The sequence below is a fragment of the Perna viridis genome, chromosome 2 (assembly GCF_037379345.1).
Source record: "Perna viridis isolate PV_CMFRI_1.1 ecotype Kerala chromosome 2, ASM3737934v1, whole genome shotgun sequence".
In the NCBI taxonomy this organism is placed as follows: Eukaryota; Metazoa; Mollusca; class Bivalvia; order Mytilida; family Mytilidae; genus Perna; species Perna viridis.
Window position 1 is genome coordinate 64,102,254 of NC_142446.1, and position 119,938 is coordinate 64,222,191.

The window sequence follows — 119,938 nt, forward strand, 5'->3', positions numbered from 1 at the left end:
AATATAATAGTCATTCCTTATAATTTAATTCAAGTATCAAATTCAAGAAGTAAATCTTTTTTTTTTTTAAATTGATGACGTCACAGTCATTTCAAAATTTGGTTTATTAGATGGTGGACGAAATATTGTATCCAATCAGAATCCGTGTTACTTCTGAAATTATATTATTTGAAAATATTGAAATATTATGTACATACGTTAAAAGAATTATAAATAAGTGTGCACCACGTGATTGGAGTTATTTTTTCTTAGACAGAACAAAAATTACTATCATTTCTATAACAACTACTTGTCTGTAATGTATGATTACGTCTGTTTCATTTTTCACTCGATGTCTACTTATCTTGCTTTTTTACCTCAATAATGTTATAGCTGTGAGTATATAGTAATATAATTCAATATCATCTTGTAGGAGGCGATCGATAAAGGATGTACTCAGATGGACTGGGGAGTAATGGCATAGAACATGCCATCCATTTGGCACTACAAAGCGAAAGGTGCAATGGATATGACGGCGATAGATGAGTTTCACATATAGACTTTCTAATGAGACAATGAAAAAAATTTTACATCAATAACTTGATATATCTTAAAATGCATACATGTGGGAAAACAATTTTTTAACATTGGCCTAGTAATACAAATCATGACCAAGTACGGACGAATAAAAAAATTATCCGAATTTCAGATCTAAATAGGAGTTATTATCAGTTGAATCGAAATTCTGTTGTTACGACGATCAGGTATATACATTCAATGCGTTGTTGCGGTAGACGTAGCCCGGGTCATGACGCTAAGACGTTTTACGGCGCCTGAATCATCATTTGGTGAGCAAGTTCAGACGTGTCACAAGTCCTAAGGTACCACTCAATAGATAGGCTATGTAGTTCATTTGTGCCAATTGTTTGAAAATAAAGATTTATTGAGACTCTGAAACCAGCAAATCCAACATTTTTTACTGAAAAAAGTATAAATTTTCTGAACTCTTACATTCATATTTTGTCGAATAAATCTGTAGCTATGGTAACATACTGATTAAAAGATCAGTTTTTCTGACCAATGTTTGGTGTCTTCTTAAAATTACATGTAACTGAAAAAGAACAAGTTTCCTGAAATATCAGGTACTTGAAACTGCCAGGAAAAGTAAGCAGGCATGACATTGGTATGAAAAATCTTTGTGTACCTTTTTTCTGCGCATTTTTCATGATTTTTATTCTGAAAGTTCGTGCGAAATTTTGCATTTTTGAAAAACAGCCTGCTGGTACAGAGGAAAGGACCCAATCCGTCAAGAATCTGAATCTTTCCAGATAGCTTATAGCATTCGTTCTACCTCTTTATCTTCATAAGTATTGCATCTCTTTATGTACGAATGCTGTACTACCCACAATCAATGTGTCCACCAAGTTTGAGTTAAACTAGGTCAACTTTGTATATGAAACGATGACCTCAACCGCATCTGCATAGTGCAATCTTAAGAGATCCTTTGTGGTCATATTTCACAGTGTAAATTTTATGGTAAATTTTATCCCATTGATTTTTTTTAATCTAATGTATATATCATATGTATGTCAAATAGCATAAAGTTTGTTTTGAATCGACAATGGATGGCTCAGAAAATAATTTTTAAGTTTCCCAGCAAAGTAACCAAATTTCCTCAGGTCTCACTAACCACTTCTAACGTTTCCATTACTTTACATGTTAAAAATGTTATTTCCAAAGTTTCACTGTGAATTTCCAGGACAAATGACATCTTAAAGATGCATACCATTGCAAAGCTGGGACAATAAGACTTTCAAAATCATTATGCTAATGGTTCGATGATTGTAGAAATTCTTGACAAAATTTACTTGAATAAATAATACTGAAAATCCACATTTTTACCTTTTCTGACAGCATGGAGGCAAATTACTCACACATGTAAACAAAATTCATACACTTTTGTAGTAAAAATTACATATATGGTTTTAAAGTACACATTCTTAGTTTTATTTTGACTTCTTTTAATCAGAATGCACACAAATGGTGCACTTACAATGCATAGGTCTAGGATCAGTGTTTTTTGGTACTACATAGGGTGGGGGCCATTTGACCCGGAAGTGGTCAGTGAGACCTCGAATCAGAGAGTTATCTCCCTTTTTTCAATGAATTTCAATGCTTTCTATGTAATTTTTTTCTTTTTCATCGTTGAAGAAAATCACAAACCAACGTCCAACTTTGAGAAAGGATGCAATTGTGATATGAAATGGGCGAAAAATCATTGAACATAAAATGTTTCATGTACCACATACAGCCTGGTTTTTGCATGGACTTCTTTAAACCAAAAATATCGAAATACGGAGCCTAAGCCAGTATCAAAATGTTCTACAATGCATGTTCAAAAGAAAGAATAAAGCTTTAGTGTTTTATGGGTTCCTGGACAAAGAGCGCCCGAAACATGTTCATGCATCTATCCGTTTTGTTTATTGGGCTTTGAAGTTTATCTTTAAGAAGCATTTTTTATAAATATCAGGCAGGAGATGTTCATGCATGTCAAATTATCAATGAAATCATTTCATTTCTAATTAAGAAACAGTTTAAGACTACATTACCAGTCAGAATTTGACATTCGGTTGTTGAACCTTGCAGATAAAACTTATATGATTGTGTGTGAAATTGGAACTTTGTTAGAGTTGTACTCTATAAAATGATCAATACATTTTATAGTATTGCTTTAATTTTCTCTTCTAGACAATTTATAGATTCGATGAATAAATAAAGAAGTGTACTGAAGTAAAATCCTGTGCAAGAAAAATGCAAAAATCTTAAGTAGCAGTCTTTGCAAGAATCATGCAAAATCTGGAAAATGTGATACACCCCAAAAAAAAGCTGCATATTTTTATTTTTGTAACTAATTTGTTTTAGTGGTCTATCCTATAAAGTGTGTAATTATTCATTTAAATCTGCCTGTTCTTAGGAGATAATCAACATTGAAAATCCAATAGATTCTATTGTATGTGGGTGTCATTCACAAATTTAGAAATCTACAGTGCATTCTATACTATTTTCATCTCCTAAGAATACGGGTTATATGAAAAACTGAATGTTAATTTCTGTTTACTATGAAACAAAATATCAAAAATAAAAATATGTAGGCTTTTTATTTATGAATCACATTTTGCATGATTCTTAGCTGGAGTGATACTTAAAAATCTTAAACGCACATAATCAATATTCCACCGATCCGACCATAAACATTCACTCAATTTGAAATCACCACTATTTGACCTATGCACACATTTGTATATGTATAACAATTTTTCATTAAAACATTAGAATATAAAGATTTTTAAAAGAGTTATCTGCCTTTGCAATTTCAAATTTGCTGTGCATTAATTTCAATCAAATTAGGACTCAATGTATCAAATTAGCTTTCAAATGTTTGTCTATATTCCTTGAATCTGGTGATACAAATAGCCCAATTATACAAATGTATTATTCTAAAAAAAAAGTGTGCATTACCATTACTCAGCATTATACATTACTTGCAAATATAATGTATTACATTACACATTACATTACAGATTCAAAACAAGCTATTTCAAAGTTTTTTTGGGGGTTTTTTTTCAAAGACTTACAAAAATTCGTTTTTCATCAGTATTTTTAATATAATATTTTGAAGAGTATCACATTTTGCATTTGATCATCGTTTTGTCAATTTGAAAGCACTTTTCCGGTCTGAATATTTTTCTGAAATACTGAAAAAAAGATCTATAGCTGTTCTTGTATATTTTTATATTAGATGTTCTTCAATGAAGGATCTTGATCAAGTTATATTTTGTAATAACAATATAAATGCCATTTCATAGGTGTCTAATAAGAGAAAACGACTATAGACTAAATATGATCTCTTATAAATGGTAATGGTAAGGACAGTGGCATTATAATTGTGTTTATCAAATATATATGCATTGAATTAATTTAACTTTTCATGCAAATGATTGACTTTCTTTTAATTCACTTTCTATAGAAAGTTATATGAAGCTTTTTTCATAGTACTTAGCCTACAGTAAACAATTGTCCTGTTCTGTGAACACTGTCGATATCAAATTTGCTATTTATTAATAACTAGTATACATTACACTGCTAGCTTATCCAAAAAGGATAAAATATAGAAATAAGAAAGAGCAATCTGTAGTGTCATGTAAATGTAATTGAAAGGAATGAGCATTACTGGTCAATTTTGTAAATTAATGCATTTAATTTACATTACCATCTATTTACCATTACAGAAAATTATGCCTAATTAGAAAAATTACACATTAATTCATCATACGTTGAAATTTGCTATATTACATTACACATCACCATTGTTCCAGGCCTGTCAATTACAAAGTGTTGGATTATTTCATACAATAATTCGTCCATTGTCCGATTCTTATTATAAAGACTGAGATAAGAAGATGAATAAAAAGTTATTGCATACTTAAGTTGAGTATTCGTAATATTCAAAGCTTAAGACATGGCTGGGCTGAGAAAGAAAGTTTATATAAATCTTGAACATCAGTTAATTGACAGTCCTTACTTGATAAGAGAAGGAAATTGGTTGTTTCCACATTTCAATTGTTTAGGAAACCTATAAGCAGTCGTGTCATTATTTTATATATGGCCAGCACTAGCCCATTCTAGTTCGTAAATGATATGTCGTTATTTTTTATAATCTGTAATTTTTGATTTTCATCTGCCTATGTTTGATTATAATGCTGCTGATCAGAGGTTACTCAATGAAACACGTGTTCAGCATATCGAATTATATATGCTTTGTATTTTTATATTTTAAAATGGAAAAGCACAGAATTGTAGAAGTTCTGTTCAGATTATGCAAAATAGCCACCTTTGGACAGTATTTTGTGACTCAAAGTTGTTTATCTAAGCGTAACTTGGTAAAAAATTACGGAAAATCATTTTGATTTAATAACTAATCGATCCCAGTTTTGGTATTTTACTCTTTAATCCGCATCAAAACTTTTCGAGCGTCACTCCCCCAAACTGGATCCGGATCAGCCTATAAAATCATCGTAGGTACCAATATAGCCGTACATATTACCTCTGACTACATCAACACTAAACATTTAACTATTGTACAACGTTTTTATGTATCAGGATCCCTATGCTTTCCCCTATTCCCACGGGAATCACAAAGTTGAGACGTGTTAATTACAGTTCTGCCTAAAAACCCGACAAAAGCTTATGATTAGTGATTTGTGCATTTCTTAATCCTATTTTTTTTATTTAAAATCTCGCAGTAGACCTCGTAGAAACTTATTCAACATTAAGAGGGCAAAATAATTTTGGCCATGGAAGATATTAATACTTAAAATTTAGTTGCATTTTACTACAGAAAAGTAAGAGTTTTTTTAGGGCCTAACAACTTTATTTGAACAGTTTCTTCTATTATCTTGAGATATGATGAATCACTCCCTGCCTGATTTTTAAACAGACCCATACTTAATGAAAATATTAAGGTACAATCGATCTTCAGTATACTACACATAGGCTAGTAGCTAGTACCGGGAACGTAGTCACGAGAAGCAGGAACAAGTAATTTAAGCCCTCATTTTCCGTGTAAACAAGAACAAAATGCAAGTTTGCGTTCCAGTTAAACATTTTTACATCTTTATATGAACACTGTATGTAGTTTGCATGTATATGTGAAGAATAGAGTTCGAAAATACAATATGTTTTACCCAAAACCTATACCGAATCATGTAAAAAATACTATGCCAACTTAACCTAATTTTATCCATAAAAGTACATTAACCCGATAATTCCTTTTGATGGCCAAAATTAGATCACCAGTTCGTTTCTGAATTCTTATCAATATTGTTTGAACTGTTCATAATAAAAATTGCGGAAATCTGGTGGTTTTTGTACGGGTTTGATATAATTTATATAGTTTCCGGGAATTAAAGGAGATTTTAAAGTAGAAGCATTTGATGTTGAGTACATCTAAAGATTGTGAAACTGAGAGTTACAATGGACGTGTTGCATTGGAAGATGATCATTCTAACTTAGATGTACGTTAGCCATTCATCACTAGCCGATTAAAATTCTGAGAGGATTTTCTAGTTTGCTTTTGCCCTTCAAAAGCATTTGTCTTAATCAATGGTTGATTACTATTAAATTTATATAGTATTCATATTATTTCATCCCCTCTCTCTCTCTCTCTCTCTCTCTCTCTCTCTCTCTCTCTCTCTCTCTCTCTCTCTCTGTTTTGATATATATTTGAATAAACTGTTAGTTAGTATCTTACTAACATGTTATCAAAGATGTAGTTATTACACAGGCAAATTATTTTTCATGTGATTTTCACATGAAGTTTAAGATTTTCACTCGAGTTTCACATGATTTTCACCTGAATTGAGCAAATAAAATTTGTGACAGAGTTAACCTTCCCGTGAATTTCGTGTGAACTTTTCACATAAGAAATTAATTTTTAAGTGATCACCATCTTCATGTTAATTTCACATAAATTTTGTGTGAAGCACGAATCACATGAATTTCAAGTAAAAATGTAAGTCTGTGAAGTTGATCTTTACCAACCTACTTGTACTGTCTTTCTCTTGAAGCGGTGCATCATGAAATTTTATGTTGTTACCAAATTTAAAATGGTTATGCACAAACAAGAATGATACGCTCTTAATGAGGCGCCGATAATTCATACTGAAGAAAAAATTTATTCCAAAGTTGAGCTTTTTTTTTCTACTCGGACATGGACAGAAAAAAATATGATTCAATAATTCGCCCATTATACTTAACAATGTGGATATTATTTTCTAATTTTCTAACTAGACATAAAATTCCAGCCCCTTCCACGAGAAGAAAATGCGCTTAACATAAAAATAAACATGAATGTACCCAAAAGAAAAACAACTGCTGACTATACCAAACATGTCTAGAGTTATCTTGTTTGTTATAAGAAAAAAGTGGTAATTCCATAATACCTCGATAACATGCTAAAGAACTTTGTAACAGTTTGTAACAACAACAAAAAACAAACAGAGTGAAAGCCATTGTAAACTAATTTATCAGAAACTGTAAATATTTAAGTACCAGTCCATATAAAATTCAGACACTGCCCATGGTAAAGTGATTCATGGTGTAGAAAAACCCATAGATCGGGAGATGTTTTTTGGTCTACATATGCTACATTTTATGTGCCAATAGTCCTTTCTGTATTTTCATCTGAATTTTTAAGAAAATTACATTTTAACTTCCCACTAAAATCAACCAAATCATCTGACCTATACTTCCATGAGGGTAAGCAACTTTTACTTTTCTAAGTACCCATTTGCTGAATTTCAAAGTTTAGAAAAGGTGCCATTTGTTTAGAGATTTCAAAAGGAAGCAAATATTTGTATTTGGAGTTCTTGAGTGCATTGCATTAGATTGTTGTTAATATGAAAGAGTATTCAAGGGAACCAGGATTATATCGGAAATCAAAAGAATGTAATCCAGGAACAAAAACCAAAAAAAAAAACTATATTTCATGAGCTGTCATACCTGTCAGGTTTTGTTTGGTTAACTTAAGGAGGTAGACCTAGGGTAAGGGAAATGACTCTTGAAATCAGTGATATGTTTGTGCATGTATCATATTCAGTTTCACTAAAGCCCCTTATGCTTTCATTTGAAACAGAATGAAATCAGTCCAAGTTTCTGTGATGCTTACATGAGATTGTAATAGTTGTGTCCCTTATCCTAGGTCTATCTTTCTAAGCAGACTACTTATTTCTTACAACTTCCGTAATCTTTTTTAATTTTGAAAAATATCAAAGCTACCCACCAAGAACACTATTAATTTTGCTGGCACATAGCTGCCAGAACTATTGCACTTTGAAAAGGTCGTTACTTTATGCCGTCTGCGTAATGTCACTGGGTCTCCGTGACAACGACGTCTTTGGTTAATCGTCAGTCAAACTGAACAGACATGTTTTCTCTGAAAGCAAAAATATTTTGATTGTCAAAGAAAAACTCACAGCAACATTGATTATATCCGTGTATAATGAAGAAAATCGGTACGTGAACGTTAGATCACATGTATATATCAAGGATTAGGTAGGTTTTAATAATTAACACGAAAACCTAGAAAACTATGAGTGAAGATACAACTCACAAATCAAGAACGTAGAAGAAACGACACAAAAAAACTTTTGAAGTATTCAGAATTCATTGACCGGTTTCAGAATTGGCGAACATTTGAGCTCTTTATACTTCTATTGAAACATCCTCGCTAAAGTTCAGAACTATGTCAAGTTTGGTCTTTTAACGGAAAAGGACATGTTACGCTGCTTTGTAAACGAGTTCAACTCAACTATACTACTGAACGCGACTGCTGGCATCAAATTATGTTGCCGAACCTTATTTCATATGCTTAAAGAGTAATCAAGGGAACCAAGGTTATAGCGGTAATCAGAATGTAATCCAGGGACAGAGACCAGACATGGAAAACAGACATACACAACAAAGAACATAAAGTAACTAAAATCATACATACGAAGTAACAAAAGCAAAAGAGCGACTCGGACTCACTAAAAACTGGGAGCATGGACCAGGTGCACGGTAGGGTAATTAAGCATCCTCTGCTTTCTAGAAAAATCTTCCGAGTTGCTGATGAAAAGTCAAGCTGATGATGACGACCATAAAACTTCTGTAGTGATGACTTTAATCTTGTAGCAACGTAACCCTGTTCCAGTAGCCTATTTGTTAGAATTCTAGCGCGATACAAAATATCTGCGTAGTTTTGGCAAGCTTAAAATGACGGATGTCCACGATTTACGATTTTACCTATACATGCAACTAACTTCTACGCCTTTGTACGGAGTTGAAGTTGAACGAGATACATATATAGTTATAGTTAACGAACACAGTGTAGATGTTGTGTGCACTGCTTTATGAAGAAACATTTGTACAAGACGAACAGTACTAAGTTTGTCGCTTAAACTGCACTTGAAACGATGATACTACGTTTTTGCCGCAAGCCTTTATAACGTCACGAGTAGTCACTGACAAAGACGTTTGGTTAAATGGTACGGACGTGTTTTCCAAAAAGATTAAAATCTGGCAGCATAATTGTACATGTAACAACAAAAAGGTTTTTGTTGGGATATTTATAAGTTTGACATAATGGACCAGGTGCACCGGTAGGGTAAGCGTCCTCTATAAGTTTAACATACTTTGTATGCTCAGTGATATTTATGAAGAAAATAATAGCATATAGTATTTTGTGAGAGAAAAGAACTGCCTCATGGTGCATGGTGTTCTTTTGTTTAATGTTACGTGTAACGATGAATTGTATTTTACTGTTTCACGATATTTTAGTTATTCATTTACATTGTCAGGTATGGAAAGAAAAGAGACGAGTATAAGAGATATAATCCTCATTCGAGAGGGGCCATTGCATGTCCCACTTTTCCACTATTCCCTTGAAGATTGGCATCTTTCCAGGACAACTACATTGAACAATAAGGCTATGAACCAAACGAAAAAGAATTTCGCCAATGGTATTTATCAAAATTTCATGAATAAGTTTGATCAACACAGATTGGGGCCAAAACTGGGTCTCCATGACGCATACCACTCGAAAATGAATATTAACGGATTGTTCAATACACTAAAGATAAACATTAAAGTTGTTTTCCTTTGGGAAAAAAAAAATTTTTACCAAAATAATCTTTGAAAGGAGCTCTCGCATTTCTGATCATAGTATTGTATTACTGAAATGTATCATCACATATAACAACCACAAGTGAGCCATGGATATTTCTGAGAGTTCCTTTCTACATGAACAGGATCTCGTGGTATTGATAGCATATTTTTGCTTGATGTTATAAGACAGATTTGTTTCCCACATATGGATTTCATTATCATTGTCTGTGCATGTAACCAATCCATTGTGTTTGAAATTCGTTGACCATGATATAATTTTACATTTTAATTTGAATATTTTGTTACTTATATATCTTTAGATTCAGTGGTCAGAAATGATGGTTATAAGACTGAAAATGGAAGTAGACTGGTGGGCACCAGTTCTGATCTTAAAAAGGTAATATCATACTGAAACATCTACCTGTTTGTTTAATTGTAAAACTTCATTTGCCTTTTTGTATCAGACTGTACAACATTGTACAAATAGAGAGTTGTGTAATTAGCTCGTCGTTTCCTTGTACATATCTAATATAAACTACGTTTCAAATCAAGGAATATGTAAAATTCTGCGTCAATAGTTTCAATACTTTCCTGTCTTCTTTCCATAACAGAAGTTTTAGGTACAGGTTTGTCTTTCAACTTAAGGAAAGGGACATAACTCGTGAAATCAATGATATGTTTGTATCATATTCAATTGCAACAAAGCATTTCAAGCTTTCCATTGAAACAGAATGAAATCAGTTCAAGTTACTTTGATGCTTACAAGAGATTGATGCAAAATGGTAAATACAAACATTCCAATGATTTGTAAGAGTCGTGTCCCTTATCCTAGGTCTGCCTTAAAAACCCCTTGTTTGATTTGAAATGAAATGTGTATCAACCAATCAATTAATGCAATGTCCTATAAACTTAACCTGAACATGTCACAATGAGCTTGTTAGGAAATGCAACCGAAATTGGATGGTTTGGATGGGTTTGATGTCTTTTTTTCTGAAGTGAAAGTTTGAAATTAATGTTTTCCCACTTGTGATATTGTTTTCATAACGTATGTTCACGCAATCATTTTTTTAGGTTTGTATATGAACTAATAGTTTTTACTCTGATCAGGAGTTGAATAAAACGGAGAAACTTACAAAAGCTAAAGCTAGAGAAGACGCAATACTACAAAGTCGTCAGAAATTGATTGTCAAAAACTACTTCAAAATGGTGGACAAAAAGTACAAAGAACAGAATGAAAGGACAAGAAAGGCGTGGAAGAAGCACATGAAAGAGGAAAAGTTGACAGCAAAGAAAGAAAAGAAGGAGATCAAATTGGCAGCAAAGAAAGAAATAAAGGAAGAAAAACTGACAGCCAAGAAAGAAAAGAAAGAAGAAAGACTGAGAGCTAAGAAAGAGCAAAAGGAAAGACAGAATGAATGAATCTAAAAAAGACAAAAAGACAAAGGCTACATTGCAGAAAAGTAATCTATTCCTACTGTACAAAAGGGGCTAACACAAGAGATTGAAATGATATGTCAAAGTAGTGATTCTTAAAATTACATAATTATATTCAGTTCAATGTTGTATCACGAGTGTGATCAAGCGATTTATCAGTAGTAGTTGAAGGGAGTGGAATTTTTGGGAGTTGAAAAAAAACACATTTTTGTTGAAATGTAATGAATAATTTGTGCAAAATTTGGACAAACATGAGCTAATGATAGCTTTGAACCCCTTTTTAAAATTTCTTAATCCGATCATTCTCCATTTAAACATTTCTAGATCCCAGCGCACCCGTTTCTCCAAGACTTTTTATAACGTCATTAATTGAACGACAACTTTAAATAGTCTAGACACCATGTGCAGGGTATTTTAACTAATCGTAAAAAAAATTTAAATATATGCTTACTATATCGTATCAAAGATTTCATTATCCGGTTTAATTTGCAGGCGACATGGTTAAGGAACGGCCTACCGGGAATATCGGAGACGGCAGAAATTCGACAAATGAGGGAAAAGAAAGCAAGAAAGGGTTCAGTGGTGTGATGACAGCCATCTTCACCTGTTTTGGCAGAAGACCAAACGTTGAATAAACGATTCACAGGGAAGCAAAGATAATAAACATTTAACTTTTAATTTGAAGTGATATTAGCGAAGTTTATTATGCTTTTTCTTCATGATATATCTACCTTATAATATATTATTTCTTTTATAATTTCACTTACACTATTTTGTATATCCCCTCTGGGTGTCCATACACTTGTTCTCTACATTCACTTAGCATTAAAAAAATAGTTTTAATTATTATTTTATTGATCGCCTTGTGATTTTCTATTACTGTTGTAGCAGGTGCAATTACTGCTTAAGATTCGGCAGACTCAGATTACAATTCATACCAGCTTTAGATTGACTATAAGAGGTACGACGAATGCAAAGCTTTGTAACGCAATGTGGGTCGAATGTAAAGGAATCAATACAATTAACAATACATTTTATTTCCCAAGTACAAAATACCTTATTGCAAACATAGTCATTAAAATGGAGCAATCTCATTTCAAGTGGGGTAGGTATGTGGCAGTTGCACTAACCTTGTTGGAACAGCTAGGCTATTCGCAATGTTGGACTAGAAATTAGTCCTCGGACAATTATGAAAAGTTGGCAAAGTTATCTTATTCAAATCTATAAATATTCATTGATAAGTTGAATAATAAATCATAATTCTTCAATGCCTGAGAAAATCTGTTACAAAATATATCAATCTGGATAAAGTTTATTTTCATTTTCAGTATCTTTAGATTATCTAAATAAATTATCAATGACTTAAATCTCAAAACACAACAAAATTAATTAAACTGAAATAAGTTAATCAAGGGACATAAATCAAGCAGTTCTGCCACACTGTAATTAAAATTGTAATTTTTATGTAGATTTATTTTTCTTAAAAAGCCAGAATTCTAAATATTCAAGCATCGACGGTTTTATGTACAATGCTGTCGGTGATTGAGTGCAGAAATGAATAATTCATAAGTTGATAGAGAAGAAAGAGGACGAGAAATCAAGGAACCAATATTTGAGCGGAAATCAAAATACATATTCCAAGAATTAAAGACTAGACACACAACGAAGAATATGAAATGGCCAAACAACACGTACAAAGATACAAAAGTGAATGAGCAACCCGGACTTCCACTAACAACTTGGAGCATAGTCCAGTTACGCCGATAGGATAAGCACCCTCTGCTATTCTAAAAAACATCCACCGAATTGTTCATATTGAATGGAAAGTCCGTAGTAGACGAAAGAGGAACTGTTGAATGTATCAAAGACAACAGTCTGACCAAACTGTGAAACAAAAATAGCAAAGGACAGTCTATTGGACTTCTTTAAATGTTGAACAAATATATATCCTTACATGTATCTAAATCATTTCAATCTTTAATTTGAATACTAGTATATATTAATCGTTCATAGTGCGTAGTATGTCTAGATTACTCTGCCTTTCTCATTGCACAGTGCACAAAGAAGTTTTCGTGTTTGCTTGTTTGTTTTTTTTTTTTTTTTTTTTTCTTTCCACGCAATCAAAGTTATATAAGGGTTACTTCCGGCAGCGCGAGGGATTGCCTTCGGCAGCGCGAGGGATTGCCTCTGGCAGTGCTAGGGATTGCCTCCGGCAGTGCAAGGGATTGCTTCCGGCAGTGCTAGGGATTGCCTCCGGCAGTGCTAGGGATTGCCTCCGGCAGTGCTAGGGATTGCCTCCGGCAGGGTTTTTCTTCGCGATGACACGGGTTGCTGACTTGGTTGGAGTATATTGATGAATGGAATTCCAACCGTTACATTGGAGTTCATGCTAGTCAGTATATTACACTTTGTATTCTGTTGAACTCACTTACTTCCTTGATTCTTCTGTTACAGTAAACGATCCCAGAAATCAATTCGACCATAGTTTTGGCTTCATTTGCAGTAACTAGATTGTTTATGAGTGAGTAGAAAATTAATTAAGATAATGATTTTTTTCTGTCCTCCTCAAGCATGAATTATAGGACATTCAAGAATTTATAACATTAACAATGACAATAAGTTGATAGTTTAAAAAAAGTCTGATGATTTGTCTGAGGATTTAGCTAATGATGTACAGCAAATACTAGACTAGAAGTTAGGTCTGTTTCAACTTGACTGAAATCAAATCAAGGGTAAATATACACGGTTACAGCAAACCGTGCTCTTTTAAAATTAAAAAAAGAAAATCTCAAGGGAAAAAGTAAGAATAGAAGAAAATTGAAATTGAGACAGAAGAAACAATAGGCTGATCGGAACCACGAATATAGATCAAATAATACACAAATACACTTTGCAACTACCAATTCATATAATCCTTAACAGATTTACCGTCCCAAACTGAAATGAATTTATGCGCAATAAAAAAATTACGACGGTGTAACTAATTACTAATATAGGCAACACCTTCATATAATTCGTAGCAAATGAAAATCGTCTGCCTGTTTCGACGACGCTGTAATGGGACGAAATGACAACTGTACACATAGACTTTTTAGACATATCACTCCCCGGTATAAATTTTCTCAAAGTTGACATATTTCAATTTTTTTAAGTTTATTTTTTTTCAATCTTATCGCAACATAACTATCTTCGCTGCTCACAATGTCCATAGCAGAGTAGAGTATCTTCGGTAAGATAGGTATTTACCAGCATATCCTCTGGCTCTGACCCAGCAACCATCGTCAGTTTTCAATTTCATACCGCTTGACCGGTGTGAAAAAAAATGTTCTCATCACTAGTGAATTTTTTGTTCTCAGAGTTCGATTGGCTTCGAAATCGATTGTCTTGGACTCCATCTTGAATCGCCTCGATTGCCATTGTAGTTATATTTCAGTTAAATGAGATAATTTGGTGTTTTCTTACCTTAATAAATAAGAACTATGAAAGGACTCCAGAAGATTTTTAGTGAAAAAAACGTTTGAAATCATCTGGTTTCATTTGTTTGGAATGTTTGTGTTTGTGTGACGTCAACATGTTTCTATCATAATGTTTTGTGCCCTTTTCATTTTTGGGTATTTTTTATGTTTTAGGCCATTAGAGAAACAGAATCTACACTCAAAGTTTGTTGATTATGAATTTCTCACATCTCCTGTGGCTGAAAAATGAAATATTATGAAGGAGGTGAAACCTTAAATGCCCCCAAAGAAACGTATGAATTTAAACACCTCAGTCCTTTACGGTTTATCATTAGCTTTCAACTAATTCGGCCTTAATTTCAACCACTTATTTCCAACTCTACAAAATTGTGTATCTGGAAATGTTTTAAAGCATAGCATCCCCTAGATATGACACAGTTATATAAAGTTTATGTAAAATTATATAAAAAAAACTGACCTGACTTGCATGTTAATTGTTTCACTTCTGCAGGGAGTGCCAAAATAAATGAACACCTGAGATTCACTTGATATGGTCCACTATGGTCCACTCATTTACACAGTTTAAAACACCTGTATTGTGTATAGGTGGCTATTGTTCTATTGACCAGCATGTCAATGTGAATACAGTTAACATTGAATACATAAGGGACATCTAAAAACATTATCCAGACTTAGTTCATTTTCACCCTCTCTGCAGAATTGATAAAATCAAAACAGCATAAGTCAGGCCAGTTTTTTTTATATAATTTTACATAAAATGAATGCCACTTTCTCATATGTAGGGATACTTCAATGTAAGCCTTAAAATTTTTCTAGATACAATGTACACAGGTTTATCTGTAGTCAGAGTGAAATAAGTGGTGAAATTGAGGCCATATTTGTCAAAAGGTAATGATGAACCTTAATCATATCTGTTGGCCCTTTTACGTTTATAAACTTCCAAATTGGTAAAATTTGTTATGATATACAGTTTGTATTGTCTTTACGTATTTTCCTGTTGTTGTGGTCTGAAATATGTATGGACCAAAAATTTCGGCTTGAAATGTCTGGCTTGCTTAAGGAACTGTGGGTTGTCATGGTCCAAGATGTCTTTGGGTGGAATTGTCCAGTATTGATAAGCTGAATATGTCATTTTTGTAAACATTCAATTGCAGTGTTTTGACTATCCCTACATTGAAAAAAGCTATGATTTGATTTATCATTGAAGCTAGCTAATGTTTCCTGGACTAGTGTGGTTCTCAAATGGGTTTACCAAGTATGCAAGAATGAAGCTACATGTATCATGATGCTGTTTTTAAGATCCCAATTTTACATGCACAAACTGGATATTGATGGTTTTTCTGGCCATAAGTATACTGAACCCAGTTGATAACACAACCATAAACACATTTTTGGGAAAGTACATTTAGCTGGAAACAAAAATAAACTTTAAATATTTGTGAAAAGGTCACATTGGTGTTAAAAAAAGGCCCCATTATTCTGATTATTTCAATTTGTAGCATCAAAGGCCTATTTCATTAAGATAAATCGATTAATCAAAACGTCAATATTTAGAATGAAAAAAAAGTCTCCGAAACATAATCTGATGCAATTTTAATTTATTGCCACTGAATACATACATAATATAATTGTATTATGGCATTCCTATGTAAAATATATATTAAAATTGTACAGAAAATTAAAAAAAAAAAGAAAAAGTCTTTGATTTTGGTTACACATTTTGTACCTTTTGAAAACAGAAAATGAACTAAAAATCTTTTTTCAAAAGCTTTTCAAAAATCATTGAATCTAGCCTAGACTTCATGTCATTTGTAAATGTGTACAAATACATTTTGTATCACATAAAAATAAAGAATTCTGCGAAAAAAGTATTTGGATATGGGTATTAGGGGTTCTTTGTATATTTGAGCCATATATTCTAGTTGCATTGGTATAAATGAAGTCCAAATTTCCAGGGATTTTTTGTTTTGCTGAATGTAAATATATATGGTCGTTAATGTAACAAACCTAATATGATTTATTTATATTTTTAGTTTTGTCCCAGTTTTTGACCTTGTCTAGATTACCGTCCAATCTTCTATTTGTCTTCCTATTTAACTAAAAGTGAGGGTAGACTTTTATTGAAATCTATTGCATAATGTGAAAAGCTATTGTAAATTAGATTTGACTTATTATACATAACTTATCTTGCTACAAAACCCTGTTTGAATGTTATAACAAGAATAGGTATGTTGTACATGTAAATGTCAAAGAGACTACAACCCCAAGACCATCCACTGGTCTTCAATGAATGACGAGGAAACCCTCACACTACAGCGAAGGCTGCAGCTGACCCCAAAACATCATTATATACAGGTACAGGGAAAGAGTTGCCCCTTTCTACTCAAGTAACATGATAGTTTATTATTTTTTTGAAGTTTAATTTGATGTAACACTATAAAGCTGTGCCCTGAGAAAAATGTAATTTCATGTACAGTATGTATAAAAAAATTGCTTCTACCACACTACAGCACTTACACAGCAGGTCCAAATCTGCAGGTTTTAATTTTGAAAAGGTTGAGTGGTGTGTCCAGAGAAGTTCCTGAAAAAAAGGATTTGCCACTGCACAGATGGTAACTTTACAAGTCTGTTATGGCAAGAAAGTTATGAAGAATGGGATCTTGAGCACTGTTTTTGATTATTTGGATCAATCTTGTTTAAATTTTACATCTTTATTTTCAGTTTTACTTGTTGCTGGCTTTAAAACGTGACTGCAAGAATGATCACTGTCAGAATCTTAGGATGTCCCATTAGAATTAGAACAGTATTGACTAAAGTAGTCTGTCAACGTGTGATAAAGGGAGGTCAATCCTCAGATGTTTGTATATTGTCCAATCAGAGGAAATGGCTGAGCATGGCAACATTTACAGGATCCAAGAGGCTAAATGTTTACTTGCTGAAGTGTTCTACTACCAGACAATCTCCAGTTTATTTAATTTCTTCTTCCACTGAAGAATATGGTAACTTTGATTCTATTTTGGAAAAGGTACATTTTACTTCCAATGATGGAGAGTTCTGGATATTTCTAACTTTCAATTGATTTGGGTAGTTGGGGAAAATTAAAACTTCTTAATTAAGTGTCAGTAAAAAGGGTTGAAGGCCCAGAGTCAATAGATGAAATTTAAAAAAACTGGGGTAAGAAATTGATGGTCCCGGGCCTCAGACCACCACTTATTTGACCTCTGTTGTATTTTTGTGTTGTATATATTTTGTTGCACATGTACGTATTACAAATTTTTATTTGGTTTTTTTTTTCAAATCTACAATTCATACTTCCAAATCTTCAAATACAATAGTTTTCTTCTCAAGTCCATGTTGTCTTTAATTAGCTAAGGAAAAATGATTTGTGCAATAGTTCTTTTCATATCTTTTCTGTAGTGAACAGCTTTGATGGCCATGTGTTAGTATGCTTAAGTGTAGTAGGTCATGAGGTCAATCCACGCCCAGGTCATACCAGACTGAAAATTGGTCTTCTCTGCTGAGCATGTTCCATGTAGGAGATAGCATGATGACTGGTTTGTTTGAAGTCAGAATATTGTGGCAGAGTTGGGGCTACATGCTACCTGCTGGCTGTTACTTCTGTGAGCTGGCATATTAAAGATCAGTCTCAGCATGCCAAACTAGAATAAAGCAGGATCTGTTTTGTTTGTAAAGTGTGCTGATACTGCTGAAATGCATGGACATCTGAAAAAATATGGACTTAAAACTACAAACAAGCAACCAGTCAACCTTTTCTGTACTGTTTCATTTAAGTAGAAAGTCTTCAACTATTCTATTTGCCTGCATATATTACATGTCATATAAAATTATCCTCATTATTAATATACATAATTTATTCTATGATGTCACATCTTTTAAAGTTACAATGTATCAGGGTGTACCAGTGTCATATTTTACCCTCCCTCTCCCTCCAAATACACTGGAGTAAAGTACTGGTACTGTACAGAGACATACCTCCCAGTACAATGACTGATTACTGACATATTGGTACACTGCTTTGTGATTGGTTACCCACATGTTTTTTATTTAAAGAGATATTTCTATTTTTTTTAATGGTAGGTTATGCCAAACAACTATCAAACTTAAAAAATACTGGTAATAATGTTATTGGCTACCACTCTCACAGTGGTGTACCACTATGTCTGTGATTAGGCACAGTATGTCGTTTTCCATACTGTATATCATGTCACATTTTTATTCTCCTTGTGTCTTTGTATCATATGAAATTTTCACTCTGTTATTCTTACATAATGTTCTATTGATACCATATGGCTGGTTATTTTGACAAGTGTAAAATTTGGCAATTTTTACTTGAGCCCAGAGTGAATATTTCGCAGAATTTATTTTTGCATTTTTAGACAGACTGTGAAAATTACCCGCTATATACATGTAGTATATCAAAGTATCCTAGGCATAGGAGTTTAATTTATCAAAATACGGTGATTATGAATCTGTCAACAGGGGAGTTGATTCATCATAAGGAGGGTAGACTTATTGATTCATGTTGAAAATTTATCATAAAGAGTAGGTAGAACTGACCACAGCTTCATGTGAAAATCATTGAAATTCTATGTTATATTGCAACAAAGTGTACATAAACTTTGATACATGTACATACAGATTCTGCTCAAAGTTGCAAAAACTGCTCAACAGTGCAGCATGGTATAATTTCTCATTAGTGATTCTGTTCTATAACTTTCAGTGCAGTGTTTAGTTTCTAAATTTATTTTAGAAGAGGTTGTCCATGCAAAAACTAGGCAGTGGTTGCACATGACAGATTTTTTATTCAAAACAATTTCATCAGTTTCATATCACAAATGCATGCTTTCTCAGAGTTTAATATTGTTTTTTTGTTTGTTTGTTTTTTTGTTTTTTGTTTTTTTTAATAACTGCAAAGATTAAAGAGAAATGAATTTCATAGAAAGCATTGAAATTCTTTGAAAAATAACTCTTTATTTTGTGCAAAATTTGGTTGCTTTGTTAGGAAACTACAAAATCATTTTGCTGAACCATTGTCAGTTAAAAAATTTTATCTGTAATACTATTTGACTTACATATACATTTTGTACACATCATATAGACATTACATTCATACAAAAAAATCTGTGTTGTGCCACCCATATTATGGGTTTTGACTGATTTTCACATGGACAGCCTTTTTTTCAAAATAGCAGTTTCATTTTCAGATTGCTCAGATTCGACAAGAGAATGGTGAAATTTTGAGTGAAGAAAACCTAAATGAAATGAATACTAAACTGCAGCTTTTAGCATCCTATGGTTGTAGATTTAATGTTGAGGATGAACTTGAAAATTATTTAGAAATTTTTAACTTATCTGAAACACAAATCAAAGAAAAAGCTGAACACCTGAAGTCTTTTCAGATGCAATATCTTACGCCAGATCTATTTATAGCTGGTGATTTAATAGACAATGCATTATACCAAGCGGCCCTTAAACAACTGGAGTTTCAAGAAGGTGTCAAAGGTAGAGACAACTTGATGAAAAAACTGCTAGAATGTTGTTCTGAGGTTGAATGGAACATGGTTAAACCTTACTTAAGACAAGGTTTGGCTGGTTTACATAGACTGACCTGTATGGAGTTTCTTGATTTATATAAAAAGATAAAATTTCTAATTGACCAAGGATTCACACCTGAACTTATTAAGAGTCATCCAGTTTTACTGTCTCAGAAAAATATTAAGGAAAGAATAGAATGGATAAAAAAGGTATGCTTAGATCCTTAGGAGAATTTTTCCTATTTTGAAACTTGTTTAAGGGGAGATAACCTTTGTTTCTTTATACAGAATAGGTTTATGGCTAATTGAAAAATGTAGATTTGGGGGGTAATTTCTTTTATGCTTCAGTCTGTTTAATTCATTTTTCCTGTATTAAGAAATTCTAGGTCAAAGGTCATAGAACTTAAATCCGCAACTTTAAAATGTTATGTACAGTACTTGCATGATGTTCTTTATTTTTCCATATCAAAAATTATTTGATCTTTTGTATTCACTGAGTAACTTATTAGAGATTGAACTTCTAATTTGCCTGGTTCTCATTATTTTTCACTATTTCACTGCTATATTTAACCATATCAATAAGGGTAACATATTTCTTTTTTTAACATTAAAATAGGCTGAAAAAGTGAAATAAATTAAGTCTTTAAATATAGTGTTAGTAGAAAAAATCCTAAATTGTATCCCTTTAGATTGAAGAATTTGTCTGCTTAGGGAGGTTTAAAATGCTTGTCATTTTTTGTTTGTTTGGATTTGTGTATTGTGTCATAACCATTTGTTGTTAATGTGTCTGAAGGAATAAATATTTATTTATTTATTTATTTATTTATTTAAAATGATTTTTGAAGAATTTCAGAACTCTATGCAATTCAGAGTTAAAAATAGCCTACACTGATAATGCAAGTTGAATGTTATATTTTACAAGTTCCCAGCCGTTTTACATTTTCCAAGTTTTCTTCAGATTTCATGTCAGAAACTGATTCTCCTTCAGCCTATTCTCTATTTAAACTATTCCTCCACTCTCTATTTTAAAACTGAAATTTAAACATGCTTGCTAAAACTCGCATGTTGAAAATGTTGATTATATCATCTAGAATGGAGAAATGATTTTTACCACTCATTACTGATATAAGAAGAATCTATAAATATATACTAAGGTATTTTGTTTGTGATGGTAAGGAAGCATCTAACAAAAATTAAAAACTTACATGTATTTCACCATTTTTATTTTATAGACTATTCCATTTGTAAAGAGACAAAAACAGATTGAAATATTAACATACAATCGCAATGTTTTGAATGCATTTAAAAAGAAATATGAGGAAAGGCTTAGCATTTTTCTCGGATGTAGAACTCTTGAAAATGTGGAGGCTAAAATTAGTATGTTGGATACCTATATTAAAGCTGAATGGGAGGAGGAGAGATATCAGAATCTTCTTAAACTTAAAGAGAAGGTAGATTATATAAAGAGTCTTGGTTACAATGAAGGAGAAATAGCTGACAATTTGTTGTGCCTTCTCCCATACCTCAATAAAATACGACAGCATGTGAAATTATTTGGGAATGTATTCACCATAGATATATCACGTGATCGCACAAAGGCAGCACCAAAAATGATGGTTAGTTATGAATTGTCCTTGATGTGTAAAAAGTTCAGCATTAAACATGAAGATATAGTGAGTTTACAGGCTATGGCACTTGCTAAAAATGTAAAAGTTTACAATAAAACACTACGTTTCTTATTACAAACTGGGTACAGTCTAAAGGAAATAATACAACATGTTGAAGTTTTGGGAAAACAAGATCGCACTGTCCGAAGGAGATTGAGGATAATAGAAAAGGTACTGTAGTCTTTTAATATAAAACCTGTCTAAACTGAACCACTTTCTGATTGAAAAAAAAAATCAGTGGCTTACACAGTCTCAAAATGCATTGAAACTAATTACAAATAGAGTACTTCATTGTCTTCAGAGGGTGACTGCTATTTTGTCAGGTTTTATGCACCTGTCTTTCAATTCAAGATGTATTATGATAAGGGGTTGTCTGTCCCTCATTTATACTTCACTCAATGACTCAAAAACATTTCCAACATTTCTCATTAGTCTATACATGTATTAAAGCCTTGATTCATCTACAGGTGAATTGTGATAAACAATTCAAGATTCCTCCTACATTTATCTAGCACTATTAACTAATGAAAGAGTACTCAAGTGTAACTGTTTTTAAGAATCAGGCAAAATGGGGAAAATAAAAAATCAGAAACACACAACGTCAAAAACCCACTGATTTGACAATACAATTTCTCTATTTGGAAAGACCATTGTTTGATCTCTGCTGGATTTGCTCAGAAATTTTTCAATAGAATGTTAGAAAAATGAGGTTTTAAACAGGATTTATCTGCCTTGAATGTTCATTTTCAGTTCATTTCAATAAAATTACACCTCACTTTACCATAATGATGTGGAAAAATCTTGCCTTTTTTCCTTGATTCTGATAGTGCAAATAGTCAAATTAAACTTTTAAAATGGGTGGTTTTTTTATACCATGTTTCATCAACTGCCTGATTCTTAGAGAGACTGACACTTAATTATTTCCCTTCTTTTATTACAGAATAAACTGGGAAAGGACAAGGCAGAAAGCCTGCCTTCATTACAAATTTTGGTGATGGAATCCAGTACATTCAAGCCGCGAGTAATCCGTTTGAAAAATTATGAAGAAGCCTTGGCAACTTCCGACTCAAAAACAGAAGCCCTTTCTGTTTTATTAAATCTTGAAAAATCTCAGGAAAATATTCTAGACTCTATGATGAATGAGAAATTGACTGATTTGAAGGAGAGAGTACAGTATCTTCACAGCGAGGGGATATCAAGCAAAGAGATTGTTAATGATATTTTCTGCTTACACATTCCTCTATCATCTTTGAAGTTTGCAGTAGCTAAATTGAAGAAACAGAATAGGAACAATATACGACTGTCAGATATTACTGCAACCACAGGTGCTTCTGTCAATAAGAGCCTAAAGACCATAAATATTGGTGGCTTAGTGAAGAAAAAACTTGGACTGAAAAACTTGAAAGATTGGGAAAAGGTGGACAATGAACAGTTCACTATTTCAGTAGCAGATATGAATGAGAACTTTGACCTTCTTGTCAGTGAACAATTCTCAGTGGAAGATTTAAGAAATTGTCCCTACATTCTTGGTCATTCATGTGATGTACTGCGAGAAGCTTTATCCAAGTTGAAGGATTCTGATGAAATTTCATTGTACCCCGACATTTCTCATGATAAAGTAAAACTATTGAATTATCTTCAGTATACTATTGAACTTGAGCATGGGTTTCGTCCTGTTGTCAATGACCAAGTTTTAAATATAGATGAAACTGATCCTTATATGCTATTAAAAGATTAACATTTGTTTTTTTGTGATGAAACTTCACCTTGGGTTTGTCCTATCATCAATGGTTTTTGTTTATTGTATATCAGTAACCAGGCTTATAGCAATGGGTATGTAGGGGTTAAAAAGAACAACTCCAACCTACTTAGAAACCCCCAAAAATGTAAAAAAAAAAAAACTTGAAAATATACACTCCCTGTAACTGGTAATAAATCTTTGATGTCCCTTCACTCTACTCCAATGCTATTGAAACTAAAGAACGATAAGGTTCAACAATGATTTTGTTAAACCATATTATTATGAGCACTTTGTGCAATAAATGACAAGAACATGTACAATATACATATATACAATATTATGGTATTGAAAAAAATACAGCCTTAATGTATATACAGCTTAGGGAATGGGCAAAAGGCACAACTTTACAAGTATTTGTACAACACCCTGCCCTTACTACACATACATGCCGCAATTTTCCACAATACCTTAATATTGGTTTTATCCTGCAATGAAAAATTATGGGCATGGTCTAAGTAAGGCCAAAATGTACATGTACAGATATATACTAGTATTCAACACCTTGTATTTGTTTCTGAAGATAATGATTGCAAGTTGTTCAAAGATTTATACACTGCACAAAAGTTATCCAATGGATAGGCCTAGTGAGCTAAATACAAGTTATCCAGTGGATAAGCCTAGTGGACTATTATCATTTTCATGTGTAAAATTGACAAAAAATGGCAAATAATGTCCTAGCACCCCCTCTTTTTCTGAGGAACCTGGATTGGCATCCGTCCTTTTCAAGATATCTGGATCCTGTCCTGATTTGTCTATATACATGTATCGAAAAAACAAAAAAAAAGAAACTGTTTATAACAAAATCATTCAAATAATCTTACGGTATTTTTTGAGGACTAAATGTAAGATGTATTTGTGTAAGGTTATTACAAAAACACATGCACATATATTTCCCGCAGAAGAAATACATGTTATAAAACCCAATTTAAAAATGGAAATGCAACAAGAATTCTCAGTCACCATTCACCATCATGCTTGCTAGCATCACAATCCCCATCATATTGTTAATTGAGAGAAATGACTGTGAACAAACTGTTTTGACAGACATCTTTGATTTGTTTGTCTAAGAACATTTATGTAGTTCAGCTAAAATTGTTGGAAAAGTAACTGTTTTCTGCTACCCTACCTACCCTATTTTAAAATTTGTTTGGGGGAGAGGGGGCTTACACTTATTATTTTGTGGCCAATTTGGATCAAGCACTGTTGAAGTCTAGATTGTTTCTCCATTAACTCAATGTAAAATGTTTTTGAAAAATAAAATAATTTCTTTACCTATCTACCTTTTTTTGACTTTTTGTTAATCAGAAATAAGTCCATTATTTTTTGTTTTAACCTTAACAATCTTTAACATTCTCCTCTGTGTTCACACACACAGCTTTTATCAATCAATTCACAATCATTTCTCTCATGTAATGGAATTGGTCATGTTTATCTTTTTCCACACATTCCTCTATGCTGCCTTTATAAGGTTATATTATGATATGCATGAAGCAATGTTGATGTTATGTATATACAAATAATGAGCAAATACAAATCACAACTTAAATAGGACTCAAAATAGTAACCATACATCGCATACAAGTACAAGCTGAAGAACAGCTATTTTCAAAAACCAGGCAGGTCCCATAACAACAGTGGTTCCTAGGAAAAAATATCCCAGCATTTGTCTATCCCTTATGTATATTACTTATGGTTCTGTAAAGAAATGTGAACTCAGTTTTTGGAACTAAATTAGGATAATAGATATATTTATAATTAAATATTTTTATATTATAGAGTTATCGCCCCTTAATATTTTCATTATGTCTCTGAACAGATCAGCATCTTCGAGCAGCATCAAGGTTATTATTTTTTCTTTATATCTATCCAAAATTGCAATAAACTTTTTTTTTAAATTTCTACCATGAATTATTCTTGCCTGGTTCTTAGATATATTTAACATCTATTCCATAGGAATCTTAGACCATTTAGAAAACGTATCTATTTTATTTTTAAGACCATTTTTCACATATCCATAGGGAATAGTGAGTTCTTGGTGTTCCAATTAACCGAAAAAATGAAGAGCATTTTATCCATTTAAGAGGATGTCCATGCAGAAACAAGGTATTGGTGGCACATGACAAACTTTGATTTGAAAAAAATATTCATCCATTTTATATCACAAATACATCCTTTCTGTACTTTAAATGTTGGGTTTTTTTTAACTGCAATGATTAAAGAGAAATAAAATGCATAGAAAGCATTGATAATCATTGAAGAAAGGGAGACAACTCTTTGATTTGAGAAAAAAATAGTTGCTTTGTTAGGGAACTTTAAAGTCATTTCCTTAGCCATCCATTGTCAGTTTAAAACAAATTATACTATTTGACATATATATATATACAATATCTCCATTAAATTGAACTGAAAATTTCAATGGGATGAAGTTTACCCTGTTCCACCAATATTATAGGATCTGCCTGCTTTTTACATGAACAGCCTCTTAAGATCATTTCCCCACAAATCCATAGAGAATAAAGGCAGGGAGTTCTTTGGTGCTTCAATTAACTGCAAAAATTAGTGAGAGTAATATCAAATTAAAAACGAGTTCTTGTATTAAATTTGATTGTATTGTCTCATATAAATTCAACATTGGAAATCAGAACTACAGTGATCATATTCAATATGACTTAATTAGATTGGTTCAAACTGTTGTATATTTAGGTAAATATACGGTGAGTTAAGCTTAAGCAATAAGAAATGGAAACTAACAAAAATTAATAGTCATAAACATTGAGGCCATTCCAGGTTCATGTCTAGTTCTTGGCAAATTTGTAATAAAATTCAATATGGGAAGCATTGGTTTTTATTTTCCATATTGCACTCCTCCCTCCCTTCCTCCCCTCTCCCCACACACACACAAATGGTGCTTCTTACATAATTATAGCCAGGTAAAAAAAAAATTTTTTTGTTTTTGTTTTTGTTTATTTTTTCGGGAAGGTATACTGTTAGGAATTTTCACAACACAATGAAGATGACTTCTATTTGAAAGACATGGCTAAAACAAATACTGTTGAAGATCTACGACCAGTATGATTCAGCGACGGCTATTTCTACATTCCTCATCCTCCATAATCTCTTTAATGATCAAATCAGGAAGCTCCTTTTTATCTGTCCAAAGAAATGTGCTACACTTTAAAATGTATCATGCTATTTAAAAAAAAAAATACATGTACATGAATAAAATATTGCAACAGTATTAATTTTCACAGATTCTGTCTAGTGAACATATTAACAGGTATTAATTTTTACAGTTTCGATAAATAATTAGCATTATATAGTGATAAAAATCAATATCAGCAGGTACTCTTTTTCATGTTTTCTGTCTACTGTGAAAATAGCAAAAATTAGTACACTACTAATATGTGTACAAATACAAAACATTCATTAGCCTTATCATTAAGATCATTACATTATAATGTTGTTTTTTTTTTCTATCTATTATGGTTTTCAAAATAAAGCGAAAAAAATGCAATTAAAAAAATATAGAAAAGGACCATTCCACAACTTCAACCCTATGACGACCTGTATAGAGCTCTTCAATCCAAAGAAGGAGAGACGATTATATATATTTATCTCTTATCTCTTATAATATTTTAGATATACCATAGCTTAAAATAAGTGGCTTTACTGCTATGTTCTATTAATAGATATAGTGTCCTGGTTTTTCCGCAGATAAAAAAAATTGCAAATACAACTTTAGCACAGGAACATTAATGACATTCAATAAAATATGTCAAGTAGTTTCCGAGAATAAAATATATGAAGACAAGTTTATGGACTATGACAGATGCCAAAATGATAACAATAGCTAGCTTATATGGCCCTTTTGACTAATTGAGCTTAAAAAATGACTTTTTATCCATGAAAGGTGTATAGGAGCATTAGGCTGTGATTATCACCCAAAAATATCAACTTAATCATAATAACATTTTTAAAGTTATCAGGGAAATGAAAATTTTGTGGCTTTAATTCAATGTAATGATCTTACAATGATGCCACAATGATGCCACAACTACAGTGTACTTCATTTAAATCAAATTGCTGAGAAATTTTGATACATTTACATCTAGAAAACTGTTTTATTCCAGAAATATGACCAAAAAGTTTAAATGAACAAAATATCTAAATTTTGGTCAACTTCAATTCTTTTGTCATACATTTTCTCATTTGTTATCGATTCCAGTCTCAAAATTTGCAGTCAACACTTTTAAAACATGATGGTTAAATTTCAATTGAATGTAAAGCCAATAAGAACCCGTATTTTATTTCAGAGAAGAATAAGCTATTCTTATTGGTTAAAACATGGTCATGTGGTATTCATTAATATGCATTAAAATGTCACATGATAATGCCCTCTCAAGGTTCTTCAACAAAATAAACACAATAGTTGCTTATGTAGAGGGGATTATCATTAATTTGACTGCCCTTGGAAGCGATACTGCCTTCAACATTGATAATACCATCACCCCCCCCAATCTAAAATTTTGTACCTGCCCCTGTCTATGTTCAAATTTGTACTTTAATTCTTACCATTCAGTCTTAAGATTGTACATTTATGGCCTTCATCATCCTTCTGCATTATCTTCTCAAGTTTATCTGTGAATAGTTTTGCCTCTTTTCTCATTTTGTCAAGAGTAAGTCCACAGATCACAGAGTTACCCATCCCTTGCAATGTTCTGATTGGTGTTGCAAATTCACCAGCAAAGTAGTAGGAGTGTCCATCCTGAAAGAATATAATTTTTTAAGGAGGTAGACCTAGGGTAAGGGACATAACCCTTGAAATCAGTGATACGTTTGTATCAAATTCAATTTCACCATAGCCTTTCAAGCTTTCATATGAAACGGAATAAAATCAGTCCAAGTCACTTTGATGCTTACATAAAATAGATGTAAAATGCTGAAAACAAATGTTCCAATGATCTGTAAGAGTTGTGTCCCTTATCCTAGGTCTACCTCCTTAAATTATTATACCTGTAGCAGTGAATTATAAAATGTTTCCTGCATAATGAATTTATATAACTTAAATGTGAAATAAATTCTTTTATTCCTTCCAGCTGGTCAAATCTTCACACTACTTTTTTCTTGTAAAATAACTCTATTTGATGTCACTGATGATTTATGTTTTTTAATCCGACATCAAATAGAGTAATTTCACACTGACAATGTGTGACAGGGGATACATATCTCTGTGATTATAGTTTATTATGGATTTGCCTGATTTTTGTTTTATTCAGTACTTTAGGGGTGTTGTGTTTGGAAAAGATGAGTAACCTGCTCCTGCTCCATGCAATGTTTATAATTTATATTGAGTTATCTCCCTTTTTATATCAACTGAAGGTCTATAATATATTATCTTTTTTGTAGGAAGAGAAATTTACATAATCAATACATCAATATATGTGGTTAAGCATGTCAATCAAAACCCAAAATTTGAATTCAAAACAAAAACTTAATTTAAAAAATTCAATTTTGTCATACCATGAAATTTTGTTCTTCAAAAAGACTTCTATAGCATTTTTTAATATTTTTGCAAGTTTTTTCCAATATGCAACTCATTGCCTTTGTCATATAGATTATGATTTGCTAGAACTTGTATTCTTCGGAGGATTTAGTTTACCTCAGCTGCATATAAATTTCTTGTCGTATTTAATGATCACCACAAACTAAGTTGGGGCTTTTTTGTTGGGCAAATATATGAATCAAATAGACTGTCTGTCCAAAAATTTATATGACAGTTGGTATCATAAAGAGATGTGCAAAAAAACAAAATAATAAGTGTCTGATGCTTACAAAGGAAGATAAATTCTAATATAAGGGTTTTGAACACTAATTGAATGTACTTCAAGCATTAGGTACCCAGGTATCACTCAGTCGGGTCAGTCACAATACTTCAAACTTCATGTATCAGGATATCACTCAATGCGGTCAGTCACAATACTTCAAACTTCATGTATCAGGATATCACTCAATGAGGAGATTGAAGTCATCACTACAGAAGTTTTATGGTCGTCATCATGAACTCGTGGATCGTTATGGTGTATCCATCAGCACCATGAAAACTGATTTTTTCAACGGGTCATAGTTTTCCTTTCCTGGTTTGTCTACCCCGGACTTGACTTTTTATTAGCAACTCGGTGGGTGTTTCTAGAAAAGCAGAGGACGCTTACCCTACCGGTGCACCTGGTCCATGCTCCCAGTTTTTAGTGGAGTCTGAGTTGCTCATTTACTTTTGTTACTTTGTATGTATGATTTTAGTTACTTTATGTTCTTTGTTGTGTATGTCTGTTTTCCATGTCTGGTCTTTGTCCTAGGATTACATTCTTTTGATTCCCGTTATAACCTTGGTTTCCTTGATTACTCTTTCAAGCATTAGGTACCAGGGTATCACTCAGTCGGGTCAGTCACTACTTCAAGCTTTATGTATAAGGATATCGCTCAGTGAGGTCAGTCACAATACTTCAAGCATTACATACCCAGGTATCACTCAGTCAGGTCAGTCACAATACTTCAAGCTTTATGTATCAGGAAATCAATCAGTCAGGTCAGTCACAATACTTCAAACTTTATGTATCAGGATCACTCAATGAGGTCAGTCACAATACTTCAAGCTTTATGTATCAGGATATCAATCAGTGAGGTCAGCCACAATACTTCAAGCATTAGGTACCCAGGTATCTTTCAGTCAGGTCAATCATAATACTTCAATATCAGGATATCACTCAGTGATGTCAGTCACAATACTTTTTTCTAATTTTGATGCAAACTAGGACTTTAAGACAAACCTTAGTTAGCTTATAGAAATTACAGGAGAAAACTCTGACAACTTTTGTCTCTTGTTGTTCCTTTGTGGCATCAATTCTGCCCTGGCTCTCTATGGTGTAATGTTTTGTAGAGATGTCAAGCTTTGCTGGGACCTCACAGCTCTGAGGAACTATCTCCAGTAGTCCAGAATGATAGTGAACAAAAGGGTCACGTGTATCAACTCCTAAGGCTTTCAATCTCTGCTCTATTCTTTTTGTTATTTCTGCAAAATATGAAAGATAACTATGCAATCATGAATTGTTTTTTTTAGGATTTTATCAGTATTTAACAAATCATTTTATGTTGTAAAAAAAATTCCAATTAATATTGTTTTTTTTTTCTTTTTTTTTTTTGCATAGGTAAAAAATCTACTTAAAAATACCTGGCAACTTTATTTTGTTGTTTTTAAAACTATAGCCTATATGTAAACATGTAAACAATGCATACTTATCTGGATGTCAAATACGTATGTACATTCTGCATGAAAATCCAAAAGTTATTGAACACACTAATCATTACAATTTTGTTATTTATTTTATAAGTCATATTTTGTGATTTGGAGAACGATCCTGCATTAGTGAGATTGAAAATTTTGTTAGGCAATTAAATTTTAGTTATTGAAATTTTAAGTTAGCTGTTTTTTTTTTTTTATTATTTTCAATTATATAAAAAAAAAACATGGTGAATTCTGAATTAAAAGTGTATAAAATACCAGAAAATCATATACATTTGACATATAAGTGCAATCATAGAATTTTAAGTTTCTTCAACAAGCAAAGATTCATTTTTTAACCCAAAACAATGATTTACAGAGGTGTAAAATTGGTCACTCCTCAGTGCTCTTTATACAAATCTTACATCCTGAATTTTCTATTCAAATCAATCAACCACCCTCCCATAATCACAATCTAATGATTGCTCCATAAAAGTTAGTTGCTAGGATACCTGGCAATACGTGTCGTAGATAATTGACAACAAATCCCCATACTAAGCCTTGGTGTACATTTCCTACCGGTGACTGTGTCCGTAAGGCAACTCTTTGTCCTGAAAAATATTAAACGTCAGTGCTTTTAATGGCTGCTTTGTCTGTAATTCTGTTGTTGATGAAGCTACTATTAATTCATTGAAATTATTCCCATGAAACATGAGATTAAATTTTTTGGAAATTTATATATTTTGCTTCTTTTATCAAAGTATAACACTATAAAATTTGAAGAAATTTAAACGAGCCAAATAAATTTGAGAGAAAATCAATGTTAGGTACCCTCTCAAGTTGTTAATTTATTCTGCAATAACAAAATGAGGACATTAATTCAGAGATTAAGATGTAACTTATAAATATTTTTTTTTTACCTTTTATAACTTCATATACCCTGCTGACATAATCCTCTTCTTCTTTAGCTTCAATATAGGTCAGCCACCGAATAAATGTTGGAATTTTCTCTGGTTCAACATTATATAAAAGGGGTAATACACAAATATCCTGAGACTCATATTCTTTGTTATCAACAGCACTAGACAGTAATTCAGCTAACCAAAACTCTATTGTTCTTTGGTTCTTTGACAAAATTAACACAACCCATTTGGAATCTTTCACTTTTTCTTCTACAACAGGAATGGACTCTTTCTCTGGACCAGGGCATGCTAAAGTTATGTTAGGTCGCTCTGTTTTTTCCTTAAGACGTCCCTGTATGTAAAATGCTTGCTGCTGATCTTCAGAACAGTGAAGTATACACACATCATACTTGTATTTCTTCTGGGAATGTTCCTGGAAAACAATGCTAAGAGATTTGTTGATATATTTCCCTCATTTTGCCTTCTTTTCAATGTTATAAGTTTTCCCTCATTTTGCCGTCTTTCCAATATTATATTTTTTTCTCTGGCCTTTCCTTCTTTTTAATCTTGTATTTTTTCCCTTCTTTTTAATGTTATTTAATGTTATATTTTATTCCCTGGTTTTGCCTTCTTTTTAATGTTATTTTTGTCCCTGGCTTTGCCTTCTTTTAATGTTATATTTTTTTTCACTGTACAGGTTAAACAGGTAAACAAATATCCTAACTTGAACACTTTCTGGAATGAAAACTGTCATGCCTCCATATAAATTCATGTATCTGTACAGTAATTCAAAATTTTCAAGATACATGTTAATGCATGTAATGACAGGATCTTTAACATCTATTTTTATTATTCAACTGTCAAATAAAACCACTGTGTCCTTAAGAGTTGATATTTAGTGTCAGTCTCTGTAAGAATCAGGCAGTGGTTGAAATGTGGTATGATAAAACCCATCATTTTGAGTGCTTAATATGATTATTTGCACCATCAGTCAATCAAGGAAACAAGACAAGATTCTTCATATCATTTTTGTAAATTGAGTCACACTTTCATTGAAATGCACTAAAAATGAATATTTCAAGGGCAGGTAACTCTGTCAAAACTATCATTTTTCTAACAGTCTATTCAAAAAGTTTCTGTGCAAATCCAGTGATGCAAAGAGCAAATAATGGTCTTCTCAAATAAAGAAAGCATCCTTGAGTGAAACTATACAGTCAGATCGGTGGGTTTTGACATGCATATTTCTTATTTTGCCCATTTTGCCTGTTTCTTACAAAAACTTATACTAAAAAAAAAGAAACAATGTATGTGGGTACTTTTAGGGTCTTTTGACCTCTGCTTTATCTTGAAGCTGACAAAGCCATATGTGTACTTACAGGAATAGCATCATCTGATTTCTTAGAAAGGTGACGAAGTATGTGTGTACTGGGTAATCCCTCCTCTGACTTCTCTTCATCTAGAATAAAAAGATATTGTTAAAGGCTTTTAAACAAAAAAAAATTGTGAATTTGTACAATTATTCTTGTTATGTAAAAAATACTACTTCAACAATAAACTTATGTCTATGTATTTAAGTCATTTACATGCTAAAATTTTTTTTCCATTTATTCATTCACAAAGATGTTTGATGTAAAACTATCAAGAATAATAAAATAATCCATAATTAAGGAAACGGCAATATCTGGTAAATATCTGGTAAAATCACAGGGATATACTGTAAACATACTATTTTTAGAGCAGTTCTCATTTTTCACGGTGGACAGAAAACCACAAAAAATAATACCAGAGAAATTGATTTTAACACTATTTAACACTAAACATTTTTTTTGAAACTGCAAAAACTGATACAAATATGTTCACTTGACAAAATCTGTGAATACTTATACATTTACAAAAAGTGTATCCATCTGCACCATGAAAACTGATTTATTCAACGGATCATAGTTTTCCTTTCCTTGTTTGTCTAACCCAGACTTGACTTTTTATGAGCAACTTGGCGGGTGTTTCTAGAAAAGCAGAGGATGCTTACCCTACCAGTGCACCTGGTCCATGCTCCCAGTTTTTAGTGGAGTCCGAGTTGCTCCTTTGCTTTTGTTACTTTGTATGTATGATTTTAGTTACTTTATGTTCTTTGTTGTGTATGTCTATTTTCCATGTCTGATCTTTGTCCCTGGATTACATTCTTTTAATTCCCGCTATAACATTGGTTCCCTTGATTACTCTTACAGTCGCTAAAACATTGCTGCTTGGCAGTTAAACACTAATCAATCTGTCAATCAATATCTTGTAAAAAAAATGATAACAAACAGGTTCATATTGAACAGATCTTATTTTCATTTTCTCTGCAAACTTTTTGTAAATGGTCCAACTGGATTCTTTTTAATGAATTCTACACCTGGGGAATTCTAGTCTAGCCCTTTTTCAAATATTGTAAACCCTTATCCCCAACCCGACCGAAAAAAAAGAATCAAATGGATGTTTACCATTGTAAACTACAAGCTCATATAACATATGACACTTTTTGTTGTATTCATGACTAAGTATCTGGTCCAACACATGATAAAATCTTTCTACTTCTAAGTTCCTTTGTTGAGGGGTTAAATGACCTAGCTTTTCATAGAATATCTTCCCTATACATCCAAAGGCACTGGGAACCTCAGCACAGCAATAATATTCAGTCTGTAATACAAAATACTTATTTATTGTTAAGATAGTGATGAAAAATTACATTTTTTTCATGTAATAACTTTTCATATTTAACCTGAAATACCCTGCTTTGTTTTGTTTTTTTGGTTTTTTTTTAATTCTTTGACTGTAGATTGCACCAAATCTTCAAAATAATTATATTTTTTTTACATTGTAATACAAAGACATCTGACAAAGAATTTTGTATTCATTTTACATCCAATAAAAAACTACTTAAAAAGGTTTTAATGTTCAAATGGGATACTTATTATTATTATTATATTAAAAACTTTGGAGCTGCTCTTTATGAATTATAATAAAACCAATGTCATTCAAGTAATTTTTATTACAGCATAAAAATGACTAAACCAAGATTTGAGAATTGTGAGGTAGTTTAAAGGGATGGATGAAATGACAGACTAACAAACAAAATAGCCTTGTCCATTTGTTAGTCTGCCATTCCATCCATGATATCTATACACAAACCATTCACTTAAGAGTGTGTATAAAAAGTACAGAAAAACAAACCTCATCATCTAATATGGAGTATACATTAGGTGTGTAAATTCTCCTGGTACCAGCTATATGTTTTTCAATTTTTAAGTTGCCAACTTGTTTAATCCTCTCATCCTCATTCTGAAAAACTGGACACGTCCCAGATCTAGGCAGTAACATAAAGAATCGTGTGGACATTCTTCCTGTGCTGAACCATTCACTGTTAATAACATTATCGGCAAAGTCTAAAAATATAAAAATTACCGGTATTGTATATTTAACATTGGCAATGGAGTATGTTCAGAAAATATCAAAATCAGCCCCAAAATCTAGAGTGTTTCAAATAAATTTGAAAATTGCATAATTCACTAGTGGAATATGTGCCTTCGTTAAAAACAAAGTTTCATTGCTGTAAAAGTTTGTGTTGCACTAAAATTGTAGATGAAATAAAGAAAAATTTGAAAATTTAGCCATATTGTGTTAAATTGTCTTATTTCATGCGACATTTTTTATGTAGAAAATGTAGAGCACCTTAGTGCAAAAATAGCCTTCTGTACCATCACAACTCCTAACAAAAGATTTTGTTGTTCATAGGTTGGACTCTATTTTTGGATTAAAAAAACAACCCCTCATCCTCCCATTTTAGTTATAATTCAATAAAAACTGTGTAGAAACAGAGGTCGGTGCCTTCCTTGTGACTTAATTATGACATAACAGCTTGTATTTTCTGCATATTAATAATCATATAGTATTTTAGCTTTGAAATAAGGAAATACAAAAGTTCAAGTACTAAGCAAAATAGTAGGCCTAAAATTAGAGTTTGTGAATTTACCCCTTTTCAGAGATTGGATTAATATCAAAATTAATAAATCTGTTCATTGTTAGAAACAAAAAATTGAAAGGAATTTTTTTTATACTGCAGGGGCAGATTCAAAATTTTTTTGTAAGGGGTGGGGGTTCCCATCCAGAAATTTGAAAGCAGAAGGGGATTCCAGGCCATCATTTTCCTATTTTTGACAATGTCATGTACAAAATTTACAAACTTCCAAGCAAAAGAAGGATTCGGACACCCCAAACACTCCCCCTGGATCCATCATTGCACTGAAAACATCAATTGTCCAAATCTATGCAAATTGAAATGCAAGTGAAAAATAAAGTAAAATTAAGAGGGATAACTCAAGAAATATATTTTTTTAAGTATAAAAAAAATATATATTTATATCTATTTCCTCCTTTTTAACTGTGTTCTTAACTTCACCATACATAAATAGTTTTGCTTTCAATACCAAATTACCTGTCAAAATAATGCTAAGATAACCCAAAAAATGACTCCAGGCAAGTCCAGTAGCTAAGTTACCAACAGGCATTTTCTTGTCCAGATCTGTACATTCTCCTGTAAAAAAAGCAGACATTGGGACAATGTCATTCCATTAATGCCTATCTCTTATTATTTGAATAATATTACCAGCTGGAGGAAAGAATACATAAATTATAGCAGGTAACTTTTACGAGGTGCTAATTTAGGCATATTTTAGCAGTTTATCCAAAAATGCCACAAACAATTCCACAAAATATTACTCTTGGCTTAAGTACTTAATGCATCACTTCACAGCTGCCAAAATTTGAAACTCCAAAATTCTCAATATACCTTAATTTTTGCCTCAAAATCTCAAAATGTTACAATATCTATTTTCTATCATTTTTTTTTTTATCAAACATTACTATTTTTTTACACTATACTTAAAAATCATTAAAAAAAACAACATACAAATAGTTTGGTTAACATTGAATTCAATTCAGATATTTCACATTACCATGAAAATGTTCAAAATTTAATGAAAGTTTTGAATTTCAAATATAGCCATGAAAATTCAAAATTCACATTAAATTTTCAAAATAACCTAAACCAGTCACTTTACCTTTAATAATTTCAGTGACCTTTTTGATTGTAAAAGGTAAATCATTGTCGGTAAGTCTAGCAATCATACTGTGCTCCAACATTGGAATCTTAGGTATGTCATGTCTGTCTAGTTCATCGAGCAGTGCAATTGTTACACACATTTTGTTTGTACTTATGCTTTTTTCTAGTGCTAAAAATATTTCGTAGGTACACTTGAATCGTTTCTTAGAAATTTTTGACAGGATGAACAGGACTCTCTTGCTATTTTCAATAAGAGCTGGCATTGAGGTGACATGAGTTGATAATCCAGCTTCAATGTCTGTTTCAGGAAGAAAAAAATTAAGATTGGCCTCCTTTAGCTCAGGTATGATATACTTTTTAATGAAAAAATCATCCACCTCATCATGGAGTAAGAGAACCTCTTTTTGGTTTCCAAAGGCAGCCATTTCTAAAAAAAAAAAAAAAAAAAAAAAAAGCACATGTTAGCACTAAAAAATATAACAGTCATTCCTTAAAATTAAATTTAAATACCAAAATTCAATGAGTTAATCATTTAAAAAGTTTGGTGACGTCACAGTCATTACAAAATTTGGTCTATGTGACAATAAACAAAATTTTTGATCCAATCAGAAACCGTGCTACTTCTGAAATTAAATTATAATGATTTAATCAAGTGATGATGTACTAAAACATGGAAGAAAGGAAGATGATGGGGCATACAAAAGCAACAGGTTAATCTTTTTTCAGAGAGAAACATTTAAACTTTCAAATTTCTGTCCAGACTTTGTATGCATGTACTTGGTATTAAAACCATGACTACTCATGAACAAATGTTTTTATCATGAATTAGATGCCATGTTTAATTCTCAAATTTGATGCCCCTTCTCCAAAAAGGTCAAAAGGTCATCAAGATAAATGCCCGCTCTGAAAGTGTAGTGTAACTATATACATAAAATTATGATAATATCCAATTAAAAAACAAACTAAGGAGTCAGAAAAGAATTATTTCCTAACCTGTTCTATTTCAAAATTTCCTCATTCCTGATGAGACAAAAGAGCATGTCTCTGTATAAGGAATATGGGTAAGACTGAAAATACAGTACATTGTTTCAGTTTTTGGTACAAAGAAATCTAATACGTTTTCGAAGGGTGGATCCAGAGGGGGGTGTAGGGGGTTAGCACCCCTTTTAATTGGAAAAGTAAAATTGAAAGAAAATGGCAAATAATGTCCTAGCACCCCACCCCACCCCTTTTCTGGGGAACCTCGGCTGGCACCCCTCCTTTTCAAAGTGTCATGAAAATGACAAATTTTCAAATAACCAATGCTTCCCCTCTGGATCCGCCACTGTTTTGCAAAACTACTGTATAATTATTTGTATGTATTCTTATATTTTGTGAATTGTATCATGCACATACAGGTCTTAACCAATTATTGTATTTGTGTTTGAACCAATGGCTATTAAGTATTGAATGATTTAGTGTTGAGGGTAGCATGGAAAATACGCAATACACAGTGATCAATAAAAGTAGTCAACTTAGTTGTGGGCATGGCCTATATAAATAGCTCAAAGATTTGTTTCATCAACATATAAAACATCATAAGAGAACGGATTATCAATTGAAATTACCGTATTTTAATGATAAGCATAGTAAATGTGTTTATTACCAGTAAAACCTTTTCTTTTGTTTTAGATACAAAACCAGTAAAGATCCTCACTTGGTATACAGGTTAACTTCCTGTCAGACTGAAATTGGGCTCTCATTCAAGGTTAAATTTGTAATGATTACCAATATGAGGACTTTGTCCTATGTATACTATAGAAGCAAAACAGTAATTTATAAAGGGTTTCTGAAACCAGGCATTATCGTAAGGCAGGGGTTCCAGACTATTATTTGGTCAATTTTGCAAAAACTTTGCTCAAAATTAACGAAATTGTCACATTTTAACAAAGGGGGGATTCCAACCCCAAGAGCCATTACACTCCCTGCTGTATTCACCACTGAATAGTTTCAAGCGGTGTTTGATTTATTATCACCTGTTCTTTATTTATAATACTTAGCAATTTTTTAAAACATGTAATATATTAGGCTTACCTCTACACAATAAATATGATATATTGCACAAAATAGAAATTTAAATAAAATCACAACACTAAAACTTATGTAATATCAAGAATTTGGTATTTGTTTCCTGCTATATCTCCATTCTAATTTCAACTACCACACATTTCTAAGAATCTCAATAAGGGAAATGGAAACTGTCCTTCTGTAATTCTTGCTCAGGAAATTATAATTGGTATTATCAAGGTTCATTAAAGACAGACTTAAAGCCGTAAGGGAGTTATGTCCCAATTATCTGCTAAACTACCCACACTTTTGTAATAACATTAAATTTGTTTAAAACATACTAATATAGATGTACAAGTACATAAATTTTAAGAAAATTTCTTTGTGCTTTAATGCTTTCATTAATTGTTATGATGTCACAATAATACATCATATTACTATGACTCTTTAAAAAGAGAGAATAAATTTACAATTGTAATTAGGGCTAATAAGAGCACTTATTATTCCTTATCCTTTAGAAAAATAGCAAGGGTCTGTTTTCACTCCTGTCAAATCAATTGGGAAATTGAGAATTTCAAGTTTTGCATTCCGATTTGTATTAGGTATAGGTTTGCATTGTGATAGTGAGCATATATTTTACAACTGTTTTTTTTTTAACTCAGGCATATATATGGTTATCAAATTTTGTGGACAGAAAATCCCATTAATCTATGTTGTGAAAAATGTTGAGCCAAGAAAAACCAGATTAGATATATGGAATTTCTTAAAATTATTCTTTTCTCATTTTTATGTCACAATTTCATACCTATTTTTTTTTTTTTTTAATTTTCATTTCCTGTGTCTGGATTTTTTCGGTTGTTGTATTGATAGGTCTTAATATTATCATTTTTAACTCACCCAGCTTAAAGGCCGTGTGAGCTATTGTTATCACTTTGTGTTTGTCGACATCTGTCGTCTGTTGCCATTAGCTTATTTTTTCATACATTTTCTTAACTCTGAAACTGTTTGACCAATTGGAATGAAACTTGGCATGGCTGTTCTATATGGTATCCTGCACAAACTTATTGTTTAAAAAAATTGAAGCTTTAATAAACATGGCTGCTGTTACTATAAATAGTACATATGGGTCAAAATACAATTTTTTGCAAATAAATCAAAAAGTGTTGAATTTAGCATAATTCTGACATGGTTAATTTTAAAAATTATTTGTAGCCTAATGTAGCAGTTATTGCCCTTGAAACATTTTTTTTTTTTTCACATTTACATCTTTGAAAATCTTCTTCTCTGAAACCATGCGACAAAATTGAATGAAAGTTGGCACAATTGTTCCTTAGGGTATCCTGCGCAAACTGATCATTCAAAATTCTTCATTGGTCATAAAACATGGCGGTTGTTACTAAAAATAGAACATAAGGGTCAAAATGCTGTTTTTGTTATTTTTTCCTTAACTATAGAAGAAAAATGAAGATGAAAGCTACTTAAATGATAAACATGATATTCTGACTTGAAGGCAGTATTGAATTTTTTTTAAGGTGGCCTTTTTCAAAATGGTTGCCATTGTGTGACCATTTTCATCCATTGGTTGCCTGAATTTAATGGTGATGATGAAAATGTTGTAAAGCCATGGATAAACTTAATTTTATGTTCTTTTTCAACAAATGTATACTGGGATAATGCCACTCAGACCTGGTGGAATAACAGGGCATAGGGGTACCCGTGCTCAATTTTTTTCCAGAAGTTCTAAACACTTTGAAGTCAATTTTTTCCACATTTAATAGTGCCTTAGGTACTCAGTTGAACTTACACCATTCGTCAATATATGCTCTTTTTCAGCATTTTTTTGTCAAACATGGTACAATACATGATCTTTACTTACTTAGTTAATTGGGCATGGTTTGCCAGGTGACTGATTCAGGCTCTTTGAGAGCCTCTTGTTATATATAGTATTTGTATGTACAATTGTACTGTATAATGTACTTTATTAATTTTGATGTAAAGTGCAGAGTTATATTTTAATATTGGTGCTATAAAAGTTGTATATAACGGCTCTCACTCTGTCCCTACTTGCTCTTAAACTTTAAAACTGCAAAACTGAAAGTACAAGCAGATAAATAGTTTTGTGATTAGAATTTTCAACATATTATTTACCTTCATGTCATTTCATGTCAGTTTTAGCTACACCATTTGAACACTGAATTATTCCTCAGACATTGGAAGCTGCTAAAGCACATTTGTCTTGTTCATTTTTTCCAAGATTCGCAAGAGAATTTTAATTTCGAATACGCTAAAAATAGAAATGAAATTCCGTGTTCTGTTTTTGTTACTTCCTTGATTTTATCTATTGTCTTTTTAGTGTTTGGCTTAAAACATTGGATTTCTCTTAATTAGAAGCTGCATCAAAAATAGTAAATAATTAATGAGGTTTAATGATCAAAACAAACAAATACATCTCGATGACAAAGCGAAAGTTAAAGTACACGTCCGTCAAATAAATCTCATTGGATGTGTAAGATACGTCATTAAAATGGCAGCCTCCTTGAAAATAGAATAATTCATTTTTGTTTAGAGGAAGACAAGGAAATTCTGTTGAATACATGGTAGCAATGGTGACAAGACCAGTGTTTTAATTTGTATGTACATATGGATAGTGAGCTTGCATATTGATTGTTCATATGCATTTTTTTTTCAAGATGAGAACCACTGGGTCTTGTCTTACTTAGCTTTGTCGACTATTGATTGCAGATATACTATCACGTATACAAAGTGTACCTTACTCTACGCGAAAGTTTACTGCCTTGGATAGGATAGTTGACAAAGACCTGTGGTCAACCACAACATGAGTTTAATTTCTTGACCAACTTCAGTGTGTAACTTAAGAACTTGTGGTTGACAAGTATATTAATATGGAAAAGGCATTGCCTAAATCAGCGAGCACTGAAAGCTTTACCATACATGTACTGTCTTTGCAAGATCCCTCAAAATAGTAAAAACATTATGAAAAAGGTGGGGATCGGATGACAGGTTTTGTTTCGCAAGTGCAATATTTCTATTTTAATTTCAACAGCAAGCGAAATCAATATTTTTATTTGGAAATCTGCCTTGTTAAATAATAGGGGAATTTTTTCAATGAATGAGCAAGAAGCATAATTGGTCACTGGCTTCCCGGTTGAAGTTAAATATTTTTAACTGCTTTAACTGGAACGAGTGACTGTGAAAATATTTTTTTTCCCATTCCAACCCCATCCCCCTTTCCCCTTCGCTTTTTAAATGGTCAATTTATATAAACAAATTTCAGACGCAACCAAAAGCTGCAAACAAGAAAATGATTGCCTTTCCTTTCTTAGAAAAGCTATGCTTTGATTTGGATAATACTATCGAAGTTATATTTTTTTCCAAGGTGGGTTAGGTTCTTGACAACAGCAACAGTGGAACAACAGAGATACACATACGTACATCCACGTGTTTCCTGAACTTTTTAATAACATTGATCACATTCACTTCTTTAAATAGGAAAAAAAAAGAAAAAGACATGAAAACTATCAGAAAAGATTAATTTGTTTTTACTAAAACGTAATCTTAACCTATATTTCTTAATTTATTCGATTGAAGGAAATGATGAATTTTCTCCGTAAGGACAGTCACTTTTTGTTACTTCTAGAACATGACTTTTTTTTCATTAGTGTATTGGGGAACCCAAAGGGAAATTTGGAAAGTACACATAATAACCGTAGAGCTCACACCGCTTTGCGGTGCTCGCTATTATTATTTTTTTCCATTGTGTTAAAATGTAACTGTTAGGCTGTTATCCATAAATACCATAAATAAGCTTTTAAAAAGAGTGCATGAACTCATAAATAAAACCTAAATTATACCTTGTGCAACTGCTGTAGACCCCAGTAGATGACCAGACAGTAACAAACCAAATTGGCTAAAGAATTGTTCCTCTTGTGAAGTACACTATACTAGCTGATAATTTAATTCTCACTACTTTTTTGGTTACAGTAAATATGGAAATTTCATACCGTCTATTTTATATGGTTTTTGGTATCAATTTTTTTTTTTTTTTTTTTTTCCGATCATTGTTAAAACCATACATGTATTAAGTGATCTTCAAAAAAAATGTTCACAACTCTTTTTTCTTTTTGTTACTGGTCTTACCACAAAAACTGTGAAAATAGATCTGCAGCAAACTTTTTTTCTGTTTACAATGAGCACCAAATATGTATTCAGAGAGCATGATAACCTCTCAAAATTATATCTTGACCACAAAGGATAAAACCCTAGAACTCTCAAGAATGAGTATACATGTATATAGCCAAATCAATTAAGTGGTCACATTAATAGTAATTAAGGAGGCAGACCTAGGGTATGGGACACAACTCATAAAAATCATTGGAATGTTTGTATTCAGCATTTCACATCAATCTCATGTAAGCATCAAAGTAACCTGGACTGCTTTCATTCTGTTTCAAATGAAAGCATTACAAGCTTGGTGAAATTGAATAAACATATCACTGATTTCATGAGTTATGTCCCTTACCCTTGGTCTACATCCTTAAATCTAACTTCATAATGCAGATAGATCATTGTGTTACAATACTCTGCAAATACAAGCATATGACAGAGATGACTAGAATTTTAAGTAGCAGGAAAAAAAAGAAAAAGTAGCAGGTAAACTGATGAAAATTTTGTAAGAGTTTCACCCATTATTGAAAATAAAGTAGCCATCCAATTTTACCAGTTGACGGCTTCTATTGACATCCCTGTATGAAAATAGCACTTAGCTGGGCAGTGTTAGATTTGGTTAAATAAATTATGAGACAGGCACAAAATTAAATATTATTTACTTGTGATGAACATGATGAATTTGAGTAATAAACAGGCAGAGTTTGAGCTTTGCAGAAATGGTAAATTGCCAAGTTGCCCATGTTTATTATGCATGTTATGTCACCAGGAGAAATTTCTGTGATCTTTATGCTTATCCACCTGTATACCTGTATTAACCAGCTTTGCTGTCATACTAAATTATTTCCCTTTTCAGGTAATGTACATGAACAACTTAAGAAATACAGATTTTATTTAAATACAGATAATATTGACAATGCCTTACCTAGGTGGAAGAAGATCAAGAGGGTCAGGACTTGGTGTGATGCTTCTTGGAGCACAAATGTTGAATATGGGTGTTGAAAATATTCCACCAGTGACTTTAGGGTCAGTTGTCTTCCAGGCAGCCATCTTTTTACAGTTTGGAGATCTAATGAAATGGTTTCCAAATGCTGGAAAAGTGTGTTTAAGTGTATACCATGTCATGTATCGTAAGGAATGGCGAAGACTCATTCTATCAGCTTTGTTCCATGCTGATGACATTCATTTATACTATAATATGGCGTCATTCTTGTACAAAGGGAGACTACTAGAAAGAAAATTTAAAAGCATATATTTTGCATTTTTATTAGCAGTATTTACAGTTTTGACTAGTTTAGTCTACATTGGACTTAATATTGCCCTAGAGAAGATTTATGATGATACTCATTATGAATTAGTATGTGCTGTTGGCTTTTCAGGTTAGTTGTACAAAAATGTCCTTACAAATCTTCCAAGAATTTTTTTCACTAATGTAGATTGAATTTCTCATTTTTTTTACTCACTAGTGAAACCTGTCTAAACCAGACACTTTTTTTTTCTTTGCTAGTTTTTGCTGTTTTAGGTTTAAAAAAAATCAGTTTTCTATATCATTTTTATTGCAGAATTACAAAATTATGCATGCCATAAATGAAGACCTGTATTCAGTGAAATATATACTTGTATTTTGGTGAAAAAATCTTTCAAGTTTTTTTCAATTTGTTTCGTAATTTATTTTAACAAAGTTAATTGGATTTTATTCAATTTCCTTTTGGAAAGAGAGTAGTACATGTACACATGTAGCACATCAATATTCATACTATACAAATCAAAAACCTTTTTCTGTAAATCTGCATATTTGCTTGAAGAGCTTATGTGTCAGTATCTGTAAGAATCAGGCAGTGGGTTAAACTTGTGAAACATGGTATGAAAAAAAAAACACCATTTTGATAGTTAATTTACCTATTTTCACCATCAGAATCAAGGAAAACAGACAAGATTTTCATGCTGGAACATTGAGTTATAATTTCTTTGAAATGTACTGAGAATGAATATTTCAAGGGCAGATAACTCTGTCAAAAACCTCATTTTTCTAACATTCTGTTGAAAAATTTCTGAGCAAAGCCAATGATGCAGAGATCAAATAATGGTCTTTTCAAATAGAGAAAGCATCCCTGGGTGAAATTATATTGTCAGATTGGTGGGGTTTTGACATGCATGTTTCTGATTTTTCCCCATTTTGCCTGATTCTTACAAATACATACACTTAATTTGCTATTGACAAAACATTTATTTGTCTAATATTGTCCGTTGAAATATTACCATGTAATATATTGGTTGAAAGACTTAAAATTTTTATAACTTTTTGAACATAAAACATGGTAAAGATAGAATGAATCGCAAAATAAGTATACATTTGACACATTTGAATTCTTAAATTATTTTTTTTCTACTTACAGGTGTAATTTTTGCCTTGAAAGTTCTGGTCAGTCACTACACTCCTCCAGGGACACAGTACATACTTGGGTTTATCCCAGTACCATCAAAGATAGCTTTCTGGGCAGAGTTAGTCATAATACAGCTTATTACTCCTCATGCCTCCTTCACTGGTAATGTCTTTGTGGTCGCATACTTAGAAAGAAGGTCATGGGTTTGATCTCCAGTAGAGTCATACATGTACATATGTACATGGAATAGTACAAAGCAGGGGTCTAGCACATTGAAAGTGTGGCCCAGTGTGTCAGAATACTATAAAGCAGGGTTCTAGCACATTGAAAGTATGGCCCAGTGTGTCAGAAAAGTACAAGGCAAGGGTTTACTGTATTTTTCAGTCAATTGATATTATCATAAATTGCATGAAATATCTGCCACAGGACATAAAACTACAATCAATTAATCAATCTGTCATATATTAGCTTTTTAGCTCTCATTTGTACCATACAAACATGTATGACTTCTCTCGATTCAAGATAGCTTTCTGGATAAAGTTGGTCAACATACAAGTTCACTGATCATTTTTCACGACTTGTCAAAGGGACTACCAGTAGTTAAAAATTTCCTTCACATGTTTGATAGATAAAAAATAAAACAATGATCAGAAACAATTTATCTCTTTATGTCAAGTACGTTTGTTTTTGTTCAAAGTCTCCGATAAAACCATTAGACCATCCAAGATACATTTAAGGTAGATTTATTTATACATGTACATCTTATAAATATGTATGACTTTAACACACTGTGAACAAGAGATATGAATATAATCACAAATGGATATTAAAATTTCTTACACTCATTCAGAACCTCTGACGTGTTAGGCAAAAAAATAATATGTCTGCTTTCTGCTACCCTACATACCTTTTTCTTTTTTGTGCCTATCCTAAACACTGTATGGCCAATATGGTGCAAGTGCTGTTGAAGTCTAGATTGTTTCCCGAATAACATAATGTAAAATGTTTTTGTTTTCTTTTAAATAAAATATAATTTCCCGACCTATCTTCCCAATATCTTTTGCTGGTAGCAGGAAACAAGACTATTTCTTTTTTGCCTTAACAAAACAAGACTATTACCTTTAATCAAAATTCAAATAAATTAAGTAAGAACAACGTGCTGTTTTACGACGGACTATGATCCTTCTTTTATTCTAAAAAGAAGTTAGCAACCTGAGACAACCATGGTTTGATGGTCAATACTTCATTAATACTGATTTTAGTATAATTTTAGGTCACTTGGCAGGGATATTGGTTGGATTATTGTACATTAAGGGTCCACTGAAGCCATTGATGGACAGCGTCATTCCTCCAGGTAAGTATTAGGCTTCCAGCTTATATTCATACATTGTAGATATTATATAGATAGCACTGATTTACTGAATGTTCCATGTATAAAAAAATTGACATTTCTCACTGTTGAATAAACGCATTAAGATTTAAATCATGCACAGAACAAGTTCCACACTCTTGTTAAATCTAGGAAGTTCTTCAGCACTCGTGATCATATTTTGGTTATTCACTCTTTCCTATTAATTATCCTATTATTATAAATATTTTCCAGTCTAATTAATTTCATGTACTATCTACAATTGATTATCCCATTATTATTTAGCACATTAGGCTTCTGTATACTAACTTATGTTCATGCTTATTCATGTTCCTGTTTCAGAATGTTAATTCAATTTTTCTGCTTTTCGATTTTGAAACTTTTTAAGTCAAACTTGAAAGTGACTTATTCATGTTATTTGTGGCAACTTAAATTCCTGTTTTTCCTTGATCACAAAATTAGCAGAATAAGAAAGTTTACATTATTTAGAATATACTTTCAAAATATCATAAAGTTTAAGAAATATTATGGTATTCATTGCCAAATTTCTTTCATTTATTTCTCAATTTTTTGAATTAGTGTTGTTCTAAAATCTTCTTACATTTATTATGACTGCAGTTAAATATCTAGGATACATGTATTTAACTACCTTTTGAAAATATTAAATGTGAGCTGGGTAATTTGGATTTCTTAATACTTTTGTTTATTTAAGTGACTTGCCTGCAGTTTAAAAGAATTCAAGATTAAAATGAATTGGTTATACACTACAGAAAGAGACATACCATGACTGATCACTGACATGGTAGTATACCACTCTGCTAGTGGTAACACATATTTTTTTATTGAAATAGATAGTTCCCATGTTTAAAAAAAAATAATGGTAGGTTATGCCAAACAACTTCCAAAAATAATTTGTAAGAAATTTTAAGAAATGATATTATTGCTTACCACTCTCAGAGTGGTATGCCACTATGGCGGTGATCAGTCATGGTATGTCACTTTCTGTACTGTATAAATAATATGATCTTGACCTTTTTTTATTTGTAGCTCCATCTTACACATATCAAAGACAAGCCACAGGGTACAGCTCTTCAGGTACTAATCAATTAAAGAATCAGACAAAGCTTACACAGGAAAAATTACATGCTCTGTCATGGAACCTGCCAGAATCTTATGATTATTGATTCATACATGCTCTGTCATGGAACCAGCCAGAACCTTATGATTAGTGATTCATATATTTCTTAATCCCAAATATATTGGAAATCCTTCAGTAGGCCACATAGAAACTGTAATCAAAAATAAAAGTGCAAATGAAAGTTGCCCACTGGAGATACTAACACTAAATACATGTATTGGTTTCGCTCTACTACAGAAAAGTACAGGGACATTTCCCACCAGAATTTTTACAAAATAACTTGTCCAAAATTATTAATATAGCAGATCCAAGGTAATGAGCATGGGAACAGTTGTTTTTAGGATGTGACAAATGTATTTGAACAATATCATAGATTCTTGTGAGATAAGATGAATCACGCCTGCCTGGTTTTTAGAAAAACCATGCTTAAAACATGGGCACATGTTAAGGACACATGTTTTTGTGTCATTAAATATACATGAAATCATATGTTTCAAAAATCATTTTGAAATTTTTCCGGAGTTTGAAAAGTAACATAGCTAACAGATGTAGCTACATCAGTCCTGCTTGACAGTTACATTGATATGTATTGAATCAACAATTTATAGCTTATCATTTTTTAATCATATACATGTAAGTACATGTTCAAAAATTGTAAAAATTAATAAAAATAGTTTCGTCTCTGTTAATTTTGCATTTTCTAATTTTCTCCCCATGTATGTAATCAAAGAGAGATAATCCATGTTCCATAATTTTTTTACTATTGAAGAATCTTTGATGTTGCGTATATATTAATGATTAAAAATGCTCATGACAAACTAAAAAATAATTTCATATGTAGGTACACTTGTACCAGTTAAAGTTAATAAATACATTTAAAGGGAGGTACATGTATTCATACCATCCAGTAAATATAATTATAACTGACAGACTAACTTTTTACACATATTTATTTAGTATTTTACCAATTATAGCCATATAAAGTTCTGCAATACATACAATATACATGCATGTTTATTTTTTGTAGCTCCAAACAGAACATACAATTTTAGAAGTACAACAACCAGACAGGATACCAGTTACAATAACTATACTGGTGGCCTTAGTGAAGAGGAGCAAATGAATAGAGCAAGAGAAGAAAGCTTAAGGTCTGATAGAAACACTGGTATGTTTTATTTTCTTGTCACTGAATTTTTGAAGAGTTTTAAATTAATTTGATGATCGTGAGCAGCTGAAAATTTGAAAATAAGGGGTGCTACGCTATGTTCCTCAAAAAAGGGAGGTGCTAGACATTATTTACCATTTTTTGTCAATTTTACACATGAAAATGATAAATTTTCCATTAAAAGGGAGATGCCGACCCCTTACACTCCCTCTGGATCCACTATTAGTGAGTTAAGCAAAATAAAATGATAGTCTTGTTTCCTGCTACCAGCCAGAAAAAAAGAGGGTTGGTAGGTTAGAAAATAATTTTATATTTAAGTTTTTTTTCTTTGACATTTCTATACATGTGCTCTGCCTCAGTGATGTGATTTTACTGACACAATGTCTTTTATTTTTTCTTATCTTCTCCCAAAGCTACTTCTCTTTAACTTCATATATAGGGCTTGTTTTAATTTAATAAGAACATAATCACAAGTAAACTGGTGGCCAACATGGCCATCGCTATATTATCATAGGTATAAATGTCGATAATGGAAGACGTTTAAGACACTGAAAATTCGGTGAATAGAAGTTTGGAAATTTTGACTTTATAATTATTTGAAACAACTTATGGGTCGGCAGCAAAAAAAATAGGGACACCTGAGTAGCAGGAAACAAGACTATTTTTTTTTTTGGCCTTATTAATTTTTAAAGGATGATGCAAATATACACCCCTACAGCAGAGTTAGAAATAGTAGCCTGCCTGCCAGCCCAAGACTGGCTATTTTTTGGCACGACTGGCTAAATTTAGCAAAAATCTTTATAACCTTATAGTAAATATATTGAAAAATTGAATTCAGGACTGGCTAGAATTTGAGTGAGTTTCCTATCCTGCCTGCAGGCAGCCTTTAATGATAGGTATTCAACTCTTTTTCTACATGTACACAGCCAAATGTGCCACACATGAGAATCATATTGTTTGCAACATATGATTATCATATGCATCGAGCACCATAGGATTATCATATGTGGCACATTTGGCTGTGTACTGACTGCTGATTATCTTATTTTCAGATTTACAAACTTCCATTATCATCTGTCAAAATGTATGCACTTCAAGGAAACTAAAATTACGTGGCCTAGCTTAATTGCTAGGTACATATGTTGCTAAACAAACTGGAAAAGAAGTTATTACCAGATCTGTTATATAAAATGTTGTAGTATAGATTCTTCCACCTTTACATACAAAAACCTTTGGACTACATATAAATATTGACAAAACAGTGAGATTCTTGTAAACCCCCTTTTTCCAAACAAAATGTTTTTATTTTTAGTACATTTAGTCTTAGGATTCACTAATTACACAAGTTACTGTTAACATATTAATTTTTGCTGTTGCTAATTTTCGCAGATTCTGTCAAGTATTGGCAGTTATCAATTTTTGCAGTTTCATAAAAATGATAAGTGTTATATAATCTACTTCGCGTGTACTGTTTTTTGTCACAAAAATAGCGAAAATTAGTACGTTTACAGTATTCATTAATTATTTAATTTTAGAAGTATCACACTTTTTGATGGGATAAAAAAACATTACCGGTAGTCCATCATCTCATAGACCAAATTTTGAAATGTAACCTTGATGTCATCAAACTTTTTAATGAATTTTGACTCTAGAATTATTAGTAATGACTTCTAGAATTATTAGTAATGACTTCTAGAATTATTAATTTTGACTCTAGAATTATTAGTAATGACTTCTATATTTTTTCTGCTTATTTGAAGTAGCATCAGTGACTGTGGCGCACACTAAAAAACCTTCATAGGCCAAAAAAATATATATTGTCTTTCCTTAAATGTATAGTGAAACAAAATGATGATATTAAATTTGGCTTGTACATAGACCTGTTTGTATTTGTAGGTAATTCAAACAGACTTGACCCAGATTTAGATGATCTGAGACAGAGACGTGCTGAAAGATTCCAATGAGATTTTAATTGACACAGCAAGGACTGCAGGGAAATATTCAGCAATAAAAGAATCTTTACATATTACTTAAATAAACATAATTTTTTACTTTACCTTTAATTATTTCAAAGCACCACATTATTGTGATCATGGAATATAAAGTGGCCCTATTTTAAATTAGGTCATTTTATTTCCAAACCCAACATACTTTTGGATAAATGTCAAATTGACTACAGACCATATCATTACAATTGATATTAAGATTGTTTATTTATCTTGTACTGGCAATGCAAAAGGTGAATTCATTTTTTGTTCCTTTTTATTATCACTTCACATTAACTTGTCAACTTACTATAGAAGTATTGAAAAATGGTTTCATTTGTTGTGATATTCAAATAAGTCATTGTTTAGTTAAAATAAAGATATTATCAATTCTCAACAAATGTGTAACCAATGGCTTAAATATTTTCTTGAAATTTACAGTTTTCTGGATTTTTAAGTACTTTTCTGTCTAAGAATCAGGCAAAATGTGTATAAGGTGTGGCACATGAAAAAAGCAGAGTTTATTACATTGTCCAAGTATTTATACATCATAACCACCAGAAATAACCACCAAAGAGTTTGCAAAGTGAGCTTTTTCAAGGTATTGATAGGTCATATTTAGTTGAAATGTACTATTGAAAATGTTTATCCACACAGGATTTATTTGAATATCTTTCCAGTTGATTTTAGATGTATTGAATATATTTAAGGCAAAAAATACAAATGGAGAATTATAATGTGCCACCAATTTCCCAATTCTTACACAGAATTGTACTTAAGAGTGATTTATTGCTTTGTCAAAATTAGTTTATGGCCCACACATAAAATTTCTGGCAGAGTTGTGTTCCTCGGACTTATTAACTGTAGGTAAAATGCCTATGAAGAAATAATGTCTACAATAAACTTGACAATTTTTTCATCATATTTATTCAAAACATCTTCATGTTCTTTAATCTATGTAAACACAATAACTCTTACAACAACATTTTAACTGTATTTGAAATTACAAGCTTTGACAATGTAATAAGTTTCATTGAAATTAACCAACCTGCTGCATGCAGTCATTTCAAAGAGACAATTTAATCATTCATAAGTATATTATAATACACAATTAATTCTATGTGTATGTCACATGACAACATAAACTGAAATAATTCTCCATGATATTCATAAGAATAGCTCAAGCCTGAGAGAAAATGTAAATGTATAAAAGTTTCATGGACAGCAAAGTTATCTCTCCTATCTTTCTAAGCAATTGCCTCCCCTTCTAGTTTCTTTCTCCTTAGTGCATTTAGTCTGTCTAACCATTTCTCCATCTTCTCCGTGGGATCAACGAATAACTACAACAAAAATATATAGATTGCATTGGAAAATCACTCGGGTCTCTTCTTTACAATATTAATGTATGGATTTTCATGATAAAATAAAAATCTGACATTTGTTAGGAATTTCACTTTATTATTTGAACACTAAACAAAACCACTGAAAAAATATTAGTTTACAGTAATCCAATTTCAATTTTCACTATTAATTTGGGGTGAAAACCCATGGTTCTGTAAAAGCATCTTGAAAATCTTAAATATTAGTTTGGAACTTTCATTTATTGTTTGAACAATAAAAATCACATCTGGGAAAATTATAGCTCAAATTAATCAAATGTGTACTAGACTTAATAAAAGTAAAGACAAGTAAGTATACTGAAGACACACACATGAACAGACAAATCCATTTAAGGATGTTTGATGCTCAATTTAGAATGACCAGCTTTCTAAACTTTTGGTATAGATTGATAAATAATTGTCTTGGGAACAAAAATACCAAATAAAATTATTAGGTCAATGAAAATTTGGCAAGAAAACAGACTCCTTGATTTTCATTGACTTTGCATTAGCACCAGTAAACTATGAAAAAAAAACAAGAATTTGAAAATGTTTTGTCACATGGATCAGAATGATGTATATATTGATATGAGAAAAAGAAAACAGGGTCAATGGACACAATTTTTAAGGCATTAAGTTGGGCAACACTCGATCCCTGAAGATCTGACAAAAATTCCAAAATGAGACCTGCAGACATCCTTAATATAAAAGTTTTCAAAATCGGTATTATTCTTTTTTTGCAATAATATTTACTTTATACATGTTAAATTAATTTTCTAAAAATCCAAACTGCCACACAATTAAATTGTTTTTAATCAATTAAAATGTATCATAGTCAATAAGCCATGAAAACCTCAAAACAGCACCAAATTCAGGCTTCTACAGAAATGGATGTATCATTGAGTGAATTGTATGGTGTGTTTGTTTATTGTTTCAGTTCATTTTTTCTTTACACTAAAGGGGGCTGTAAAGGCCTTATTAAACTAGTTAACCCCACCACAGACACGCCCCTGTCAACAAAGAGATATTGGTCATAAATGTGTCTTTGTGTCAATATTTTACTTTTTAGTTTTATTTTAAAGAAGAGTCATGATTCTGTTACCATTGATTTTACTACTTTTGTTGTTAGGGGCTTTCAGAGCTTATTTAAAGGTGTGTTTACACTTGTTAAAGACATTTTGGTGATCTCTGAAAGTATTTACTATTTTGTATTTAGTTTATATGCTGGTACATTTGGTGCCTTTCACCGTAACCATTCTTTTTTTCTATTCTACTGAAATAAGGAGGAAGGTGTTGGTTTATTTTCTCACAATTTTCATTATTTTTTCCAAACCCAATTTGCACAATTTATAGAATACATAGCTATTAAAGCCACATATGATGAATCAAACTTACACTGGGATCAGCAAGGGACCTAGGGTCATCAAATGTAGGAATTTTTTTAGTCACCATTTCTGGTTTAAATTCTGCTGCTGTACCAAATACAAATTCCTCCTTTTTATCTGTGTCTTTGTCTGTTTTATCCTAGGATAGAAATTAAAAGTAACAAATACTGTAAAACAGAACTATTTCTGCTAGTGAGATTTGTCCTTAATTTCATAAGTAAGAAAAATGTGAATACTTAGTCCCTTTATAATTCAGATATTATTCTGAAAAATGCAGACCTTAAATTGCAAAAATAAAAAAAATTAACATAACCAATGCGGGATTTTATTGCATAGTTTAAAACAGCGTTTTTGACATAGGGAGGTAGACCTAAGGTAAGGGACATAACTCTTGAAATCAGTGATATGTTTGAATTATATTCAATTTCACCAAAGCCTTTCAAGCCTTCCTTTGAAACAGAATGAAATCACTCCAAGTTACTTTGACACTTCCATTAGATTGATATAAAATGGTTTGTAAGAGTTGTGTTACTGCAATTTGAAGTCAGTGCATTTTTAAGAATAATTTCTGAATTATAAAGGAACTAAGTTTTCACATTTTTCTTCCTTATGGAATAAATAAAAACTACTCCCTTAAATGACAAATCATGATAATTAATGCACACAACAATTTCTGAATTGACAATTTTATGTTCAACAGATAGTTAGATACCAAAATATACACAGTGAAACCTGCCTTAGCGGAACCTTTTGGGGAATTTAATTTTTTTTTTTTAATTTTTGGTTTGGTTTACCAAGGTTCAAAATACCTTTAAATTGATATTAGGACTTCAAAAAGTGTCTGGTTTAGACAGATTTTCAAATCATTTAGGAGTTGATTTAGACAGGTTTCACTATAGCAGCAAAATGGAAATGATATTCTGCAAAACAAAAAAAAAACATGTAAGTATCGTTGAAAATATGATTGTTTACAATAGTACAAATAAACTTGAATCATTTATAATAATTTTGATTCTAATGCTGCTGATGAGAGGTCACTTCTTGAAACATGTGTACAGCATATCAAAAACTGCAATATAAAAGATTTATACTTGCAAGTGTAAAAATGTTTATCGACAAAGGTTTTCTATTAGTTCCTTTACATGATTTTTTTTTTTATTTTTGGAGGCTGTAAAAAATTTGTCTAAAAAGAGACAAATATGTACTATAGTTTTTCAATTTCTTTTACACATGTGCCTATAACTAGTTGTGCATCCAAATATTGCTATAAATACACAGTAAAATAGGATTCATATTAAAACATATTCAGATTACTTCCCCTTGACAAAAACAAGACAATGGCATATTTAATAAGTAACTTTCTATTTACCATTCCATTAGGTGTTTTATTTTTGGTGCAAAACACTTTTTATTTGATTTAGTGACATGTATTTGTATTTAAAAGCCCAATTTAAATTGAATTCTTTGCTCTAAGACCATTTTTATGAAAATGCAAGAAAGTACTTTTTATGCAGCTGTTTACAACTAAAAGTGCTGATAGTTGTTTCACATACACATATAATGTAATTCAGGAAGGTTTTTTTTTACCCCACCACATAAAGTGGCAATGTATTGTGTGATACACTCCGAAAAGTTACATGTCCATCCCCAGTAATTTCCAAATGATAACTTGAGAACAGATTTTATTTAATGTTTTGCACAGTTGTTAAGTATCATAAACTACAGGTCAATAAATTTCACCAAAACCCAAATGTAGTTTTCCAATTTGGCCATTTGGAAATTTTTCCATCTCCTTTTTACCACCACAACATGGTGGAGTATCACTCAATGTTCCATTAATGCCCTTTTTTTCATCATAACCAGGCAGGGTATCATGTAATGTTCAATTAATGCCCAATTTTTCACCATTATATGGCGGGGTATTTATCTCTTAATGTTCAATTCATGCCTTATTTTTCTTTTATTTTATCAATACAACATTAAACGTGTAATCATTTAACAAGATGATAAGGGTCTGAGAACCAAGAATGGATTTAAGTTGGCCTAAGGAAGTGATTTACATACACCCCTACTGGACAAGAAGGATGATGGTACAAATGATGAACTCTCTATGTCCATGATAGCTTTACTGAACTTCATTTGGTCCTCAAAAGATTTCGTGTCTGCTTTGGTTCCTTGTCCCTGGTTCTTAATCTTCTCATCCGCAGCAGCTAGAAATAAATGTTTAATATATTGTATGAGTCACTTTTTTTCGTGTGTGGAGAATTTCACTTTTTTTAGGGGGGAAGGGTTGGGGGTAATGTAATTTTCCTGCCAGACAAGTAGTTCATTGAATAAGACAAAGATGAACAACTCTATTTCATAAATGTTTCATGTGATTTCATTTTCACATTCAAACTTTGATAGCGAAAATAACTACTTAAATAGTACTGGCGTCAAATTCACAAATGGTCGTAAGAGTAGAGTTGATCGTAAGTAATGACATCACAATCTAAAATAGCATTGTGACGTCATAATTTACAATCAATTTCACACTTACGACCTTTTAAGAAATTGACAAGTGGTACCTCCTCACACGGATTAATGGATTTCACCAACACAATACAAATGCTGTCAAAATTCAAGATTTGAGGAATTATAAAATACATGAACTAACACTTGTTACTTTGCTCTCCATGACCAAAGAATAGTCTTCCAATAACAGAAACAATGTAATTTTATTGTGACATGATTAATTTTTCAGCTGAAAGAGAGTTCTGTTTGAAAACAACCAGAAATTTTTATTTAAAAAATGCCAATCTAGATCTTAATTGCTCTTCCTTTTTTCTACATCGACATAGAAAAAGGAGAAGCAATTAAGATCTAATTTTAATTAGATTGCAAAAATGCCATCCACAAATGTGAAAACATCTGTAGCATATTTTTGTTTTAGGCAAATAAGTTCTTATATGACTTACTCTGCCACATTGATAAATTACAGCTATATTTAAGTAGCAGTCTTTATAAAAACCAGACAAGAGGGGATTCATGCATGTCAAAAACCCACAAAATTAAGTTTTATTTCTTGTTCAGAAACAGCTACTGATCACAAAAACAGTTTTAGTTTTTCCTTTTGGGAGTTGCACTTTTGAGATAAAAATTATATAGATTGTACAAGAAATTGACACTTTGCAAGAGTTATCGTTCTTGATTTTGTTCGATTTGGTTGATTTTAGTGGGAGATGAATGTGTGATTTTCTCAAAAGTACAGATCTGAATATGGAAAGGACATAAATATATAGCATATGTAGATTGAAAAAGCACCGTGTGTTCAGAGGGTTTTACTTCAACATAAATTACATTAATATTGGCACTGTCTGAATTTTATATGGACTGGTACTTAAATAAAATTATGGTTGGCAAATATGTGATGAGAGAAGTTCCAGTAGAAAGTTATCTCAGAAAAGAAAAGTGTGGCTTTTTCCTAAAAGCTTCTCTTTGCTGTTATCATCATTTCATGTGACTGATTTCTATGATCTTGAAAATCAGTAAAGTTTTAGATATTTCTAACAGGCTAAGTATACAACATAATAATTTTTTTAATCCTTTGAGGGAAATTATCCCAAAAGTGTTTGACAGGTTGTTATTGATGACTGGATGAACTGAGGGTAGATTTCCTCAATTCCCTTTGGAACTTTGTTGGCCTAGGGATAATACAAATATGCAGGCTAGCTTATTATTGAATAACTTGTGTGTGTTGGCTAATTTTTTGTACTTACCTGCAGCTTTCAGTGCAAACTTCATCCTTAGCTGTGCTTTTTCAGCAGGTGTCTAGAAAATAAGTAAAAATATCTTTGGAGTAAATTAGTAACAAGTATGGTTATCTTATTTAAGCTAAAAGTATATTTTTGGTGGAATGGTCATTGATGGGAACATTTATAATTTTCTTCACAGTATTGAACGGGAAAATTTGCAGTTCCATCAGTATTTTTCTTATAAAAAGATTGCATACACTTCATATTTATTATTTTAAAAGCTACATGCTCATACCAAACATTACAAACTTAAAAATAAAACCAAAAGATATTTACCATATCATCAAAACCTGGAATGCTGGCACACGGATCTCTGAAATATAACATTTAAATAAAACTAGTGATTGAAATATACATGTAAGTATACGCATATAAAATAAGAAATTAAAAAAAAAACAAAGTCTACAGTAAACAGGAAGTTGTTGTCAACTTCTTTCCAAAAAGGAATTCCACCATCTGGAATATACCTACAGGAAGAATGTGTTAAAATTTCAAACCAATGTGATTATAAAACTTTGAAGGAAAAATTTATACAGATAAAAACACAAATGTGCAGACCAGGGTAAAACAGTATATTCACCTCTCCAGCAGAGCAGGGGTATAAAAAGTGAAACCTGTGATTGGGATAAATGGCATTGTACCAATAAAAATGGTTGTTTTGGTTAACCAGTAAAACTTTTATAGGATAGTTGGAAATTATTAGTATTATGTATACAAGTAATACAATGTATTCTGTCTCAATCGAAAACCTGTCTAAACTGAACCCTGAATAAACCAAAAGCCTGTCTAAACCACACTCTTTTAGAAGTCCCCTTATATCAATTAAAATGTATTTTGATTTGATTCAGACCTTACTGTTAAAACTGTACACATTATAAAGTCCCTTTGTATCAGTTTTAAGTACTTATCTGTCTAAGAATCAGGCAAAAAGTGAATAGGGTGTTGCACACAACAAAAGAATTATTTTTATTGTATTATCCAAATGCTTATACCTCATAACCTCTAGAGTTAACCATCAAAGTGTTAGCAAAATTTGCTATTTTAAGATACTGATATATCAAATTAAGTTGAAACGCAGTATGGCTGTATTGAATATATGAGTCGAAAAGGACCAAATTGAGAAAAATGATGTGCCACCCATTGTCTGATTCTTACACAGAATGGTACTTAAGTACTTAAATAAACTAATAACTTGTCAATGCAGGGAAAATATTTTCAAGTGATTTTTCACCTGCATTGAGCAAAGACATATTGAGACAAACTTCACATGAAATTCACATGAATCCAGCCTTCACACAAAAATCATGTAACTTTCACCTAAAACTCAAATCAATTTCATGTGAACCAAAAAACTCTACAGTCTTAAAGAAGTTCAGTTTAGAAAAGTTTTACTTTACTTTTACATCGTACATAGAAACATTCAAAACAAGAAAACTTAGATTTGGATTTATTTTCAAGTTAATCCATAACGAAGTGTTCTTTTCCTCGTATCTTGCATACAGAAATGTCAATACAAATAGAAAATCTTCAGAAAGTTGATTCTTGAAATTTTTCATGTTTATATTGCATTGAGTCTCTTACTTAAAACCTAAATTTCTTGAGTCTGGTAGATTTGTCTGTATAAAAAATTTTAAACTTTATGTGCATGTGTTTAAAGTACAATTTTATGTGCGTGCGTTCAAAACTTGTGTGCAAGTGTTTTTAAGTACAATTTTAGGTGTATATATTAAAACTAAAATGTTATGTGCATGTGTTTAAAGTACAATGTGTAATGTGCATGTGTATAAAGTACAATTTTATGTGCATGTGTTTAAAGTACAGTTTTATGTGCTTGTGTTTAATGTACAATTTTATTAGATGTAATGTTATGTAATTCTTACTCCTTTGATTTTGAGGTGCTCCTGGAATCCCGTCTGTGTGATCTGTCTTTTGACCTTGACCTGAAATATATATACACTTCATAATTTTGACTAAATATAAACAAAAATATTCAGTCCTCTGTTGACACCAATTTTTATTAGAGTCAAATAAAAATAATTTTGAGCCATTTGAACCTGGCTGTGAACCAATTCGAAAAAGGGCCCCAAAATCCAAAATCTGAATATACAGTTCGATTATGCAGATTAAATTACAGTACTTCATGAAACCATTTTCCTACAAAATCAAATAAAATATAATTTTTGAACCCCAATCTAGACAAACTTGAATACAGAGTCCGAAATCAAAAATCTAAATACAGGGTAAGAAATTGAATACCCTCAAAACAATTCCATGAGTACAATTAAACCCTATTGATATTGGTGAAGAAAAAAGAAATCCATCCGCTGTTTAACAACATGCTTAATTGTTTGCCCTTTATGTCTCCTATTTCTAAACAATTGGAGCCACAAACCCAAACAAGAGACTCCAAGGAGCCTGAATCATTCACCTGGTTAAATTTTTGCTTTTCAAGGGCAATAAATTTAACAAGGAGTTGTCCAACAATTATGACTCAAAAAGACTTTGGTAGGACTTATCATAAGGATCATTTCAGCTTTTGAAGGTTTCTTTCTATCTATCATAGTTTTCATATTGGCCAAAAACTGTAAAAAAACAAAAAACAAAAACGTAATCTTTCACCTTTTAAAGGCAATAACTCTTACAGGGAGTCCCCCAACAACTTTGATCCCTTCATGACTTTTGAAGGCCTTATATAAAGGATCCTTTTAGCAATTGAAAGAATTTGGCTAAACCTAACGGTTTTGGTAATATAATATGCAAAAAAATACTGTTTGACCCCTATGTTCTATTTTTAGTCATGGCAGCCATGTTTTTTTTTTATTAACAAAATTTCCCACATCAGTTTTATGCAGGATACCCCAAGGAACTTTCATACCAAGTTTGGTTCCAATTGGTGAAGTAGTGTCAGAGGAGAAGATTTTGGAAAGAAATAGTATTTAAAATAGTAAAAAATGTCAAAAAGGGCAATAACTCCAACATAGCTTAACAGATTAAAATGCACCACAGATAGATCTCATCATGCTGAACACCTTTACTCTGTCAGAATATAGTTAAAAGTAACGGTTTTGGAAATAAATCGAAAAAAAAAACTACTGTTCTACCCCTACGTTTCATTTTTAGTAACAGCGGCCATGTTTTTTGACAGATCAAATATCCCCACATCAGTTTTATGCAGAATACCCCAAGAAACATTCATATTCAGTTTGGTTCCAATTTGTAAGGTAGTGTCAGAGGAGAAGAGTTTTGAAAAATTGTTAACGATGACAATGACTAGTAGAGCTAAAACTGTTTACCAACCTTACTACTGAAATATGGAATCTTGTGATACAATTTCATTCAGATTCATGGGTTGCTAATTTTGGCATATTTGGGCGGTCTGTTTAAAAACACCAAAATTAATTCTGCATAATATTTATCGGGACTTCAGTACTTAGTGCATTACTTAGCATCTGCCAAAATAAGAAATGCCAACACTTTGGTATACCTCTTCTCTTCAAAATTGCCAAATTTTACACCAGCCAATATAACCCACCATATGGTATAAGGTTTTTTTGTAACTGTACCTTTTTGATTTACCAGACTTTCTGTCTCTACTTCTTGACCTTGAATATCTGTCATATGATCTAGACCTTCCTCTGTATCTGTCACGTGACCTTGACCTTTTCCTTTCTCTGCTGTATGATCGCCTATTTCCTCTACTTGGTGACCTAGAATATCTTCTTCCTCTGCTGAATGACCTTGATCTTCTTCTATCTCTGCTATAAGACCTTGACCTTCTTCTGTCTCTGCTTATTGACCTTTGCCTCCTTCCTCTGTCAAACGACCTTGACCTTCGTCTATCCCGACTATAAGATCTTGACCTTCTTGAATATCTGTCTCTAGACCTAGATCTTCTACCAAAACTTGGTGACCTTGACCTACGTCTGGACAATCTAGGTGATGGTGACCTACTTCTTGATCTTCTTTTACTCTTAGATTTTTTGCTTTTCTTTGCCTTGGATGAATACCTGCTGCTTTCACTACTTGACCTATATGATAATATTAATGTAAAACTAAAATTTTATCAGTGGAAAACAATGCTACAAAAACATGTATATATGCAGAAAAATAAAGAAAACAGAAAAAGTTGAAAGTCTGATCAACCAACAAAAAGTAAGAATAGTACACAAAATCACATGTGAAACACCCAGTAATGTTTATGTTTTTACAGTGTTATCAGTGCAACACACTTTCAACATTTTCAGACAGGCTGTACCACAAACAGATAAAAAATAACTCTACTTTATTTACATGTTTTATTTATTCATACTAGCATTTTCCAGTTCTATCTATAATTTCTATTTATAGACATACTTTCATTTCAATATCTGACATTGCAACAGTCGTACCATAGCTTATACTTAAGTACAAATTAATTTATCTCTGCACCCTGATGACTGTGCCCTAGACACTAAAACTAGCCTTTAATAAAAAAAAAAATAGGCTTGCAAATCCAGATAGTATTATTGTCCATTTTATTGGTTGATATTTTACCAGTATAGCAATTTATACATGTACGTTTAAAGCGCAATCTACAAACAGATTAGTATTTGTAGAACAAGGGAACACAAGTATAATCTAACACATATGAGGACAGAAAAACTTAATGGGAATGACGGAACTTACAATGTACAGGTTAAATAAATAGCATTAAAATTTTAGAATATTTGAAGATGAAAAGAATAAATATATTGAAGGATTCTGTAATTGTACATGAAAGATAGATTCCACTGGTAAATTTACCATAGAAAATTATAATGCATTTTAATTTATTATGTTATACAGAAGCTGGATTCTTTACAGATTTTAAAACTAAACTGTAGTGAAAATTTCAAATCAATTTTTATGCAGATATTCCAAAATGGGGTAGGGGTACTTACTTGCCTGAGAGGGACCCACTCCAATGATTTTCAATTTATCCTATATAAAATCAATCTATTTTTTTTTTAATATAAGGATGGGGAAGGCCCCAGCACCAATCCACAAACCAAATCCCCAAATCCCAAATCAGCCTATAAAATACTATTTCAATTCTCAGCCTGAATTTTAGACAGTGCAAAACTAGACTGATTGGAAGAAAATGCACAAAAAAATAGTAGGTTTTCAGTAATTACAAGTAAAATAGAAACCAACCTTGACATTGATCTTTTCTTTTTCTTTTTCTTTCTTTTCTTCTTTTCTGAGTCACTGTCTGAATATCTACCCATTCTTTATGGTCTACTAGAAGTAAAAAGTTTATATGACAAATATGTACATGTATATGGGACAACAAAATTATATGGAAGGTTCTAAATTGTATAACTGCTTAGTCATTTACATATATGTTCCAAGTAGGTGGTAATTTCTTTGTATGACATATTTACTTTCCATTTGACCTCTTTAACTTTATATTATTACATTTTATCTTAATTTTATATTTGTTTAATAAACAAATGTGTGGCAATCATTTGGGAGTTAACATCAACAAATACACAATTGTACATGTACAAAAAATGTATACCAACAATTTCGTCAACACTATCTTCAAGTCCTCTCTTAGACTTGTTTGTACATGTACATTGTAGTCTCTATGAAAGTTTATATGCTCGAGATAATGCATGGTTAGAAAATATAACACCCAACAAACAGTCCTACATGTACCTCAAGTAAAAACTACTGTACGGAAATAACACACTGCAAAATATACATAATTATAGACGAGAAGTCCACAAAAGTCAATAAATGTGACTAGAATGGCTATGTTAATTTCTGTGTACGCCGTAACTTAGACATCATCTGTTAAATAAATATGATATATTTGATTTAAAATCATTCTATGTCGGCGATGTAATATTTTTCAGCAATTTTCTTACTTTGTGTTTTTCTTGTTTGAGGTTTAATCGTGAAGGGGATAGAAACGCTTTTTTTCTTATCATCCTCTATCCACCTCGTCCTTTAATAACTCGGCCCATCTTTCATTGTTACATTGATTTTAAAATACAAAAAAATAAATTGTTTGTTATTCCTTCTTTCAAAAATGCATAGAAGTGTTACTATAATGTTGTAATTAAATTAGGACTCAGTCTGGATTCGAAAGTCAATTCAATTTTTACAAATGAATTCTCCAATGACTGTAAATTGGATGGTGATGTAAATATTTTCTTATATTGTTATTGTTTTCAGTGGCGGATCCAGGGGGGGCAGGGGACCCGGACCCCTTTAGAAAAATAAATTGTTGAAAAATTGTGTGTGTTAATTCATGAAAAACACTCACTTCGTGATCCTCGCCGGTGATTCTGTCAAGAAATTTTTTTTTGCCCCCCCTCCAACTTATCTAAAACTCTGGATCCGCCAGTGGTTTTGATCATTATAACATTCAATACAGTGCGTCATATTTTATTTAAAAAAAACTATTAACTTGATGCATAAAAAAATCATGAATCAAGTGGTAGAAACTTTTACTGAAAAGCTTTTCAAATTTGCAAAGTTACAACTATAGTCTATATCAGGTACATGTATGTTACCATTACGATAGAACGAAATATGAACATTACAAAAAGATAAATCACCATGAAATTATATGATCAGATCGAGGTCAAATTTTTTTAAAACCTACACAGCCAAATGTGCCACATATGATAATCATATGGTGCTCGATTCACATGATAATCATGTGGTAATCATATGAAAATCATATCATATCTAACATGTGGTAGTCATATGATCATCATATGATTCTCATATGTTAATTTTTGCTTGAAAACATATGACAATCATATGTTTGTGATAAAACATATGATTATCATCATGCGATTATCATATGTATAGCAAATTATATAATTATCATATGGTGCTCGATTCATATGATAATCATATGGTGTAAACCATATGATTCTCATGTGTGGCACATTTGCCCGTGTAAGCCACTGAGCTTAAACCACGAAAGAATCACAAATACGTTATTTATTTATTTATTCTTTTTGGACTAGGACAGAAAATAATAATCATCATAAATAAAGTGTTTGGTCTTGTCTTATATAACTACCAACGTGGTTATAATGGAAAAAGAAGTCTAAATAATCTGTAAATTTGTTAAATTTCTCCATTGGAGATACCTTTGGACACAAGTTTTATTCACAAATTGAAAAAATGGGGAATCACTAAATTTCCCCCGGAAACTCAATCACGTAAATTCGTGATTGAAAGTGTCCAGGTCAAAGGAAAATCATTTTATAAGTTGATATAACTGTTTATAAGAATATGTCAATAATTTACAAATTATGTCAATTTTAGCTATACGTCATCCCGTCACCCCTAACACTGGTCATCTGTATAAAGTTTGACATGTAACATGGTCATATAAATCCGGTGATTGATAGAAAACACATGTATAGGTCTGGTTAACTCTTAAAGGTAAGAAGCGCATGCATACTTTTTTGTCCTTTTTTCATTTTTTAAAATTATCAAAGTGTCCTCTTTTTATTGATTTTAAATCTGAACTTTTTGGCTATTTGTTTGTCCAAATAAATACTTTTACATCTACTGCTGGCATCCTTGATGCACGAGGCCATGAGAACTAGAAGAAAAAAATGTTGCAAAAAGGAGTTATATGATGTTTGTATGCTTGTTCGTTTGTTGTTACGTTGTAGTCTTTTTTTTATCTTTGTTTATCAATCACAACTAAACAGTAGTTAAATCGTGCCACAATAAAAATGACACTAGAAGTCGGACAGCGACCGAACAAATGAATAAATTAATCTCGACAACATATATACCTTTAATTTCTTGGTCGGACTCGGCTTATACTTTTCTATAACATGATGTTCTGTGTCATCCGTTGACATACTTATATGTGCATTTTAATCAGTAAAGAGCAATAACGAGAAAAGGGTACATCTACATGAACCTAAAATTCTCTGCGAAAAAATATTGAAAGGGCCAATGGTTGATCCTTTGGATTCATATGGCCATCTTAATATAGGAAACGGAGAGTCTTATGATTAAACAATACCAGCGTAATATTTGTTTGTTCAATATCATTTTAGTAGCAATATTTTTCATCGTTTATAGATATAGTACAGGACTGTTCCAGACAAGTAAAATTGTGATAATGATTCGAATCCTGTTGGTACTTTCTTTATTATCAGGTTGGTATTCTTCTATTACTTCGATCTTTATTTATACATGTAGATTACATTTAGTGTCTCATTTTTCTAAGGTCGTATTTATATGTGCATTGAAACTGCATGCATGTACAGGGGCGGATCCAGGATTTTAGATTGGAGCGGGGGACGCACAGTTAAAATTTCGCCGAGTGGAGTGAGGCGAAAAAAATTTTGTGGTAAAATTATTGAAATATTCTTCAACAGAGGGTGCAATGTAGATATCTTTTGTGGTAAAATTAGCGAGAAATTAAAGTTTCAACCTAAAACCGCCTAAATCTACCCTTCACATGCTTTGCAACTTTTAGGGGGCACACGCCCGCCACGCCCCGCCTGCATCCGCTCCTGAATTGTAGCTTTACACTTTACTACCTATTATTCTAAAGGTTCTTGAAAAATAACCAAAAAAGGAGTGTTATGCGACTGATTAGCAAGGTGAGGGAAAACTTTCTTCTGTCCGTGATTAAATGCAAACACAATTCTTACTCTCTCATTAACAACACAGTTAAAACACTTTATTTTCATTAAAAAAAAGATAGAGCAAACCGTTTCGGATTGAGACAACGCTCTACACTATGAATTTTTAAAATGACAATCACTCATTACGTGAGATTGTAGAGCCGAACCACTTTTGAAAATATATTGTAGTGTAAAGAGTATTTTTACTTTTAAAATATTCGAATTAAAAGTAGACCTTACATTACGCAAAACAAATTAAAAACCAACTTTAAAACAATCGCAAAATAAAGCTACAAATAGAATTGGATTGGAAAACGATAGACGCATCACTTTTATGAATTCCTGTATGCAATAACGTTGCAATTTCTGCCAAGTGAACATTTTCGCGGGATTTTTTTCCCCGCTTTTAAGTTATTAGCGTTTCACAGTGTTAAAAAGACAATTTTCTTATTCCTCCAACTTATATTAAATAAATTTTTCGGTATACTCATTAGGAAAATAAAAAACAACAACAACAACAGAAATGCACTTTAAGGCACGTTAAAGCGTTAGTCATTGAAGTTCTACTTGTATTACCCATGATGCATTAAAGTACAAAAAAACGAAAAGGCGCGACGCAAAGTACCTTAACGATTTTCATTATAAAAGACTATTGTCAACCGTCGTTTTATCTACATATTATTACAAATGATTATGAAAGCTTAAAGTTCTTAATTTATAATTAATTTTAAAATATTTATTACATAGCACAACTAATAGTTTCTTCTTGTGATCAGTGAAGATTTTATCTGCGATACTTTCCGCCTCATTTTACTGAATACCACATGCTAGGGCAATTAACTTCAAATTTCTTAGCTTTTTTATGTACATTTGAATGATTGAATGTGTCTCCCAAAGAGATTTAGTAGTGTAAGAATTACGAAACTACATCCTAGAAAAAAATATACTTTTAATGAAATTGTAACTCATTTTACAAAAATGCTTAGGGAAATGTTGGCCATTCCATGTTATAAATTGATGGTAAAATAGTGAAAGTCGTGGGTTATTACATACCAAATTTCACTCATTCCTGGACTCTTACGAAGACTGACAGTTAAATTCGTTCCATGCATGACATCATATCATGTTTGAACCCTTAATGATATATGTGTTAATGACACATAATGTGACGATAGCAAAACTTTACAGCTTAGTTTTGTATACATAATAAATTTAGGGTTTTCGAAACTAGTTGCATATGAGCTAACAAACAAGGCTTTTGATTTTTAATTATTTACGAATGCAAAAGTGTGAAAATTAAGTTTATGCGTCATCGCTGTATGTCAAATCAAAATAAAAAGTAGTGAGTCAATTTAGATCTTAAAAGAAACTATACCAATACAGTTTTAAAACAAAAAACGAGTAAAGGCAAGTTATGGTCATACGTATGTTAACATACAGATCGTCTTTTTATGGGTTTTAAACAATGCTTTATATGAGGTATGCCAATAAAACCAACACACTAGATACAGATTGGATACAGAAAATAAACAAATCTACAGCAAAGGCATGAGGTGTTTGTATATACATGTATGTGTTGATTGTAATTAAATGAGATAAAAAAGAGATAAATATTGTAATTAAATGAGATAAAAAAGAGATAAATATTTAACTGAATCGGAATTGTAAATGTCGATGTTTCTGTTTTCTTCGGAACTTTGAAATTACTTGTAGAAACAGGCTTGTCCAATCTCCAATCAAATCTGATGTCTACTTTGTCAATTCCAATTTTCGATCTTATTTGACGAAACATAATAAAGAAAAGACCATAGTTCACAATCTTTCAAACAAAATTTTGAATTGTGAAGTTTGTAACTATGTAACTATGTAAATATAAATGAAATTTATAAATATTATAATATTAGATCATATTGTTTATAAAGGCAGATTTATATATATATATATATATATAGTGGTATCTTATTTTACAGCAGCTTATTGTCATGGCAACATCGATTATAACAATGGAAAGTTCCAGCACAAACACCAACAGACGACACAAAACCGAGCGACAAAGAAAAATATCCTCGATCGCTACAAATCCTCATCTACAGATGTTTCCAATCGGTTCGGATTCGGATTTACTTCTCAGCAACTTTCTCAAAATTCCATAATCGGTGGTAAATATGCTGGTTCAACTCAAAGAGGTGTAAAAAATCACCCAAGTTCAGACAATGGGTTTTGGAACAGTTACGGTGGCCGCGCCCACAGAATCAGAAAGAGGCTAGCGATTCCTAATATTTCTTACATACAGAAGAAGCCTACAGTAGACTCAGCCGTTCAAGAAAATCAATACTTGAAAAACGTTCTCATTGGTCATGATCAGGGTACTCAAAATGTTCAGGGAAATGTAAAAATTATAGACAAATATAAATCCAGACTTGGAAAATTAATTGCAACAAATGAACAACTTTCGAAAGTTCTTCATGACATCAAACATGGTGGCGACAGTCTTGTTGTCCATGGAGACGTCCTAGATTCGAGGGCACACCCAATTGGTAAAGCAATTTCTGAGAACCAGAGACTTGCAGAGAGGCTCAATAATGTTTTCAATGGCGCGGATTCCCTTTTAGTTCAAGGGTCGGTAAATAAGGCAATTAAAGAGGTTAAGCGAGCAAATATTTCTCTAAGGCGCCAAATAGCTAAGGCTAAGAAGGATAAACAAAGAGCAAAGTCTCAAATACAAAAACAAATTCGACAAGAAAATGCCAAAGTAAGGAAGCAAGTTATCCAAGCAAGAAGGCACAAGGCACAAAAACCACCCGTAATACTTGAAAATGACGGGAGCATCGTTGGTATTAGCCATGCCGGGAATATACAAGATCATGACCCTTACCCTGTCATAGTCGATCACGACAGTCCTGTTGGTTCAGCTTTGGCAGAAAATCAAAGATTAAGGTCACAGATATCGTCATTGGACGCAGCAAGTTCGGGTTATACTGGTCCCGTAACCGTCGTCGACAAGTACAAGTCAAATATCGGGAAAGGTCTCGCTGAAAACGAGAGACTTTTGAGACAATTAAATGATGTTTTGTATGGAGGCGATACTTTAGTTGTACATGGAGAGGTCTTAGATGTTCGTAAACACCCTATAGGTAAAGGACTGTCTGAAAATGATAAATTAAACCAAATGCTACATGATATAAAAACAGGAAACGACTCAATTGTCATTCAAGGGTCACCGAAAAAGTTGATGAATGAAATCCGGAAAGCTAATGCAGAGGTCCGGCGGAAAATCATTCAAGCGAAACGGGAAAAGCAGAGACAGAAAAACAATACATTAAAGGAAATAAAAAGAGACAATGCCAAACTCAGAAATAAAATAATTAGTAACTCGTGAAATTTGTACATGTTTTTAATAAAAACGTGGATACCGCCAACGGTAGACAAGGAGTCCCAGTAGATTACAAAACTCTAAAAAGTTCAATTCCATTGTGTACTTGCTAGTTGTATTTATATATAAATGACGTAATTTGTCTCCTTATAATAAAGTGCCATTTTGTACAATACAATGTATTTTGAAATGTGCTGTCGCAGGCGGAACCAGGATGTAGGGGGTGTAGATCGAAATACCGGTAAATGCCCAGCGAGTTTGTGGAGTAAGAATTCAAAAAAAAATTAAAAATCAGGCTAAAAAATATTTTATAATTTTCTTTTGGATGGATTGGGTGGGGGCGTACATCCCCTCATACCCTATCTGGAACCGCCACTGACTGTCAATGCATTATCGTGAATTAAACAGTTACAGATAATACATGTAATATTTCAAAGACTAAGTGTTGGTCTTCGCTTGATTCGGAGACCATCGCCTCATGACATGCATTCAATTGTTAACAATGATCATTGTAATCATTTTGACCGACATGTTTTATTTGTGAAAATTACAGTTTTGATTAAATTGTCGAATTGTCGAAAAAAGTAACAAATGTTCGGTATCCTTATAACCTCCTTTCACGGCCAAGCTACAACACTTGACATCTATTATCTATCTGTTCACGATCATTTTCCTTGCTTGACAGTGTGACGAGGATGTGTTTACTGTACATCAGAATCAAGGGTACCAGTTCTATTTCATTATATTCGCTGACATTATCGTCTTAATATATTCTCTTCTACGCTCGCTTTTGTGTTGCTCGAGAGGCGATTTTATTATCTCTTTGTTTTTTTTCTCACTATTTTCCGGTATAATTTACAAACCGTGTTTTCTCTGTATTTTTATGTGATAAAGTTGGATTAAATTCCAACATTCAATCTCACTAAAATTAAATCTTCACTTTCACCCAAAGATATATGCTCGCTCGGCAACATTGATAGACTGATAAAACCAATATCAAGTTAAGATGTGCATGTTGTCACACACTTTTTTTAAATGTTTCCTGTAAGTTAAACTATGAACGTGAAAAAATGCAATGTATGTTAAGCAAAATAAAACAAACTAAGGTTAAAAGTTTATACCGTGAAACCTGTCACAAACGAACCCTGAATAAACGAAAACATGTCTAAACCAGACCCTTTATAAAGTCTCTTTATAGAAAGTTGATTGGATGTTGAACCTCGGTTTACCGAAAACCTATCTAAACAAGACTCTGTATAAAGTCTCTTCATAGAAAGTTAATTGGATGTTGAACCTCAGTTAACCGGAAACCTGTCTACACTGGAAAGTACAGAAGGGATTCGGTATACACAGGCTTCACTCTAATTAGTATTCGGTGTACTATGCTGTCTGTTTTATACAGTAATTTTGTTTATTTTCGGTCTTTTGTAAGTTGCTGTTCTCTGAATTCTTATCCTTTAACGTTCTGTGATATTTACTGGGTTTTGTCTTTGTATTCTTTTCTTCCCTTTTTTGTCTCCTTTTTCTTGTTGTCTCTTCTTTTCTTTAATTATGTTCCAAATCTCTTACCTATGTCTTTTACTATTTCGTTTTTCATCGAATGACCCTTCTTGTTTTCGACTTGAAGAACTAATGCAATTTTTAATATAAATTGTGTTTTTTTTTTAATTTTTTACTTTATAAATTTGTATTGTTTAGTTGTTTTGTTTTTTGCTTTTGTTTTTGTTTTGTTTTTGTTTTTGTTGTTGTTTTGTTTTTGTTTTTGTATTGTTTTTGTATCGTTTTTGTTTTTTGGTTTTTTTTCTTTGTTTTGATTGTCCAGATACATATATGAAACTCGAGGATTTTCAACAGAATTAACAGACTGAATTTCATAACAAAATTATCAAAAATTGCATATAAGTTAAATTATAAAGATATTGATTTCCATAAAGAGACACCCCAAAAATACTGTAATTAGTAGCATTCCTTATAATTTAATTTTTAATGCGTGACAGACCAAATATTAAGAATTCATTCGTAATCAAAGCGTTATTTCGTTTGGGATTATTTAAACCGCGGAGGGCGGACCAATCGACGTTAAATACGTCATAGCACCAAGCCAAGTAATACAAAAAAGCTTGTAACAAATAAAATTAAATTAATTTATTATATGAAAGTAGTCACATGTATGTAACACAAGAAGATTGTATTTAATTGATCAAATATTCTAGATGACATGACAAAATATTGCATAATGAAAGGGTAATTTTGTTCGTCGATTTCGTATTAATTTTAAGTGACGATCTTTCTGTGGTGATATTCTTATTTAAGTTTTCTTTAAAACTTTAATTGACGGATTGAGTGAAAAATAACTTTACAGTTATCACTATATCTATCTACAATTCTTTTGGCAATGTTGATGTAAGTGATAATATTTGAAAACCAGCGATATAAAAGACTCCATGATGCCGATTTACGATGTTTTCATAGCACATTTTTGTATATTGAAATAAGTATAAGATGGTTCCAGCAAACTGATGTGATTTCGAGAAGTGGACACGGACTAGAATCATGTTACCGGAAGCTTTACATCAGGGCTGGACTTTCTACTTTCCCACAGCTGGAAACTCGACAGTTCTGTTTTTCACTTCCAGAGTGAGAAAGGGACTGTCTAATGGACTTACTCTTTCTTACTCTATAAAACTTTTTAACTTTTGGAACATACTGTAGCCTTTGCCATTGTATTTTATCAAATGAAATGCCATGACAACAGGCTGCAAATGTTCTACAATTCGATCATAATGACTCTTGAAACGCCATGTTTGTTAGGTCCGGATGTAATAACAATATAACTTGATGTGGATAAAGGCAAGGAATTAACTTTTTAAATTTCACAATTTGGAGTAGAACATTCAATTCCCGGGTGCGCTCAGAGTAATGCAAATTGAAAAAAAAAGCTGTGAAAAGAATAAAGTTCGTTACTTGGCATGCCAACATAATGAGAGATGAATTTGAAAAGTTGGACACTTGCTTAAGAGTATGGACGACAGCGCTAGATGCACATAGGTAAGTAAGCAAGAGACATAATTTTTAATTTGAGCACTTGTCGCGCGACCGAAGATTAAGTGTTTACTGTTGTATGGAGTTGGGAAACGCTACAAGACCCACGTGGGGAATGGGAGTTGACCTGAGCGTCAACAAGGAAGACACGCCGCCAGAAGACTGAACGAGTTCTCCGGTCATGTATTCCGAAGGATGGAATCCACCACCAACATCCGTTGGTTATGCTAGCTACTAACACCGATGGCATGAGACAGCAAAGGATATGGAAGATTGCTAAAGAACCCAAGCATTAGTTAATGTAACAATAATAAGTCTTGTACTATTCTCCTTTATTAAACACGCATATAGAAAATATAAGTTAGTTCATCATAATAAGATCTTTGAACCGCAAACTCTGGCTCGCTGCATCCCCCTTTTTCTTGTCTGGAATTTTTCCCATATGATTACTTTATATATAAGGACTTAAAAATAAAGTTATTGATGTCTTTATCAGTAGTTACCATTCCGCCTGCAGCACAATACAAAACTTGCACAAATGACGTGTAAAGTGACAATTGTATTGGCAATTGATTGGCAGAATTACATGAAATTTGGTATGACGTCCAATCATTGTGTATAGATCACTTGTATTGGTCAAGAATTTTTATATGGTGTAATCCCTACGTCAAACACAAACATAAAACATACAAACTAAACCGGATTTAATCGAGGATAAAAATACCACATACACAGTGAGAAAAGTACAAAGGTCAGTGCTAAAAAGTATGTAGATTTTTTTTTCATAATCTGTTTACAAAATTTGATTAATATCTAGTCTAAGATGTAACTCGAGTTCCGGTAATAAGTAAAACAAATATGTACAAACGAAACTGGAGAATGATGCGAATTTTTATTTTCGGTTTTAATTTCTTAGACAATTTCAATATTTTGTATCACAGTGGATTTTCTATACTATAACAGTCTTATCTTACTCAATTTTTGCTTTATTTTGCATTTTCGTATTTTTTTAAATCAAGTTGTCGATGAGCCATATTTTCTCATTAACATTCAAGCAGGGTCGTATCCAGGAATTTATAAAAGTGGGTTCCGCCTATAATTACTGTAATTTCTTATTTGATAAAAATATATAATTAGCAGGGCATCAGCTGAAGAGCAAATGTGATCTTTTATTCACATGATGTATTCTTAATTGAGCTGTATTTTTCATTTGTATTATCAGTATTATTATTTTTTTAATTGTAGGTTCAAAAGTTACTATCTGGATAAAGCATGATAAAATTGTGTTTTGTAACCATAACGCTCGCTATTTCAAGTGAGTAAAGAAAGCATAAACATTATAAATAATGCTAGAGTTAGCAGCTTTTCATAAACCTACTGATCTGACAATAAGTATACGTTTACTCAAGGAAGTTTCGTCTCTGTATTTGCTGGATATATATAATGGAGAAAAAAATCGAGGTTTTTGATGGATTGTTCTGTTCCTTGAATGTTCTTATGTAATGCATTTCAATACAATTATAAAGATGTTATGTTGAGTATTGTCTTTATACCTTGATTCTGACAATATACAAATAGTAAAATTTCACTATGGACGATTACTTCGTACCACATAAATTCATCCATTGCCTGATTCTTACACAGACGGATACTTAATACTTTAAATTTAAAAAAAATGAAACTAGTTTTTAAAAACATGGTATTGTTATAATTAGCTTGTATTCAACAACAACAACGATAGAGAAAAACAATAAACGAGGAAAGTTTCAGAGACCTCCAATTCCAGACACTAATGATACCACAAGCAAGGTGTATACTATAATGCTCTGCAAGAAAAAACAGGAGGACGTGAAACTGAGCAATGTTTTATTAGTAAATTCGTAAACTAGAAATAATTGTGATTTCTTTATTGAGAGAGATGTAAATAGATTGCAATTACACTTTGGTAAAATTGCTTATGATTAATGCATTCTATTATATCTGACTTTGAATTATGTGCATTTTACAGGTATTACTTGTCAGTTACAAGAACCTTGGCGTCAAGAATTTGGAAATCCAACACAGGGGCAAAGAATTGCTCAAATTCTAAATGCACAACCTCTAGGCTTGAATGAACAGCAAGGAGAGCAACTTGTAAACCAGATATCCCAAGAGGTCTTACAAAATATTGGATCAACGGCGCAAATACAGAACTTTGATTCTCCTGGAGGTATCAGTCAACGATTTGGCTCGTTTGCGCCATCACAGTTACTACCACAAGGTGTCGTCCCTCTTGGGTTTGCTGACGGAAGTAACAGAAACATTAGAGGAGACACCATTCCGATTAATGGTAATCCATTGGGTGGTTCACAAACTTTTCCCTCTGTTAACTCATTCGGTGAACAAGGGCCTCCTGGCTTTGACGGTGGACCTGGTAATCGGATGACTAATTCTTGGAACCGTCAACAGGATGGCCCGTTCACAGGAAGCCAATTTGGTTTTCTCGCTCGTCAAGAGAACATAAATGCACCTGGACCACTGAATGCACCATTTCGAAGCACCGGTTTGATGAACTTACTAATGTCACGGAATAGAGATTTAGTTCCGGAAGAAATTCACACAAATTCGAGACTTAGAAATAGACTAGAACTTTTACATGATCCAAATTTGAAATCGGACTTTCGTAGAGACGGTGGCTTGTTAGAAGAAATCAGTCGCGAAAACCGAAGATTGCGGAAACTGATTCGTCAGAAGAAAAGAAGACTGAACAATCGATACGAAGACAAAGAAAAACCAAAAAAGAAAAGGAAGAATGGCGGGTTGGCCGCTGGACTTGTTTTAGGCGCATTAGGAGCTCTAGTATTAGGGTGAAAACGTATTTATTTCCAGATACATTCTCTGAAAAATATCATGGAAAATGGTGACCAGGTCGCTTTTAAATGTGCTGGATATATGACATATCAAGCAACCAAAACAAAAAAACCAATTCTTTCATAATGTTGGTTATGGCATATTTAATTTTATTATGACTCAGTTAATATATACGCTTACTGTCACGTTAACCCGTTTGGCGTTTATGAAAATAGTTATGAAGGTCAGAGCCCTGCGTGAAGGTCAAGACTAATACAGCTTTATGTCTGTAGTCAATAAAGAAACCGTCTTATTGTTTTAGGTATTTTAACCATTATTATTGAAGACAAAGGAATAGGTGCACTCAAACTTAACCTTGGCATCCGAATATTTCTGGCCAACTATTTTGACTGGTAAATATAGAGGTTTGCAAAAGTAAAAAACGTATTTTGAGCAACTATTTTTCTGTACAATGACATTAAATAAATTTGTTTGATTGTATACATGTATAAATAACAAGCGTAGGTTACCGTAAGCCTCCAACCTGAAAGATTTTACAGAAATATATATATATATATATATATATAAACAAACCACAATTAAGTATCTCGTCGCATCTTTTGTACTTCTTGCTGTTTCTGTCATTTTTATTGGTTTTTTAACATTTGTTTTTATTCATTCATTTTTAATTCTGACGAGGGGTTGCTATGTTTCCTGGCTTTGTCTAACAGATCTTTGTTGATTCGCTATATACTGAAAAGGCAATCCGAGGTCAACAAACTCAACGCACTGGCAATAGAGAATCCGGTATTTGGAACAGTCTTTCCAAATTGGCAGGAAATTAAGGCTGGTTGCATTTAGTTTTTATCTTGAAGCAGACGTGAGCTTTAAATCCCTTTGCGCTTGCTCAGTTTTAGTTTGACTTAAATCCATAATATATATTATTGAATGATAATGTATCGATTAAATTTATGTTATGAATGTATCTTTGTTGTAGCTCATAGTTTATACAAATAAGTATGCTTTTGACATAAGATTTTTATGTAGCACTCCCGCTAAGAATCATGCAAAATGTGATTCATGGGTTAAAAGCCTACATATTTTTATTTTTACTATTTTGTTTGAATTGCCGTAGTAAACAGAAATTAATATTAATTTCTCATATAACCTGTGTTATTAGAAGATAAAAATTATGTAGAATGCACTGTAGATTTCAAAATTAAGGGAGATAACTCTGTAAATGACACTCAAATACAATAGAATCTATTGGATTTTTATTGTTGATTATCTTCTAAGAGCAGGCAGATTTGAACGAATAATTACACATTTCATAGCATAGACCAATAAAAACAAAATTACAAAAATAAAAATATGTAGCCTTATTTTGGGGTGTATCAAATTTTTCAGATTTTGCATGATTCTTACAAAGACAGCGACTTATGAAGACAACACTTTAAGTTCTCTCCTTGGATATATATGTGTGTGACAAATATATTTTTGGATCTGATTTAATAAGATTCTCAAGTCAATGTTGAAAAATATATGAGAAGTACATAAAGTTGTTTTTTTTTATTCGTTGTCTTTAGGGGCTAGCTGATCTAAATGTCCCGTATAATAAAAAAAAAATCTTTTATTTAATGTTCTTTGCCGGTAAGTTTTTTTTTTTACAAAATTGAAATTTAATGATCATGAAAATTTCTATCAATCAGCAACTGGTCACAAACTAGGTTTTCCTAGCTTCTCGTTTTTTTTTTTGTGGTTTGTGTGTTTGTGTGGCGGGAAAATTTTCTATTGTCCGCAAGCATAACATTTATTTTTCTTTCCTGCCGTCGGTATATTGTATTTGAAAAACATTTCTGCATTATGGTGTATTATCCTGTGATTTCATGAAATAATAACTGATAGAAAAGAGTGAATAACCAACTGATTCTCTTATTTATTATAAAGATCTCCATCAATATCCGTTGCTATTTTCAACATAAATTTTGTGAACGGCGGATTGATATTCGTGTTGTGACATTTTGGCTGGAGAAAATGCGAAAGTACGTGAAATTACCCAACTTATTTCAATGTGAATTATCGAAAAAGTATTACGCAGGGAATATTTGGTAAATCAATGCTATCTTTATAATAACATCCGGTACTTAAAAATAGATGCGGGCTGTCTGCAAAACGCCTTGTGGTATAGTGTGTCACATAATATAAAGGAGTAAAAAATACGGATCAAGAGTCAATCGGAACTACTCCGCCTTTCTCGTTACATGGAAGAAAACATTCAATTCAATACTTTGTTTCGCGCATCACTGCAATTCCTATAAAGGAGTGAAAATTGAGGATCAAGCTTAAACATTAATCAGACGATCGGATTCTCGTTACAGAGAAGAAAAACATCGATACTTTCTTTCGCGTAGCACTGCAATTTCGATAATAATCGCCTTTCCGGGTTTTCGTGGTTATTTTTAGTGCAGCTACAACGACCGAAAAGTTCCGATTGATTCATCAGAATCTCTATTCTTCAATCCTCGTACGATTCTGTGTCAAGCTCTGGCTTCTATCCCCCTGTCGACTGCCACAAGCCAAGAGTAACTCTCACCAGTCTGACATTCAACTGTTTTATTTTGAAGGTAATATCCAATGATTAAATGCATGGATATTCAAAACCGAAACTGGAGTGTCAGTCGACCCCCATATTTCAGAAAACTTCGTGTCGATAGTGTAAGTGCAATATTTGCTGTTATGACACACGATTTCGTTAATTTTTTTCTTCTAAAAATAAAAAAAAATCCTAATCCCAAGTACAATGAACCTATGGTGCCTATAAGTGACGGAGCTACTTGTACTCATTTGACTACACTGTTGTTGTTATGACGTTGATGTCTCGACCAATGGGGTACGTCTTATAACACATGATGTGCGCCTGCATTTAAAGTTCAAACAACCAAGTTTCAAGTGCATTCCTACGGAAGCCCATTAGTGCCAGGTGTTCACTTATTTTTAAGTCGTTATAGCGACTTAGTATCTCGTTTAAACGACTAAGCATCTTGTTTAAACGACTTAGTATCTCTTTATAGCGACATAGCTTCCGTACATTCCTCACTTCTGACAAAAATATTTTTTTGACTGAGGATCTACAAGTAATGGCGGCACTCAAGCCCTGTACCTGTTAGTCTGATATTTAGGGTGGGCACTAGGATGGCATCTTTTTTTACTGCCATTTTCCTACGATTTTCACATTTCTCTCTTATTGGAAACATATACAAATAAACATAGGGCATCATTTCATTAATTGATCCTCTCTTTTTTTTTTCTTTCCTTGATTCTAGCTTTCTGATATTATATTTCAACCCCCCCCCCCCTTCCGTAAAAATCGAATGGTTGTTCCTTTAATTGGCACCACACATATTCATTCCGACCAAAATAGCACATCACAGACAATGCTCGACTCTGGACAAACTCTAGGTAAACAAATGTGTTCTCATCGACCCTTTTAAAATGCAAACGTTGTTGATGCACCCTTCCATTGGTCTATCGCGGGAGATGTATTAAAATCCATATTGTTATCATATTTAAGCGCTCGAATGATCCTGCTCACCAGCAGAGCTTTAAGGTTCATTTCAAATTACTGCGTTTGGTCTATTTTTTACCATTAAAGCTACTTAGATTTAAATGTATATCTATAAAAATGGATTTAAATTTGAGATTCACCCTCAATTTGATGTAAAACTGTTAAATCGAAGTAACGTCTTAACGACACACAACTCATGAATAGATTAACTACAGTAAAATCTGTCAAAACCGAACTTTCATAAACGGAAAATCTGTGTAAACTAGACACTTTTCAAAGTCTATTTATATCGATTTGAATGTACATCCTAGGTAAACAGATCACCTGTCCAAACGAATTCTACAGTCAAACGAGTTCCTGTTTCGACAGGTTGAATTGTAATTAAGCAATGTCGCGCTTTATGACATACCACGTGCTAAAAGACTTACGAATAAGATAGTTGATATTTGAGAAACGTATTTTTACTGTTTCGTCAGTATCTTGACGATGCATCGTAGTTTAGTGACAAATTATTGGTTTTGTCTTCAATTTGTACGTTTGTTTTGTTCTTTGTTTTGTTTTGTTTTGTTTTGCTGTTAGCCTTAAAAGGTTGTGAATTCTTTAATTACTATATATGAAGGCTGAACCGTGTTTCTTAGGTTTAATGAGATACATGCATGTGCTGTTGGTTAGTATCTCGAGGAAGATTGCCCTGTTCTTTGTTTGTTTGTTTTTTGGTTTTTTTTTTAATTTAAGAATCATGCAAAATGTTATTCATGGGTAAAAGGCCTACATATTTTTATTTTTGATATTTCGATTTTGTATGTATTGCCATAGTAAACAGAAATTAAATTTCAGTTTTTCATATAACCTTCGTTCTTAGGAGATAAAAATTGTATAGTATGTAGATTTCAAAATAAAGGGAGATAACTCTATAAATGACACTCAAATACAATTTTCAATGCTAATTATCTCCTGAGAGCAAGCAGATTTGAATGAATAGACCCATAAAACTTCTTAATTACAAAAATAAAAAGCCTTTCTTGGGGTGTATCACATTTTTCAAATTTTTGCATGATTCTTACAAAGACAGCTACTAACTTTTCTGTTGTTGATTTATAATTCATGGTTTCCTGTGTTATTTTTTTTATCATTATTTGACAGATTTCTAATGTAGTAAACATTATCAATTAATTAACAATACTAATCAATGTATTATCTTTTGTTAGGTAATTAATATTTTGTTCAAAATAAAAGATATCAATAGGATAATGAGTATATAAAAACGCCGTCATTTTTTAAAGGTCCGAAAATTTTAGCATTACTGAATTGAATTGTCTACTTAAAAATTCATAAATAAAATATTATTAGGTCCAATCGTCCATAGAATAGAAAGGAAATTGCCAAGTCGTATGTATCGTAAGCTTCGAAACTTACGGCAACAGAATATTACAGACTTCCTCTACGATGTTGTTCCTTTTTTCACGCCAAGTTCCTTAACCCCGTGCGTGCTCGTATGACTGTCGAGCTACCCTACCCTCTTATCTGATGTAAAAATCAGATGTAAGTTATTTGATATGATAAAACGTCAAAATGATTTATTGTTTACAAAGTTAATTTAAACTTAATTATCTGTAAGTAAGACAATGGAAGATATGATTCGGTATTTAGTTAATCAGTCAGCGTCAATGACCTTTGACCACTACAACAAGATTTGATGGTCACTAGACTCTTTTGGTACTGTTTAATCGATGAACGGTTGTATATATAAATAGATAAGACGTAAAAGAAGAACAATTTATGACCACAATGTCGGAAAAGCAAGTAGAATCTAAAACGCTAGAGGTAAGTCCAATATGGTGGTTTAATTGATTTCAGACTTGCATAGACCGCACTTGTACTCAACCAATAGCTGCACTATAAATGCTGACTCCATGTACTTTATGCATCATGCACAAAGCAGTAACCGGGGGATTGATATCCCATTTAATTGGAAAATTAAGTGTGTTGATTTGGTGCAAAATTTGAGTAAAAATTAGCAAATCATAGCCTGTAAACCTTTTTGAAGACATTTATGGTTCTGTACCCTTTTTGAGTTTTTGGATCCGCCCTGAATACTTCACACACATGTGCTCCTGTGTAAATTTAGTATTGGTCTTATCCCCCACTTTTCATCGTTTACGTATTTGTTGTAATTTTTGAGCACGTATTACCTGATTAATTGCTATATAAGTGCCCGTTGTGAACAATTTTTTTAAACTTTCGGTAGAAGTCGTACAGTAAGAGCGTATCCGCGTTGAATGGTATGACGATAACCTTCTGTATTTTTATCATTGTCTGGTTGGAATCATGACTCAAGTGGCGAATCCAGAAGCGGGTTCCAGGGATCTGAACAACCCTGTATCGGATTTTTCAAAACATTTTTAGCAAAATTTGGGCAAAAATAAGCATATTATAACCTGGAACACCTCTTTTTTCTATTTTCTGGATCGAAGTTCCTAACCGCTCTCTTTATCTCTTTTTCTGGATCCACAACTTATAATTCACATAGTTTTGGTCACTCATTTTCACGTAAGTCATTTATAATCATTCAGCGTGGTGTAGTTCCGCGTGTCTGTACCAACGCAATGAAAAGAGTTCAAATTCCTTTAATAAAGTTTCTTAGTTGTTCTTGAAAACTGGCGTCTGAGACAAATATTGGTGCACTGAAAAAGCTCGAGGTCACGATATCCTAGTCTCATTAAATTAATGAAATTATAACAAACTTAAATACAAAAGTATGCCGAACTTTGTTTAAAATACGAACTACTTTGTAAGATTGTAAGGCACGGAGTACGCGTATATATTTATCCTGTAACTAGTAAAAGGTGTCGAATAACACAAAGCTTTATTCCTCCACTGCATAATATCGTCTTCTGGTTACCTTTTCAGTCATGAGCAACATCAAAAACAGGAAACGTAACAAGTTTAAAGGTGCCCTTGCCGACCGCCGCGTTCAGAAAGATTGCTGAAAAACTATATCTAGACAAATATATTTGGTTTTATTTAGAAAATGTGGTTGCAGGATAAAACAATACGTGTACGAACATTGCCGTAAATTTCAATATATTCACTTGTACTTGCTTCGAAACACTCAGATTAGCTCGGTGGAACCCTCGCGATCTGACTGTTCCTAAAGCTCGTCAAATGAATTTGATTTATTTTGGCAATATACATGTAAATGTATATAATACATGTTATTATACTTTTACGATATTTAACGTATATCTATTGTATAATAATTGCTATAGAAATGCCTGTTGTGAATAAGAAAAAAATATATATATAAATAGTGATATGCTCTGTTAAATGTAATTAAAATTGATTTATAGAACACACACCTGAAGTTGCAAGAAGCAGTATATATCATACATGCTTTATTTCAACACAACTCGAATCAATATATACTGAATATTACATGCTAATATATGTATCACAGGCCCTATCAACACAAGACACCCATAACAACTCAAGGGCCAACGGCCGGTGGGGTGATATTGGTCGAGGCTTAATACCGCATAAGATACAGATTTTTAATTTTATCGATCTTATATTGTTCAAATAATAGATATTATTAACGTTGAGTGTAGGAGTGCGATATATGGTATGCGGTATATAATACATATGGAAAAAAGGTATACTAGTATTCTAATCTAAATATATGATACATCGTTTTACATGTACCGCTTTAGGAGGCACACGACAGTTTAATTAACAGTAAACAGGGTTTATCCGGTTTGAAGCAAATTGAAATCTCGTAAATATTTTCTTAAAAGTTGATTGAAAAAACATCCTTAGATATGCACGCTTAAAATATTTTGATGAAATAATCGATAATTGAGTAGGAGATTTTTATTGCTGTTTTATTAACAACGTAGGATGCATGTGGCGTCGTTTGCACATTTGTTGTGCCTCGTATCGCACTGTATTAAAAGGACAAAATTAACTTTTTCGGCGGCTTGTATTTTGTTTGTGCAAGTAGATTTCATTTTAACACATTCCATTTTGTGTATATCAAAAGGGACTAAGTAATTCTTACATAATACCCATTTGTGTCAATCAGAGTTATTGTGAAATTTTAGAGCAGTTAGTCCCCTTTTCCTATCCGTGTTTGTTAATATTTGAACATATATGAAATTCACTGTATTTATAATCCTTCAAGTTGGCATGGTTACATATCTGTCAAAACATAGTTTTGTTTACAGATTGTAATAACAGACAGGTCGGAAATCTTTCAAAGTAACGAACAAGACAAAACGACCCAGACAGCTGACTCACTGCTTAATGACATTTTCTTGAACTCTGCTGCAGAAACATTTGGGACTCGTGTTATCAAAAATACGAAAAATGAAAATCTGATAGAAAACAAAACAAATAAGCTCTGGTTTGATAATGATTGTATATATATGGGAGACTAATATACCACCTAGTATATCTGCCTTGAAATATTTTAACAACGACTCCATGATCAGTATAGACAACATTGGAATACACTTATAATGGAAAATCAATTACAGATTATTCAAAAATGAATTAGAATTAGAATTTTATTTTAAAATTTTGAAAAAGAAAGATGCTATAACGTTTTTGTAGGTTTAGAACGACTAATAATCATCTACCTATTGAGACAGGCAGGTGGAGAAATATTCTAAGAGAAAATCGTACTTGTAATTTATGTAATTGTGATGAATATCATTATATTTTGGAATATCGTGCCTTAAATGAGGAACGTAAACGATTTCTCCCAAAATATTATATTCGTAACCAATGCACACTTAAATTTTCAACACTGATGTCCACAAGAAAACCAGTACTGTTTCAAAAACTGTAAATTTATCATGTTTATCAATTTATCTATATAGGGACTCCTGGCTTTCTTACACTGTACCGTACTCTCCTTTCTATGTTTTTGTAAATATTTTATATAGTTATTGTGCTTATTGTATTGTATGCTGCATGCTGTAATCTATGTACCAATGTATATTGGCTTTATGAGAATAAAGATATATACAGTAAGATCCCGAAATAAATGTTAACATGTATCAGATTAACAGGTTTCAATATCCGAATCATAACATCTGGATTCAACCACAGACCGGAAGATGGACTGAAAAACAACATTTATAAGGGAACGGACATCAAATCGTAATGAACATACTGGAAACTTTTTCCATGAAAGGAAACTATCTAAAAATAAATGTTTTCGATGTTAAGTCTTTGGACATCGAATTAAGGAGGGTAATTCAGATTTTAGAAGACCCAAATCAGCGAACAAGGTCAAACGAGATTAAGACAGACTAAACAAGTTCATTATGCAGAAATGGTGTAATAATTTTCCCTTTTCCGAAATGGACGATTCCGAATTTTTAGATACTGTTACGGATATTCATAGTGGACTTTGATTAGAGATGCAACATCTCCAAAATGAGATTGATTTCAATCATTCAGCGTTTTTAGAACAAGCTGCTCGCTCGAACAAATTAAGACATTAAGTGAAACAGTTAATTGATAGTAATTCGGAACTTCCGGATGGCAACAACAAACTTAAATCTGAACTTTCGGTACTTCATGGAAATACAAAGATATTTGAAATTTTTGTAGATGAGGCAGAGAGTATCGAAAAGGACCTTTCGAAGGAACTAGACAGCGAAGAGTAAATGGTCCAACAGTTAAAAGGTGACACCGAAGTGCTAAAACGACAGCATAAAGTGGAGATAGAAGAATATCGTGTCATGAATAACAAAACTAATAGCAAAATCAGTTTGAATAAAGAAATCCAAAAATAGCAGAAACAAGCAAGAGATTCAAGAAACAAGCAAGAGATTCAAGAAACAAGCAAGAGATTTAAGAAACAAGCAAGAGATTTAAGAGACAAGCTAGAGATTTAAGAAACAAGCAAGAGATTTAAGAGACTTTAACATAAAAATAAAACCAGAACTTCATCGTGTTAAACATGAACTTAAGTCAGTCAATGACAGACAACGATCCCAGCAAACCAACTATTCGCGAGGCAACATATAGAGGAAGCAGAAGAAAACAAAACAGAATGACAAACAATCGTTTTTAGACTCTGGAGACAGTCTACCCGGAGGAGGAAGATGTCGCACAGTATTTAAAGGACAAAATTAACTTTTTCGGCGACTTGTATTTTGAATAATACTGTGTTTTGGTCTTACAGTGGAATTTACGTTTTTTTTTATTGTTTCTGTTTATCTCGACTTCACATTTGCTTTTCTGTTGGGAAACTCGCTTACGCAGGTGTTACTTTGCGAGGGACAGGGACTCGGCGGGAGGGACCTTAAACAAACCAAATTCACTTTAAATTACATCTTTTACTCTTGTCACCAGCTAAGTCAATATATAATGATAATAATGATTAATAAAAGTTACAATAATAAAGATTATATATAATTAATTTATCGTTTCAACATTAAACATAACTAAACATTAATAAGGACACAAATTTTGAGCAGTTTTTTATTCTTTGTAGTACTTATTTCCAACTATAAATAACTGAGTTAATTGCAACTTTCTCTTGGTTTAAATTGGTCTATTTAAATAAATGCTTTCATCTTGAAAATGAAAGCTTAACAAAATAAATTATATTAAAATCGTCCGAAATTAACACGCACCTTAAACGAACCAAATTCACTCTAAGTTACATCTTTTACTCTTGTTACCATCTAAGTGACAAGAGCACTTTTTGTCCAACTTAAATAGTGAACTGGTATTGTACCTTAAGCCAAAGTGTACATTGTCCGAAATATTGAATATCCGTATAAAAATTTCCAAACAAGTATTTTATTTCCTAAAGAAGTTTAAGTCGATAAAACTAATACTGTTTGCCCTTAAGAATTATGTAATGTTGTTTTTATTTAGCTATACTTATTCTATTTACCCGGATGTTATCTTTAAAATATTTCCGTTATTTTTAAAAAAAATTCCGATGAGTATTCTGATCGTAATTATCGCTTTTATGATTATCATGATTATCACTTTTGCCAATAAACAACATGAATCATATTAATATATAAAACTGACATAAATCAAATCTAAAATATTACCGAATATATTAATTAAAAATATAACATTATTTCTTAATTCTAATAACTTATCTTATCTTAATTCTTAAGTTGTAATTTAAACCAATCTCCTAATTAAATACTAAAAATATTTCAATTCATTTAATTCGTAATTTATACCCAAATTCTAAATTGTAATAAGGGACAGTTCGGAAACTTATGATTGTATGTTAACCTCTACCGCTAGTTTCCCCGCAGTTTTACGTTACTTGCATAAAAGTGGTTCATCTGTAAATCCATTTAAATATTTCAAGAGTCATTAATCTTTATACCTTAATAAGTTCATAAAAAATTAACGAAGTTAATTACGTTATTCAACTCATGAATTCGTGATGAGGTACCTCCCTTTGACTCTGACGTAATATTTCTTTTTTTGTCCGGATTTGGTTCCTTTTATTTATTAAATGGGAGTTTGAGAACATCGCAAAGAAAAGTTTGCAGACAGGAAAACAAGACTATTTATCATTTTTGGATTTTACCTTACCTTTTTACATATTGTATTTGACTGAAATAATGCCATTATTTCCGAAAATTCCAACTCCTGATGATGACCGTCTTTTAAAGGACATTTTTAAAAGCGAAAACCTTCATAGAACGTTTTACACACATAATTTGGTAAGCTATCCGTGGAGGATTTTTTGCAATTATTTAGAATAATTACTTTTCATCCGATGTTTTATTAAGTTTATTTTGTTATGATAAAACTAGTTATCTAAAGTTATATAAAAATTTAAAATTATAGACATGAGTTAATAAAACTCGAAGATAAATGATTTTCGACGCATTATTATCACATGAACAAAATTTATTGATAACAGCTAAAGAAAATGAATAACTTAACGATCTGAGAAACAAAATATCTCGTAATTCAAATGCGTGACGAATATTCATAACTGTAAGTAAAATGTAGGTCAAAATTATGTTAAGGCAAGAACTAAACGTATGTTTGAAGTTAATGGAACTTAAAATCAAGCACTCGCATAAAAAACTTGGGTTATGTTGACCAAAATCGTCACGGACATAAAAGCGGTATAAAAGGAAAGTTGAGGTCAGTAGCTTTTATTAAGACTACCTTATTCGTCTCATAAGTTTAAAAAAGTTTTTAAATCATCATTAAAAGTTAAAAAGGAGGAATTAGACAGTATTTTAAGACTATGACGGCTTTTTTTCCAATTAGGACTTCCGTTATGACGACGCCCCGATATTGCAGACTATTCAGGATAGTGTTATCGGGCACGAGTTGGTGTTACAGGGACCATATGGACCAAGAAAAGGTAATATTTTCATATTGAATATATTTTTCATACATTTCGTTGGTGTTTTAAGATATGGAATCATGATATTTAATGTACATGTTAGTACGTAAGTCATGATCTAAGTATTTTCTTTTGACCAAAATAAAATACACTCCTTGAAACGTTCGCGTTTCCCATTCTAGCGTTCATGCATCGTTTTTCGTGCGTTTACACATCGTTTTGCCTTCGTTTAAACGAACGATACCTAAACTTTTTTTTTGTTTTTTTGTTTTTATAACGCAAAGTTTGCTTTTAAGTTTTGCGTTATAACGCAGACTATGCATAATAGCGCAAAACTTGGCGTATAATTATACCATTGCGTTAAAACTCACACAAAGAACGTTTTTGTAACGCTAAAACGCTTCCGTACATATCTGCTCTTCTGTGCTAAGTCTTTAACTCTTCCGTTTACCCCGGTCTTCGCATTTTATGAGCAACTCGGCGGTTGAATCTAGAAAAGCATAGGGCGCTTCCCCTACCGGTACACCTGTCCCATGCTCCAGTCTTTAGTGAAGTATAGGTTGCTTCTATTGCGTGTTATTTTGGTAATTTCATATTATTTGTTGTGTGTGTCTATTTTCTTTGTCTTCTATAGTTATCCCTGGATTTTTTTTTCTTTTTTATTAATGTAGTTCGAGTCCTGGTCCCTTTGATTTCCCTCTAACAAAAAATTCTTTCGACCTTAGATTCATATAAACAGGAAAACTTGTAAGACCCATTTTCATTGGTCTGACATGAAAGTACTTTTTCGTGCCTACAAAACACAAGCTTTCTAAATTCACAAGAAAACCGTATTCTTTTTTAAATGAACATCACCATCATTTTTTTTTTACTTTTTATTCGTCAGACCTTAACCCATTTTTTTCATGTTTATCCTAAACATATGAAAAAACACTGTCCAATTTTCTGGTCAGTTGTATTTTGGCGTATTTTGTTAAATAACTGCATGTTTAAGGAGTGTTCTTCGGAAATCCAGACAAATGTGTTACAATTCGTTTTCAATTCTCCAGAGTCGTCTATCTTATATAAATACTTTACCTAAGCGCAGATTTCAGACGCCTGTCCACGGTTAGAGGATCATGGTCTTAATGTGTCTTTTGCGTAGTTATATCACTTTTTAGTTTAATTTTGAAGAGTCGCCGTCATTCTTTTACCATGGTTTTCATTACATTTGTTGTCGGGACCTTCCAGAGTTTAATAAAGTTGTGGATGATCTTTTGGTTATCTCTAAAAGTATTTATCAATTAGGATTAAGGTTAAACCCTGGTGCTTTTGTTGCGTTTTACCATGTGCGTTCTGTTTTTTATAATGCTTGTTAGTTTGTTTTTGTTTTGTTTTGATGCTGAATGTCATGTGCACTGAAACGTTTTATTTATTTCAGTTGTATATTGTGACTACACAGCATCTGGCAGGTAAGACAGAAATCTCCTGAAATTGATATAATTAAGTTTTTGTCCAAATTTTCACGAGCAACTGAGCTATAAAAGAAGGATCAAAACTCGAAATAGCTAAAAAAAAAAACAAAAAAACAAAAAAAAAAACGATTATTCTTTCAGACTCTCGCAAGCAGCAATTGAAATTAAATCTTTTATTTGAAAATCATCCCAGTTAAGTAATCATGAAAACAGAATTTTTTTTTCAATGGATGAGCATAAAATTGTTTTTTTTTTTCAAATATGAAATTTTTTGTTCTCAAAATGATCACAGCCCCTCCCCCTTCCTCGCTAATAAAATGGGCACTGCTTAGTGTACCTGTAATATTTATAATTAGCACTACAAAGGTATGATTTATTTCAGATGTTTGTCGTTTATAGAGGACTATATTAGAATTAATGTGTTACCGACTTACGCCAATACACATTCCTACACAGGACATAACGCTATACAAACTACACAACTTCGGACAGAGGCAAGGTATTTAGTACAATTACTTATGTTGTATGTAATACAACGAGATCTGTCAAAATCGAACCCAGAATAAACAGAAAACATGTCTATTCCAGACATTTTCTGAAAGTTCCTTTATAGCAACTAAATGTCAGTCTCTGTAAGAATGATGCAATTTGTTTAACATGGTATGAAAAAAAAACATCAACTGATAGTGTAATTTGACTACTTGCACCATCCATCAGAATCAAGGAAAACAGACAAAATTGGCCAATGCTGTACATTGAGTTACAATTTCATTGAAATGCACTGAAAATGAACATTTCAAAGGGACAAAACTCTGTCAAAAACCTCACTTTTCTAAGATGCTATACTGAAAAATTTCTGCACAAAGCCAGTGATGCAGAGATCAAATAATGGTCTTTTCAAATAGAGGAAGTGCCCTTGAGTGATATTACATTGTCAGAACGGTATGGTTTTGACATGCATATTTCTGATTTTTCCCATTTTGACTGATTCTTACAAACACTTGTACTTAAAATGTATTTTGAACATTGGCAAAAAGAACATCTGTCTAAAACGAACAAATTTTACAGTCGAAAAGGGGTTCAGTTTAGACGGGTTAATGTATTATCATATAGATAACAGTGTTTTATCGAATGTTCCCAGTGTAATAAATTTCGATAATTCACACTGTGAAATTAATTCGGTAATTACACTTGGACTTTCTCCCGTCAAACAACATTTGATATCAATCCGCCAATCACAGAATTAAAATTCATGTTGAAATAATCGATAAATTATGAAGGAAATCTATATATTAAATGGGGTAATCAATTGGTTAGCGCGAATAACCAAAATATGATCACTCGCAACAAGGACGCTTGAGGATTTAACTCTTGCGCGGAACAAGTTCCGCACACTCGTTAAATCTAGGCCTTCTACGACACTTGTGATAATTTCTTGGTCATTCACTCTCTCCGATTAATTATCCTATTATTATTCTTTTACAATCACAGAGAAGGTCTAGAAAAACATTTTACTTACTGGTAGTCAATCTTTCGGAAGCAGTACATTTAGTCGATACGCGAAGAAGGGATTACTGTCTTATTAAATGAACAATACATGTATGTTCTTTTTTACTTTTTGTTTTGTTTAGTTTACAACAATTTTATTTGTTAACTCTACAAAAGGGATAGGACAATAGTTTCACCAACTTATGAAGTCTTCTCCCAACAATAATATATAATACATAAATTAGGACATACATTAAATCATTATGATATTAAAAAAAGACAATTTTGAATTAGATTTTACAGGACAATGAAGAAAAAAAAAACAAAACAACAGTACAATGAGAGAAAAAAAAAGAAAAACAACAATGTAATGAAAAATAAAAATAAAAAAAAAACAGTACAATGAAAAATTATAATAAAAAACACCAAAGTTTCAGAAATATATGTACAAAGCTGAAAAGAAACATAAAGTAGACGGGTGGAAGCGCTGTTCTTGTGTGACACTAATTTTACATCCATAATATTAGGTCAGAAATCTTTTTGACCTTTTAATAAATCTGAAGACAATATCAAAAATAAGTATATTTTTGTTTGTACGTTAGATCAGTGCTGCCCCTGGTAAGCAGTGAAACATCCATTCTTAAAGGGATTAAGCATAAACTCTCGAATAGTGTAATACGGTTTCCTGTATATTTTTGCAAAAAAAATATGGTAAACACTTTCAATTGGAGCACCGCAACTACACGCAGGATCAGCTACAATATGGACTCTGTGTAAATCGTAGTTAAAGAAAGACGCAGAACATCGTAGCTGGGTCAAACAGATATTTAATTTACGAGGACCGTAATTAAAATATTGGGGAATGTGTAGTTTATGCAAGATATTTTTGCTTCGGATTGCACGTTTGAATCTTGATATTGAATTCACATTTCGCACGTCTTCACTTAAATGGTTCCATTCTCTTATAACAGATGGTATGAATGATTCACTAGTAAATGATAAGCTACAGAATGGTAATATAATATCAGATCCATTTCGTAGCGGATAGACTGTTGTGCTCTGTACAACTGGGGGGATAAGTTCGCGAAGATAGCCTGGAGCATTGCCATTTTGAATATTGTAAAACATTTGTAATTTTCTCTTTTTTCGCCTTTCAGACAATTTTTCCCAACCTGTTTCTTCGTATAAATAGCTACATTTCGTAAATACTTGAAGACCTGTTACTATCCTCGTGGCTTCTAATTGCAATTCTTCCAGTTTGTTAAAGTAGGTGACACCGCAATTATCCCAGACCTCACTGGCATATTCTAAGATGGGGCGAATAAAGACAAGATATAAATTATCGAGATTTTTTTCTACTTAACCTAAGTAGCCTTAACCTACTTTTTGTTAATTAAGTCATGGATACAAACTGTCTGTGGTGTATACTCATGGTTTAATACTCAATGTGACGTTTTTAAGAATTTTTTTTAGGAGATCATTAAGCATTTAACTTAAACCAACATGTGCCGCAACTGAAAATAAATCCCCCTTAGCATACGCAATCCTTACTAAAGTGCCTAGGCAGATTCCATTGTATATGTAGCTATGGCTATTGAAGGCGACAGCAATTTGGTTTATATTATTAAATCGTTCATATTTTGCAGACAAATAATTAAAAAATGCACAAACTGTGGGAAGAACGACTCATTGATATTTACCGGAAGTGGAGCAACATCAGCTTTCCACAAGTTAGCTTGGGCACTGAAAATTAACGTCCCAAGGGTAGCAGAAGAAACGGTAAGAAACATTTAACGCACGTATGAAATTATATTTGAGAAATGTATGCGCAAGATCTACTTAATTTTAGAAATATAGAATCTACAACGATAACGAGTTGATTATGGAATTTCTCACATCGAGTGAAATAAATTTTGTAGTTTTGATCACGAGGCTTGCCGAGCTTTTCAAACTACAAAATTTATGTCACGAGATGTGAGAAATTCATAATTAACGAGCTTTGAGTGTAGATTCTGTTTTTCTAATGCCCTAAAAACGTCAAAAATACCCAAAAATGAAAAGCGCGCGAAACGTCATGATTCCGATTCGTAGAAAACATGTTGAGGTCACACAAACACAAACAAAAGAAACCATATTATTTCAAAGTTTTTTTCACTTCAAATCATCCCGAGTCCCTTCATAATTCTTATTTAGGTAAGAAAACACCAAAATTATCTCATTGAACTACAATGGCAATCGAGGCGATTTAAGATGGAGTCCAAGACAATCGATTTCTTAGCCAATCGAACTCTGAGAACAAAAAAAATCACTATACAGTGATGAGAACATTAGATTATTTAATATTTTTCAACGAGACGAGCATGAGAAACTCCGCGAGTTAAAACATATTTGATAATCTGTTTATCGCTATTTTGCTGAAGTGTAAGGTATTAGTTGTCTTTTATTTTTATTTTCCTGACCTAAATATTTAAGTTTCATATGTGCTGCAAAGTGTCCTTTCGGGGCTATTTTTCGGCGACGTGCTACGTTATGTTACGTATGTTGTGCAGCTGTGATACATATCATTTGAAAAAAAATCGGTTAATTATGACGCTCGCGTTTAAAATTTGTGGATAATTTAGGAATTTATTCATTCTTATCGGGTAAGTTACTGTATTTAATCATTTTCCATTATAGACTAGAAAATAATGCCACAAATTAGCTATTATTTCATACACAGCAAACAAACAGACTGTTATTTAGGTCGTCAAATTTCCTACGCTGTTGCTTGTTTGTCATGCGAGGACACAGAAACTAGCGATAATTTTCATTCTCAGTCGACTGGCGATAACATTTTCTTCCACGCCGGTCAAATGGTATGAAAATTGAAGCAAAATTACGGAAAAGATTCATCATCATACATGTTATTATATGCAGTAGACACAATGCTATTCTGTGTTCAATTTAGATTTTGTACATTTGTTATTTGTTCTGACTTGACATTTCAGAAAGAGTATCAATTTTTTAATGTGCTAGTCTCTGTATCAGGCAGTTGGTGGAAAAGTGTATAAGAAAACCATCTATTTTGAAAGAGTAATCAAGGGAACCAAGGTTATAGCTGTAATCAAAAGAATGTAATCCAGGGACAAAGACCAGACATGGAAAACAGACATACACAACAAAGAAGTAACTACAATCATACATACAAAGTAACAAAAGCAAATGAGCAACTCGGACTCCACTAAAAACTGGGGGCATGGACCAATTGTACCGGTAGGGTAAGCCTCCTCTGCTTTTCTGGAAACACCCGCCGGGTTGCTCATAAAAAGTCAAGTTCGGGGTAGACAAACAAGGAAAGGAAAACTATGATCCGTTGAATAAATCAGTTTTCATGGTGCAGACGGATACACCATAACGATCCACGAGTTCACGATGACGACCATAAAACTTCTGTAGTGATGACGTCAATCTTGTAGCAACATAACCCTATTCCAGAAGCCTATTTGTTAGAGTTTTAGCGCAATACAAAAAGTCTGCGTAGTTTCGGCAAGCTCTGGCATAATGTATGAGTTGTGATATGAACACTCCATACATAGGTGCTGAAGGGATGTTGCCACAGATGAAAGGAAAGTTGACAATTCTGAATGAAAAGTCATCACGTTTGTCGTAAAGATTGCTCAAAATTAAGTTATGATTTAACTGAAATGCATTGAAAATGAACATTTCAGGGGCTGATTACTCTGTTAAAAATCTTTTTTTCTAATATTCTATTGAAAATTTCTTAACAAACCTACTGTTGCAGAGATCAAATAGTGGTCTTTTAAAAAAGAGAAACGTTGTATTGTTAGATCAGTGGGTTTGGACATGCATGTTTCTGATTTTTCCTTTTTTGCCTGACTCTTACAAAAACTTACACTTTAATCGTTTTATCTTTTAGGTAGTATTTGTTGGGCCTTTTGAACATCACTCAAATATTCTGTTGTGGCGAGAGTACGGAGCACATGTAAGTATATTTGAAAAAAAAACATTCTTTCCATCAATTATTTAAAAATGTTGAAATGTTGAAAGATGAAAAGTACTTTTGACAGACTTAGTTCGTGGTAGGAAGGCCATGTGAGCTATTGCCATCACTTGGCGTCCGTCGTCGTCAACAATTGTTCAAAACTCTTCTCCTCTGACACCACTTGACCAATTGGAACCAAACGTGGTATGAATGTTTCTTGGGGTATTTTGCAAAGAACTGATGTGGGGTTTTGTGATCTGTCGAAAAACATGACCGCAGTTACTAAAAATAAAACATAGGTGTCAGACAATAGTTTTTCGCATACATCTCCAAAACCATTAAGTTTAGCCAAATTCTGACATGGGGTAAAAGTGTTCAGCATGATGAGATCTATACGTGGTCAAATTTTAATTTTGATATGTTAAGCCATGTTAGAGTTATTGTCCTTTTTCGACGTTTATTTGCTTTTTTGAATGTTACTTCTTTCAAAAATCTTCTCCTCTGACACCACCTGACAAATTGGAACCAAACTTGTGCGATTTTCCTATACCAAACACAATTTTCACTTAACACTATTTCTACTAATTGCCATTGCAACTGCCTGCTACTAGTACCACAATGAACACACGTGTTCGATCAATTGTAGGTGGTGAGGGTAAAACACAATGGTCATGGATTGGTCGATTTAGTACAACTAGACAATGAGTTACAGGTTTGTAACAGTTTGTGCATAACACTGAACCGGGGCTTGTCATAGGAAGAATTTCCTTCTTTTCTTAAAGGCCAATAGACTTTATTTCACTGTTTATTTTACAGAATTTATTTAACTATGTTTGATATCCGTTTGACATCTCGTTTCCAATTTCTACAATGTTCTTGGAAATCACCGGATGTTTTTCAATGATAACCGATGATTCAATTTCATGTTAAATATACAAATTCTTTCTCTGCTTTTTTGGAAGGGGGTCTGGTACGTTAATTTTCCGTGCCTCATATAAACTTGCTTTCGTTTTTGTTGTAAAATGTAGAACTGCTTTCGTTATTTTTTTTTTCATCCCCTTTCTTGATCTGAAGTTTTATCTGTTTGATATAGCCAAGCTCGTAAAGAGACTAGAGAGACGGGTTCAACTTACAATTACATTTAAAAAAAGAATATTTTTTTGCTCTCGCTCTATTAATTATTAATTGATGGCTACACGTAATTGTCTTGTTCCTGTGTCATTGTATGACTTTTTTTTCTTTTATTAGTTTTGGAAAGAGAAGCGACAACATCTGTTGGTATCCATATCAGCCGCCAGTAATGTTACAGGTATACTGGCCGACACTGACCTAGTTGCAGAAATAGGTCACCGTCATGGGGCAGTGGTCGTGTTTGATTACGCCGCTGGAGGTAACTAGTAATTTGAGTACAAATATACTAAAGGGTTGCACAGCACTAAAACAAATCGAGATGTTGATGTTGTTCAATGTCATTGACTACTCTTAAAAGTTTCGCACAGATACAAGCAGTTAACTCTTTCATAATATATATCAGATTTCAAATTGTGAATTTGCCATTTTCCTATACTTTACATAAAGTTATCAAGAGCACATATAAAATATTTATACATACATGTATAATAAAGTTTAAATTATTGATATAGAATGCAGGAGTTCGGGTACAATGGTTTTCAAAACGTTTTTGATAGCCTTCCATTTCAGACCAATCCAGATTACAGGACACCTATCAAAACCCAATATCTTTTGTACTTAAATTGTTTCAGTTTAGACAGGCGTCCGGTTAACTAAGTAAAAAAATCGAATTCATATAAAAGGATTTTAAAAAGTTTCTGGTTTAGACAGGCTTTCAAATTTTTCAATTAGAAGGTTTCGTGTACTTTTTTTATTCTTCAAATGTTTTGTTTTAGGACCATACCTGCAAATCGACATGAATCCATCAGAAAAGGCGTAAGTGTAAAAGTATTTTCTTAAGTGCTTTTCAGGCCTTTGAATTGATTAATAAATTAGAATAGGGAGGATAGCATCCTAATCATGAGAGCCTCACTGAAAATACAGTGGCAGATCAAGGTTTGGGACTCCCCTCTGTTGTTGTAAAAATCTGTACAAAATTTGGCAGTTGTGGCAAATGGTGGTAAATGATAGCCTGTTTCCTCTTATTTTATACAATGCCTAGATTAGAACCCTCCTTATACGTCTATGAATTCGCCCTGTGGTACTTGGTCGTAATCCACATCACATGCAATAAAATTGCCCGATATACATGTTCAAATTCTCTGTGTTTTTGAGCATTGAAAGTTAAAATGATTATGCGGTCGGAAAACAAGCGAAAGAGTTTATGAATGCACAAAAACATTTGCAATGATAATCATCTTCTATGAATAAAACAATGTACATATTGTTTTCAGGTATAAAGATGCAGTGATCATTAGTCCCCATAAGTTTGTTGGAGGTCCAGGGACTCCAGGTATATCTATTACGAATAGATCTGTCCAAAACTGAACAGTTGCGAAGGTCGAAAGTTTGTCATATTATAACTATATGTTTCCTTCTATCCGAAATGCCCCATTTCAATATGACTGCAATAACTGCGAGTCTTTTTTCAAACAACCACTCGCACATAAACATTGTGGCTTTTAACGAACATGTTACCTCACATAAAGAGGGGAAGTTTCAGTGTATTTTTTTAAGAATCGCACAACTTTCAAGTAAAAAAGTTTCAAAATGAATAAAGACAACTATAAAGTTCACAACAATCCAGTATTTGCTCTTTTTATTGCAGGAATATTGATAGCCAAGAAATGGATGTTCAAAAACCATGTTCCAGACAGAGTGGGTGGAGGCACTGTCGTTTTTGTAAGTTACTACGTTTCCATTTTAGTTTAAACATGGAAAATGTACACTTGTCAAAATGCAGGATATTTATAAGAGGGAATGGTTCCAGACTATCCTTTGTCACAAACTGTGCACAAAATTATCATTTTCCAACAAAAAAAGTGTTTTTCGAACCCCAAGAACCCAGTTTTGGAACCCCAACTGAACTATGTGAATTAAAATTTGTAATATAAAATAGAATGTTACATAGCTGTTATAGATTTAGTTGAAAGTAATTTGCAATTTTACGGACATCGTTGAAAGCATGTAAGTATGCATCAAATGTGTGGATCGTATATACTTATTTTTTGCTCTTCTTTAAGGTTACTAAAGAAACCCATATGTATTCTGGTAAAATTGAGGAAAGAGAAGAAGGAGGAACACCAGAAATCATAGGGTGTATTCGGGCTGCCATTGCCTTTCAGCTTAAACAGGTAAATATCGGGCTGCCATAGCCTTTCAGCTTAAACAGGTAAATATCGGGCTGCCATAGCATTTCAGCTTAAACAGGTAAATATCTGGCTGCTATATAGCATTTCATTTTAAACAAGTAAATATCGGGCTGTCATACCATTTCAGCTTAAGCAGGTTAATGTAGGGCTGCCATAGTATTTCAGCTTAAGCAGATAAATATTTGTTATAGATTGACTGGTTTCTAGACTTTCTATCTAAGGTACACACAATTGTTTCTTTCTTGATACTGGAATAATCTGATAATCCCAAAGCAAAAATTATAGATAAATCAACAAAATCCAGAGACGAAAGGTCATTGATAGGTATAAAATACAAAGCCAAATTCTAGAAAACAGAAATGGAAACCTACAATAGAAAAAAAATAAAAGATAGAAGAACATGGCGTTTGATATTGTATTTTTTTTCAGGATGTAGGAACTGAAACAATTATGTCCCAGGAGAAAAGACTTTGTAGGTAAGTCTGTATGTCAAACTTCTTATTTTATCTATTCTCTTCCTGATACCTTATGGCATACCTTGTAACCGCTTCCTTGTTTTAAGCGTTTCATTCCGCTATCATGTATGCTTTGCTATAATATAAGATGTGAAAAATTTCACAAGACCTGAGCACTACTCATTACAAAGTCGCGATTTTTTTATTTTGTTTACCGTGTTCTGAACTCATTCGCAAAACAGGGTGGATTTATCACTCTTACTTAAAAGGGGGCGGGATTTAGTACTTAGTGTAGATGAGGGTTTGCTATTCTCTGCGCAGAGAAGTTTGTATGCTAGGATGATGAACTTAAAATTGACAAGGTTACTAGTTTGATTGTAAAGGAAATACTTGCATGCTACATAGAAATAATCTTATTCAATACAGTGAAACCTGAAATGTCTTTCCCAAACGCTGAATCAGTCGAAAACCTCCCTAACCCAGACATATTCTTATGGCAATCAAGTTCTGAAAACCCAAACATCAAAGCAACATGTTTTTATTTTCCAGGAAGGCTTTTAAGGTCTGGTCAGAAAATGTCAGTATATTAGTTTTAGGGGACAATAGTGCGGAGCGGATACCAATTTTCTCTTTTTTGACGATTCACAACCAAAGTGGGAAACTTGTACATCATAATTTTATTTCAAATCTTTTAAATGAACTTTTCGGTATACAAGCAAGAGGTGGATGCGCATGTGCTGGACCATATGGAATGGTAGGTACAATACATTATTGTGTATTTTAGAGATATGATTAGTCATGTTGTTTGATTCAACTGGAGAGATGATATGGTTGTCGTTATGTCCATATTAACAGCAAAATACATTGTAGTTAATGAAATACAGATAAAGCATATTTTTGACAAGTATGGGTAACACTATATAACCAATCAGAAAGAAAAGACTATTTAAAATGCTAAAATTTGATAAAGACTAACGTACATACCAAAGAAAATTATACTGATCCCGAAAGCTGAAAATACTAGAAGTTTACTGGCAAATTTTCTCCGTATTGGCATAGTATAACATTGATATCAATTGTCTAATATTGGAATACGATTCATAATTGAATATTATAATTGACAGGATCTGCTTGGTGTATCAGAACCTCTTGCAAAGAAACTTATGAATGCGGTGACAGAGAAAACATCGAGGTACTTTTAGATAGAATAAGCATTAAATAAACTTGTACACAATTCGACCGATTCAATTCTAAAATTATAGTTTTACTGGTTGGAATTTTTACCATTACTTTTTTCCCTCCTCGCTTCGCGCCAAAGTTCTTGACAAAGTTATTGTTCTTTATTTCTAGTGGTAGCTAACCAAATGTTTTAGCGTCACCTGGTGGATAGAACTACTTTGAGTCGCAAATGACTACAATTCCGGCAAAAGTTTCAAGAATAAATTTTCCTTTCTGCATCCGAGGTTATATTTTAGTGTAGCGGAATTGGCTGAGTAGTTCCGACTGATCGAGTGCTTATATACGAATAAATGTGTACAAAAACAAAGCGAAAAACCTGCAAATAAGATGAAATATTTACATTGTAACAATAGAATAAACACAGATTGGAAAAAGCATGGACAATGGGCCCATTGAAGCTGTAAATAACCTATTAAAGTTACAGGATTTTATTTATAATGTTTAAATATTGCCCATTAAAACAATCACTGGGAACTCAGTTGATGTTGTGGAGCACAAATATATTTGGCAAAGAAAAAAATAAAATTTCCATTTCGGAAATCCTATTACCAGCAAGAAAAAAACACAGCAAGTAGTTTGTCAAATTATTTTATTTAAAAAAAAATTATATTGTGTTAATGGAGAAAAAAGACTTTAAGCATGCTTTAGCCAAAATGACTAAAAAATATTTTAGGGAAGGCACAAAAACTAGGATTGTTAGAGTCACAGGAAACCAACCTATCATTATTTTGGGCCTAAGAATTTGCAGAGTACAGTCATTTACATGTATATTTTGCTATCTTTTTCAGCCACGACAAAATTGGCCCAACAAGAATACTTGAGATTATCAAGTAAGCACAACGTTTCTAAATATAGTATACTTAGTATACTGATTTTAATCCTTAGCTATTTTCTGTAACTATGAGGATGTGTGTAAACACCTGAAAAGAACTTAAAGCTGCATTTGTATAAAATGCTTTTAAAATGCCGGTAAACCATGTCGAAACCATTGAAATAATTGAAAAATATTTGAAAAAAAAATTGAATAATAATTGTAAAACATAATATAATTGGTATTTTAAAATATAACTGTGTCATATTGTACACATGTACAGTGTACTCCAAGGCATAAATCAGAACTTTTAGGTCTTCATAAAATACCATCCAGTTGTCTAATTTGTTCCAAATAAAGAGAATATTTTATTTTATTTTTATAGACCCGGTTTTACACGAATAAATCTTCCATATTTTTATGATGATGAGACGATAGACTATATCATAGAGGCTGTTGACATGGTAACCAAGCATGGATGGAAATTACTCCCACTTGTAAGCATTTTTGTCATTTTAGACATTTCTGAAATAGTTAAGTAAAACTCACAGATATAACAAAAGGCGGACATGCACGGCAATGTTCATCACTGGCGCTAATGCTAGAACAAACCAATGCTCTGGATATGCAACATTAAAATACATAGGTGTACACACTATAGGATACTCCAAGGGGTTTCAGGGGTTATAAACCCCATTCTTTTGTTTGATTTTTTTGGTGATTTTTGGAGAAAATCTGGGCAAAAATTAGCAAATAGCCTGAAACCCACGTTTGCAATTTATGGAACCCCTCTGGAATCGCTCCCCCTTTTTCACAATATCTGGATCCGCCCCTGCACACATGATAGAAACTCAGTGCTCTGTTTAATGTGTTGTCGTCACTGGTATACAATTCACTTGCTTAGTAAAGTAATTGCCTATATTTGTGATTAAAATTTCGTAATCAAGGGTCGGTTGATTTACATTTTTGAGTGTTGATTCCACTTTTTTAAAATTCATTGCAAAATTTCGAAATATTCATGTTCTTGATAGCAGTTACAATAAAATTTCATCTTCCTTTAGTACGATTTTCTTGAATTGTATTTTAGTATTATTTTGACAACCATGCCGGAACATGGCACCACAGGGAACAAGGTCATTCAGTATGTAAACGACTCAAAGACATCGAATTTACAAAGAAAGGATTGCAGAATAATTTACAGAGCCCATCAAAATCTAAACAGTGTCCAGCATATAAGGTTAATATTGTTAAAGAAGTCTGTAGTTTAGTTTTACTAAGAGCATTTTTATTATGAGTTGAATATTGTCCTACAATGTATGATGTAAACGAATACTTTTATATACATGTAAGTTTAAAACCAAGCATTTTAATGGTTTGACTGAAATAGAAAAATAGCTGCTCAAAGCCCCCATGTTGATCAGTTACTCCTGCTTATTTAAGGGTGTGTGTTTTAGTTTTATTCTTCATAGTATCACCGCAAACAGTTTATGGATTATTGAGGACTTCAAAGGGAGATAATCGAATGGATAGGTTATATAATTAAATTCATTTGGAGTGGAAGTATTCAATTTGTAAGCTTGCTCACAGCATTCTAGTTATTTTCTAGTTAACCTTGTTGGCAGTTTACATTTGAACAGTATCTAGATGCAATGCAAACCACATAGATACCTCAAAATTTAATATATAAGTATTTTCATTCACATTTCCGAACAGTAATATCATATATCATGGTATATTTTAGGAAGTGTTAAATAAAGCCCAGAAATTGTTCAATGAAGCAGATGGTATTACGAAGGTAATGTAAATCATTGGTACTTATATCCAACAAAATATTAAAATCAACCAATTTTTAGCCTACAAATCTTTCTCCTTTTTCACAATTAGTTACAAGATGTCAAAGAAGGCCGATTTTGTTTTAAAGTCTAGTTTTTTTTAATTCATTCCACAAAGTTTTGCTTATTATAGCCCCTCCCCATACTTTAAAAGTTGAAGGCTTGTGTTGTTCATTGTGTCCGTTCTTCAGTCCACACCTTTTTGTTTGTTTCCTCTGCGAAAAATTATCACAGCCACTCGTTATCTGACAGAAGTTTTATATATGTTGCCATAATCATGAATTTTCATGTTAGTTTATTTCTATTTCAGTCTTCAAGCCAGTCTTATATACCAGACTTCAAAGTGTTCAAAGACACTTTACCTAAAGATAAGAACCTTTACAGATGGTTTCTTACACCAGAGGATGCCTATAAAATTTTGTCGAGTAATGATGGCATGCTAAGGAAAAAGAAACATAAGTAAGTGCATGCTTACATTTTATCGAAATTCTCTTGCCTGCATCAATAGACTTGGCCTCGTTGTTAGGATCGATCATGATATGCAGTCTTACACCATACTTAAGAGCTAATACTGACCCCAGCGTAAGCTGAGTGTCCGTTTCTGATAGTAACTTTCTGACCGTAAGCAGAATAGCCGTCTATCTGATCGTACATGTACACCTTTGTCAATACCTGTAGGTCAGAACTCAAATATGAAATGGGGGGGGGGAGTTTGCTTTCCACTTTTAGCGATACCATTGTACTAAAATTGAAATTCGAATTAAATGACATTTTCTTCTCTATTTTCGTTTTGACAAAATAAAGTTATTGGAGACACTCTAAGCAATTTGTGTAGCCAAATTCAAAATATATTGCAATATAATTTCAGATCACCATTCAAGGCTGTACGAGCAGTGGTTTTCCCATCTATAATTGGGGATTCAACAGACAGATCTACAACATCAAAAGGAAGTTACTTAGCTCGATACAACAAAAAAATGGCCAATTTAAGTGCAAATCAACATTTACCCAAAATAAACAAGGATGTCAGCCTAGCGGCCAACCGATCACTAATGAAGAAACGATATTATAGCGATTCTGATGTCACAGGAGGTTTTGAATTCAATAACACTAAACCTGAAATAAATGTGGAATAGACAAGTCACAAGAGAAATATTGTGGTTTTCACATTATGATTCCATCTCTATAGACATAGTCAATGTCTTTCCACCAATTTGCTAATTTTGGAAACCTCGGTTATGTGGATGGTGATCATTCTGCAATTTTAAATGTAACATTTTTCATTCGATGATCATGAGGTTAGGACCTTTTGATGTCATGACTAGCAATGTATAGGTCTACCAATTGTCTGTTTCTTGGAACTGACTGCAAAATATCCATATATATATAACATGCATTATGAGAGTTGATAAATCGTGCCTTTCGAAAAACTTGTTCATTTCTATATTTTTCATATGTTATGTAGTTGTGTTTTGTTCCTTCATTTTCGGAATTCTGGGATTCTTCATGTCATTGAACTAAGTAATAAAAAAAAACTTTATCATGTCCAGTACCAGACAATGGGATGTTATTTATCCCTTATGATATAAGAATCTTCATAATTATGTAGCTTGTTGCATTTACAGTGTATTATAAATCATGATTATTTATTAATTTATAATCTGTTAATTCAACATGTACATGTAGCTATTCATTATTCATATATATTACGTCTTTCAGCATAATTCATGTTTTTGTGTATTTGTTATTTTCTTTCTTGTTTTGATAAGAATATGTCATGCAGTCAAATAAAAGTTCCAAAAGAATAAAGCACTCTTTGGTCATATTAATCAAATGTTCTAATGCGTTTGATAATTTACCTTATTCTTTATTTTGTTAACTGAAAAATGGGTCGTAATTTGTATTTTTTTTCTTCAAAATTCTCATCAGAGTCGGTGGTTGTTGAATAATCGTCGGTTATTAATCAACTTGATTCACTGTGCTTAAACGGCTGTAACTTGATATGGGGTCGCCTGGCGTCGGTAAGAAACTTCCCTGGTGAAAATTACGATATTATGAAAACATCGCTTACATTTCAATGGAATCTCCTTGACATAAAAAATGTTATTTAAAAATATAAACGAGCACAGTCCAATTTTCGGAAACATTTATATAGTTAGGTTGTCGCATATCAAATTATAGGTCATAACGTATACATCTCAAATATCATTTTTTTATACAGAAAAGAACCCAGTTGGGGTTAATAAGTGCAAAATGATAAAGTTTACAGAAAGTAGGGCTGTTGTATATCTAATGAAAGATCGTCAAGTTTACTTACAAGAATAATGTTGGAAACATCGACAATTGCATTTGACTAGGTTATCAAGTGCAAAAAAACCCAAACTTTTGTAGAAGGTAGCACGTTATGTATCAAACAAAATGTCTTTACGTGTATATTAAAAAGAGATAGTTTTAAAGGGAAAGACCTTACAACTATTTAACAAACAATTGACATGCTAGTTGTCATTATTTGATTTGTGGTCATTAAGTCGAATTCCAGTCACTGTTTCAAATGGAATAATGGCCGTCGGTGTCAGGTGGTCGACGAAATGGTTTATATAAGCAGAAAACGCAACAGCAGGTTCTGAGGTTCCTGAAATTAAAAGATCCTCTTTGTAAATACGTATATCTGTAGATAATCATATGGTTTCAAAAAAGAGATAAAATAGTTAATATTTAGACTTGAAGTTCGGGGAAAATATCTCAAATTCAATTGTAACAGAAAAAATAGATTTGATATTTTCAGATTTCAAGTTATCTAATTTTGTTTGTTGTTCCAGATTCCATAATACCCTGGTTGTCTTATTTCTACAACTTTCAGTGAGAAACCGACATGGAGTTGTCGTTTAGTGTATTTAAAGTACCATAAGACTACAAGTAATAAGGCACCCTCTTTTTATGTCTTTTACACTTAATCTACATTTTACTAATAAGATGCCTCATGGGCATTTTTTCAGAACATTGTTTCAATATTTCTGATACTAAAATAAAGTATGTTGTAGCATTAAATACCCTCAATCAGACGTCTGCTAATCCTCGTGGCGTTTTGGAATTTCGTTAGTCTTTCTATTTTGGTCTGTTGACTTTCAATTATAGTTTGCTGCCTAACATTCTGGGACTGCAGTACAACGATTCTGGATTGTTGTCGTCTGTTTTCTTTTTCCAGTTCGTACGCTATTTGCTCAAGCTTTTAAAGTTTGTTTAAAAGTAATTCATTGTTAGTACCATCACAATTTATAATACACAGATGAAAAACATAAAAAAGCCAGACGATCAAAGTCTTCATTCTAGAAAATACTACAAACTGCAAAGCCCTGTGTACCTACACAATGGTGTATTACAGATTAAGTTCGGCATGTTAGTCGAGATAAGTAACGAGGTTACGATACTTTGTCTAAGAAGATAATTCATATCTCGTTAAAATAGGAGGAAATTTATTCAAGCACCAGTACGAGACTGTACTTAGAAAGGTATATTATCCTTCAACTAAGCTTTCTACTACACAAATAAAGGGTGTCGAATATCTCAACATTCGGATCTACTCGGCCATTTCTGCTACACAAAATGTGTAACCAGAACAGCTGGGGAGTTCCGAATGTATTCCCCCACAATATACATTGTATTTATTTGTACTCGCTTCGAAACAGTCAGATTAGCCCGGGGATCTCTCGCGATCTGACTGTTCCTAAATAAATTTGTTATTCATTGTATATTTATCCGGGTGAAATCTTATTCTGGGGACATCATTTCACATAAATTGTTTATCACAAAAAATTTTCCATTTCTATAAATTATTTCCACAGCTCCGTTTGTGATATAAAGTATAAGATATTTTGAAATGGCTAGCGGTATTCCTAATTGTACTCGTGATATTATTTCATACTATTGAATAAAATCTAGAATTATAAATGGAAAAACAGAATTCCTACAAGTGAAAACGCCCAGCTCGGGTAAATGCCCAATGGACAAACTATACGAATGTAAAGACTAGAAAATATTCTCATCTATAAAGGCAGAATCTAATAAAGAATTTTGCATACAGCAAATTAAAAAAGAAAATGCCAATCCGTGAGTGAAGTTGCCAGCGTTACACAAAGAATGAACTTGGAAAAATTCTGTCTGAAATATGAAAAAAAAACAACAGTAATGAAAAATACGTCATACGACTTGCATTTTCAAACTAGGTCCATAGATAAAAGCACTACAAAAAAGAAGTATGGGTGGAATGTAATCGTCCGTCTGTGCGAGTATCTGGTATCCAGGCTTAATCACTAATCATCATTCTAACGATATCATGGTTAGCTGAAGATGTCCAATGTTGGGACGAACCAGCGTAGGACCGACGATGCTCTTTCCCGTTTACATAGATCCTAACAAGAGTGGTATTTCCAGTATTCCAGACAAAGGTGTACAGACCGTCCCATGGACATGTGAACACACCACTAGCGCCGTGCGTTTCCTTCGTTAGTTGTTACCATTTCAAATGGTATTAAATAATAAAAAAAAGTTCTGTTTTTTTTTTTTTCAAATCCGGTGAGAAACAAAATCACAGCAAATGCTTCTTAAATAGGTACAGAGCTCGGTTCCATAAAAAAAATCTCAAATTGAGATTTTCCGCAGATCCTTCAGTTCTCCTTGATTTTTCGATTGATCAAAGTTTGAGTTGAGGAAAAATTTGTGGGAAATCTCAAAATGAGATATCGTATTAGTCCTGCCCCAGGTCTCTTATCATTAAACCTTTTTATTATGTATATGCGTGTTTGTAAATTACAAAAGACTTGTTAATAATTCGTTTATCAAACTATTCATGTAGAAATCATCACTCCCGAAAATGTGGTATGATGAGGATGAATTTGGCCGTTAGTGTAGTCATCAGCAATCCATACACGGTCACCGACCTGAAGCCGAACAATGTCATGGTTGGCACCATTAGTAAAGTGCTGAGAAGAACCAGCTAATGACCAGCGCCGGGTCTTGCCATTAACTATGAACTTTATCTGAGTAGAAAACCCGGTGTCAACTGCAACGTTCCAAACGAACAGATAGAGTCCACTGCGTGGACAGGTAAATAAGCCGGTTGGTCCATGGAAAGCATTGCCTTCGTTCGTCGTAACCATCTCAAATGGGATGACTGTGTTTGGTGTCACGTGATCAATGGCGTGATTTATATAGGACGAGAACGCAACTGTGGGTTCTATGGATCCTGAAATGAATGATTAAACGATAAGAAATCATCTTCGCTAACATGAAATGTAACATTCAGAAATTCAGCATGTTAAGGAAAATGAAAGGTTAAAGTACATTTAAGTTTACTGCTAGACATAAGTGTTTTACCTTAAGGTAATTCCTTACGTTTATATTTAAGTAAAGAGCTGTCCAAATACATGTGCATTTTGGCTTAATAAACATGAAATTCACACAGCTTTCCTTTCACATTCAAACACCAACCCATAATAAATTCAGATATTGCCAACGATGGAAGTGACGCAAGGTGCAGAATACACTTCCTTTTCGGTCTAAATACGCCATGTATTCAGAAATATAAAAATACCCATGACATTTCAATTTTGCAATTTTGATATTCAGTTCACGTGTTTCAAGAAGTAACCTCCCATCAACAACATAGGAATTAAATTCTACGGAAGATCTAAATGCAAAAAAAAAAATTATATACAAGAAGTTTTTAAAACCGTAATAGGACGTCAAATCCATCGCCAATAAGTTCTACCAGTACCATGTGCAATACAAGGTATAAAGCCTCATGGTTTTGGGGGATTTTAAGTAGCGAACGAATATGGTGAAACGTGACACACGCACCAGCGTATAACCTTAATGCAAAATAGTAAATACTTTCAGAAATCACAAAGAAAGTCTTCAACAAATGTAAACACACCATTATGTAAGTTTTTAAAAGGTCCTGACAACAAAAGTTATGAAATCCATGGTCTATAGTCCTTTCTATATATAGACTGGTATTTTTTTTTACAAAACCAAGGAAACCATAAATTTCTTCCTCTCTTAAATCAACCTAATCTAGAACGATAACTCTCGCAAAATGCCAACATTATATACTATTTAATTTCAAGTGCAGCATCCGAATGTCAAAACAAAGACTTCTTGTCATTTGTAAATGTACGAGACTATTTTCCCGCCATTTTTCCATACTGTACCTCAACTAATTTAAACCTATCAACATCTTAGAGAGGCAAACGTTACAAACACTTTGATGGTTATTTCTTGAAGTTATGATGTATATATACTTGGACAATACAATACAGTAAAATCTCATCGATTTTTTCTTCGTGTGCCACACCTTGTGCATATTTTGATTCTGATTCTTAGACAGAGAAGTACTTCAATACCTTCAAGTAGACGTTTGTCAATCCAGGAAGCGTTCTTGCAATTCGTCAGTCTATCAATCATGGAGTGCTGTCTTTCTATCATAGACTGCTGCCTATCTATCATGAGCTGTTGTCTATCGTTATGGGATTGTAACATATCGATTGCTGACTGCTGTGTATCTATAGTGGACTTCTGTCGATTGATTTCGGACTGCTGCTGTCTATTTTCTGTCTCAATGTTGTACATTTTTTGTTCAAGCTTTTCAAGTCTATTCAATAGTAACTCATTGTTGATTTCACAATTTATAACAAGGAGATGAAAATCCACAACAAAAAGCACGAAAACCGCAATCACCATTTCTGAGATTACAAATTCGAACTTCTTTAACTTTAAAGCTCCTTTATTTATCTCAGTGCGTTTGTTCCTGACGTTTAGATAAAGGTTTGTAAAGATAAGTAACTAGGTTTATATATGTATTATATCGTCCATGAAGATTTATGCCGTGGTGAAACGGGAGAAACTTGTTTTCATGGAGCTCAATGAAGAGAAACCGTTGTGGAACAGTTTCTATGGAGAATAGAATACAAAAGAACCTGAAGTCTTCAAAGTCGCTGATCGTCTAGTAATCTATGCCACTAATTTTGGCTTACTTTCAACTTCAAAAATGGCACAAATGCGATATGCTCTAAAATTGGGTGACCTCCGCTAGAATTTCGTTTCCCATGATATGATTACTTTTTCGTAACCGTGATGACCCGAATGTTTTCAATTAAAACAACAGGTTACCAGGAACCAGATTAAACAATATTTATCAATTAAGGACTTTTAACGAAGCCAATACGTTATATATGGACCTGTTTAGATTATATTGACCGAGGACGATCTGATAGGTCCATATACAACGTATTGAATTGAGCGAAAAGTCCTTAATTTATAAAGATGTTTATACACTATAATAAAATATATAATGAGCAAAATTTTCAGTCAACAAATGACCTTCTTCTGTACCTTACATAAACTGAGTGTGTATGAAAGTAAATGGTATGTGAACACAACCCATTACCTAAGCAGGTGTATACCTGTGACGTTAACAATTTTTATTGACGTTTAACGAAGATCTTGAACACTGTGTTATAGACACATGTTGTGTGTTGCTCTTGAACACTGAACTATAAAGCTAAAAATATTTACGAACACTGTAATAAGAAATTTCAAAATCGGAAGAGCTTAATGTTTTTTGTTAATTCCGTGTGGGTGTAAAACACGGAGTTCTTTCATCCAAAACCCCTCCCGCTTCACTCTGTAGATCGCTCAGATAGATAGATAGATAGATAGATAGATAGATATCGGGACCCTGATAATGTACATGACCTGTATATTCATTGTAACGAGCCCCGTATCTGACGGGAAACAGGGTAATGTTAAATGCTAACCGATCATTTTATCTTTTAAATTAATATAAACTTCCCGTTCTTATACAAGTAAAACCACATGTAGAACACCTACATGTGTACGATATTTAATGGCACCGATCAGCAGCTGAATGTGGAGTAGTATATTATAATTGTGCAAATCACATGCGAATGTAAAAAACCGAAATTACGAGTTACGTGTGTTGCTGTTAATAGATATTATTTATATACTAAAACGGAAACTCAAGAAAGACATTAATTTCGCTCTATTTTTAGGTCCCATCAATGAAATAAAGGCGTACTGTAATAATGAAGTTGTGAATTAATACACTTAAATATTATTTTCGATGGGATATGAATCAGAAAACGAAAACGGCTACTGTTATATTCAGCCTTAATGTTTGGCACGTATATTCATCATTTTATCGGATAACCGGATTAGTCTTCGCTTGTCATTTTGCTTTCATAGCAATAAAAGGTTAAAGTCAAATAAATAAATATTTTATTTTTGACTGGGCCGCCAAGTAGCATTAAGTGTATTTCTTTTACGCTAGGCCTGTATTTATGGCTATCATATCTGTAAATAAGGTTTTTTTTATAAGACATACATATTTTGAATTTGAATTTTAAATAGTACTGCGCAATTAAATAAAAACGTTTTTGAATAACTCGTGATAAAAAGTTATAAGAAGTGAAAAAAAACAACACTTAGTATAGCTAGATGCATGTTGAATCACAGTTGTTAGAAAAGAAGTCTTCAAAAGGAGCCATTTTCATGTTTTTCAAGGATTCTCAAAATTTTAAGGAGCCTTTTGTTAACAAATCATATAATTATCTTTTATGTAAAAGGGGTCATTTTCAGTCAGAAGCGGCAAATGGCTCATTACCCTCTGGTGCGCTGGGCTTTGCGTAGGTGGTGTCACCATAGATGACACAGCGGTACGAATTTGAGTCCCGTTGAAGGAATTGCCAAAAAATCAAATTTGCTTTGCAAATTTGACAGTTTTCGCGATAAGAATTTTGCAGACCCTTACACACTTACATGTGCAAAACATATGTTATTTTCTCTTTATCGATTATGATCCGGAATAGAGTCTATCGTCACATTATGAGACTTTTATACATGAATGTTTTTTCTTAACAGTAGAAATGAATATGTTTTCATTTTCGCTACCAGATTCATTGAAATACACACTAATAGTCCACAAAAATATTTATTTTCAATCTTCAAGGGAACAGGTACACCCCAGAGAAGGTTGTGTGATGCGGATGAATTTCACCGGAGGTACGTTCATTTGCAATCCATGCTTTGTCTCCTTCCTCCAGACGAACGAGGTCGTGGTTTGCTGAACTAACGAATGCAGCCGTTGACGTTGCATAGGACCAGCGGCGGGTCACACCGTTGACTACAAAGTTCACTTGAGATGTGTGTCCGCTGTCTACGGCAAGGTTCCAGACAAACAGGTACAAACCACTCTTTGGACAAGTAAACACGCCACTGGGACCATGAAACGCATTTCCCTCGTTCGTCGTTACTTTTTCGAATGGGATGATAGCTTTTACCGCGAGATTGCTTACAAAGTGGTTGATGTAAGCCGAAAACGCTACTGGAGACGAAGGTGAAACTGAAATATAAGAAAATGCTGAAATAATGATTTTTATACTCTTAATAAGTTATCATAGACATATTTTGTCCTTCTCGCTTGATCCACCACTGATTTCGTCAACAAACTTTTTCTTATTTTATTTTGGAAATTTAACCATTACAGCCGGCCCTTTGAAAGTCATTTTGCAACCGTTATAGTCAGTTCGTTTCTTCGACGCAGTCGGTATAGTTTCGCTTTTTACCCTTTGACCTTAAGGACGCTCTTCTGTGGAAACGCAAGTCACCTGATCGCAATTCTGTATTCCTAATGGCCAAATACTGATAACTTAATGGCGTTAAAAAAAACTGTATCGAAATTTTGAAGTTGCGTTGGAAAAAAACTGTAACAGTATCGAATTTTAATTTGCGTGCCATGTATTATTTTCTTGAAGAAATATAGAAACTTAATAGTAAAATTTTACTGCGTCGGCTATCTTTTTTATCAATTTAGATCGAAGATCAGAATTGACATAGCAGTCGCAAGAGTCTATAGATTTGTAAAGCCTGTTAGTATCTGCAACTATCTCTTACACCGCCACAGGAAAATGGTTCCACTGACATACCCCGATTACGTTCAGATGCAAACACTCAGGTCCTCTTTGTCATTATTTCTATAATAACATGGTTTATTCCATGTTATTTACGCCAATAAACAAAACCAATAAACAATTCTTAGTTGGAAACAAATATGCTGATTAATTTGGTTTCCAATTAAAAATCTTTGACCTCTAGCCTCTTATCAGTTCTACGCATTTTGATTTGCCAACACCAGGTAAAATTATTTTGACTGCGACAATATGTTTGATTTGTTCAAGACCGTTTCATCAAAAAACTTTATCGATTTCTTACGGGACATCGGTTTATTTAATAAAATCTAAATTTTGATACTTGTCTTGATTTTTCAATATTTTAATGTTTTATCAAAGTAATGTTTCTATGTATATTTTATGTCTTAGATTTACGTTTTACGTACCTTTTTATATGAAAATAGTTTTTTGTTTTAATTTTATTATTTTATGAAGAGAATTTGATCTTGCTTTTAATATTTTCCTTACATTAAATGTTCTTACCGTGATATGGCCCTGGACGCCGAAACGGCATTAAAAACATTAACCAATCAATCAATCAATCAACAGATTTTTAGTACGATCATCGGAAGGAGATAACAAATAAAAGTAGAACTTTGCTGAGACGGTGGGTTAGAAATTTTAATAATCGATTCTCTCAAAATGGTGTTAGGCTACAGTCTGGTGTGATTGTTATTTGTAATTTTCTATATAAGGTGTCTATGCGACAGTTTGTAGCAACTGAGTTATAGCTTATCAACTGCGAATTAGTTAAAGCTAGATGAGAGGTGCATTTATTTGACACTATCCTAAGTGCCACCACACTCCAAGTAACCGAATGCTTATTTAGTTTGGGCATATAATTTTGGTTCCGCAATGAATGAACTTAGGTGCATAACAGGCGAAACCTAAAATCAACAAACCCAAAACTCATCCATCCGCAAAACTCACCCCCTAAACTTAAGATTTCAAGGCTGACTTCCTGGTGGGATTCGCTACCTTCTGTCAGAAAATCATATTTATTCCATAATTTAGCAAGGAAAATGGTCCCGAAATTTTTCAAAATCAAATTGATTCCCGGTGACTACCTCTTCAGCGGAGGTAACATGAAACGGAGGTTTAAGAACCCTTCCTCTGTAATTAACCAAATTTTCTTCAATTTTGTCATCAATAATCTCTAAAGGATCAAAATTCAAATCTACTTCCCAATCAGGAACGACTAAATTAAATTTAAATCTCTTAATTGGGCCTTCCTACAAAAAATGAAAACAAAATTTAACTATTACAGAGAAAAGATTTCAAACCTCCATCCCACGTGACAAAAGCCACTAAATGATTAGACATCCTTCCGAATGAAAGTAAGACAATATGCATTAATATGAAAGAAAACAGATTATATCTGACGAAAAAAGATTGGAACATTAAAACTCAGTATATACAATTTATAACATATACAAATAACAGTCTATTCCCTCTTCATTTTCAGACAGTTATTAACAAAGTGTGCAGTTTCTTTACAGAAAAAAACATGCACATGTTATCAAAATGTCCTAGCTACAAAAATCAATATCAAATCTAAACAAAATTTCAAATGCCCTCAAACCAAGATCAATAGTACTAACCGTTGCAAACATAAATCAAAGTAATCATATACTGAATCAATTTATATCGATCCTTTGAGTTTTAACGCCTAAAATAAACATCATATTACAGAAATATAGGATAAAAGGAAAGTACGGGAATCGAATTCAAACTTTACTCAACATAAGGCTATTTCTATAAATGGTTAATGCTGAATTCTTTGTTTTATTTTTGATTTCAGCACTAGATTACGAAAGACATTTTAAAAACACACACATCAAAATTCATAATGCATCGTAGCAGTGCGCCATTTTGCGTAATATTCAGGTTCGATATTGTTTTACATGGAACGCCTAGATGAATGAACACAAAACTCTCCGACATAGTGCATAATTGAACTACAAACTGCTAATTAGCCATTACCAGTTTTTTTTCTTAAATTTTCAGGTCGAAATTCAATTCATCGAACTCCAGGCCGAAACTGTCTGTTAAATTATTCAAACTTAAGCCACAATCATTGAAATCATGTCTTTTAAAATATGTTCCTCTCAACTAGATACATTTCTCAGTTGATAAGCTTTGTAGCTAAAATGCTACTATTTATAGACACCTGTGTGTCATGTAAAAGCGCTGAGTTTCTGGACACCCTATCCAGAGAAACGCACATTAACATAAACGATATAATCACAAGGACTAGCTCCCAATACCAAATATACAGCCTGACTAGTATATAACATGAAAAGGGGGATCCCAGATTTGGGAGTGACTCGCCTCAACTCATTTCCCACTAATAAAATCGAACATATTACTATTTAATGCTCTGCAACCAATCTAATAAATAAACACAGGTTCACCATCAAATACTTCTTATTATATACAGACGGGTTGCATATATGATAGTGAGCAAGCCCCTGTGATATAACTTCACCAATCATGACAGGAGCAGGAAACATTAGACATACACTTTTCAAGCCCTGGAGCACCTACAGCTCTATTTTAATAGCAAACACATGGCCAAAATAGCTAAATAGAATGATTATTGCAAAAAGCAATAAAACCAGACCAAAACAAAATGACACAATTCCCGAGAATTGCATTATCAAAATTTCTATGCCATCGTCTATGCAAAGTTTCATTTGTGTTTTCCATCTCCGGGCTTCCGATGTCACAAGGCGATTACCTTAATAAAATACACGATACAGTGAATGATACATCAGGATGGTCACGGGGGTTGTACTACCCTTTTGTAACAAAAATGGCCAAAAGATGAGCGGCAAATAATAGCCCGAAATCCCTTTCTTTATACAAGTTTCTTGATCGGAACAACTGCCCCTTTTATCCGTCACTATCATGACAAAATTGAACTGATATTTTGACATTATTGATTAAATCCAAACAATTAACAAGGCACTGTAAATCATTCAACATAGCACAAAATAAAACTACCGAGTTGAATAAAATATTAAATATAGTTATTACCGTATAAATTCTGGGAAGTTCCGGTAAACTCAATCAAAATCCAACTATTTCAACCAACCCTCCTCGGGCTAAAAACATATAAAACCAACCCTCCTCGGGCTTAAAACATATAAAACCAACCCTCCTCGGGCTTAAAATATATAAAACCAACCCTCTTCGGGTAAAATGAATTAATAAGGAAAAAATAACCCTCTTGGGTTAAAATATACACTAACGAAATACTAACCCTCCTCGGGTTAAAAAATAAAAAAATATCAAACACTAGCCCTCCTCGGGTTCAAATATACATTAACGAAATACTAACCCTCCTCGGGTTAAAGCATAAAAAATAATGAAACACTAACCCTCCTCGGGTTGAAAAATTAAGAAAGGAAACAACCCTCTTCGGGTTTTAAACAATTAAACAAATTGCAAAACAACCTTCCTCGGGTTATACTCAAACCAAATAAACAATAGGAATAAAATAACTTACCTCAATATTAAGCGACACGAATTAAAATTCATGAAATGAAGTCCACGTGCGGCGCGAAAACTCTATAATAATGAAGAGAGGACAGATAAGACGATCTGTCCTCGTCGAAAGCTGTTTGAGAAGTAAATGTGATTAATCATTCTCGTTACTTCTCGCGTGATGTCGCTTAGGATAATGAGTAGGATTGATTTCAAACCATAGGTTAAAGTAGCGTGTTTTTGTGTGTAAATGCATACATTAAAATGTGTTCTTGAAGAATTTTTTTGTGCACCCTCCCTACATCTTTGGTGATTCTCTGAAGCCGCGACTGTCATCTAAGCGTTTTATATAATTAGACAACAAAACCGGAGTATTACGCAAATGGGACACTGTAAGATGCCACGTAATTTTTTGTACGATGCAACAAGCAATCCACAACAAGCTTGTGTTAAGATACGTTTGAAGTCGGTCCCGGTTCTTTCTTTTTATCTCAAGTTATCCCAAATTTTGAAATTTGACGATTATTTGAGGCGTAACAATCGATATAAATTGATCCAGTACATGAGTACTTTGATTTAAAGATAGTACTTGTTAATTGTATATTGTGAAGAACCAATATTAATGCTTGCGTTTTTTCATTGAATGCTAGTACAATGCTTTTATCAATTTAATTGCTTGAGTTATACTTTCTATATCAAATTTTCTGCAATGTGGTAATACATCTATGAATAATAAATATAATTATACCTGATATACGTTTTTGTAGTGGCGAGCTTTCTCTCTGTGTGGCCAGTCTGTCAATTTTTTCTTGCTGTTTGGCATTTTCAAAGTGTAACTGCTGAATTTCCGCTCTGTGGTTTCCAATGGTTTCAAGCAAAGTCTGTTGTGTCACTTCCAGGCTTTCTATTCTTTTCAGCAGTTTTTGAATGTCGGTCTGGTCATCGCTATCAACAATCTGCACAAACATTAAAAGAAAAGTAAGAATACAGATAGAAACCATAATGGTATCAGATTATAATTGTTCAAATTACATATGATCTATGTCGCTTTATGAATAGTTTAGATAAGAAGTATACAGTACATAGTATATCTAAACTTCACAATTATGGGTTACTTGTCCGGTGTGATTGGTATTCCGGTCTAATCACGGTAACACCAGCTTTATGTGTATAGACAGTAAGGCTTGATTCGGTGTGAAAAAAACTAAACGATAAATTGTGACACGCAACAAATGCACCAGTGTATAAATTTCAAGATGCCTTCAGAAGTCACTATAATGTCCTCAACAAATGTAAACAGTCACCTATACTCTGAGAACCCCGACAATAAAAGTTAAAAAAGACCAACGGTAGATCGCGCGCGATTGGTCTCGTCAATGCCGGTAATACTTTTGTTAACCCTGACAATTCCTAATAATTGAACAAGTTAAAAAGTAATTCATAAACGACAGAAAGACATGGGCAGGCGCATGAAAAATAGTTTTAAAGGCCTCAGCCATCCTCCTTTAATGTAAAATTGAAATTGGACAGAAACAACTAACAAGTAATGTTTTATAACAAATTTTTCGAACTCTTATATACACGTGTATCACAAATCAGAAGGACATACTAATACATGAAATGCCAAAGTCAAGAACAAAAATAATGGAAGATGACACATAGCATAAATGAAAGCACCAAAAGGACGTGGAGAAATACTGAACTCTATAAGAAGTTAAACGTTCACAACGAAGTATTTTTAACTTCCGGGGCTTAAGATAATATCCAGTGACGATAAAATCCCAAAAAGGACATTGTTTCCGCGCAAGTACGATCCGTCCTGGTGTTAAATGAGGGTGGAGGAGTTGAATTAACTCACTTAAAATTATAATCTACTATAGAGACATGTATACCAAATTTCGAAGCTCTGCATCGAGACGTTTCAATGTTTTAGTGTTGAGATAGCGCCATTTTCATTTTACATTTTGTTCCATCCCATTCGTGAAAAAGACGAAATTTATCACACTAATGGAAGTAATCCAATATCTTCTCTAGGGTTAAGTTCTACGAGTGATAGTTAATATAAAACGGTGAGATGGAAGATATGACTTGTACAGTATTCCATTCTCTCTGATGCATGTTCAATAAATTGTTTTCTTTGAGTTGAAGCTCAAGGCTTCGAGGTTGTAAGGACCAAAATATACCAAAACATAAAATAAAAAATACCAACAACCTCTGATGTCAACTGAACCATTTTATATGGCAACCATAATTTTCAATAAAGAGTATTTCGGAATCCCTGTTTGAAGCCGACTACCATAAACTGCCTTTAATATTTTTATTCTCATAGAAATTAAATCTTTTGTAATAATCTTGCGTTAGAAACTTCTTTAAGGGCGGACCAATTTTTAAGAAAAAGAGCGATCCGATCCAAAAAATGTGGAAAGGGGGCTAACAGGCTATTATTTGTTCACTTAGTAAATATTTTCTTAAAATTAACAGTTTTCCATTAGAAAGAGCTCCAACCCCTGAATCAGCAACTGTTCTTGGAAAATGATGTTCGTTGACAGGCCGGAGGGTATAGAGATATGTCGATCGTACTTCTACGTTCAATCAGGTATTGGACATAGGAGACAAAGTGTTGAAGCCGCGTTGTGCCCACCCTACCTCTTAATCTAGTACGAATTTAATAAATTTTGACGTAGTCGGTAATAGTGTAAAATTACACGTGCATGTACTTTAAACTAATATCCAGTTTCAACTGCACCTTTAATACCAATATTTTTCAGGCGAGGTATAAGCGGCCTTTCGACACTCTAGTTTGACTTGCTATTTTCAATACTTTACCTTGAAGATGGCAGCTGTCAACCGCGGAAAACGATAACCATTTCAATTGTTTGTTCAACTGGATGAGCACAGTGAAAACAGGGAGTTTCTTTCTATTTTATGATTTATCAATACTAATTCTAAAGCTTAGAAAATAAGATCAGTTATCAAGCACAATAATCGTGTAAATTGATATAAAGAAAAAAGTTAAACTCCCGTGGTTATATTTGATTTTTACATAATATCTCACGAAACACAGATTTTCCGATCATATTTTTCTTATGTGATCGATGAAAACTTTCAATTACAATGTACTTCTATTAAGGCATGTCTAGATCCAAACCCAAGTCGATATTAATGAATTAAATACAAGAAAACTTGGGATAACCGAAATAACTGGGATGGGAACTTTTTTTATCAATTGGACAACTTTCTGGAGTCAAACTTTGGTTGAGATACATGTATATTTAGGTCCTGCCTTTTTTCTCCGACGAAAAGCGACGCAATACATGTATTATTTTTTATATCAACAAAAAATATTACGACATCACTAGTTTCTGTCTTTTTCCTTCTTATTGGCTTTTCCAGCTTTATATTTCTTGAAAATTTCAATCCTGCTTAATTTTTATTTATTTCAAATTAGACCCCCCCTTCCTCCCCCAAAAAATGAAATGGCAGTTCCCTGAGGCCTACTTCTACGAAACAGCAAAAAAAACTTCTCAATATGCACACACTAAAACCTGTTTAAAGAGACCTTTGTGACGAGACTAGAAAACATGGTTGGTTAAAATAAGATTCGATTTTAAAGTAAGGTTTGGTTTCACTGTATATTAGCATAACTCTCGTTATATTGGGTTCGGCGCTTTATTTGAACATTCATTTATACCTTTTATTTATACTTTGTAGAATGATGTAGTGGCGTAGCATCATTAAAGCAGTGTAAGCATGTACTTACAAATTATTTTGACAATTTTTTTTTTAGTTTTTCACAACCTTGGCTTAACATTTACATTAATTTCTTGTAACAATCACATCTGGAATTAATATTGCTCTCTATTAAATGTAATTATAATATTTAATTTCGAATTATATAGGTTCAAGATGGAGTTCTATTCAAGAACAGTTCAAATAAACAAGCGTCCGCGTGTTGATCTTGAACTTCATAAAACCTAAAAGGACGCCGTTGACGTTGGGATTTAATCGACGATTCGTAATTAAAACATTATCATCTTCAAGTTATTATTACATGTAAATTAAAATGAAGAGAAGACATCCCTCATCATCATAACATACTTTGAGCAAAGGACAAAGTAAGTTATCATAATACTTTTCAAAACAGCAAAAAACTGCTTCCACAGATACCAACAAAAAAAACAAGGGTTTATAGAACCTGAAATTTTGTCGGAGTCGGATATGTCTGCTCATCCTGCTCAATGTAACACTGAATGTGTAGACAATACGCCAGGGCCTAAATCAATACAGCCACAAAACTGTGATATTGCATCATA

General features: G+C 32.7%; 10 protein-coding genes across 23 annotated transcripts; 6 read left to right on the top strand and 4 right to left on the bottom strand.

The window, feature by feature from the left end:
• Positions 1-7,942: 7,942 nt before the first annotated feature.
• Positions 7,943-11,917, top strand: LOC148626449 (uncharacterized). Of its 2 annotated transcripts, none has more exons than XM_088571225.1 (5): positions 7,943-8,051; positions 9,375-9,536; positions 10,002-10,078; positions 10,789-11,141; positions 11,608-11,917. In XM_088571225.1, the coding sequence occupies exons 1-4, from the start codon at positions 8,039-8,041 to the stop codon at positions 11,098-11,100; spliced, it is 564 nt and encodes a 187-aa protein (XP_088427351.1). In that variant the 5' UTR covers positions 7,943-8,038; the 3' UTR covers positions 11,101-11,141; positions 11,608-11,917. The 2 variants fall into 2 exon arrangements, with proteins under 2 accessions (XP_088427351.1, XP_088427352.1); XM_088571226.1 differs by having other exon boundaries at positions 7,961-8,091.
• Positions 11,918-14,173: 2,256 nt separating this feature from the next.
• On the top strand, positions 14,174-23,557 carry LOC148626450 (uncharacterized). 8 transcript variants are annotated; one of them, XM_088570463.1, is made up of 5 exons: positions 14,174-14,353; positions 17,313-17,616; positions 19,817-20,356; positions 21,379-21,984; positions 22,754-23,557. In XM_088570463.1, the coding sequence occupies exons 2-5, from the start codon at positions 17,350-17,352 to the stop codon at positions 23,549-23,551; spliced, it is 2,211 nt and encodes a 736-aa protein (XP_088426589.1). In that variant the 5' UTR covers positions 14,174-14,353; positions 17,313-17,349; the 3' UTR covers positions 23,552-23,557. The 8 variants fall into 8 exon arrangements, with proteins under 8 accessions (XP_088426589.1, XP_088426587.1, XP_088426590.1 ...); XM_088570461.1 differs by having other exon boundaries at positions 14,176-14,344; XM_088570464.1 differs by having other exon boundaries at positions 14,176-14,344; positions 17,313-17,590.
• A 3,062-nt stretch (positions 23,558-26,619) lies between these two features.
• On the bottom strand, positions 26,620-41,352 carry LOC148626451 (uncharacterized). 3 transcript variants are annotated; one of them, XM_088570470.1, is made up of 12 exons: positions 41,088-41,352; positions 37,887-37,960; positions 36,892-37,320; positions 36,267-36,365; positions 35,006-35,217; positions 34,276-34,471; positions 33,169-33,248; positions 31,811-32,225; positions 31,403-31,501; positions 30,439-30,680; positions 28,187-28,379; positions 26,620-26,764 (listed from the first exon to the last, which is right to left on the bottom strand). In XM_088570470.1, exons 3-12 carry the CDS (start codon positions 37,316-37,318, stop codon positions 26,691-26,693), a joined length of 2,037 nt encoding a protein of 678 aa, XP_088426596.1. In that variant the 5' UTR covers positions 37,319-37,320; positions 37,887-37,960; positions 41,088-41,352; the 3' UTR covers positions 26,620-26,690. The 3 variants fall into 3 exon arrangements, with proteins under 3 accessions (XP_088426596.1, XP_088426597.1, XP_088426595.1); XM_088570471.1 differs by lacking the exon at positions 37,887-37,960 and adding an exon at positions 39,837-39,999; XM_088570469.1 differs by lacking the exon at positions 37,887-37,960.
• On the top strand, positions 41,294-51,231 carry LOC148626452 (rhomboid-related protein 4-like). Of its 2 annotated transcripts, none has more exons than XM_088570475.1 (7): positions 41,294-41,344; positions 43,981-44,503; positions 45,521-45,670; positions 46,782-46,862; positions 47,925-47,972; positions 49,043-49,180; positions 51,077-51,231. In XM_088570475.1, the coding sequence occupies exons 2-7, from the start codon at positions 44,041-44,043 to the stop codon at positions 51,142-51,144; spliced, it is 948 nt and encodes a 315-aa protein (XP_088426601.1). In that variant the 5' UTR covers positions 41,294-41,344; positions 43,981-44,040; the 3' UTR covers positions 51,145-51,231. The 2 variants fall into 2 exon arrangements, with proteins under 2 accessions (XP_088426601.1, XP_088426600.1); XM_088570474.1 differs by lacking the exon at positions 41,294-41,344 and adding an exon at positions 41,421-41,569.
• Positions 51,232-52,146: 915 nt separating this feature from the next.
• On the bottom strand, positions 52,147-63,701 carry LOC148626453 (uncharacterized). 2 transcript variants are annotated; one of them, XM_088570472.1, is made up of 9 exons: positions 63,615-63,701; positions 62,896-62,982; positions 61,287-61,751; positions 59,604-59,663; positions 58,000-58,036; positions 57,688-57,739; positions 55,994-56,139; positions 53,940-54,068; positions 52,147-52,505 (listed from the first exon to the last, which is right to left on the bottom strand). In XM_088570472.1, exons 2-9 carry the CDS (start codon positions 62,967-62,969, stop codon positions 52,413-52,415), a joined length of 1,056 nt encoding a protein of 351 aa, XP_088426598.1. In that variant the 5' UTR covers positions 62,970-62,982; positions 63,615-63,701; the 3' UTR covers positions 52,147-52,412. The 2 variants fall into 2 exon arrangements, with proteins under 2 accessions (XP_088426598.1, XP_088426599.1); XM_088570473.1 differs by having other exon boundaries at positions 62,896-62,979; positions 63,615-63,646.
• Positions 63,702-67,910: 4,209 nt separating this feature from the next.
• Positions 67,911-69,891, top strand: LOC148626454 (uncharacterized). The gene is made up of 2 exons (XM_088571112.1): positions 67,911-67,917; positions 68,333-69,891. The coding sequence occupies exons 1-2, from the start codon at positions 67,911-67,913 to the stop codon at positions 69,739-69,741; spliced, it is 1,416 nt and encodes a 471-aa protein (XP_088427238.1). The 3' UTR covers positions 69,742-69,891.
• Positions 69,892-72,382: 2,491 nt separating this feature from the next.
• LOC148626455 (uncharacterized) lies at positions 72,383-76,142 on the top strand. Its single transcript, XM_088571228.1, has 3 exons — positions 72,383-72,783; positions 74,023-74,092; positions 74,786-76,142. The coding sequence occupies exons 2-3, from the start codon at positions 74,050-74,052 to the stop codon at positions 75,625-75,627; spliced, it is 885 nt and encodes a 294-aa protein (XP_088427354.1). The 5' UTR covers positions 72,383-72,783; positions 74,023-74,049; the 3' UTR covers positions 75,628-76,142.
• A 4,703-nt stretch (positions 76,143-80,845) lies between these two features.
• LOC148626456 (uncharacterized) lies at positions 80,846-103,920 on the top strand. 2 transcript variants are annotated; one of them, XM_088570477.1, is made up of 21 exons: positions 80,846-80,995; positions 87,449-87,545; positions 88,948-88,978; positions 89,364-89,480; positions 92,116-92,248; positions 94,386-94,451; positions 95,098-95,163; positions 95,700-95,841; positions 96,359-96,398; positions 96,857-96,915; positions 97,231-97,304; positions 97,646-97,756; positions 98,204-98,250; positions 98,779-98,983; positions 99,354-99,421; positions 100,257-100,298; positions 100,665-100,776; positions 101,367-101,516; positions 102,021-102,074; positions 102,422-102,570; positions 102,980-103,920. In XM_088570477.1, the coding sequence occupies exons 1-21, from the start codon at positions 80,951-80,953 to the stop codon at positions 103,245-103,247; spliced, it is 2,076 nt and encodes a 691-aa protein (XP_088426603.1). In that variant the 5' UTR covers positions 80,846-80,950; the 3' UTR covers positions 103,248-103,920. The 2 variants fall into 2 exon arrangements, with proteins under 2 accessions (XP_088426603.1, XP_088426602.1); XM_088570476.1 differs by lacking the exon at positions 80,846-80,995 and adding an exon at positions 86,343-86,886.
• LOC148626457 (heavy metal-binding protein HIP-like) lies at positions 102,810-108,933 on the bottom strand. The gene is made up of 4 exons (XM_088570478.1): positions 108,513-108,933; positions 105,163-107,353; positions 103,971-104,743; positions 102,810-103,628 (listed from the first exon to the last, which is right to left on the bottom strand). The coding sequence occupies exons 1-2, from the start codon at positions 108,847-108,849 to the stop codon at positions 106,956-106,958; spliced, it is 735 nt and encodes a 244-aa protein (XP_088426604.1). The 5' UTR covers positions 108,850-108,933; the 3' UTR covers positions 102,810-103,628; positions 103,971-104,743; positions 105,163-106,955.
• A 2,169-nt stretch (positions 108,934-111,102) lies between these two features.
• On the bottom strand, positions 111,103-116,691 carry LOC148626458 (cerebellin-1-like). The gene is made up of 2 exons (XM_088570479.1): positions 116,374-116,691; positions 111,103-111,529 (listed from the first exon to the last, which is right to left on the bottom strand). The coding sequence occupies exons 1-2, from the start codon at positions 116,624-116,626 to the stop codon at positions 111,132-111,134; spliced, it is 651 nt and encodes a 216-aa protein (XP_088426605.1). The 5' UTR covers positions 116,627-116,691; the 3' UTR covers positions 111,103-111,131.
• Positions 116,692-119,938: the final 3,247 nt, after the last annotated feature.

Bases quoted from the DNA above. Each gene is read 5' to 3' on its own strand.
- LOC148626449 (XM_088571225.1), top strand. The intron at 9,537-10,001 runs GTATTTATCAAA...ATATATCTTTAG, and splicing joins GAAAAAGAATTTCGCCAATG to ATTCAGTGGTCAGAAATGAT. The intron at 10,079-10,788 runs GTAATATCATAC...TACTCTGATCAG, and splicing joins CCAGTTCTGATCTTAAAAAG to GAGTTGAATAAAACGGAGAA.
- LOC148626450 (XM_088570463.1), top strand. From the start codon at position 17,350: ATGATCACTGTCAGAATCTTAGGATGTCCCATTAGAATTAGAACAGTA. The intron at 20,357-21,378 runs GTATGCTTAGAT...TTTATTTTATAG, and splicing joins GAATAGAATGGATAAAAAAG to ACTATTCCATTTGTAAAGAG. The intron at 21,985-22,753 runs GTACTGTAGTCT...CTTTTATTACAG, and splicing joins GATTGAGGATAATAGAAAAG to AATAAACTGGGAAAGGACAA.
- LOC148626451 (XM_088570469.1), bottom strand. From the start codon at position 37,318: ATGGCTGCCTTTGGAAACCAAAAAGAGGTTCTCTTACTCCATGATGAG. The intron at 31,502-31,810 runs GTAAAAAAAAAA...AATATTTTTCAG, and splicing joins GGTATATGAAGTTATAAAAG to GACAAAGAGTTGCCTTACGG. The intron at 30,681-31,402 runs GTATCCTAGCAA...CATATTTTGCAG, and splicing joins TCTACGACACGTATTGCCAG to AAATAACAAAAAGAATAGAG.
- LOC148626452 (XM_088570475.1), top strand. From the start codon at position 44,041: ATGCCTTACCTAGGTGGAAGAAGATCAAGAGGGTCAGGACTTGGTGTG. The intron at 45,671-46,781 runs GTAATGTCTTTG...GTATAATTTTAG, and splicing joins TCCTCATGCCTCCTTCACTG to GTCACTTGGCAGGGATATTG. The intron at 46,863-47,924 runs GTAAGTATTAGG...TTTTATTTGTAG, and splicing joins GGACAGCGTCATTCCTCCAG to CTCCATCTTACACATATCAA.
- LOC148626453 (XM_088570472.1), bottom strand. From the start codon at position 62,969: ATGGGTAGATATTCAGACAGTGACTCAGAAAAGAAGAAAAGAAAGAAA. The intron at 57,740-57,999 runs GTAAATATCTTT...CTTATTTTCTAG, and splicing joins TTCCAGGTTTTGATGATATG to ACACCTGCTGAAAAAGCACA. The intron at 52,506-53,939 runs GTAAGTTTGATT...TTTTTGTTGTAG, and splicing joins GGTCCCTTGCTGATCCCAGT to TTATTCGTTGATCCCACGGA.
- LOC148626455 (XM_088571228.1), top strand. From the start codon at position 74,050: ATGATAAAATTGTGTTTTGTAACCATAACGCTCGCTATTTCAA. The intron at 74,093-74,785 runs GTGAGTAAAGAA...TGCATTTTACAG, and splicing joins CATAACGCTCGCTATTTCAA to GTATTACTTGTCAGTTACAA.
- LOC148626456 (XM_088570476.1), top strand. From the start codon at position 86,785: ATGCCATTATTTCCGAAAATTCCAACTCCTGATGATGACCGTCTTTTA. The intron at 95,164-95,699 runs GTTTGTAACAGT...TTCTTTTATTAG, and splicing joins AACTAGACAATGAGTTACAG to TTTTGGAAAGAGAAGCGACA. The intron at 100,299-100,664 runs GTAAGCACAACG...TTATTTTTATAG, and splicing joins AGAATACTTGAGATTATCAA to ACCCGGTTTTACACGAATAA.
- LOC148626457 (XM_088570478.1), bottom strand. From the start codon at position 108,849: ATGGTGATTGCGGTTTTCGTGCTTTTTGTTGTGGATTTTCATCTCCTT. The intron at 107,354-108,512 runs GTATTGAAGTAC...CATTCATTTCAG, and splicing joins TGACAAACGTCTACTTGAAG to GATCCATAGAACCCACAGTT.
- LOC148626458 (XM_088570479.1), bottom strand. From the start codon at position 116,626: ATGGTTTCTATCTGTATTCTTACTTTTCTTTTAATGTTTGTGCAGATT. The intron at 111,530-116,373 runs GTATAATTATAT...CTTATATTTCAG, and splicing joins ACTACAAAAACGTATATCAG to TTTCACCTTCGTCTCCAGTA.